This window comes from Lepidothrix coronata, unplaced genomic scaffold, assembly GCF_001604755.1.
Source record: "Lepidothrix coronata isolate B3197 unplaced genomic scaffold, Lepidothrix_coronata-1.0 Scaffold114, whole genome shotgun sequence".
Taxonomy (NCBI): Eukaryota; Metazoa; Chordata; class Aves; order Passeriformes; family Pipridae; genus Lepidothrix; species Lepidothrix coronata.
This window is the reverse complement of record NW_016690294.1, coordinates 878,715-1,022,893: the sequence shown is the minus strand read 5'-3', so window position 1 is coordinate 1,022,893 and position 144,179 is coordinate 878,715. Positions and strand designations below refer to the sequence as shown.

Genomic DNA, 144,179 nt, shown 5'->3' with positions numbered 1-144,179 from the left:
CTTGGTCTCAACTGTACCATTTTGCTCTCCTACCTTCTACCTGTGAGCTGGTGTCTTCCCACCAGTACCTGCTGGCTTTCCTGTGGCAATAATAATTCCTTCACTGAGAGCAGAGTAAGGCTAACACCAGCCACTGTTCAAAATCCTAATAAAGCATTGCTGATTCCTTTGTCAATGGCCACTCTTTCATCTTTATTTTTCTGAATGTCCCCAAACTGCATGTGATCTGATTTCTTACTTCAGATTTAGCACAGTCCTTCAGTGCCTCTTACTGGCTTGCTGTTTTATAAAGTGAGTTCATGAGAAAGATTCCTCCCGTGGCCCCGAGACAGGTCAAACCACCTGTTCTTCCCTCACCTCTCTGAAAATAAATTACACAAAGTGAGGGAAAAATGGGGGGGGGGATTTTTTGCATGGTATAGGCTCTGTAGATTAAGACTTAAGTCTGATTCTGTGCCAGGTGCTGCCTGTGAAGGCCCCCTGCTCCTCACCCCACCTCCCTTGCTTGGAAGCTGAGGCTGGGAAGGTCAGGAGGAGAGGATTCAGGTGCAGGTTCTGGTGGCACTGTGGGTGTCAGTCACCAAAGTGATAGAAAGAGCTGATAAAGAGAACGGGGAGGAATTTCCATATTGAAAGGTTAATTATTTTTTCGGCTTATTTTTGTTCTAAAATGGTAAACTGTGTGTGAGCTCATTTCCAAATTGGACCCAAACACTAATATCTTTTGTTGTTGTCTTTCAGCATGAATAAATTTTCCACAGGTCTCATATGCCACACATAACTATTTTGGGACAAGACCTACAAGATTATGTCTGTCTCTCTCTCTCTCCACTGCTTTTTATGGTGCAAGCCCTTGAACTATGAGCTTTTCAAAACTCTAGCCAAATAAAACTATTTCTTATGCCCTGACAAACATTTTCTGACAGCTGGTCTATTGAATAGCTCATATTATTTTTGTGTGCTGTGCTATAAGCAATGCAGATGGTCTAGCTTAGTGATATTCCTCCATCAGTCAAGTTTTGGATTTGTTTGTTGTTGGTTTTTTGTTTTGTTTTAAAAAAGGAAAAGGCCTGATTGACTTTTTTTTTGTTCCCATCTCTGGTGATTGAAACTCAGCACTGTAATGAAGCAAGTAAAGAGCTCAATGGCCTCTAATGTAGTTTTTGTCCTGAGGGGTGATGCTTGTTTGTTTGCTTTCTGACAAGACACATCATTAGTTCATGGTGCAATTTGCATTTGGTAGCATGGATAGATAACTATAAAATATATACTCTTCAAAAATTGGCTTTTATCAAATGTTAGTATTCAGTGGAGAATTTTATGCTTTGCTTTTTATAATTGTGATTTGTGGCTGCTTTCAGAAATGCATTTTTAATAAAGCAATAGCTCTTCCCAAAGTAACCTACATTGTTTTTTTCCAGTACCTAATTTAAGGCAAGGTAAATAAGAGACCATATTTTTCATGGAAAGAGTAAAAAGTATGAGAGCAAAATGTATGCATGAAAATAAAAAAACACAGACGTTTAAACAAACATGTTATACTAATAGCATTTTTCTTGAGATATTTTGCACTATGATATATTCTTCATATTCACAGTAATTATGCAATCCAATAACACATTTATTAACCCAACTGTAAATTATGGTAGACCATAATGGAGCCGTGATTTGTACTGCATTTTTCTTCTTTTACAGCACTCAAGGTTTTTGCTTTTGATTCCCACCACATGAAACACATTCACCCTCACGTTTACACAGGGGGAGATTACATAAAGATCTCGCCAAAGAAGAGAAAGGAATCTCATCCTAATGGTAAGAAACAAAGGTTAGAGAGCAGGGGGGTTAATAAACACCTTGGATAGACTTGTACCCTCTAGCAATAAACCAGTGCAGTTTACCAAGACTGAGGTTCAGCACTGCTTAACCACAAAGGAGAAAAGGTATTTTTATCACCATTTCTCCTGCCCCTTTATTGTCTCAAGTCTGATATTTCCAACATTTCCAGTGGCACAGTGAGTTTTCACACTGGTACCTGAGCTTTATCCTTTAGTCAGCCATAGATCTGCTGTATGACTTTGAAGTGGCCCCTTCAACCCTCTCTGCTACTTCTCCTCCAAAAATTGGTGCATCTTTTCCATTTACAGAGTAGCTCACTGGGGCAAAAACATGCAATCTTCAGCACCAAAACCAGCAGGACCCAGGTTTGACTTGGACCTCAGAGTGCTACAGAAAGGGCTTACAACTCCTGTCAGCACTAAAGATAAATAAATGTGTTTAAACAGCTCTGGAATTAAACCACCTAACAATAAACACAGAAAGGATTTTTTAAATCTTCATCTTCTATCTAATCTGTATCTCACCACCTATCAGTATCTAAAATTGTGGTTTACTTGATACCAGGGAGAAAGTCACTACATTTTTTAAGATCAGCAGTGCGTCCTAAAATACCTTTTTCCTTAGTTGTCTCCCATACTGGGTTCACTATAACAGGGGTCAAAGTGCCAGGTGCTTCAGAAAGGTCCGGTATTTACCTCAGGTCTGAGACATTTTAATTTGTAAGCCCTGACACCATATGTGTAACCAGTTGCAGAACAGCAGCAAGCATATATTACTCTAGGAAAAATATATATGCATATCTCCAATCAGTCTTTCCAGTGCAAACACACAGTTTTATTTCTAATGGCAGTTACATTGTTTTAAATAAAGCTATATTTCATTGTTCCTAAAACATTTTTATAAGTATTCCACATTCCATCTGCTTTGCATGTTTTATGCCACAGCAGCAATAATGTCTATTGTTTATTGTTTCCTTAATGTCTTCAATTTTGTTCCTCTATAAAAAAACCCACAAACTACTGAGCATGGTGTGTTTGATTGATTGATAGGCACGGTCGCAGTTGTCTTTCTGCGGTACAGCAACATTGGTTCCTTGCTTTCTTCACCTCAAAACCACTCCTCAAAAGATCCTTCAGAGCAGAGACAGACAGTGAGCTCATCAGTTATAGCTGTTGCAATTAGCTCAAACCCACCCACACTCTATGAGCTCGAGAAAATAACATTTACCTTAAAGTATGCCAAGGTAAGGGTTGGTTTGTTTGTTTTATTTTTATTGTCAGCTTCAAATAAAACAAAGCATTAGCTAATCATTTTATGTGATGTAACCATACCTGCAGTGTGTGATAAACCGAGACATGATTCTGTTGTTTGCTGGTGTGAGGTTGCCATTTATTACTCGAATAATATTAATCTCAAACGTGACGTGCTAAACACAATATATACTAAACATGATACAGAGGAAAACTGCTCTGGGACTAAAACAAGGGCAACAATATCATCTTTGTGGGGTTGTAGAATGGATAAAATGTAGATACCTGAGTCAGAGAACATTACAGGATCTTGACTGTTCTGTATTTAGGTGGGGTTTTTCCTGAAAGTTTATCAGACATTTAAGCATGTATACCAAAAAAAGGGAAGAAATGCTTCAAAGTTAACACAAAAAGTTAACCTGCAGTTAATAGCAGAACCCATGGTTTTGAAACTTTGTTATTTCTGAACACATTTATTTAGAACTGAGAGGTTTACTTCCAGCAAATAAAGATTTTTGCTGGTTGCACTCATATGTGAAGAACCACTTTACATGGCACAAGGAATTATCAGAAACTTAACAAGAAAACCACTCTGTAGGGAGGTGAGCAGAGAGACAAGGTTCTGACCTTGGTTACACAGCTTTTAAATTTGTTACTTGCCTTCTGAGTTAGAAATCATCTGCATATAAATTTACATATATTTATAAAGCCTATAGTACAGGTGGGACCTTATCTTTGACTGGATTTAGTGAGAACTAACTGTACTAAATAATAAAAATGGTCTTGCTCATCACTGTTGTATGGCAGGTGATACAACAGGTGTGGTATGAGCCTGGCTTTATCCCAGATTACTTTGTAAAATGAATAGAATGGGTCTCAGTTTTTGGACTACTCGTTTGGAATGGCCCATGAGTAGGACAAGCAATGTGACTGTAACCTTGCAGTCTAGTCCATGTTCAGCAGGTGCAAGTGTATATTTAACAATGTTTTCTGTAGGTAAAAATTCCAGCATCTTTGCAAGTGCCAGAAGAGTTCAGTAATCTGATTAGACTGCATGTTTGGTGGGGGTTTAGCTGCGTGGATAAAATGCTTCCATCCCGGGCCATGTTTTAATTGCTTGGAACAGGCCTTGCAGAATGTGCCTTTTGTTTCCCAGCCTTCCAATGGCAACGAATAATTTTTAATGAATTGCTCTGGCTAGCATAAGAAAGGTCTCTTGATGGGAAATATCCTGCCTTTTGCCATCAGTAAAACATCTTGTTTCTGTTCCAGACTGCAGATAAAGACATTAAATGTGCATTTTGGAACTACTCAGCGGACACAATGAATGGCAACTGGGCTACAGAAGGCTGTGAGCTGACACATTCCAACTCCACTCATATCTCATGCAAATGTAATCATCTGACTCATTTTGCTGTTTTGATGTCCTCAGGTGGCTCTGTTGTAAGTGTTATTTTAATTTAGTGGTTTACCTGATAGTTTTCCCTGTTTTCATTCCTTGTGTTTTTATTTTGGTGCAACCCACGTACTTTCCCCCTTCAGATTGTCTCTTGGTTTTATTCAGCAAACACGCAATTTATTGTGCACAGAGCAAACAAAATTCCTCCCATATGTGTTTGAATTTCCTTATGTCCTTTCTGCAGTATTACAGAGCAGTGATGCAGCAAAGTATCTTGTTCCAAACACACAGTCTGTTGTGCTTATTTTTGGAGCATTGCTTTTCATTTTAAATCCCACTTTAAGACTGCTGTGGGATTTATCTGCCATTCATTGGTGGTCAGCAACCATATGGCCTTGAATTTCTCTCTCACAAAACTTTTGCTACGCATTTGCCTAACTTTGGCATCTAAAAATCTGCTTTAAAGTCTCTCCTGAGAGTTTGCAGCAGCATAATCAATTTGAAGTTTATGACTATTAAACGTGAACACTCACAACCAGCACAAAATTGGGAGAATGACCACTCAATTTATGTCCTTCTTATATTAAGAAACCCCACAGATTTCCAGGATCTCAGTGGGGATCTGCAGGAGCTTAGGTCCTGCCTCAGGAGGCAGCTTTTTAACAGAACTGACAGCAAGCAGAATATTAGCATGAATATACTCTATTGAGGCAGTTCTCTCACACTGTGAATCTCATGCTGATAGAGGCTGTTTCCTGCTTGCTAAATAGCATCCTAAGTCTCCAGTTCAAATTTAAAACCTTTGCAGGTACTTATATAGTTATTTTGAAAAGAAAGGCTGGGAGGTGAATAATCTCTGATCTTTTATTTAAGAAAAAAATACTTAGAGACATTTTATGGCCAGCTGAATGCTCTCCTTTTGCTGATGTACAGTCACGTATTTCAGATGTTCTTTGTGACAATAGCAAGAGGCAAAAGAAACTGTATTCTTACACAGAAAATACATCCTCTATTAAAATACCCTGTGTTTCTTTGGAGAATGTTCACGTTGTGTGTCTGGAATAGCATTTGCTTGAAGTGATTGTTATTTCAGAGTCTTGTTTTGATCATGTTGCAAATTCAGTAAGACAGTTATTCAGTTTTGCTTATCTAAGTCACTGCTGTGATAAGTCCTTTTATATTAGAAAATGTTCATGTCATATTAATATATGTCCCACTGCCAGTGTATTTGTCATTCACTAAAATGATCTGATTTTGAAAATCTTATTAGGAGATACTGATGTTAATAAAAAGTTTTGTTAAGAAATATCAGAAAATGCAAGAGCAGAATATATACAGTTTATTACTAATTTCCCCTAGAATTATATCTGTCTCACCAAACCCCAGTACTTTTTGGATTATCCAAAGTGTTCATTTCCAGCGAAACTCTACAAACAATTTTGATTAATATTTTGTAGAAAAGAATAAAAGAGCTGTATTATAGAATGAGGTCTTTTCTTGAGAAGGTATAAAGCTGTTCTTTTAAATACTATATTATAATTTTCCCCCAGGGTGTTACAAATTATAACATTCTTACAAGAATCACTCAGCTAGGAATAATTATTTCGTTGATTTGCCTCTCCATGTGCATTTTTACATTCTGGTTCTTCAGTGAAATTCAAAGCACTAGAACGACAATCCACAAAAACCTCTGCTGCAGCCTTTTCCTGGCGGAACTTATTTTTCTGATTGGAATTAATATGAACAATAACAAGGTGGGTAGTTTTCACTCATGTCTTGATTTTGTATTGCACAGGAAATATACAGTATAAGATATGATCTTCTGTCTACTCCCCATATTTCCTACCTACAGCAGTGACCCCAACTTCCCAGCACAGTAACAGGAAATAAAAAATGGTCTTTAAAAGCAGCAGCGCCTTCGTCTGAGCTTTTCAGAAAGCCGAGCTGTTGATTTTTGCATCGCAGATTGGTTTTAGGAAATAAAGTTATGCATAAATTATCAAAATACCCCTACTATAAGTGGCTGAATAGGATTTAAAAGTACTTGAAAAAAATATGAGCTACTGTCCCTGAGGTAGCATTCCAGTACTGATTGATCGAAAAACACCATTTTACAAATGCTCTTTATAACAAAAGTTATTTCAGAAATAATTCCTTGCGATGCAATTACAAGGTGATAACAATGTAACTGTTATCAAAATCTTAAAAATGGGCTTTGTATAGATCAGCTTGTAGACTACTCAGCTATAACTATAGGATAAACCTTGTCAAATCATTTATACAGTTTTTCTGGGGAGACATATACCAGTTTTAGAAGTTGAATGTAGTCTCTTTATTTTCCACGTTGCTACAGACAACACTAATGACCAAGTGTGCTCATGGGTGTAGGCCCAGATCTTGTCAACCATTACAAATGGGCTGCTAAGTCACCACTTCAGAGTCACTCAGTTGCTGTGTGTGTACTATTATAATATCTTGACAAAGGCATATTAATAGAATTATGACTCTCGTTTCTCTGGTTGAATTTCCAGCTCTTCTGTTCAATTACTGCTGGATTGCTCCATTATTTCCTTCTAGCTGCCTTTGCATGGATGTGCATTGAAGGCATTCACCTCTACCTTATAGTGGTGGGAGTCATCTACAACAAGGGCTTCCTGCACAAGAATTTCTATGTCTTTGGCTACGTCAGCCCAGCCGTGGTGGTCGGAATTTCCGCTGCACTGGGATACAAGTACTACGGCACCACGGAAGTGTAAGTCGCTGTTTCTGCGTCCAAGTCATCCTACTTGGCCCCAGATAATCAAAATAGCACGTTTCAAGGTGTTTTCTGCTGTTTAATTTTTCAGATGTTGGCTCAGCACTAAGAATAACTTTATATGGAGTTTTATAGGACCGGCATGTCTAATAATTCTTGTAAGTATAATTTTCATTTTTTTATTGTAGTACATAAAACCGATAATAAAAGGTGTTTAATAATCACCCACCCATTGCCAGCATAGCTATGAGTGCTAATTATAGGGTAGAATTGACTAATTTAGTCCCTTTTATAGTGCCTCTAAATTATTTATATGCTGTACATCTAAATACTTTACTAGTCTGAAAAATGAATGTTTGACAAAAAAAGCTCAGTGTAATATCAGAGGGGTTTTTTTCTTGCTCACTTTCTTTCTTTTATCCCAATGGCTTGAGAAATTCTGTGAAGCATTTCTGGTTTTTACGGAGAAGCATCTTTGTATGTTGCTGGCATCTCAGCATGGCTCAGCAGGAGGTCTGCACAGGCACTATCCTAGCAGACAGATAATCTGGTTTTTCAAATGTTGTGTGACTTAATCTCTTATCAGTGATCGGTCATCTTTGTAAGATTAGACTGTCATCTCTGTGGTTTTATCATTGGCATGTACCCTGTCATCATCAAAGCCATTTTGAACTAAATTGCGACGTCAGAGAAAAGAACCCACTATTTCACACGGGCAGACAAGTCAAGTATTGATAGCCCTATTTCAGCTCTGAAGAGGGCCTTTTTAATTCTTATTGGAAGTGGTTTCAAACCTGTGAATTTGGCAGGTATTATATGTTCAATTCTGAATCGAGACATTTTTGGGGCCTTGGGAGCATTTCTAAGTGCTGTAAAGTTTAAGGAACCATTCCAGCTGTAATGGGGCATTATTGTGTATGACTTTGTTGACAGTGATCTGGCAATAGCTGGAGATAACAGAAGGAGAAGGTACAATGGTGAGGCTTCGTGACATCTGTGGTCAAGTCAGTTATAACCCTTTGTTGCTTTTTAAGCTATTTGGTGAGAATGTGAGGATTTGTAAAAAAAAGAAGTGGCAATGCCTAACACATACAGCTTTATAGTAAAACAGTTTTCTTTCAAGGCATTAGACATTTCAAAGCTTGATAAAGTATCAGGTATAATTCTGGTCGAATTCCCCCCCAGATTCCTACTGCAGACTGGGGACAGCTGGGAGCAGCCTACCAGGTGCAAGTGCAAGGTGATGCCTCCCCATCTCACCCTCCTGGTGAGCACAGCAAATTTGGAGAGGAGTGAAGCACTGTGACCTTCCTTGGCTCAGGGCTTCTAGGTTCAGATAGCCCTGATGACCAGCAGGTTACCACAGTAAAACAAAATCATGGGGAGGCATCATTCTTTATTAGGAAGTTCTTAGGATTCTTAGGTTTAAGTTTACAGTTTCCTATTTCCTCCCTGGACCTTGTCTTTTCATTCCACGGAGGCAGCGGGGCAAGGATTTTTCTGTTGTTTCTCTCATTCCTGTTCCTCATTTACCTTCAAGTGAAGATTTATGCACTGTGATGTATCCCTGCACGGTTAGCACAAGAAAACTGCATTATCAGAGCACGTAAAATGCCCCAAGTGTGTGCATCTGTAACCCTGTTTACAGCTCCAGCCAAGCTGTGCCCAGTGGGGATCTCAGGGACACAGCGCAGAGGCAGAGCAGCTCTGCAGTGGCTTTGCTCTAAGTCTGGCTGGCTGCAGAAGCAAATCCTGCAAGCTGGGCTCTGAGGTCTGTAGCTGTTCTTTGAGCACTCCAGATCTTCCAGCAATCCCTGAAAATTAAAAGGAAAAGGGGAGGCGATAGAAGCTGATACAGGCCTGTGTGCCAGTGCATCCTATGGATGAGGAGAGCAACCAGGCAGTTTCTTCTTTTTCCCTCACTCCTTTGCCTGAGTAAAGCCACACAGAAGAGCTTAGCTGGACAGCAAAGAATCCTGTGGTTGTTCAGCTACTTTTTGCATGTTATAGAAATATTTTGTGCAAACTTGTTTTCCCAGTATTCGCATACCTTTATTACTGTCTCTTCGTAACCACGCACCGCTAGACCCGGGGGAAAGGCAACCTGCTTTCAGCAAGCTGCTTCAGCTGCTCTGGGGGGGTTTTTTGAGGGTTTGGACAGCTTGTTTTGATGGAGTGATAGCAAACTGAAGCCTGAAACGCAAGAGGAATGTTTTCAAAGACTGCAGGGAGCTGGGTAATTTGCCCATGCTCTATCCAAGTAATCGTCCAGGTAAAATATGGAAAACCCTATGAAAATAGGCACTGATGCTGGAAGATGAAGTTGGTGTGAGATCTCTTCTCTGTGGAAGGCACATTGCTGTGGTGATTCTGTTTCCGTTGTCCAGTCCTGCTGAGCAGACTGCACAGGCACCACCATGACAAAGATTAAACTCCTTCCAAAGTAGTGCCACTCAGGAAGTCCTTTTAATTCCAGGAGCTGATCTTTTTTCCTCTATTTTCATTCTGCCCACAGCTAATTAAAGAAAGAGAAGAAAAACTAATACTAATTAAGGACTCTGAAATGAAAATGTCATTTTTGTTCTGTGATAACCAGATAGGACACTGCAAACCTCATACTGAAAGCTGAAAAATCTGGCAGCTTCAAGCTTACCTTTAATCCTGAGCTTCATTTACCAATAGCATTGAATTTGCAGGTTTTCCAAGACAGCCTGGAGAGTGTGGATACCAAATCTCTGGAGAGCTCCTCACCACAAATCTGATTCTTGCACAAAAATATTAAACTCATTGTCAGGACAGATGCCCTTGTACCCAAATGGTATTCTCCATTTCTATGAGTAGGGGCCCAGGAGATTTGTGGTTTGGATTATACTGTAATATGCCTTTGAGACAGCATGTAAATGATGAAGAACAGAACCAGTCCTGTACCAATGGGTTATCTGTCTCAGGGCACATTGCTTCAAACACGCTCTTGCACTGTAAATCTGCAGCAATAATGAAGCACAGGGAGCTTAAGTGTTTATCAGGAGTACGAATTAAGTTCTCCTCTGATTGCCTAAGCAGAAACACTACTTCTGAAGGTGTTTGCTTATTAATATTAAGGTTCTATTAGAAGTCTTAAGTGCAAAGCAGCGGCCTTATTGATCCCATCTAAAAATTATTATTATTGTTATAAGATTGGTGACTCTACATGAAAAGGAGTGGGTCAAAAGCTCTTTAGATGGAGTTAGCAAAGAAAGGGCATTTTAAACCTTTATAAAGCAAGCTGCAAGCTGAAGATAATTTCTACAACTTATTTCTTCCTCCTAATATTTGTAATCTTTAGAACCACAACCATTTTACCTAAAACTATGCAGTAGATTAGATCAAAGCATACAAGTATGGAGAAATTATTTATAACAAGTATTTAAACTTTTTAATAGAAAAGTGAGTTTATCTCAAGCTTTAAGGGACAAACATTCACACATAGCACAACCCATGTCTGATTCAGGCAAAGGCAAATATAAACTCCAGAGATAAAAGGTACAGAAAAAAAGAAAAAAAAATAGGAGAATAAAAAGAAGCCATAGAACACTTTCTTTTCTATTGTAATGCACTGTTACAATAATAATCTCCCTGTAATAAGAAATGTGTAGAATGGAAATAACTATTTGCTGCCAGGGTAACGTGGCTGCAGTTTCGATGAGCATGTAATGTGAGTCCATAATAAACCCCTTCCCCTTGTGGAGGACTTCAACGTGGCTGTCCCCACCTCTGGTATCAGAGCTTGTTGAGTGGAAGCAGACCTATGTAAGGGCTTTATTCTGCACCACTGGTGTTTTGGAAACTTCATCTTTTAAACTCTGTGGACACAGTATAAGTCCTTCCACTTAGAATCATAGAATCCCAGAATCAGCTGGGTTAGAAGGGACCTCCAAAATCATCAAGTCCAACCCTTGATCCAACCCTGCTGTGGTTCCCAGCCCATGGCACTGATGCCACATCCAGTCTGTCCTTAAACACCTCCAGGGATGGAGAATCCACCACTTCCCTGGGCAGCCCATTCCAGTGGCTGATCACCCTCTCTGGAAAGAAATTCTTCCTGATATCCAACCTAAACCTCCCCTGGCACAGCTAAAGACCCAGCCCTCTTGTCTTCCTGAGAGTTGCCTGGGAAAAGAGACCAACCCCCACCTCTCTTGTCAGGGAGTTGCAGAGAGTGAGGAGGTCTCCCCTGAGCCTCCTCTTCTCCAGGCTGAACAGCCCCAGCTCCCTCAGCCTCTCCTCATAGGACTTGTGCTCCAGTCCCTTCCCCAGCCTTGTTGCTCTTCTCTGGACCTGCTCCAGGACCTCAATATCCTTCCTGAACTGAGGGCCCAGAACTGGACACAGCACTCCAGGGGTGGCCTCGCCAGTGCTGAGTCCAGGGGAAGAATCACTTCCTTGGACCTGTTGGCCAATTTGTACCTATGTACCTCTTTGAGAGACAGTTATATATTAGTTATCCCACTGGCAGTAGAAATGATGGTGTTTGGTGTTGACCAAAGACTCTTAACGGTGCAGTTATGAAAATTTGGAAGAGAACCACTGCGACTCCAAGTGCAGTCATGGCCAACCTTTCTAACATACCTGTCTCCTACAACTTTCTCCCACCAAATCTGTTCAGCTGAGACTTGTGCAGCAAGTTCCAGCTCACCCATGAAAACACGATTTGCACCTTTGCAGTCGTGCAGGCTCTGCTGCTGCACCCACTGTCACTGTCACAACAAATTGGCATATCCCTGTGAGGAGCCAGCCCTCAGAGGTGTGACATGTTGTAACAGTAATAGGTGCAATTTGCCATTTGACAGTGTAAATCCATCAGTATCATTTGCTGGGATCACCTCTGTAATGACAAAATACAGACTCGCTCTTTGAGGTTGGAGCGTTTCCAAAATTGAACATCATCCAGATAATCCTCTGGGTGGCTTTTATCCAAACACCCCAGTGCTGTGCAGTGAGAAGAGAGCTCCTTTACCCTGTTCCTTGTTTTACTCCCCTAATGAGTGTTTTCAGGGACTTTGAAGGTGTCTGGCTTGGCTTCAAGTCCCAGTTTTCTTGAAACAATTGGTAATTGTAGTGTTTGCAACTATAAAAATGGCTTACAAATGAACCCTGCAATTTTCAGAGCATTCTTGTGCACTTGACTTGGAACATACAAGCCAAGAATAATTCTTGGGAGTGCTGTCCTCAGAAAATCCAGGCCCTTTTTAATAAATGTTATGAATAATCAACTGTAAAGCAAAAATATTCTAAAAACTGCAATGATTGATTAACCATACTGTTTTGAACCTTTCTTGTATAAATGAATGGGTAAATGAATAAAATATACAGATTGCAGTTGCAAAATACAAAAAAAAGTGACATATGAGTGATGAAAGCAGGCTAACAGTAGAGTAATGCTTTTCATTAAGGAACTGCCTGCATATTCATTAGAGCCAGTCGATTACTTAAAAAATACATTCATCAGATAATTTATTTGATGAATTTTACCATTATTTGTCAAATAATTTATTCAACAAAAAAAGGTAAAATTAATGGAATCGTGCATTTATCAAATCTTATTGGACAGCTCTAATACTTATTCAGTTCTGTACATTTAGGTTGATTCAGGATTAGTAATACTGCTGCAATGAATGCAGAAAAATTTCCTGGCAAATCCATTACTCTGCTGTTTTCTCATACACTCACAGATTTCACGGACTTAATATAGGCTATTCAAACTGAACATCTCTCTTATTGAGAAATAAATATTCAAAAAATTTAAGATTTTACATTTTCCCAAGCTTCAATATTGAACATGGTCTGACAGACCATTCTTACCACTTAAAAAAACCCCAAATTAAAATAAAAAATATAATTTTGAAAAAAGCAGCCTGTCTGAGGTCAGTCACATCACACTGGTGCAATCAAATCCACTGTGTCTTTGGGCTTCCTCACTTTATCATCCCCATTCTTCAGTGAAGCATCTTGTATTTGTTACTCTTGCTATTTCTGGATATGCTAAAAATTACTAACAAAAATTTGCTTGACCTCTGACTGCCATCACAACAAAATATAACACCATCTCACATTTTTTTGGTGAATATTTATGCTTTGAAAATTCTGTGGGTTTTTTTTCCAAAGGGTTATTTGTGATAAATGCCTAGTTATATTTCTTAGATAGATGAGAAAAGTATACTCTACCATTTACTGTAGGTTTTTCGGAAAATAGCTGTTTTAAACATTTTTTTATATTCACTGCTGTTCCTCAGTCTGCCTTTTTAGTGGAAATAAATTTCCTACAGGGACTAGCAATGGCTTTATTCTTCTTTATTAAAGAGTAATAGCCCCCTTTTCATTAGCCCCTCTGTGGCTTCAGTTAAAGGTGTCTCCATTGCATTTCCCATGCCATTGTGGACAAAGTGGAGATAATGAATTATATAGTGGCATTAAAGACTGAGTCTGCAACTTTGTTAGAAACAGATTAGTTCAAACCACAGTGCTGTTCAGCAACAACAATACCTGCTGTGCTAAATAATAACTGAGTCAGAAAATGCTTGTCCTGCTCAGTGGACAGGATCAGCTAAAATCTCCAAACCACAGCTTCCATATTTCCACACCCAGTGGATGCAGTTTATCACCAAGACCAGAGCCTGAATTAAGGTTTTTTATTTCCTTCCCTCTGCCACTAAAGCCCCCGTTCTAAGGTTCCTGGAAATACTTGGAAAAAAGAGGCTGTCACCATTAGTCTATAACTTGAAAGTTGCTCTATCCTGTGCCATTACATAGGAACACATTTATCACATGAGGGTGAAAGATCCTCAGAGGGTGTTCAAAGTAAAAGTGTTTTTTTTAAAAAATCAGCTTAGTAGCGTTATAAGGAAAAGTACGTTAAGTGTTCCAAATAAAAGTGTTTTTTTAAAAAATCAGCTTAGTAATGTTGTAAGGAAAATTACATTAAGTTGTCCCCCATGTCCATTGAAAGGACATCAGACTTGAGCCTCGAGCATATCCCCTGTCACCAGGAGTGAAGCAACCAGACCCAGCAGGTGAGGGAATACAGGTGGATGCCAAGGGGAAAGGGAAGAGCACCTGCAGGTGCCAGCTGGCTGTGCAGATTTCCTGAGACATTCCACAGCTCAGTGCAGGGTAATGTCTCTCTTCCCTTCAATTCCAGGAAGATAAACTGTGCCCACACTTTTAATGGATCCATGTATAATGAGCCACAGTGAAATTTTGTTTCAGGAAAGCCACGTCAAGAGTCTGAAATAGGTTGGCTTTTTTGGGTTTTGTTTCTTGGGGGTTTTTTTTATTGCTTAATATCCTCTTGGGTGATTCTTTACATTGCCTTGCTGTAAGCACAATTGCTATAAACATATATGCTTACCCCAAATTGTTCATTGAAAGGACACTGTAGGTTTGCTTTAGATAGTATAGACTGATGATGTCTTTAGGACTTTCTTAGTAATTAAGTAATGACTGCATCCACATGACATTTTCTCATTCAAATCAGATTTTTCTTCCACTATTCTACTGCCCCTTTGATTTATCACTGACAGGTACTTAGAGAAGTGAATTTAAATTCACAGTGGGAATTGCACGTGAATATTCTGCTTAGAAATCTCACTTGGTCACTGAAAGAAGTTTTTGTGTCTTTGAATAAGGCACAGCATGGGATTTTGAGACCACATTCACAGCAGAATCATGGATATTTCTGAAAAAGCAAAAGGCCAAATCCTCTGGAGGATTTGGCAAACTGTGGAAGGCATGGACAGCTTTCTGCCAACTACTGGCACCTCCAAAATGCAAATACAGCTTGTTTTCAGACCTGACATCTCAGTCATGCTCCTGATGCTGCCTCCCTCCCAGTAGCTCATCCATTCACTGCAGAAAGTTGTGCTAAAATATAATATACAACTATTTCACTCCTCTTTGCCAGGTAAAAATCCTGCATAAGGCTCCAAATGCAGCATAACAAAGGTTTCTGTGTATGCAAAGAAACCATAGGAGGGAGGAATGTGTAGTCTGAAGTCTTTGATGCACCCTGAATCATTTCATTAAACAGCCTGATTTATGTCACTACCAACTCACGAGAAAATGCACCTTCTCAAAAGCTTCTTGGAAAAGGAGAAGAGTAAATCTAGTAATTAATTACACTGTGAGCAAGATAGACCCCAGTCCTACCACCAGATCTAACTGGGCTGATGTTTATAGCTAAGGTCAGGTTCATCTGTTGGTTCATCCCTCCTGCCCTTGGCTGCAGAACTGAGGGTAAATAAAAATATTTAGGTCAGTGTGTGTTTAGCTTTGAAATCCAATGAGAAATAACATGGAATCTACGAGTCTGAGAAGCTGTTTACACTGATGAAAAGCATAGGAATTTATTTATTTATTTATTTATTTATTTATTTATTTACAGCTTGTTGTAAGTGTTCTAAAAATATAAAGGAACTACTTAATTGAGTCTAAATCTATAGCTCGAGGTATGTAAAAGAAAACTTTGAAGTACTCATATGCAATCCTGTGTGAAAATCTTATATTTCCTGACAGGGTTTGAAATAAACTCGTTTAGTTATGTTTTAACTTTTAAAACAAGCAAAATCATTAAAATCTTAGAACCATAACATTCTAACCCTGCATAATTGAAACTATTTCCCCAAAATATAGCCTAAAGGGGGTTCATCAATGTTTTTGTTACATTTTCTGCTCCCAGAGAAGACTGCTGTTGTATACTTAAAGCATTTGAGGAGATATATTCGCTGGGGACATGGTAATGAGATAAATCAGTCAGGAGACAAACCCAGACTGTTTGACTGCCAGCTTGTGTCCAATTTTATGCAATTAATATAGCATACATTTCCATTTTGAAGCTTAAACTGTTGTATTGTTAAATAGCTTAATTCCATCCTCCCCTGACTGAAATAACGATGACCCACTGGATGTTGTCATTTTACCCAGCCATTAGCCACAGAGCCAGAAAGACAGAAATGTATTGCTCTCCGTGGCAGAACTCAGACCATCACAAGCTCATTAATTCAAACACTCATAATGAGGGTCATTGTACAGACTGATACAGATACAGCTGCTCTGAACTTCAGACATTTTTTGAAAGAGCCAAATTCAATATGATATATGTAAAAAATTCAAGTATATGCCTAAGAGAGCAGCAGGGGAAATTTTCTCATTCTTTTTTGTGAGATCTGACATCAGCATATAGATGGTTTCATCAATTATTGAGACAGAGACCAAGAAAGGGAAAGGGAATGATTTGGGGGTTTCGTTTTTGAAGTTTGAATGTAAAGTGCTCAGACTGAATCAGAACTAGTATGTCTGAGTCTTTAGAATTAGCTGCCTTTTTCTTATACCTTCTCTTCTTTGTAACACTAGAGAGCCTTTAAAGGCTGGTATTTGAAATGTTTAATAACTTTTGAAAGGCTGGGGTGTATCTTTTACACAGGGATACCATATCTGAAATTACCTATTCCTTTTTCATTCTATAAATAATGTGTCTTGGAAGTACCCCCAAAAAACTCAGTCTCATATTAAACAATTACACTGGTGTGAAAAAAACAAACCTGTCTTTAGCTAATCCTGGATGAGGAACTGGGGGATGAGGGAAATCCAGGTGTCCCTGCTCCAGTGAATATTTAATTATTTATATGGCATGGAATAGATTCAGCAGTAGCAGTGAATAACCTGTAGAGAGCCTGGAGAAACCAAGGGTCATAGCCCAATCTGAATATTAAGTAGAACAGAAAATTGTGCCCATGTCTCCAACATCCCTTATAAATGCCCTGTCCACAGGGATTTTCATTGTTCAGGAGAGTCCTTTCTGGTTTTATTCAGAAAAGCTGTCCTAGTCGGGGAGCCTTTCTTGGTGAAAGCACAGTCTAAAACAGTAAATGTCTTTCAGTGCTAATGAACTGACATTTTTCAACAAAAAAAAAAGTGTTGGACAAATCTTTTTTGAATGCCCCATCCTGATCCCTTTCCTTTCACCAGGTGCCCAGGTGCTAACTGAGCTACCACCATGAAAGATGGACCATTCCCCTCTGAGCTTTCAAGTGCTCTTTTGCCTGGCTTGGAAATAGGAAAGGGGAAAAGAAGGAAAAAAGATGTCTTGTTGTCAAATTTGACAGCTGTCAGCTATCTTGAAGGGGCAAATTGATGATATATCACTTCACTCAGTAGCTTACAATTTAATTGTAATTAATTATGAAAGAAACTACAGCTCTTCAACATGAGTGCAAATATTTTTATTTGCAGGCAGATGTTTTGCATGTTTTATTAAATCTTGTGTAGTTCATACTATTCAGTGCTCAACTAAAAATAACTATCATTTTGAACCTACACAGAGAGAGCTTCATGCAGTGTGAAGCACTAACATCATATTTACTTGAGGACAGAACATTATGTTACCCTTCCAGTATGTAAAATACGTACATTTAACACTGGAATTAAGGACCTATTTTAAATATAGCAGTTGCTAAGCAATGGGCTATTAGCAGAACTCCAACGGCTTGGAACATTTAGGAGCTACATGCTCGGTTTTATATTATTAGTTGGTTTCCAGAATGCAGTTAGCAATCAGCAGAGAAGTTTGTAATTCTCTTAGACGACAGATGAGATTGTTCCTCAGTGCTCTCTGCTGTGGCAGCCCCAGGCCTGCCAGGAGCAGAAGCCAGAGCAGCAGCGTCCTGGTCCACCCATGCCCACTGTTGGGGTACAATAAAATCCAGCTCATAGAGATTTGTGTCTCCTTAGAGACTATATGGAGTTATACAACACATAAATACAGGATTCTACAGAATCCTGATTCCATGGGATCCTAATACTTGCCCTTATTCAATGCCTATTTCACATAGATATATTCTAAGTTTTCCATTTGTTCATAAATATACCACAACAGTTCTCCTTCCCTGCAGGAGTCTGTGCAGGATCACTCTGTTCAGGTAGCCGTGGCAGTAGGAGATCAGAGGGAGGGATGCAAACCTGCAAACAGATTCCCAGAGCCATCCTAGCTGTAGGTGGAGGCAGGTTAACTCCACACAGAGCTTTTCCCATCCTATCCTAAAATACGTATGAATGATTGAACAGAGCTAATTCTTTTGGCAAAGCCTCCTTGTTATTGACAAGGTGATTAGGAAATCTCTTTGAATTTTCAGTTGCTTTTTCTCTCCTACAAGAGGAAATTATGCAGAGCGATGCTGTGGGTCAGATCTGACCCTGGGGCTTGTACCACTCCAGGTAGCTCTGAGCTCTTCCTTCTGTGCCTGCTGGATCTTCCTCATCAGCATCACAGTTCTGAACGTAGGAACTGCACCATGGGAGTCACCAAAAGAGCTGTGGGAAAATTTCCCTGTCCTGTTCTGTGCCCCAGCGTGCACCCATGACACATGCCATTGCTAACCTGCAGAGGGAACCTGCAGCAGTGTCCAGTTGCCAGTGAATCCCTCGAGACTGTCATTTTCTGTGGTGTGTACTGGTAAAGCTTTGACAATGCTGGTGGCAGTGGAAGTTTTGCTATTTAACTGGAGTTCTACCATGGGCTTAATGGGGCCAGAAGTCACTCCAAAATCCTAAATCTTTCTGACCCTTCACATAGGTGACGTCCCTGAGAGAGATGTACCGAACACTTACAGTCCTCCCTTTAAACTCAGTCACGGGGGTACAATAAAATCCAGCTCATAGAGATTTGTGTCTCCTTAGAGACTATCTGGGGTTATACAATACATAAATGCAGTTTCCCAGGATTCTACAGAATCCTGATTCCATGGGATCCTAATAATTGCCCTTATTCAATGCCTATTTCACATAAATACATTTTAAGTTTTCCATTTGTTCATAAATATACCACAACATTTCTAGAATTTAAGAAAGCTAAAAATACTTTTACAAATATCTTTAAGGAGACTTGATTCCCCTGAAGATGCTGTGAGTGGAGGCTGTTTCTGTATCAGCTCTTGTCTTTGATTAACCACTTAAAAAAAAAAGAAAAAAAGGAATAGATTAATTATTAAAATTAGTCCTGTAGTGCACCTGAGCATGAAGAGTGAAACATGATTCCCACTGAATTACAGGGAGGCAGAGCTGAGGATGCTCAGCACTTCACAGAATTGGGCTTTTCAGGGAGAAAGCCAGAGGTCTCCTTTGTGAAATAGTAAGGACTGAGGGCACTGATTGCCCACTAGCAGTTTGGAGTGGTTTATTAAAGAAATAAAATTTAAAAAAAAATTCAGTTCTGGGCTTGGAATCAATGCAATTCCCCTTTAGTCTATTAGGCTTGCCGGGGAGCCCCTCTCAGGACACGCAGCAGTTTCTGTGACTGCTCAGCCGTGTAATAGCACCGAAAACAAAGACGAGGGCTCGCGGTGTCACACTGTAACATCGTTATTCACTCCATCAAACTGCGGCCACCTCGGGGTTTGCCCAGAGCTGCAGAGCAACTCTGCTCATTACACAGGTACCTGGTCCCCGCAGCTGTCCCCAGGCTGGCCCCTCTCCAGCCCCGGGCCCTGCCTGTCCTGAGCTCGCTTCCTTCCACACTTCCCTGCACATCCCGCTCCGCTCCAGCTCGCTCCCTCTCCGGAGACAGCACGCCTTATGTTTGCCATTTCATTCTCATTCACCTTGCCTGTCACCTCAAGGCAGCCTTAATTCTAATGTCATTGAAGGTTTATTCAACGAGATCTGAAGATTGTGCTTTAATTATAAAAATGAAAACACACGATTACAACCGAAGTAAGTATAAAACAATATTTGGCAGCAAGTGGCAGCTGAAACCTTTTTAGATGTTTCAGTGTCTCTCATCCAGAAGTCACTCAGCTTGTTCCAGACGGAAGGTTTGGGGATCTAGGATTCCTTGTGTCTTTTTCTATATTTTGGATGACTTTTACAGCCTGCTACTTCAATTTCTGCTCACTTGAAACTCAGTTTTGAGTACAAATTCAAATGTCTCAAGCGCTTGTACCTTTGGCCAGGCATTTTAGGTGATCTGACTTCCCATTACATTTGTTGGAATACGTATGACTCTTTGGGGGTATCAGTTATATTTCCCCTTTAGTCCTTCCAAGTCCAACTTCTCAGTGTTCCTACTCAGTCCAGCCATGCAATATGAACTTTTTACTTTACATTTCCCAGAAATAATTGAGGCTACTGGTATGTTCATGGCAAAGAACATGCAGAGTATGGGGTTGAAGCAGAATACATTAAATTTAGAATACCTTTTGGATTACCAGTTTTCTCTAAAGGCAACAATTGACACATTGTTTACATTAGCTAGCTTTTTCTCTTGGATGATGTACTCACGAGTTCATGTTCTTGTTTTCCTTCAAGTTTTGTTGCATCTCTGTGTGACGGGACAGTTGCAACTACTTTTTTGCATCACGTTTTGTCCCCCCCTCAAAGAACAAAATGCAGTTGCCTAGGCCTCTAGCTTAGGTTGAAAAGGGGTGGGGGGAAGAGAAAAAAGGGGGAAAAATGCTGTGTTGCCTAAAAACTCCTGGTTTGAGACACGAAACATTGCGTAAAGGCAGTCTAGGAACTTTCACTTCTCTATAGGTATTTTTTTATTTATGGAGTGCTTCAAAACGGGGCAAAGACTGACTTGAGACTTTAATAAATCTTGGAAATGACCTGGTGCTTCAGAAGTTAAGCTCACCCTCATTACCCTGTAACACTGCCTCCTGCAAGGCTACCTGAGACGTGTGGTGCAGCAGTTGTGCTCTGGCAGCTGGCTCCAGGAGCCCGTGTTAACCTCTCCTGTTCCCCTGAGACGGACAGATTATTCCCATTAGAAGGGATTGATGAATGAAAAGATCGTGGTTAATGGGTATTACTTTAATGCAGAGGGCCAAATCCTATTATCCTGTGCAGTGGACAGTGCAAACAGTGTTTGTGTAAAGGAGCCCCGCTGGGACAGAGAGAAATGGAGCCCAAGTGCTGCCCCAGCCTTGCTCAGCAAAACCTGCCTGGTTCTGCAGCTGCTCATGTGGCTGAAAAATAAGGGGGGGTTGGCCCAGGAGCTTCTCCCAGAACCTATTCCTGGCAATAGTTTGACATCAGTGTTCGTGGTGAGGGGCTGGCAGAGGGGAAGGTGGGCCACGTTGGTTTGTGCTGTAAGCTCCATCTCGGCTCCTGAAGAAGCAGCACTGTGTGCTCCCTGTGCTCGTGGTACTTTGATTTCCAGCTACCTTTTTCAGCTTAATAAGTACATTAGGTGGGTTATGCAGATTACAGTGTGTGCACTGAGTTATTTGATATATTATTCACCCAACAAATATAAGATAAAAAGTAAGTCTGCATATAATTACCCACAACTGCTGACTGACTTATAATTAACTTTGAAAAATTGCTGGTTTAGGAGATATCATAGATTACAATTTTAAATATAAGGAGCTTCAGAATAGCTCTCATGATCAGCGCTAGTACAAGGTATTCAGTGAAGGATTAATTCCCTAAACTGCTAATCAGCTCTATCTCCTGTCTTATCAAATTGTAAATATATTATGCTGTATTAAAGTATGAGCATGCAGCTAATTAAAGCAGAGCCTGCTTTAATATCAGATGCTCCCCCCTTGACACAACAAAAATGTTCTAAGGACATAGCTAACGAGTGTTAACAAATGAAAGTGATACCTTTTACAAGGATGCTGTGTCCATACAGCAGTTTTTTGTTTTCTTTTCAGAGGTGAGGGGTTTTGTTGTTTTGGTTTTTGTTTAAAGAAAAAGAAGAAGGGGGAAAAATCATACAGTTTTTCTAGAGAAACAAGTTGGGAAGGGCATTAATTCTATTTAGCCTACAGCTAGAAGCCCACGGGAACCAACCAAGAGATTACAACCAAGGATTTACAAATACTATCTGAATGACATCCAGTGAAGTTTTGGTTCATTTACTAACATTTTAAATAGATTCTGATGTTAAATGCTGAAAAGCAAAATACAATACTTTTTAAAAAAGCAAGAAAGCAACAATCCACATTTTTAAAGGAATGCAGCATAAATTTAAATGAAAGATCAGTGAAGCCTAGCCAAGCAAAGAGAGGATCAGAACTATAATTGAGCATCATTTGCAAAACTGCTTCTTTTAGTTGCTTTTCTCTGTTTCAAACTCAAATAAAGCGATGCCATTATACAGGCAGCAGGGGAAAAAAAAATTCAAAATTATTCATCTGTGAAACAAACATGAAAAATAAGAGACAATACACAGCAAGAAGCCTCTCAATTAGTTAGATTTTTTTAAAAATTCTTTGTGCAAACCTCAAAGTTTTTTTGTGCCACTTGAAAGTTTTCATACCCTAAGGACCTCAGAATGTATGATGTTATTAATGTTATTCAGCAACAAAAGACACATATTTGTCAAGATCAACGTGATAGAGAAAACCCATGGGATGGAGTGAGTTTGGTTGTTTTCTCCATTTCCCTTTCCCTTTCCCTTCCCTTCCCTTTCCTTTCCTTCCCAAACCTTCCCTTCCTAAACTTCCCAAACCTTCCCAAACCTTCCCTTCCCTTGCCTTTTCCCTTCCTTTTCCTTCCCTTCCCTTTCTTTGCCTTGCTTTGCTTTCCTTCCTTTCTCTCTGCTTTTCCCTACATCTATGCTTAGGGAAAATAATCTCAAATCAAAGAGATTTACCAATAAAATCAATGAACACTTGCAGACTGTTAGTGGTGATAAAGTTGAGATAAGGTGGAGTTCCATCCCTGTTTGATCAGTGTTTATTGCAGGACCCATATTTTTTAATGGAAGTGGATCAAAACACTTTTTTTCCCCTCCTGGCACTGGATTCTGGAGGTTTCAGAGACACAGAAACTTTATCTGACTTGTTTCATTAAAATGTTTAACAGTTGTTGACATTCAAAAGCGTCCTGGTTTGAACTAAAAGTTCCTTTCTTCATTCCCCACAGGTTAATTTGTTGGCTTTTGGAGTGATTATTTATAAAGTGTTTCGACACACTGCAATGTTAAAGCCAGAAGTCAGTTGCTACGAAAATATAAGGTAAGTTTGCCATTTAACACAAATTCTACCTTCTGTAAGTTTGAATGCAGGCAGAGGTGATAGTGAGTATTCAAAAATAACAGTTTAATCTCCTGAAAGATTTGTATAAAAAAAGGATCTTTTTTTTTCCTGTTATCCCCTTATATATAGTTGGAAGTACATTTTGCAGTCATGGTTCCCATCCAGCTATACCTTGTACAGTAACACTGGGGGGGTGTCAGAGGTGCATGAGGAATGCCAGCAGCCCACATCAACCAGAGGGTAAAGGCTGATGGCAAGGTTAAAGAAGGAATTGTCCTTTTTTTTTCTTTCCATAGCTTCTATACAAGCCAAAACAGATCTCAAAACTTATGCCTGAAATGGGACCAAAATATTTGCCTGGAAGTAACAAGTAATTCAGAGATAAGACTCGAGCCATTTGTGTTCCTTGGAAAAGTCTGCAGTGGGATGTTGTGCTCCCTTGGCACTGGGGGATGGGGCAGATCCTCTCCAGGATTTTACTTTGCATGCTGCTATGATTTTTCCATCAACTCACTCTCCCTAAAACTGATTTATAGGGACCTTGAAAACCGTTTGTGCAGGAAAAGCTGAAGTGTACTACAGGGAACATTGAAAACAACTCACTGTTTGTGTTGCTTAGGAACACTCCTGCAGTTTCAATGCATTGCACTAGATTTATAGTTAGGATTTAGCAATTGTTTGATTGATTACTTTCTCTTATTCCTCACCCTTCATAGCTTCGTGTGGTGACCTGGTTCTAATGAAGTTGAAAATTATTCATTTTCAGGGGAACAGTGCTAAAAATGTCTGCTGTTCAAAGGAAGTCCTGCAATGACTGAGCTGAGAATGAATAAGAAAGTAATCAGTGGCTTCATTTCCAAGACAACATGCTGTAATTTGCTCAAGTCTGTGAACAGTGCTCTACAGCATCTTGGAACAAAAAAAAAGACATAGCCAATCAGTTCCTACAATTTTAAAGCATCAATATGCTGACCCAGGAGCTATTTGAGAGTATTTGTGTTCTAAAAACAAAAATAATTTTTTTCTTTTTTTTTTTAAAGAGAAAGAATGAAAGAAAGAAAGTCTGGTTTTACAACTGGCACCTCTGCAGTGAACCTGAGAGGCAGCCAGGGAATCCTTTGATGTCATGCACAGGCATTGACCTCAGAGCATACTGTACATTTTTTCTGGGTTATTTTTTTGGAGGAAGATAAGGGGGAGGAGGAAAAGTGGGGGGAATGCTTCATAACAGGCATATGTTTTTCCTTGGGGAATTACACTAACAGTAGATTTAAATCAAATCATATGGTGCTGCAGTACACCAGAGAGAACACATCTGAAGATTAAAGCAGCCAGTGTTTTAAGGCCCTCCAGTTTTACTCCTTTGCTCTTCCAAAGGGATCCCGTGAGTCCATCCGTGCCACGGTGCTGCAGCACACCCTGAAGAGCAGCCCGTGCACTTGCACTTCTCAGGTTCTCAGGCCTTTGCAGCTGCCAACGAATTGCTGACCCGAAGCGGAGAAAGAAGGGAAGTGGTTGCTCACGATGTTTCTCTCCTGCCCAGGTCCTGTGCCCGAGGTGCCCTCGCCCTCCTGTTCCTCCTCGGGGCCACCTGGATATTCGGGGTGCTCCACGTGGTCCAGGGATCCGTGGTTACTGCCTACCTTTTTACAATCTTCAATGCATTCCAGGGGATGTTCATCTTCATTTTCCTTTGTGTACTGTCCAGGAAGGTGAGTGTTCCAGTCCCTGTGGGAAGTGACTCGGGCAGTCTCATGTACCTACACAGTCAGGTGCCAGCCCAGAAATTGAGCTTTTGTCTCCAGCAGAGACAGAACCTCTGTCTAGTTTTTACCTGCTCACATATTTCCTCACAGCTTTAAAACTAATGTGTTAAACATGGGAAAATGGGGTTTTTTTAATTGTAAAACTGGTTATAGTGCCATTAACGTGATGAAATAATCCAATGTGTCCCCACACTTACCCCGGGACGATGCTTTCTTCACTGTTCTGTCCTAAGGTCAAAACCAGCCCCACCTTAAAATATCTAGAGGCAGGAGCAGTACAAAATGAGTTTAAAGACATCTAGACCTAGCAATAAACCTATTTCATATTTGAATTCAATATTTTTATTTCAGATTCAGGAAGAGTATTACAGGTTGTTCAAAAATGTTCCTTGCTGCTTCGGCTGCTTGAGATAAACGGAAGGAAAACACCCATAAGCATCTCAGTGGAAGAAGGGAGCAACCCACATGTTGTTGTTATGGATATTATGGCAAAATATGGTATTGTGAAAGCATGAAATGACCCAGTGAGCAGGCATATCTCTTAACTGAATTACTGACTGGTTTTGTACATATGTGTGCATTCCTGCAGAACATTTATATTATTCTGTATACAAACAGTATACAAAAAAAATGGATTATTGCAAAACAAGTATTAATAAACACCAGGGAAAGAAGCTAATTTCTAAAGGAGCTCAACAATTCAACAATATTAAAAATATCTGCAATTCTTGAAAGCAAAATATCAAAAACCAACTGGCACGGCAGATTTTAGGAATTGCTTTGCTAGTGGAAACATGTTCACTGTCCTTTTGTAGTAATGAGCTTCTTACATTAAGTTGCATGTGACCATCTGCAGGGAATGGGTTCCATTAAAGAGTCAATAGATAAAGATCTGCTTCAGCCTAGACTTTTGAAAACATTTCTTTTAATTTAAAGTAGATTAAAAAAGGAATTTGTTTAATATTATTCTCTTATCACTCTGAAATATATATTTGTATATTAATCAATGCTTTATTTTTATAACTTCTAAAGAACTGTTTAGATCTAAAGAGCTGAGGTCAGATCTGATACAAGAATGGTGGGACAGCCATTTTATAAGTGAAAGATTATTTTGTGAATACTTTGAAAAAGATCTGGTTCCTGTTTTATTTAATTCCCAAAAAGGCTGAGATCTGCTAAACTGGCACTATGATTTTGGAGGCTGTGGGAAGAAGATCCTTTCACAGGTTTGTCACTTCAAAGAGATACTTGAAATCCAGAGTTTGTAGGATCAAATTAAAAATAAAGTGGTAGAAATCAGCCATGCAAAAGAATACAGATTTAAATTCAAGGTAATGTGCCCCTGTAAAATTGCAGTTACAACAGTTTTCTCTACTCAGAGCACCTTTGAGTCAAGCAGTTGTCTTCCTCAGGATCTCCTGGGTTTGGAACAATCCTGCACTCAACCTTAGGAGTATCCACAGATCTGCTGAAAGCAAAGGGAGCACTTGAAGTGCTCTTTGGCAGATCAGAGCATGAACATGATGCACCAACAGTTCCACCCATGGCATCTTATTTATTTTAAAGCAGGCTTTAATTTCACCCTTCTAGCACCCAGTTTATGTGAAGTGCTCAGCAATCTCCTGCCCACATTGCCTTCTCAGGAAGTGTCTGGGATCTCAGGCGAAGCCCAATGTTTTTACCAGTGAGGCACTGTAAATATGTAGTTGTTAATAAACCCCACTGCTGTGTTGTCTGTTAAAATAAAGCACCACGCTGAATTTTATTTATATTAAAAGGAACTCTTTTTTTAGTAACGGTCAATTTTGTTTGGTTTTCTTTTTTTTTTTTCCGTATACACAAGGTTTTCATTGTATGCATTGCAGTGACAGGCTTCATTAAGTATATTCCATGTCTCTGTCAAATTTTTTGAAACCACAACAGGAGTCTATTTTTCTGAAAAGCTAAAAATCTGCTGGTCCTTTGAATGTAAAATATGTGAATAAACTGAAGTGCTTTGCTTTCACATTTTGACATTTCCATTCATTTAAATAAATACAGCAGTAAAAGTTCTCATTGTTATATATCATTTGCTCTCAATTATTTGCTATATTTCCTTTGCTGTTGTATATGTTCTTCTAGGTTTGGGAAGATGAAGATACATATTACTTAAAAGAGTATTTTTAGAAGGATATCTACTAATACATCATTTTTAATCTCCTGCAGAACTGTAACCTACAGTAAGACTGTCTGGACAAAGCATCTCTAGTAACCATATAATGACTTCAGCATGCTCAGTGAGATTGAAAAAAGTTCCTTGGAAAGAAAATACATCATAAAATGTTTAGGCTACAATAGTCTTTGTAATGAAAGAACATCTTTCATAGGGAAACTGGTCTCCTGTCTCTGGGTCAGATCGTCACTGAAACACTGTTTTCCTTACATACAAGGATGAGTTTTCATCTTTTAATACAGCACATAAAGAGCAGAAGAATTTTGTTTAGATTCACTGCCTTAGACCCTGAAGGATATTGCAATTGTCCTTCCTAATGCATGCAGACATGCTGACAAGAAATTAAAGGGTTTATTTGTCACAGCCCCTCGGTTACACGAGCCCAAAGCCAAGAGAGAGAGGAGAGACAATGGGCATAAACTGAAAAAAAGAGAGGTTTCAGCAAGACATGAGAAAAAACCTTTTCACCATGAGGACAGTAAAGTGTTGGAAAGGATCTCCCAGAGAGAGCTTGTGCGGTTGTGTTAAACTCTTTGCAGGTTTTTAAGACTGGACAAAACCCTCAGCAACCTGATCTCACACCTGACCCTGCTTTGAGCAGGAAGGTGGGTGAGGTGACCCCCCGAGATCCCTTCCAGCCCGAATTGTTCTATGAGCCTGTGGTGTGAAATATCAAATCAGAAAAATAATAATCGGGCATGAGTTATGATTTTGTTACACAAACTTGCACCCCAAGTGCTGAGGATCAGCTGAACAAACTGTTTTTACAAAAGCAAATTCATCTAATCTATTTATCAGATCAACTAATAACTAGTTGACTGGTTTGAGAAATAAAAATTTGGTTCAACATTTTTTTGATGTAATTATGTGTATTAAGAGGCACGTGACACGTCCAGTAGGGCCAACAGGAAAAATTAAAAAAAAAATAAAAACAAATCAGTGATGGACCAGACAGATAAAAAGAAAAATGTTAAGGTTTCACTCTGAAAGTAAATGCTTGATGAAGAACTGTTTCCATGAAACCAGTCAAACAGAAATTTGTGTTCAGTGTTGCATGTCAAGGTGGGCTTCAGTATATAATAAATAAGGTAAGGACTTGTTTATTCTGAAATAAATATTCCCTCAAAGAATTAAAACATTTAGAAATTTTAGAAGTATTTAGAAGAACCCGCAATATTATCATCACATCCTTTGGGAGGTTTAAGCTGCTAGAGCTGTGCTGATAAACAGATCTTCTGTGCTCTTTACCTGTTGGAAAGAAGCAGGTAGGCATTTAAAACAAGATAAATACTGTGCAAATTTATTTCAGGCTTTCCTTCACTCTCCGGGTGTCACAGACCTTCAACTCAGGTCATGGTGGTACTCTGAAGCCAGGAATCTGCAGACTTGTGCATCTTATTGACCAACCACATGAAACAATGTTGCACATTTTGACATTAAGCAGAATGAAAAAATATTTTCAGGTCTGATTCCTCCAGCTGCTACACCTCCAGCATCGCTCTTCTCACCAATAATACCATTTTTTATGTCTTTATCATGATAGTTCATTAAAGGCCAGTTCATAATTGCACTCAGTTAATCACAGAATCATAGAATCATAGAATCAGTCTGGTTGGAAAAGCCCTCTGAGACCATCGAGTCCAACCCTTGATCCAACCCTGCCGTGGTTCCCAGACTATGGCACTGATGCCACATCCAGTCTCAGTCCTACCTTCTTCTTTGAAATCCATACAGGTGAGACAAAAAAGTCAAAACTTAACCCATGAAGAAAGTTTAAACCTTCTTCCTTTGGGATAAGAGGTGGTGGGAGGAGGGCTCCTGGACAAGACCCTGGTCCAGCCTGTGTTACTCTTTTCGCTTTGTGCTCATACATTCAGTGCCGTGAGATTACAGAAGTGAAGATGCTCCCTCACCAGAGTCACATCCCACCCCCGTGCTATTTTTATATAAAATCAAGCCTTTAAGATGGATGCAGACTGACAAACAGCTGATCACCAAAGCACCCGTGCTCCAGTTAAACCCAACCCAAACGCCGAGTGCCAACGTGCTGAAGCACATTTTCACGAGCTGCCTGGCCCCCTGCCAGCCCAGCCCTCACCACCCTGGCTGTGGGCAGCCTGTCCACACACACCCTGCTCCCAGACTCTCCATCTCCATGACAACCCTCCCGAACAAACCTCATGGAGAACCAAGAGCCCTAGGCGCATCCAGGCTTTGCCAGGAGTCGGGTCCACGGCCACGCACGGAACCCGAGGGGCCCCGGAGCTGCCACTTCAAAACGAGCTGCAAGGTGTGACTAACACAAAGCACAATCATTACATCAGCTTTGCTGCTGCACAGCTAAATCGACAGCAGTGATGCTGCTGGGTGAGAAGGACAGAAAGTATGAGAAAAAGATCCCTACACACCAAAAAGTAGCAGTAAAAGTGACAGCCGAGAATGTACTCGTTTTTTTCAAAGTGTAACCAAAACAATGCTTAAAAAGCACAGAGAAATTATCATGACACGTAAACATGAATTCTGCCTGATTCTGTTTGTGATAACAACTATGTTTTGTAGAGGACTTGTTTTACATCTCCCCAGTGCAGGGTTGCACTTCTCCCAGAATTCCTTTTCCTGAACTATCCCTTTAAATTTGGCAGAAGCTTTACTTCTACAGATGTTGTTTTACAGCTCTTTGTTTTTTCTTGTCTTGCTGGTAAGTACTCAAATTTTATTGTGTTTCCTCCATTAAATTCCCAAGGAAAAAGCATCTTTTCATCAAATTTCCTAACATAAGGGAGCTCTTCTGTTTTCTGAAGCATTGCCAAATATTCTAATTAAAATTAACTCCAAGACTGACCATCAGTCTTCACTGCAGTGCAATAGGCACCTCCCTCCAATGTAAGCCTTTGTATTTATTGTAACTATTTATATAAATGCTGCAGTCAGCTCTGAATCCACATAAACCTAACACCATTTAAATTAATTTTGTAAGACTTTTGTGAGACACTGCTGAATAATTTAGTCAAATCCAAGTTGATTATAAACAGCTCTTCTTTACAATAACTAAGTTTTAAAACTATGTTTTTAAGAGACAATGCAGTTTATTTTGTAAAATCAGTTATATTTGAATCTAAGCAGGGATATTTTCCTGGCCCACCATTATTTTGCCTAATGGATTGAGTTAAAGGCAGCAATTTGCAAAGTCCCACTCCTCTGTCTCTTTGAATGTTTCTGCACTATGCAGACTTCTGGCACCACCTTGGCTTCTGATGGGTTTCAGAAATAATTGTTGATGATACAGTGAATTTGTTTTCTCTCCCTTGTGTTTAAATCCCAGTCTTACCAACACTCATGTATTTGCTCAGTTTTATGCACGACTAAGTCTCTGGCGTTAATGAGGCTGCTCATGTGCATAAAGTTAAGCATATGTGCAAGTGTTGTATGATCAGGGTCTTAGGATGCCAATTTGCAGTAATAACAGATTTGCATAAACTCATGATCCCAAGCACTGGGCTTCCTGCTCATTATCAATGGTGGGATTCGTTCAGCTGTTTTTCATTCAGTCGTGTTTATGAGCCTTTTCTTCTTTTTAAAGTGAACTTCATATTGTTTTTCTTGCCACTCCTCAGCCACTGCTGATTTTGTCTCTGTCACTTAACATATGGGGGTTTCCACCCCACTTACAAATGCCCGCCTTAATCGTGTGGGTAGCAGCTCATTTATGTTAGAGAGGAAAGACTAGGTCACACTCCTCAAACTGAAAATGTGTTCCTCCCTGTGTAAGAGAGCTGCAGAAATACCAATTGCAAATGCCCAGCTAGGACTCATCCAAATCCTGTGCACAAGTCATGTGCTCTGTTGTCAAGGGGTTAGGCCCTAAATGAAAATAGTAGCAGCTGCAACCCATGTAGTGCAGATGCCAGCTAAGGGAGAGGCAGCTTGTACCCCTCCTTGGCAGGTGGGTCTCACTGAAGCAGATAAAAGCCAAATATATCCTCACTGAAATTACAGTGCATGTCTTAGTGAAGGATAATCTTCCCTCTGATGCTCAGCTCTGCTTTGGTGCCTATAACACAACTCCTAAAGACTTTGGGGGTTGACCCCTTGCTCTCAGAAGCAGTTCCTGGTGCCTGCACTCTCTCTGGAAATAGAAGAGGCAGGAATATGTGTCCTCTGGCAGGTACTGATGAGGATATAAATACCCAAAAACCTTCCCTCTGTGGTGCATCCACACCCTGTCTGCAGTTGCCTTCCAGTCCCCATCCAACCCCCAGCACAGCTGAGAAGACTGGAGCATAACATTTGGATTTGGAGTAAGGGACATCAGTGCTGCAACAAGGATACAAAGGTAAAAACAGGGATGCTTGGTGGGTAACCAAACAAAGGCATGAATGTGTCCTAATTCTAATATGTAAAGTTTTCAAAGAGGGGGAAAAACAGAAAAAAAAATAAATTCTGGGGCAAAAAAGATAGTTGAGTGATGTTGTCTAGAGAACCACACGTTTCCCTACCTGAATAACTGAATTTGTCAAAAGAAAAGGGAAATACTGCTGGAGAAGAGGAGGGTTGGGGTCTGGAGGAAACACAAATAGATTATGGATTATTGGGAAAATGAGAGAAGCATCAAATGGTAAATTTGCAAGGATGTCTCCCCTGCAGGTAAACAAAAGTGAAAAAAAAAATCAACTGAATCTTAAAGCAACTCCCATTTATATTCTGTGAGTTATCTTTTTAATGAATGATTTGCATGCAACATTTCTAGACTAAGAGCATAACAGATTAGTGAATCAGTATAATCTTGCAGGAATAGCAGGAAAAAGAGAGAAAAAGGGAAAGACCCTGTGGCTGGGCACAGCTTTCATGAAACCACGTGAGCCTGTGAGATCTGCTTATACCGTTGCATGGCTTGAATGGTCTTGTTTAGTCAGGTTTTGTCCTTGTTTGGTTGGGTTTTTTCTCCTTTAAAATTATTGTTTTCTTCAGAAAGATATTGTGTGTGTGGAACACATGGGCTGTGAGCAACAAATGAATAGTATCCTTCTGGATCTGACAACCTCAGGCTGCATCCATTTCTGAGATATTTTCTCTGTGCATGTCGTGTGTCTGTGCAGAGAAGGATGAACAGAAACATGTTCTGTGGTCATAGGAAGCGTACAGCAGTTACATAAACCCATGTTTTAAAGTAAACCATCCTTTCAAGGGGACAGTGTTACTTAACTACTTGAATGAGCAAAAAGTTAGATTCTCCCTACTATGTGCCATCTACTCCAAGCCCATTCAGAAATGATCCCATGTTTCATGACTACTTTAGGCCTCCTCCCCAGATCAAAATTGAAGCAATACTATTGGAGGATGGTACAAATGTCAGTTCTATGCACAAGAGCTGCTGGTCAAGGGCTGTATGTAATGACAATGAAGCAATAATCTGTTCTCCTAGCCCTGTGTGGTGCCAGTGCCAGTTGACCTCAGAGGCTTTGCTTGTCAGGTTCTGCTTGTGAGTGTTCCAGTCTGCTTAACAAAGCAAATGTCCTCTCCAGGGCTGCAGCCACCTCACAGATCTCCTCTTTCTACATCAGGAAAAGAGGAACAGAACTTGGAACAAGGGCATGCTCTGGCGGTAGCTCTCAAGCACGGAGGTGATGAAAAATTGTGTCCAACTGTCATGACAAAAGCAGTGATTGAGATGTGTTCTGGTTCAGGTTACTTTAGGTGTCAGCTGAAATAAATGTGCTGGAATAACAGGGCTATTTCCAGGGCAGAATTAGCCTGTGGCTGTGGCTGAGGCAGGCTATGCCCTCGGGATGGTGGTGCCATGTGGGATGCAGCTCAGGAGACGGTGCTGCCAGGCCTGTAAGCAGTGTGTCCACTGCAGTGAGGTGCCAGGCTGAGGGGCTCTGGGGGAGCCCAATAGCCAAGCAGGGGGCTCCAAGGGAAGGCTGCACTGGAATTCTGAGATAAAGTGGTGGGGGAGAAGGGAAGTGATGTGGTTGGTGATAAAGCCTCATGTTCAGCACTATGTGAGGGCGTGTTTCCCGTGATCTGTGCCACTGGCACAGTTGGGAGGGCTTCTGGGCATTCCTGGGACTTCTTTATGCTTTACTTTAGGGACCCCAAATTTCAAACTGTAACTCCCACATCTGTCACCAATGAGGGCAGCAAAACTTTGGAGATTTCTGAAAGCCATCTGGAGCCACAGAGGGCAGTATCTCTGGAGGCCAGCCCAGGAGGAAGGCATTAACCCTCTTAGTGTTGGTGGAGAAGCAGGAAAGCCAGTTAGTAGTACTAAATAAACAAGTCTGTGAGTGTCTCAAAGCCTTACTGCAGTTATTTGCAGTACAGCATCCTTTCTTTACCAGCACAGGGCCCTTGGACACGTAATCATAAAGGGAGTGCACAGAGAGACTTTGGTGTCCCCTTACAGGTGTTGCAGGCTGGAGGGTGTGGAGATCATGTCTGTGAGGGGCAGAAACAGCAGCAGGGAACATCCCATCGTGTCCTGCCTTTTGCAAGGCAGGAACTCCTCTTTCTTAAGCAGCTCTGTTCCCCTACCAGGGGCTGTTCTCAGGGGCTGCATCTGATCGTAGCTTCCAAGCTCTGGCTTGGCTCTTGCAGGCGCTGTTCCTGTCACAGATAAGGCTGCTCCTCTGCCACTTATTTGTTTAAACGGGTTCAAAAGTTCTCGGCTTCCTGACAACATTTTTCCCCCCCTTTTGTTTTATACCAATCAGTTAATTTGCTAACATCACCCTCCCTCCGTATCTTCTGATCTTGGGCAAGCCGGGTTTGCTGGTGCCTTTATCGCCCCGTTCCAGCCATCAGTGAGGAATGCAGGTCAGGAGGGAAATAAGAAGGGACGGCTCTTTTGAAACGGGGAGGAGCAAGGTCAGGGTTGTGGGGCAAACAGGAGAGGGTGGAAGTGCAGAAAAGGGATGTACTTTAAAAACAAACTCATGCTGCACTAATCCAACTGCTATTCAGCTTTATCCCCCCTGCTTATACATTGCTACAAATCTCTTTTTATCTTCCTTTGTCTCTTTTTCTTATTCTGTCTATTATAAAGTCTTCAGGAAACCACCCTATTTTTCTTATACATTTTATAAAATGCTCTGCATATTTCACAACACACTTTTATTAACTTCTGATCAAGGAGCCTGTTTCAAATGAAAACATTAGAACCAGTCAGAAATGGGAACATTTTTCACAATAGGTGATGAGTTTTGTCTTGAGAACATATAACTTTTTAGTCAGAATTTTGTCCTAGCCAACAAAGAGCTTTTTTAGCTCTTTTCCTCTTACTCCAGATTTGCAAGTGTGAGAATGAAAAGAGACTGTGTAATTTTTGTCATCATTACAAAAGGGACAGAGATTTAGAAGGAAAAGTTTCATTGAAGAGTTAGAATAAAATTATGCTGTTTGACTCTGGTAGCTTTATGCTTGTTTATCTCAGTGGAATGATAAGAGATATTCGTATCTGTTCTTTTACACTGCTCTGCATGTCCTTGGTGAACAGGACAGTCCTACTTTACCTCTCACAATGTTCTTCCAGGTCATGGTTGAGCACAGAGGCATGACCATGAGGAAACTTGCCTTTACTTCTGCCAACCACATACCAGTCGATAAAGAGAAATCCATTTTCTTTCTGCCTAGCACTGAAGTGGAAGAAGAAAGAGTCTCTATTCTTTTTTATTTTTTCTTTTTGTGTGTGTGTGTGCATGCAGCAAAGCAAACAAAAGTTTAAAGTAAACTTTTTCAAATAACTCTTTTTCCTGGCAGAACTTTCTCTGCCTTCTGCTGGCTGAAGGGCATTGTAATTCACGCAATAAAAGGGGAAAAGATCCGCTGGTAGAGATTGTTTACTTTAAACTTCTGTTTGTTTTGCCTCCACTCTAGGAAAGAATGCAATATTTCTATGAAGCTCTGTTAATTTTTTTCTTCCTTTGACTGGCTTGAGCACTGGAGAAAGCACCCGATCAACAAACAGGAAACCAAAGGACTTTCAATCCCTGTAGGACTAAGATAGCATGAGCTGTTGCACTGCAAGCTGCTTTTAACTGATCCTCTTTGTGACTCAGTGGATGTTACCTGGGAATAAGCCATGCACTTGGGTCAACATTTTCAAACCAGTCTCCTAAGCTCAAACACTCCACTGAAATCTATGGTGGAGTTACTGAACTGCTTCAGATACTAACCTTAAAACAAAATAAGGTATAGGAGTGCCAAGCTGTGGGTGTCATCAGTTGGTCACCACTCCTGGAAATATTGCCACTTTGAAGAGCTGGGTTTCAGGTCCAGTTTCCACACTGACAGAGCAGATGTGCAGAGCTGGGGGCTGGTCCTCACGTGGGGACAGAGGCTCATCAGAGGTCGAAGTCCCACAGTTGTCCTGGGCAAACAGCCCTGGGTTGTGGTGCCTCATCCCTTTCTGGGCAGCAGCTCATGAATTGCCCACCCTAAAGCAACTGGAAACTGAGTTTCCAATCCAGGGCTTCCCGTGTCACCTCTGTGGACTGTGTGTGTGTGTGTGTGTGTGTTTTCCTCCTTACTCAAAGAGATTGAGGATGAGAACATGCAAAGGGTCACGTGGATAAAATGCTCGGTCCAGAGTGATGTTTTCAGGTTGGTGTTCTACCTGATATTTTGTATTATTTTTCTCATTTACAAGACCTAGATAGGAAATGGAGGAGCACAGGGATACTCTGAGCTCTCCATGCAGATGTGAATGCTAGGAAGGTCATGTGTGCTGGATCCAGCAGGTTACTTCCAGCCAGTTGCTTCATAACAGAGCAAGGGTTGGTTTTTACACTTCTAATTTGTAGCCAACAGCAATGGTGACACTGATCCACTCATTCTGAAGTGCCTTGTAGCCAGGAGCAGTGGGTCCAGGGAGCTGGACGTGCTCCAGCTGCTGTAAGGGTTCAAAGCTACACTTCTTACTTCCTGGGAGCGATTGCCAGACACCAGCCCACAAGCTGGTACTCAGCACAGTTGGGGTATGTTTTCCTGACAAGTCTCAGCTGCTGAAGCAAAAAATCATGGGGCCAAGAGGGGCCCAAACATCTCTCCCTTTGGAAATGCACTGAGGCAGTAGGTAAAAGCCTGTGCTCTGGCAGCTCCTTCCAAAACTTCCCCCCACCCCCATTTGTCACAGCTATGGGTGAGCAGGAAAAGAGCAGGAAGAGTGACAGGACAAAAATAGCCCTGAGACCAGAGACCAGAAGTCAGGGCTCCTTCTTGCTGCTGTCTCAACTGTTCAGCTTTACTGACAGTCAGGTGCTCCAGCTTTCTTACCCACAAAGATGTGTCAGGGAAGGGACAAGAAATTCTTCTCTTTCTCTTTTGTAGGTGTTCCCTGGCCTCCCCTTTCAAACAGTGCCAGGCAAAGGACTTGAGAGCTCCTCAGGCACTGCCTCACCACAGATCCCCATGTGCAAAGGCACAGGCAGAGCTGGAGATGCCTGCACAGCCTGGGTTCAGGCAGGGAGACATCTGGGTTTGCAAGAAATATGCTGAAAGCAGATTTGGGGGTCCTGATTTTGGTGTTTGGCCTTTAAAAACCTCCTTGATTTACCTTGAGCTTCTGTAAGATCTGACCCTAAATATTAATCTAGAAAGCATTAGTTTTGTTTCAGCAATGTGAGCTCCATCCCCAGGATGTTCAGGAACACAGATCTTCAGAGCCAGAAAGAATTAAAAATTTCACCTCCTGTGTAATGAAAAACTAAGAACCTTATCTGAAAATGTCTGCCCTGAGCTAGCAGCTTGAGAAAAGATATTGCAAGACCCTCAAAATTCCAGGATCTCAAGATCCCTTGCCCATTCAGCCTCTTTCCTCAGTCTGCTACAGTTCTTGAATAAAAAGCTCCTGAAAATATATATGTAAGTGCAGGGCATTTTATAACATGCTTGCAAGGCAGTCAAATGGGTCAGGCCTTTGAGGAAGCACAAGTGGGTTAGGATTACAATTCATCGTAATGTCATGGCAAGCTGGAATTTCAAAGGCCTAAGTCCTCCGGTTTTTTAGCCAATAAAAAATTTAAAGGGACAAAAACCCAATTTGCCTTGTAATCAATAAGAGGTACAACTTTATCTTATTAGAAGAGGCTGTTGGATGCAGTCAACCATTGTCAACAGGCCGTTTGATCTATCAGTAAAACAAATCATCACAAGGAACACAGCACCGCTGCTGTGGCTTTTGTGGTGTTTTTAATGAGGACAGGCAATACTTCTATTCCATTATGGGATTTGAAAGTGAATTTGTTGGAGTCACACCCAGGCTTAAGGTAGGAGAGTGGAGTTTAAAAATAATTAACTGCGCTGTTCCAAATGACTCAATAGATTTAGGGTTCATTCAGAATAAAGCAACTCCTGGTCTCTGTGATTGGTATTTAAATCTAGGGTGGCATTATGTGCTGCTCTGCTTCAGCCTGACCTTGGGACTGTGCAGGATTAAAGGGCACACAAGGCTGCTCTCCTGTGGGGTAGCTCAGAGGAATGAAGAGCCTGAGCACTGATACAAAAAGAGACAGGAAGGAGGAGAAAATGTGACAGAACTGGAGGGGGCAAGGGGCTGTTTGGGAGTTGTTTCCAACCATGGCTGTGGCAGTCTCTGTACACAGTGGCCCTGTGAAGCACCCAGCAGCATTGCATCCCTGTGGCATGTAAGCTGGAAAGGGGACCCCCCCCCTGCCATGAGAGCTCTGCTGCCTCGAGTCTTCCACAGCTGTCCTCTATGCTTTCATCCCCTTGGGTGCTGGGCCATATAATAGGGTGATAAAGGTAACCTCTAGGGCAGGCTGAAGCCATAGATGTGGCTTCTTTGGATGTGTTTCCCCATTAGGAACCCCCCAGCCCCATGGCATCTCTCCTGCAGCACTGTGGCTGCTCACCAAATCCAGCTGCTAGCACTTGAGGGTCAGGACAGGGTTTCCTTCCTTCCAGACACGAGGGAAAACGTGCAGCCTTGGGAGAAGAGATACCCTGGGATTAAATCTGATCTGAGGTTGAGACGATAAATGTGGGACAAAAGCTCCTGTGAAAGGCATCTTCCCCATTCAAAGGTGATGCTAATGGATGTTATACCCTTAGGTCACATAATTCCTGAAATAAACCACAGAGGAGCCCAGTAAGTCAAGAACTGATTTGCAGCTTGTCCTCCATCTCAGACTGGTTTTCAGGCATTTAGCTCATAAGAGAAAAATCTCATCCACCTGGCAAAATACATAGAGTTGGAAACATCAGCACCTCTGCTGAGTCTCACCTGTATTCTTTGCTTTGGCCTGGGAGAGCACTTGGCAGAACAGGCAACTCTGCCCCTGGGAAAGGGTTGTCCTGTTGACTGGGACAGTCAGATGTGTCCTGGCCACGTCTTACTGCAGAGCTGGGTTTTGGAGTCCCCTCTGTGGCCTTTGGAGATGTTTCAGTAGCTGCTCAAAGCTGGATGGAACCCAGAATTGTCAACAAGCCGAGTAGCCTCTCACAGCCCTGCTGTGAACTGATTATCACATCTAACAAAATAATGTGCTGGAACAAATAACACTTCAGGCTCTGTTGTTTCAGGTGAAACTTAGTCCTAGTAAGTATAAATCTATAACAAGTGCCGCAGCATTATGAGTTTCCCAGCAGTCGGGTTTAATTCAAATGCATAATTCAGACCCTTATGGGGACACTCTCATCTTTGGACGCTGGAATTTGGGGATTTACACACATAACTCCCATTAGCATTAGTAGGAGTTACAGAATGCATATATATATATATATATATTCCCCTCTCGATGTAGAGATTTCCCCCTGAGGATAATAAGCTGTGCTTTAAATTCTGCTTCCACGAGGGTTTGCAGCGATGTGTGCTGAGCCACGAGCCTCCCCTGGCTGTAGGAAGGGTGCTGCCGGCCCTGGGGCTGGGACCTCCCCCCGCCGAGCGCTCGAGGCAGGGATGCTGATGCTGCTGAGGACGATTTAAGCCCAGGATTTCAGCCTCTCTGCCCCGTCCCGGCGCTGCAGGGCGCGATCGCAGAGGCCCCGAGGCGCGGAGCCCGAGTGCCACCTGCCGGGAATGCCGCAGCTGGAAACCGCTGGGCACAGCTGGAAACCGCTGGGCACTGAGCGGCCTGGGGGAAACCCATCCCCAGGCGGAGGGGGCATAAAATTTGGGTCTGGAGGCACAAGAGGCTGCCCAAGGCGGTGGAGGTGGGGCAGCATCGCGGGGATGCTTGTTGTGCGAGAGGGAGAAGGAAACACGTATTTGCCTCTTAAGTCCACACGGAACTCATGTGTGTGAAAAAAAATCGGGAATTAGGTTTGTTAGAGTGGTTAGCTGAAAAGGGGGAAGAAAATGAGAACTGACTTCACTCTCTTTCCTGACAGGTTTTTTTGCAGTCATTAAGTGCGCTGCTGCAAAACTTCTATAAGGCACTCCATTTAAAAAGGATTTAACCTGATGTTTAAACAAGCTGCCCAATCAAGGCCTGGAGGGTACTAGAATATCCTCTCTGGAAGTGTACTCATTATACTCTGCTGCATTTGTAATGTTTTGCAAACGCCTGCTTGTCTAACGAGATCTACTCACATAAAGTGCATTTGTAGCATAACTGTAGTGGGGAAGAAATATTGTACCGTGCCTGACCAAAATATATTCACTGTGTTCTGTTCCCTTTTTAGTAAGTGGGAAGTTGACTCTGTTGAGTTTAATAGGTTGACGTTTTCGCAAAGCACGTGTGACAGATAAACTGGATTGTGTGGAGGTTGACAAGGCAGTTGCTTTTGAGAGAGTTTTTTGGTGTTGTTTTTTGATGCTGATAGCTTCGACGTTATTCAGTGCACTGGTGGCTCCAGTGCTCCTCTCACAGGCCCATTGTGCTGTTGGAGCTGCAGCAGGCTGGTCCCTGGCTTGCACAGCACAGGAGAGCTCAGGGCAGAGTCTCAGTGATCCAGACAGCCCTGTGTTGTGCCTGGAGCTGAGATGCTGACATACCCCCAGAAGCTCTCTGATTGCTGTACTGCTCTTAGCCACAATTCTTCCATGAGCTCAGAACTGCAATCCTGCTGTATGTATGGATTACTAATAAGGATTTGCCCTCACTCTGTATGTAAAAGGCATGACCCAAATTTTTCTAGCAACAGAATGTGGAATGCCCATATCACCTCTTTTAGCAGTCATGTTTTAACCAAAACTGGACTATAAACCCACAGCCGTTGTGTCAGGTTTTTCCAGCTCCTTCAGAGATCTATCCTCTTAGAACTACCAGGGAGCACCTGGAAAAGGTATGTCCCCATGTGCATGCAGAGTTCACCCCTTCTTCCACACTACACTTCACCACTTCATGGAAGCTAAAAATTTGACCTTCTGTATAATTCTCTATCTGCAAACAGAAAATCTTTGATAATAAATCTCTTCTATATGCTGTGAAACACTGGAGGATCTCACAGCTCATTGCACTTATGTGTATTTTAGATCAGAGAAGTGATGGCTTATACTTGGAGGCTCTGCAGAGAGTGTTACATGTTATGCCAGCGACAAAGCTTTGGCTACAGGCCCTGATCCAGAGCCAGTTGCAATCAAATAGTCAAAGGTCATGTCTCCACAACATAAAGAAATTGTAATTGTAGCTTGTCCCAGAATTACCCTTGGTAGTTTAAGCCTGCCAGCGTGAGAAGTAATAACATGAGCAAATGTGTAGTTGAGAGCTACCAGAATACAAAGGTCTGTGATGTGGGTTGGTGGTGCCTCCTGGAATCCACCTCCCTGCACACACAGGCACAGTCCAAGCCTGTGACCAGTGCTGGGCCATCAGTGCACCCTGACACCTCCACTCCCCACATGGCAGCCCTGCTCAGAGGGGCACCAGGACTTCCAGCCACTACCCTGCTCCCAGGACCTGCCTTGTCCCTGCCCCAGCTCCCACTGCAATCCCCGGGAATCACACGAGGCCCTGAGTGCCAGGACAGGTGTCCCAAGTGCCCTTTGTCCCGACTGTCCACATACCAGCTAAAAGAGGGCAGGAGATGGGAAGTGATGATTGGTGCCAGCTGCCATTAGAGGGGAGAAAAGCCTAATCTTCATATCATGGGGGAGGGCCAAAGCTTGAGAACGTTAATGAATTTCCAGAAAAAGAGACGGGAGGTCCTTAAAAAGAAGTTTAAAATATATTATTCATATAGAGATAGATATATATGTAATATATTTAGATTTCTCTATAAATACTTTGCAGTACTTGCATGTTTTTTCAAGCTCAATATTTTAGGGCTCTGAATTATAATTTCAAACGTGTACCTTGTTTTAACTGGATGGGATCTCTCCTTGCAATAGTGAGAGGTAGAAAGCAAAAGCTGGTGAACTGAACTACTCTCATTCCAGTGTCCAGACTTTTCCTCTTGGTATAAAGTTTCTAAGTGTCATATCTCTAAGTAGTTACTGTTCAGAGTATATTTTATTGTAATATTTTAATTAAATGGCAATGGCTCTTTATATCATTATGCAAAAGCAAGGGGATCTCATACTACTACTTGAAAAAATACAGAAAAGATTACGTATTACTGCAGTATCTACCTTAGAAATGGTTTGCTGTGAACAAAGTCACTGACTCTTTTAGCTCAATATCTCTGAATGCTGTTGGGTCACCCTGAAATTTCAGAGGGGGAGAGGGAAGGAAAGAAAACAAAGGAAGAAAAGAAAAGAAAAGAGAAAGAAGCTTTGCATTGCCAACCTTCCTTGAAGGCAGATTTTCAGCAGATCACTTTGACCTGTCTCCTGTCTACCTGTCAAAATGATTATTTGTTCTTTCACAGTGCCTAGAACAATTGCAGGGTAAGGGTTTGTTTACTCTTTTGCATCATATTGAAATCGTTTACTTTTATAATTGTGGACAGCTGGAAAAGGAGTTAGGGAGTAAAACAGGAGCAAAAGGTAAGAGAACTGGAGAGAAGATGAAGGATGTTTAGACAGGGAACCAACCAATTTTAATGCTTGAGACAGGTTAACAAACTTATTGAACACCAAAGACTAGCATGTAACTTCTGTAGCTGGAAAGTCTGACAGTCTTAGTCGAATGTCTTTCTCTCAGTAGAACAATAATAAATATGAGCAGATATGTTTATTTTTTACCCAAACCCTTAATAGAATCAAAAACTCGGAGCAAGGAAAGTTACTATCATTTCTCCCTGACATAAGACATGTATCTATTTACCAAACATCTGAATAGCTCATTAAGTGCTCTTGTCTCTGCTCTTGGACATTTCGTGTCTTCAGTCCCACCTAATCCCTTGCAAAGCAAAACAAGAGCTCTTTTGCAAAACCTCCTCTCCATTTCCCAGAGTTGTTTTTTTTCTAAAGCCATTGTTTTTTCTCCTGAGTATACTACCATTGTTTTTATCTTGCTGCATGTTTTTTAGCAGAAGAATGTTTTAAGGACAATAATGTAACATTTAGGAATAATAACCCCCCTGTCTCACACTGGCACTGCTATTCTTACAAAGCCACACATCCTGTCTGTAACTGAAAGACAATACCTAAGAATGAACTTCAGACAATAATAAGCATTTATTGTATTTTCTCAGTGTTGCCACCAGGGGCACTTGATCTTTTTTAGGTCCAAGTGGGATAGCTCTGTATCAGCCTCAGTGGCAATTTCTTTCAGTAGTTTTTCAATTAGTCACAGAAATTTTTAAGTAGCCAGGGCACATTGTGCTTAATGACACATTGAATACAGGGGAATCTCCTTTTGCTTTGAAACTGCTACTTGCACTTTCCTTTGATTTGTCCCAGTTTTCTTATTAGATTACAAAGTGAGCCATTGTTTCTACTCCATACCTAATCTTTCCATAATTAAAACATAATCAGACTGGTTTATGGGTTTGCTTTTTAAAGGAAAAACCAAAATTCCTCCATAAAATACTTATAATTATCATGCCCAGAGAACTTTTTTTCACAAATTCCTATGCAAATATAGATATAGCTGGGATATATGCTTATATTTGAACAGCTGTCTATAATGTTTCTTTATTTCAATCAGAATTACACGCCCATTAGGGTCCAGCATCAGAGAGTGCAACACTGACTTATGCCAAATTAATCTTTCAAGATTTTTTTTCTAAGTGCTTATTCATATTTCGGTTGATTTTCCTTTTCCTCTGCCCAGAAGGGAGGACTTTGCAGTTCCTGTGCAGGCAATGATGCTTGTCAGCAGCCCCCTCCTTAGAGCTCCTGACACGTTCCAATTCCTGGTCAGGCCTTTAAAAAAAAAAAAAAAAAATCCCAAAAGTCTGCACAAATATTTCATTTGCTTTATTCAGGGAACAGGTATATGAGAACACCAAAGCTACGTGCCCTTATCGATTGGGGTTTAGCGAAATCAGAGTAAAAATTCGCGTCCCAGACGTTTTTCAGACAGCCCCTACCACGGAGCATTTCACTGATGGATGTCACCAAGCAGGAGGTCACCCCCCAGCACAGGCACCGGGCTGTGCTGAGCAGTGACTTCATTTGTATGCAGCAAGGACAGCGAGCCACGGGGCTGCCTCTGGAGGGAACAGTCAATTCTGCAAACATTTATGACACTGCAGAGTAGTCCAGGGAAGTTTACCTTGCCCTTGTCCATGTAAAATGTTTTGTCAATCAAGGTTATCTGGTCAGAGCTTTCCCGGGGTCTCAGCACAACCAGCTGCAGGAGCAGAGGGGCGGAGGGACATCAGAGAGAGTCTTTGTGGTGTTTCTTATGGAATGTTTTTCAGAAAAGCCACTGAACCAAGGCTTGGGATTTCTGACCCCGCTTTCCAGGGATTGCTTTGGACAAACAAGAAACCTTTAGTCTTTCTGTGTACGGCCACAGGATGCAGATCTTCTCTCTCCACCGTGTGCAGTGAGGTCATCTCACTGATGCTCTCTGGTGTACGTGGGACCCTGATCTCAGCTGGGGTCTACAGACATTGTTTTGTAACGTGTTGAAAAGTGAACATGTGAATAAACCCTTATTGAATGTTTGTCTGAATAAATTATGTGAGGATAGGAAAGGAGAAATAGATTAATGTCTGCACTGCAGCTTTGGGAGAGGTGAAACCTAAGCCTGAATTTTCCACATCCCAGACCTTGTGCCTGCTCTGTTTTGTGAAAGGTGCCATCATTACTTGTTCTCCTCTTTCTTCAATTTTAGCTGTGATGCTTAAGGCCCTATTAGTCAATCCTTTTATTTTCAAGTGCTTCTTCTTTTAATTTTTAATGTCTTTTCTTTGAGGAAATACCTCAAATCAAAGTTAAAAAATAATTCAGATAAAATTCAACACTTTTATTTGTTTAATATTTGTTTAAATTGTGTATAATTCCAGGAAAAGAGAATTAGGTTCAGATGGACATGAAATTCCTCAGGAACTTCTAAGAAATGTCAGTGGCGAATCAGAAAAATCAATTATTTCCACAGGACTTTTCTTAGCATTTTATTCATACAACCTGCACGTCTTTCATTCCTTTCTCTATCTCTTTCATTTTTTATTTTTTTTTTCTTTTCTGGTACCTGTTCCTCTTCTTCTAAGATCATTTGTAAGAAGTCATCTCAGACTTGTATTTTCAGATATTCTGCTTGTTATCTTACAAAAGATTGTTTGCAGATTGTGTCTCTTCTATGCCATTGAGGTCAAAAGAACTGAAGCCACAGCAGCTACTCTTAAATACTGTTTCAGTGGCAAAGGGGGATCTATTTGCATCTTCATTTATTGTTTTCCTGAAAACACTGAGTAACTGTTCATTGTTTTTTGTTTCATGGGGGGCAGGGGGTGTAAACCAGCAGTATTAATATTTTTTTTGCTGCACAAAGTGCTATTTTGGGCATTTGGATGTCTGCCTGCTCAACGTTGTGCGTTTATTCCTCATCTGGGAATGGAAGCACCGGGTTTGCTCATGGAAAGAAGTGAATGAACTCATTTGCAGGTGCAATCTTAGTGTACCCTTAAAATGCTGGCCTCTTTGCCTTTCTCAGTTCAGTTTTATAGTGCTGGGTTGGGGTTGGGTTATTTTAAAAATTAAGTGGTCCAAAATGTCCCCTAACTGAGATCTCTTTCATCTCCCAGAATCTCTTTAACTGGACTGGCCCAATGCTTAACAGTGACTGAGAGAGGAGCAGAGCAGAGAAGAAAGGTGCTCAAGGATCATTTGACCTTTGGCATTTGGTTCTGAACCTCAGAGTAAGTGTCTATATTCTTTCTAATAACGTAACTTCCCGATCGTGTAAAGTACAGCACAGCAGAAAACTTTGTAACAGTTCATTCGTTTTTGTGGAGTTCCCCACTGCCAGAAGTCAAGGGAGCAAACAAGAACACAGTGTAAGCCACAGTTCACATGGTTGTGCTACAGATCACCGAGAGAGTTGATGGATGCAGTGTGAGTTTACCCTCCAGGATACAGCTGAGGTTATTGGTGGGACAAGCAACCGAAGATTGTGTTGCAGCTATTGGCTTCATTCATGAATTGTTAATGTAGAAGAATAAAAGAATTCACTCAAGGCAATCAACTTCCCTTTAAAAATACAACAATTCACCCCAAAAGCTTGAAAGAAGGCTTAAGTGATAAATTGTAGGAATATTACTTTCACATTTGACACCCATTAGCCCTGTTTTATATTGGGAAAGTAGTATCATTAAGCAAAGTAGACAGTGCTTTACAACTATTAGCTTATGAAAAGATCCAGCTACTACATAAAGATAACTGTTTTTAAATAAGAACATTTTGCAAACCTTTAAAGGATAAGAAGCAAGAAAAGTTGTCTTTGGTAGTATGGGTCTTTTCCTACAGGCTTTCACAAAAGAAAGCACACACCACATCTTCAAGACAGAACAATCAGAGTTATTTGAGTTGAGAAGCACTTAATGGAAAGCTCCATTCCTTTAGCAATAAATGCATGTGCCTGTATAAACCGAAGGAAGTTGCTGTCCTCCTCCAAAAACATCAGAGTGAAATAATTACTGTGTGTTGAATTCCTGCTGTGAAATGGCAGCGACTTCTCTTCCGCCCCAGGAGGAGCCACGGAGCAGATGTAGAGTGGTCAGTGTCCAGTTCTCCAGGGTTAAGGGCCAAACTAAATAGTGCCTCCTTCATCCTTGCCAGCTTTTCAGGCATAAGTTGAAAACATTCAGCAGCAACTTCCATCCCGTAGTCCTTTTCCAACACAGATCATAAACACTCACTCAGTCTTACAATACACTATCTTGTAAGCTGTTAAACAAAAAATATGTGACCGAGTTTCAAACCCCCTGCCAAGTAAACCTTACTCCTAACGTCCAGAAACTGCTGTCCTTTCTGTCTCCATGTCTAATTTGAGGCAGATAAAACCAACTTCTCACCATGTTTTATCCATCTGTAACACGTCTTCCCACCACATTATACCCCAAATGTCCCTCAGAGAAGTGAGAGTAGAACACTGACAGAGAGGGAGCAGTTCATTTTCTAACCTAGGCCACCTCCCTTCAGAACAAAAAGCACATATGTCCACTGAAACCATTAGCCCTCATCCCACGTGCCAGGTTATGGCCCAGAAGCAAGGCACAGCAATATTGCAGAAGCAGGGATTTTTGAAAGGAAAGGATGTGAGAAGTAGAATGGTGAGGACTTCATGAAGCATCAAACACAGGAATAAGGTGAAAGGAATTCAGAGCAAGGGTTAATTTTTTCACTGAGTGCTGACTAGAAAAAAGAGACTTAGAGCTCTCATCCTTGCTGTTTCTTGTGCTTTCTACTTGCTTTCTGAACTCTGGATGCTTGACTACATAATCAGGTTTTTTCCCCTTAATCATTAGCCCTATATTTGGGTTATTTTGGAGGTGAAAACAACATTTTCTAGTTCCCTGAGAACTTTCTCTTCTAGCTAGTGCTAGATGGTGAAGTGGAAATTGCTTGGGATAAGCCCTTCACCATCTGCAGACCAGAATATCTTCACCAGCTCATTTTCTTCCATCAGCTCCTCCTTCTTTCTGTTTTCCCTCACATCTCTGGTTCATTTTCTTCTTTGCCAGCCTTCTTGATCTTGATCAGCAATCAGGAGCTGTCTGCCTCCAGCATCACAACAAAGCTAAATGCAGGAGAAAATCTGTGTGCCCAATCTCACATCCCAGATAAGCTCCAGCAACCAGGGGAGGCTGGGAAAAGACAGCAATATTTGTTTTTGTTATTGATCAGTATTTCTAATACAGAAATACCTCAGCCTTTCAGTCAAGACAGATATTTCTTTGAGGCAGATGCTGAGGCTTCACCTAGTGAGAGGTTTTCCCTGCCTTGAAACATTTATAGTCCAACAGGCATGACATACTATCCACAATTTGTATTAAGTGTGATTTGCTCCAAGACCAGCATGGATCCATAAATTGAAACCAGTTCTTCTCAGGCTTAACTCACTGCCTCAACCACAAAACTAAGTTTTAGGACTCCTGCAGGTCATTTAGTACTCGGAACTCAGAAATATTTCACAGTTTCTTTTTCTTAGTAGCTGTAAATTGGGCCTTCCTGAAGCCAAGGTGGTTTCATTCTAGTGTATTCATTCATTTTGTAACTTTGCAGTGTTTTGCCATGTTTGAATTAAAATTTATATACCACTACAGCTTTTCTGTGCTAAATAAGAGAGCCATTTTTCATCAGTACTAAGCTATTAAAAATGTTTAAAAAATCAGGTCCAGAAGTGCACTCCTTAAAGTGTACTGCACCACGTAACTCCAACATACTTTGTCACCTCTTCAAATCTACATCAGAAAAGTTGGTGTATTGCACATTATGATTGCTGACAGGTATTTTCAAGCATGTCCCTGTTTTGTACGAAGCTTTTTACTGGAGCTTCTGGGTAATCAGGAAAGGTGCTACTTGGACTTTCAGATGCCTGTCATATGTATATCTAAGTGATCTGAATTGCACCTCTGTATACTACAATTACGCTTAATGTCACCATTCTACCCCACATATTTCATTCTGCTCTGAAGTGAATGAGCAGCACTTTTTCCCCAGCCAAGCATTCCCATAGCTGGGCTGTAAATTTGAACTCATACCTGTGCCATTCTCTTCCACACCTTGCCCAGGTTTTATTCAAGTTATCCATCGTTCTCTTTTTCCCATATCAAGGGCATATATTATATTTGCAGTTGCCATTTGACTGACAGCAAGGGTACTATTATGTGTTAAGCAATCTGCAAAAGTAGGTCACATAAATTTGCAGAGTGTAGTTTGCTGAAAACCTGGGGAGATTTACATAGAGCATATTGTATGGATTTCCTGTGAGCATCCTTTGCCCATGTTGTGCTTTAGAATGATGTGGTGGGTGGGAATGTTCTCCTAGCCAAACACCCTTCATACTTTCTATAGGATTATCCTGAGGTGGAACTAGTGAGCCCTGACATTTGAGAGTAAGTATAAATGGAATAAAGTAATTTGAGGGCCAATAATATAATGAATGGAATTAAATAAATAATTATGGAAATATATACAAAAAAAAGCAGGGATTTCAGACTTAATTTATGCAAATTTTTATCAAATATAATTAAATGGAAGTCAAGAGAAAACTCATCCTCTAAACACTTCTGTAGCTCTCACAGAGCATCAATGTGACCAATATAGAGCTTATATACATGTGAGCAATGTAGAGCCTCAGCCTTACCCCATTGATGTAACTCTGAATTATCAGGGTAGATAGAGGCAAAACTGTGCAAAAATCTATAACCTGTGTTATTGAGGCCTCCAGTTTAGGTACCATAATGATTTCTTTTGGCCTGTGAACCTTTGAAATCATCATCCTGCTTTTTAAAGAAGACTCTTAAGCATCTAGAGGTCATTGCACTGGGTTACAATTGCAGCTATGAAATGACCAGTAACAAACCAAAAACATTTCTTTTCTCTTTTCTGAAGCATGCTTCTTATGCTGCAGACACTGCTTCTCTCACTCATTATAGTGAGATCCCTTATTGCCCAGCATTGTACTAACTCTGTCTGGTCTATTGTATTGTGATGACACTCCTTTGCCCATTGTATTAGGTTAGCACCTCCTTGGCTATAATAAGTATGAAAAAAAAATTCAAGGTTTGACTTGTCAAATGGAACTTTTCAGTGACTTATTAAAAGAACCCCTGTGGTATTTCAAAATGCAGGTTTTCTGTCATCTAACTAAAAGATCCCTTTAGAAACCTTCATTTTTTTTATGTGTGCAAAGACAATTTCTTCTAGTGAAACTCTTTGATTCTTCCCTGAATGAAATCAAGTGTTTTAAAACTTTTTGAGGTGCCCCAAAGGCTCCCTTCTATACTGTGGAACGTGAAAGACTGTGTGAACCTCTCACATAATCGTCACACAGACATTTTGCAGTGTGCTCCTGGCAGCAATCCTTCATTACATACTGCGGGCTTTCATAAAAAAAAAAACAACACACCAACAAATAGAAGAAAATCAGGGAAGAGAAAACTGTGAACTGCCTCTTTCTTGACTGTGAGAACTGAGGGAAAGCAAAGCTGGAGAAAAAGCAGTTGTCAGAGATTGCTAATGAGGTTGTGATAAATAGTTGCTGGACAGTTTTTACCTGGTGAAATAGAGTCAGAAACAGAACTGTGAAGAGAGATGGCATCCCTGTTAACCTCCTTCAAGCAGATACACCTAAAGTGTTGTTGTCTCTTGTACTTTACAAGCAAGCAGTATCATGTATTTGTAGGATTTGCTGTCCCACCACAGCACGGGAATTGCTGCCAGCAAACTCAGTTGCTCCAAGTGAATCAGGTCCTTGGACTGTCTTCTTACATATTTGTTGTTCCTCCCTTTCCCTTTATGCCTTGTGCTGTAATGCTGAGGTGAAGTTGGGGTTTTTTTACCTTTTAGCATCCCTGTGGCAGCCATTAACATCTGTGCTAATCAACACAGCATGCACACAAGGAAGGTGGCTCTGCTTTTTGGGGTCTTTTTGGGGGTTTTTCGGCTGGGTTTTTTGGGTTTGTTAGTCAGGATTTTTTTCTTATTTGTTTATTAGCAATGCCTGTGGGGAACACAAGACCAGTTTTGTGAGCAGTCTGGGAAGTCAGTGGCTCCCACATCTTGTGTGGGTCCCAAAGGAGGGAAGGGAAGCAGCGAGATCAGTGACCAACTGTGTCACACTGGCATAGTCAGAGCACCACAGGAGGAGGCAGCAGCACCTAAGGGTGGTTTAAATGGAGCTCCCCTTCCATTCTGGAAAGGTAACAGGAGTACTCATCTCTCTCCAGTTTTACTCAGTCTTCCTTGAAGGCCCCATGAAACAATGTAAATTAGTGAGAGGTTTAGAGAACTGCATTTCGGGCTGTTTAAGAGATCAAAAAGCCATCTGAGGGATATTGTTGCTCTCTTTCAACTGTGAGTTTGAGACAGTCGCTGTGTCTATAATGCCACAAAACAAGGGACAGACTAAAAATGGTGAGAGATGTTAGAATAAATTTTCTAGATAAGAAAGAAAAGCCAACTGGGAAAAACAGAATATGTGAAATTCAAAGGTCTTCCAGAAGTGCAAGACTAAGAGAAAGAAAATGTCTGAAGCTCTCTTATATTGTCCTGAAGGATCCATGAACGGATCAAAGAGAAAAATAAAGGGGTTTTTTTGGTTCCTTTTTTTTCTGCATTGTACACTTGCTCCTGGCTTCAGATAAGAGACTGAAGTAGACACCTTTTCCCAGCCTCCTAAATGGACTTCAAAATGAAAAAGTAGAATTTTTTCTATAACTCTATTTTTTTATTATGTAGCTTCAAATCATTCTCATTTGTTTCCAGAGTAATTTTTACTGTGTATTTATTTAAACCGTTTAAAATTTCTCTATCTTCTTTTATTTAAAAGGACAAATCCAAATCATTTTTCCCCAAGACAGAGAGACAAAAATAAACTACTAAATGCTGAGGTAATAACATGGACAAAATGTCACCCGTGTCTTTCAGTTTAAATCCCTTTTTCCCTCACATTATTTCGATCTGCCTATTGAGGAGAACTAAGAGTCTCTCTGTAAAAACAAAAGGTTTCCAATTAAGTGTCATTAGTGGGACAAAACCACCTGTTTTGGGTTAAAGATCTTCTGAGGCTCCAGAGCAAGATGAGTGACAGGGAGGGCAAAGTGCTCTGACAAGAAATCGAACAGCTCCTTCCCTGGGAAGTCCATCGGCTCTTCCCGCTCTCCCGATCAATCTGAAGCTGTTGGCAGCATCTTGCTGTGTCTCGTGCTTTTTAGCAAGGTACACTCCCCTTATCTCACAGGGTCGGGGAACACTCTCTGGAAAATCCTGGCTGCTTCTCCGAACCTGCACTTTTATACAGTTGTCAAAAGTCTTTTTCTCACCCCTTGCACCGCCTTCCACGGCAGGCAGTCCAAGCCTGCTTCAGGGATTATTCTTCCCACTGTTTCTGAGGGACACTGCCTCACTTTGCCTTTGGTTGTGGCCCTTGGCACCTTATTTCTCACAGCTGGAGGTTCATGGGTTCAGCCCAGGTCCATCATGAAGGCCTGTCCACAGGCCTGACTGTGCTTGCGAGAAAGAGGAAATTTGCCCATTAAATGGCAATAAACTCTTGTTTGCCCTAACTTCAGGATGGAAAGACAGACTGTTTCAAACCCATTACTGAGCTGCTCATTGGAGTCAGAAAAATGCCTCTAGAAATGACTATAAAGGTCTTCATTTCAATATACTTTGAACCTCCTGCTCCAGTAATCTTCAGTGCTAAGGTTGGCTCACATGCCTGTTGTTCCACATGTGGTGTAGACGATTCTATCATTTTAGAGACTATTAACCACTAACTTACTGGTCTGTGGTAGTTTTAGAGGCTTAGGCTGATAGCCTATTTTCTTGGTTTGCCTTTTTTCTTGTTTCCCAGGTGACTGGCCTGGCTTTTCAAGCTGTACTGTGAGATTGGTTTCCTTTCCATGCTTCACTAAAACAGAGCGTTTGTTACCACCTTGTCAGATGTTACCTAAGTCTTGTTACTTGCACTGTTGTCACTCCCTTTTATCTTTTTCTGTACATGTTCCAACGTGTTGAGTGAGTGAAAATTTACAGATGGAGCTGTTGATGTGCTTTCATGTAGAGCATATATTTTCTTTTACAGCTGTATGTCTCTTATTTTAATTTTCCTTTGTCGATACCAGCAGTTACTTTTATGCCATTCCCACACTCCTCCATGGTTTCTCCTAGCAACATTTCTTTGTAGATTGGTTGGTGAGGAGAACTGAAAGGTTATAGGGCTTCTACCTTCCAGAAAGACACTGAATTATTTAGCATCAACACTACTACCTAAAAGGATAGCATCTCTTGACTCCAAGTTCAACAGTGGCACTGCCATCATCTGCTAGAGCACAATGCTGCTACAGAAAGCCCAGGAGCTGCCTGGAGAGCCTTAACATGGGCACATTTCAAAAAAATCTTCAGTGCTCATAAACAATAGTTACCCTAAGAAAGATATTTGAGCTTTATAAACACAAAAATGCTGTGTAAAGGGTCTTGGCTGTGTTAACAGGCAGTTCTGCTGTGACTCTGGGTGAGGTTGCAGCCACCAGCACCTGCACTGAAGAGTAGAGGCCTGTGGTGGCTGGACCAAGAACATAAGAGGTATAGAACGTTTGTGTAACTAGTTAGGAGGTAAAATGAATATATGTGTTTAAATGCACCTATTTATTATGCTGCATATATTTAGAAGTGCACAAATACAGAAAGGAGTGGTAAAGCTGACATTCACTTCAGAAAACTCAAACATGTATGGATCCAAATAGATTTATTTGCTGTAGGAAAGACCTTCAATCAATCTTTAAATCAAGGGGAAGACAAATTTCGATTTACTTTTACTTCCAGTCTTCATTTTAATTGTCACAGTCTCTAGAAATTCTGGGAAGATGAATAGGAATGCCTGGATCATGTAGTAGAACTCATGGTTCTTTGAGTTTTGCAGTATAAGTCCTCAGAGAGGGTTTATGCACTAACAATCAGTTCAAAGGAACTTTGTTTTTAGAAAGTCTCTAGGAAAAGAAGAAGTTTGCATCAAGCAATATCTTCCTATGTTAAAAAGTGTAAAATACCAAATACACAGCTGGAGTAAACTGACCCAATTCCATGTAATTTGATAGAGCTAGAGGAGATTATTCCAGAAGAATTTCAGCCAGTGAATTAATTACAACTAAATTGTCAGAGGGGAAAGGAAAGCCAACAAGACAAGACTGCAGAAAATGTTGATGGAATCTCTCTGGCTTCATTCCATTGCCTTTTCTGAAGAATTAAAAAATGGATAACTATGTCAACACTGTTTGTTGATCAGCGCAAGCATTCCTTGAAAATTAAATTCAGAATTCACTTTCCCAGTCATTTGCTTTCAAAAACCAAGAAAATAACAATCTTCCTAATGTTTACACAGAATCACAGAATATGCTGAGTTGGAAGGGACCCACAAGGATCGTCCAGTCCAACCCTCAGCCCTACACCCCAAGAGTCACACCATGTGCCTGAGAGGATAATCCAAATATTCCTTGAGCTCTGTCAGCCTTGGTCCTGTGCCCACTGCCCTGGGGAGCCCGGTCAGTGCCCAACCAGCCTCTGGGGGAAGGACCTTTTTCTAATATCCAACCTAAACCTCCCCTGACACAACTCCAGGCCATTCCCTGGGGTCCCGTCCCTGGTCCCCACAGAGAAAAGATCAGAATCTGACCCTCTTCTTCCCCTCACAAGGAAGTTGTAGACTGCAGAGATTAACAGGAGGAAATTAATGTAGATATTATTATTAAAAAATAATTGTTACAAAATTGGATGGTTTCTGACATAAAGTATTATAGATTTTTTTTAATGTTCTGAGCAGTACCTCTGTTGGAAGAGATTTTTAAGCCCTATTCATATTAAGAACTATTTTATACCTTGAGTGTTTGCACTGAAGTTATAGCAAAATCTCAAAGAGCAAATTAGTGTCAGCAGACAATAGATAGAGCTCCAGTTAAACTCCATGAACAGATACCATTAACTTCAGTGCAGGGTAGAGAGAGTAGAGACCAAGGGCCTGCCTTTAACTTTCACCTATTTTCATACTAAAAAGCCTTGAAAATAGAATTTGAACAGTTACACGTTAAGGCTGCACATACCACACTAGAGAACAGCATTTGTAGTGTTCTGGCCATGTTAAATTCTTCTTGCAGGAAAAGACAGCCTTTATCATAAGTGTTAGAATGGTCCCAGTCAAATGGTGAAGAGATTTTCTGCAAGATGGGAGAAAACGTGGTTGTGTAAGAGTGTGAGATATCAGTCAGCTGAAAATTGCAGGCCTGGATCTGCATCTAGATGCCACTTCTCCTGGATGTGCAAATCTGTTCAGCCTTCATTCTTCACACTAGGGGGATAAAATTAAATCTTTATAGTCTTAGCCAGAGGTATGTTCAAGAGTTAGTTTGCCCTCTGAAGTTTCTGGGCAATGTCAAATCCTAGTGCTGCAGTACTTGATAAGCAGATACGAACATCAGTGCTCCATTTAATATTTTAAACTGTAACTGCCTTGTACAGAAAATACTATGATTAATACATATTGTAGTGGGAATAATCATGTAGCAAATGTTTTTCAAAGTAATGAAACAGGGTGCCCAATTAATTACTGAACTGACTTTCACACTAAATTAAAAACAGAAGTGTGCTTTTATTTTTATGTGGTTAGGCCTTTTACACTTTGGAAGTCATAGTCATTCATTAAATACTGGTAGGTGATTTTGCCTTCTTTTCTTTTTTTGTGAGGGTAAAGTCAATGCCTGTTGTTTGAACTGGCAGATTATTATCTGCTCCTTCCTTAGGAATAATACACTGCTTATCTTATCTGACCCATGACCTGATGTCACAGTGACCCAGTGCTGTGAAACTGAGGTATCACACACCTCATATATCTTGTACTGAGTTCATATTGAGCTTCCTCCTGACACCACAAACCTACCTGATACTCTGACACCAGAGTGGGATGATCCAGATCCATCCTGTTCTTGCAGTGGTTCTGTGATATGAAGGAATAAGTTACTAAGATGAAGGTCCATGAAAGCAAAAAATAATCATCATTATACCTGAGAATATTGGCTTCTAAGAAAAAAAACTCAGTCCTTTCCCCTTCGTTCTTAAAGAACTTTGCACATTTTGGGTGGAACCACAACATAAGAAGCAGTTTTGAGAATTCATTATACATCTGTGCAACTCCACACTTTGAAAAACAAACAAAAAAAACCCCCAATAAGTCCTATTCCTTTCTTAGGAGAGTCTGAAGTTTTGCAGCCCTAGTACACTTGGGCTGGTGTAAAGACAAGAGACTTGAGAATTTTCTTCTTTCTAAAATTCTTCCACCAATGACTCGGCCACTGTTCCTCCAAGGACAGAAAGGTATCCTCATAAAGGATGACAGGGGATCATGGGTCATTTTCTGAAGTGGTGACTGTTTTATGTGTTCACAGTGGCTCCTGAAAAAGGGTTGTGATGCTGAGTCTGCTCAACCAGGTGTGCTCACTTCCTGCCATCCCTCCTGAGGCACATGGGATGCTCTGGGATCTCCTCACCTTCCTCGCAGCAGCACCCGAATTTTCCTCACCACAGACATTACAGAAGGATTTTTCCCTCCCAGGTAAGTGCCCAGCCATGATAGCTCTAACCAAACACGCAATTCCAAGCAGTGCCTCAGCCTCTAAAACAAGGCCTACAGCCTATTGATGCACTGCACAGAGCTCCCCATGTCCTATATAAGTTTCATCCCCAAAGTGACTGAGCTGGAGTCATGACACTGCTAAATTTCAGGGCTACCTGATCTCCTGTCAGCACCAATGCCACAGCAGCTAATCACTCTGTGACCATGAAGTCGAAGTCAGGGTTAAGATAAACTTGGAGAAGTTATCTTCCAGTGCAATGGAATTACATAGCAAACACCAGTCCTCAAATATGACGTGACTCAAACCTCAGATGGCAAGTTGTCTAACATTTAACCCCACTGAACAACTTGGGAAACAGTATATGCTGAGAGGGGAGGGGAAATCCTGAAGGCACTTAATCAGTGTGCTGGCTGATGATGAGCCAATGATGTCAGGCTTCAGAATGTCTTTGTCATATTTGAATAAAAATAAAACCCTTTGAGCTTCTTAGTAAAGCTGAGTTGTACCAAAACAATCTGTTTTGAGATTGAGGATGTCAAAGTTAGGTTCCATGCTCCTCTTCTTAATTTCATTCTTTTGTCTGGAAGTGACAGGCAAGTCCACGCCAGGCATCAGGAACAGTCCCACTGGCTAGCCCAGGAAAAGCACAACGATGGGGCTCTATTTTAACAGCAAGTGTTAGCAAAAAAGAAATCCATCAAAATAAAACTCTACAACTATTCTATAAATCTAGACCAACAGCATCTTTGAAAAATAAAAGAGGTAGAAATGCTATTTGTGTACTGTCTAGCTTTTGGTATATGCCTGGTTTCAAAGCTTATATCCAATTCCCACAGTTATCATTCCACTGGTGGTGTGCCAGCATCAAACTGGGAATTGGGGCCTGTTGGTTTCTTTCTAGTAAAGGGAATGGAAGTCAAAAAAAAAACCAAAAAGCACCTTTTAAAGCAATCTGATGTAACAAAATCCCTTTGTGAATGTCCTAGAATCAGCATACGGCAATTTAGCCCAACCTAGAACACATTCTTATTTATTAGACAATGTCTCTGGAGAGAATATCAAACATTATCTCGGAGGGTTATGCTACACAAACAAATGCTGAATGTTTTGAGAGAAAAAAAATCAAAGCATGAATGTTAAACATGAAATAGGTGTGAAATTTTCTTTCAGAAATCTTTAGAAATCAGGAAAGCTGAAGGCTAAAAATCACTTTGCTTAGCCAACTGATTATATCTATTTTAACCTGCTGTGGTTGCTTGGGAGCTGTTCTGCTAATCCCTGCTTTGTCTTTAGGCCATATATTAGCAGGATGGAAATGGCACCACTGCACCATAATTCAGCAATGTGAATACAGAACAAGGAGAGTGCAGAGCTATCACTGGCAGTACAACAGCAGATAATAAGACTCTGTTACTCAAGCAGAATGTGTTATGTAAAGACAATTGCAGTGTAGAAGCAATAGCTCTAATCAGGTTAATTAGGCTGTGTTCATGTTTCATTTATGGTGCAAGTGCCCTGTAAATTCAAAGCACTCTACCTCATCTTACTGCACTCCTTATAGAGCCATCACGTTCTCTGTAACACTCAACACTGTATATTCTCTTCCTTTAAAAGAAAAAAATTCCCAAGACATTTCCCACTGCTTTTCAACAATTCCTTTTCTTCACTGCTTATGGCCAAAAGAAATAAAAAAAGGGAAAGATACAGGTCTCTAAAGCCTATATCCACATGAAATTTTTTTCCTCTGCAACCAAATTAGGCACTTGGAAGTTTTTTTGTGTTTAATTGTGTTTTATTTATTTTTCATGTATTTTCTTGCTCAATAACGTGACCTGTTGAATGTTTAAGAAAAATTGTATTGGCTTTAAAAAGTATGGCTCTCACCTTTCTTCCTTTTATTCATTTCCTTAAAGTGATAGATCTCCTCTTTATTCCCTCAGAACTCTCTGGAACGATGTGTCTACTTTGAAGAAAGGATTAGAGCCCTGTGCTCTGACCCTCAAACTCTGGCTGTGTCTCCTCTCCACTTACTGCATCTATTAGATTGTTCCTTTACAGTGATAATAGGTACAAAAATTCTGAGATCACTTGCTCTTCTCCCCCAAGAAAACAAACCTGGGCAGAGAGGATCTATTAAAAAGAGAGAGAACATGCTGCAAATTAAGAGAACATTGCAGCCTGCACCATCTTAATTATTATGGCTGTTATTTTAGCAGTCAGGTATCTAGATTCTGATTGTGAGCTTAGAGTCAGCGTGCTTCATTAAAAAAAAGAAATGCAGTATTTTCACTACCCATTTAGAACAAATCTATTCACATTACACCTTAATTATGAAACCTTTTATTAAACTTGAAAAATGTTATAGCTCCATTTTAATGCGTGTTCCTCACGTGGTATTTCAATATGCTGTTAATAACAATGCATAGATAAATATTCTCCCCTATATAGTTCTATATATACCATAATTTTTTTCTTATACATTCTGTCCTGTGGAATTGAGCTTGTTGAGCACGACAGCACAATATTACTGCAGAGGTCAAGCCGTGGCACTGATGAACAGTGACCAAAGCAGGAGAGTTTTGCATGTCACCACTTAGAGGATTACATTGCTTCTATGCATTTACTTCCACCCTGGCTGCAAAAAAAATGTGACTGTTTGTAAGGAATTTCTAACTCCATTTGACAGCACACACCTGCCAAGGTGTGCAGCTGAATTTCACAAGGCTCACAAACATGCTGTGTCTTGTCACACCTCACAGCACTTAGCACCCTGGAAGAAAACATTGAGGAAAACCCATGTGCACCTAATTTTTCACCATCTGAGCCCACACTGAACCAACAATGCAATTATTAATCCCTTGTAATGGTTCATATGTCTGTGGTATATTTAAATATTTTACCAGACAGATTTCATTTCAGGGAAGGTCTGACTAGCCATCCAATTCTGTATCCTTCCCTTTTGGAAGGCAAGCTGAGATATTAAAATCCTCAAGGTTTCAGCAGTGAAGGAGCCCAAAGGAGACAGCCCTCACTTGCCTTCTGCTGGAGTAGAGGGACCAGGCAGCTGCATCCCTGGCTCCAGCTCAGGTGCCCTGGCACCACAATAATGAACTTCATTATTCCTCACTCAGGTGGCATCACTCCAAAAAAATGAAGTAATCATGTAAAGGGACTGTTTGATGGGGCCTGCAGCAAATATATCTTCAGGCCTGGTGGTGAAGACCTCAGGACTCATTCTCAAGTTTCACCTTTCTCCTCCCTGATGAATAGTAGCAGCAGAGAAAGCCTTGTTCTCCTCCTGGAGGACAAACTCTGGCTGCCTGCCAATATGCAAGTGTGTTCTACCTTTCACAGCCTCAAGGAAATACCAGATATGCATTCCTGAGCTCTCCTTCCTGCCCCCCCCAAGTAACCCTTGTACCCAGGTGGGTTTTTACATGATATTTAATTTACCATTTGACCAAAAGACAAGCTTAAATTCAAAGTAAATATTAAACACTTGCAAAAAATATGTATAACCAAAGTCAGGGAGCAAAATCCCTACTGATGTAGTTTTGCTAAGGATTGATCTAAATGTTATTGCTACAAGTGGGAAATTCTGGATATATCCTCCCAAGAGTGGCAGCAAAAGCCTCATGAGAACCCACTGAGAAGCACCCAATGCTCCCAACTCACTGGGGTCCGCCTGGAATGTAACTCACTTTTTATCAGGTTCTTCTTCTAAACAAAGAAATTAATTTCTCTCTTGTTTTCATAGCATAAATTTTCACTGTTAGCCAGAAGCTGGTGTGGTGGTTGTGCTCAGAAGATTTGTTTTCCCGAGTAACGATGTGTTTGCAAAGACAGATGTGGTAAATACCGTGGAAAGACAATTTCTCATCCCATGCCTATGAGCTGTAAGGTGTCTCGAGCCTAAATCTGTGCAACCGACCACAAATTCTCCTCTAAAAGTAGAGTTTCAATGTGGCAGAGCAAGATGTGTCTCCAAAGCTGTGACCCTAATCAAGAGTAAATTATCAGGAGATTGAAGACACGGCTGGAGAAAAGCTAAATTATTTCAGTTATGATGGAGGAACTGTGTTTACTTAACTTAAAATTTGTTATTTTACTGTGTAACTACAATGTAGAGAAATGAGGGGAAAATAGCAAGCAAGATACATTGAAAATTTAATCTCTTTTTCACATAGAAAGTAAGGTAGTTGAAATCAAGAGGTGATTTGAAGTTGTCAGCATTCATGACCTCAGAAATGTTTATTTTTTGATTGATCAATATGCATTCTAAAATACACTTATTTGTCAAACTAGCATGCCAAAAGAAACATGTGATATCACATGCCTTTATAAAAGAGAAACCCATCACATTCACCTTTACTTTGTCCCCATCATGAGGGGCTTGATATTAGCCCTGGTTTTAACCCTGGTGGGTAAGTAAATAACTTATTTACTTGGATGAATTTAAACATAATATTTTAAGGAAAAGGTTTCAGAATCTAAATACAATTCACTAGCAAACAAAAACTTTGTTATAGAAAAAAATATTTTATGACTTTTTTTGTTGTTTAGGGAAAAAAGAAGGCTTTTGGATGGTTCTGAAACAGAAGTTAATTATGCTATATGTACAAGATGAGATATAGCCCTTCATACTAAAATACATTAACATTTTGTGGTAGGTTTTCTTTTGCTTTGTCACTTCATTACTCTTTTTTTTTTTCTCTTTCAGGGAGCCAGCATCTTAATTACCGTAAGTAATTTTCCTATCAGCTAATATAATTATAATGAGTGAAATTAAAAATAGAATCTGAAAAGTATATCAATGTTTAATATAGTTTTACAACAGCTAATTTTGTTCAGGTGCATTGCAAAAATGAACAAATTCATCTTTTTTTTTTTGTTCCATACATTCTAATAGAGGTGTTTTAATATGTTCTGTACAGTCTCTATAATATTTCATGGGGACCGTTTCTTTACAGAACCCGATTTCAGTGAAAACAAGGTTTATACATTTGATTATGAAAGCACGCTTCTCAGTGGACTTCCAGAGAAAGGACTTGCAAGAGCTGGAATAAGAATAAAAAGTAAAGTGGAAATTAGTGGTATTGGGCCAAAACTTTGTCTTATTAGGGTAAGAAAATGTGTTCAATTTGAAAGGTAAAATTCTCGTCATACTTGACTTCTTTTTTTAAACTTTTGGGAAGTAATTAAGTTTTCTCGTGTGTTGTGCTTACTCAGGGACAATGTAACTGATACTGTTATTTTTTTTTATGCCCTAAATTCTATTTGCACTTTGCCAGGTAATTCTCAGCTCAAGCCAACCTTGGGCTTGAAGGATTTCTTCTACTTTGTGGTCAGGGAGACAATGGAATGTAATTTCGAATGCACAATAATTTATTACCGTATCAATCCAATTGTTCCAAACTGTACAGCCTAGGATTATTTAATCAGCTGATTTCGTAACCAGCAGACAAAAGGCTATAAAACATGTGACAGTAGTTGGATGTGATTCAATATTTAGCATAATTAATGTCATCTGGTAGCTTCTTTTACTGAAGGGTCCCAAGTGACATTTTTTGTCATCCTCAACCGTATATTTTTACTGCATGTTGAGTAATTACCAAGAGTTTTGATTATGTGACAAACACTTTTGCCTTTAACAGAAGCCTATACATGCCTATAATGAGTGTTAGAAATGCACACTTCAACTTCTTTACACCAGCTCCACTTTGTCTTCTGTACGTGGGGATGAAAAATTATCTTTTTAAGATATTTAATTTGGCAAATTGAAAACTGCAGGTTAAAAAACACTGGTGACTGCCTGATAAATGCTTGTAAATGCTGTAGCATTCCAGCTTGAATTACTCTTCTGCTACTAGGTACTTTTATAAATCCAGATTACAATAGATGTAGATGGGAAACATTGCTTTTCCATGACCTCTGCAAGGGGACAGATTTTTTTTTGAAAAAACAAACAAACAAGGAAATAAGAGCCACACATGTGCAATGGTGAGTAGAAGGCTTCCCTGGCAGAAAGGAGGCAGAAGCAGTCATGTCCTCACCCCACATCCTCCCTCCTTCCTGCTGAGAAAGCTCTTGGTGTGCCAGGGTGAGTCTTAACCAAAATTTGGCTCCTGTTCCCGAAAGCCTCCCAGCACAATTTCACTGGCCCTGGTGTATTTGTGTCAGAAATAAATACAGAAATAATTTCAGGCAAGAAACAGAGAAAAAAAAAAAAGATATTTAGGGGGCAAGTTTTAAGCTGAAGGTAATGGTGCATTTATTCCCTTCTGCTATGGGAAAAGTTTATTTTGCTGCTGTTACATTTAAATTAGACAGTTTGGAGGGATGGTTCGGGAATTAAACTTTCATCTGCAGCCTCCTAGTTCACATTCAGCCCAAACAAAAAGCCGCGTTCCCCAGGCAATTTCCAGCTGACAATTTTTTCATCACAAACCTGCAAGTAAGAATTGCCAGCTGTGTTCAAACCTGAGCAGACAGTGTAAGTCCTGACTGGGCCCTGAGGGCTGGGGAAAACTACCTCACCCTGACCCTGCAGAGCAGTCCCAAACCTGCCCGTACGCAGAATGCCAGGAGCATGTCCGAGAGGCAGCACGAGGGATTTGCTCCGTAACAGCCTCCCCTGTAAGCTTCAGTTACTGGGGTTGGCAGTGATCTCCACCAACAATAACAAAAATAAATATGAAAGCTCAGTCTCCAGCGGTTTGCTGTGTGAGGGTTTAGTTTTGTGTGGCTTTTGGAGAAATTAATCCCAGTCTTGCGTCACATCGCCCGCCTGAGGTGTCAGAGAAAAGTCTCTTCAAATTGTCAAAATATATAGAAGGGAAGGGTCCTCTGAGAAACTAAGCTAAACATGGCCGTTCCCATGGGGTAGGAATTATTCCAGTTAAGCATAGTTTAGCACAACTTTCTACTTGCTTGGATGTGCCCCAGGTTGAGGCTGGAGCGTGAAGTGCAGAGCACGGTTGGAGCCAGTGCCTGAGTTCTACAGCAAAACATGTAGGGAATGACAATTTCTGTAATCTGCTGTCCGCTGCTCAGACTAATTCTGACTATCTGGCTGGCCCAGCAGCCATGCTGTTATTAGTTTCAGACTGCTGCCTGCGCTCTGTGACCCCAGCGAGGGAAATGACAGAGTTCACAACAGGAGTTAATGATGCTTTATGCAACATTAACTTCCTCCTGCAATTTCCTGCAGACCTTCCATACTGCTTTTGGGTAGCAACCTGCTTCATGTGGCTCTTCTCTGGCTCATTTCTTCGTACAAGCCAAACTTTGGCAATATGGATTCTCTATGTGATAGAACAGAGTGCAGTGGCTGCAGAAGTATCACAGTCATTTGCATTGCTCTCTTTTCTGTATGGAAATACATGTATCAACTAGCTATGCTAAATTACAGCTTCTAAGGTTTCACTTTGAAGAGGCTTTGCATCACTTAAAAGTGTATTTTCGATGTGAGTAAAGCTCTAGATGCTTATGTGTATTAAGAAAAGAGTTGACTGGGAAAAAAAATATTAAAGAGTAATTCTATTCCCTCTTTGTCCCAGATTCACTCCATCGAAGCAGGAGAGTACAATGGGGTCTGGCCCACGAGCTCATTCTCTCGGTCACTCAAACTGACCCAGGTGCTGACTGGGCAGCTCAGTAACCCCGTCAAGTTTGAGTACAGCAGTGGCCACGTTGGGAATGTCATGGCTCCCGATTCCATCTCGGACGATGGTCTGAACATCTACAGAGGGGTTATGAACGTGCTGGAGCTGAGCATAAAGAAGATGCAGCACTCCTACAGCTTACAGGAGGTGAGGTTTTTGGTTTGACCGTCGTGGTGGCTTTGTAAATAGATAAGCCTTCTCTTCAGAGTCTTCTCCCACGTTTTCTGAATTCATCCTTGGCATAAACCTCACTAATAAGAAACACCAAAGCTTGGGAAATCATGATTAAGTTGCTCTTATGGGATGACTTTTGATGGAGATATATTTAAACAGGACAACAGAAGAGCAGATTTTTAATCTGGTTGATGAAAGTATTTCAGAAAATGCACTTGCAGTATTAAATCTTTAGAAAATCAGGGTTATTATTTAGAGAAAGTAAACTCCTGTGAAAGCTGAAGCCTACATAAAATGTGAATACTGTATTAAAACAAGCTTAAACATACAGCTTAATAGTAAAGCGAAAATAACAGTAATTTGGCTTTTTCACCAATCTTATACACTTTAATCTCTTCTAGCTCCTCTTTTAGGAGAAAACCAGTATATATGTCATGACATTACTGTAATAGCTTTGACAGTTGCAGTTGATGCTCTGTTGGAATTTCCACTGTTTTTCAGGTTTTAATATATTAGTCCAGGTAAATCATCTGATATTGCTGTTCACCACAGAAATTGCAATGTGTTTAGTTTTTGTGAAACCATATTTACATTGATTAGAATACATTCGATTCAGAGATCAGCAAAAACCTTGAAATTATTATACTTTCATGTTATTTTTTATTGAAAATATAGACCAGAGTAACTTTAATTTTCTTAAAATTTATTTTTATGTAAGTGGAGTTGTTTCTGGGAAAGGAACTACGTGATTTAATAGTTTCACACTGTTTGTTTTACATAAAAATCCGTGTCGTGGAGTTGCATATTCTGCATCACCATTTTCCTCAAATCTAATTTCACATCTTAATTCTTTCTAATTCAGTTAGCACTATGTCCAATTCTCTCTGCTAGGCAACAGATGTGACTTCACCTCCTAGAATTATTTCCAAGTTTCCTTTGCTTTTCTCAGAGAGCAAATGATTAATGAGCTTTGGCATCCTTGCTTGACAATCTCGAGTCACCCTGTAAGGGAAGATAAGAGTTGTTAGTTCCAAAATCTGAGCTGCAGAGAGGTTTAAAGGACTAACCTGGGAAAGTCTATATCCCATCCTGGGGGTGCAGGGTGAGGGTATCTGAGCTGGCCATGAGCTGCACACAGCCAGAAAGTCCAGATGGACAGGAGTCTAATTCCTCCCACTGAACTCTCCGAGCAGGACGTTCCCATTTAAAGTCTGGATGTCTCTACCTTACCCTGCAGTCTGCAGAGGAGCCCCACACCTGTATCTGCAGGGCACAAGTCTTTCAGAAAGCTTGGGCAATTCTTATTTCTAGCCCTTTCCAAAGCCACAGTGTCACCAGGAATTCTGTTAAGCTAAAGATGAAGTGGGTATGTCTTGCCTCCCAACCACCACATGACTATTTTGCTGTTCTGACATAGCCCAGAGCTGCTCTCTGCACTGGCTATGCTATAAATAACAGTGAAAAACAAAATCATGAAAATAACTCTTCCTCCTAAAATGCAATCAAATATTTTTCCTCTCCAAAAAAATCTCACTGACTGAGGAAATTTAAGAGCTCTTATAAATGTATATGCTCAAAATATTATTGAAGAGCTCAGCTAAAACTGTAAACTCAAGAAAAGCCACAATCAAAACTCTGTTATCCTGAAATTCTTTTTAATTATTGCTGTTCATGTTGTGACAGATCATCTGATATTGCAAGGCTCGTTCCATAGGCATTTATAAGCTGGCTATAAAAGTAAGTTTTAAGGGCAGAATGTCATCTCCAACCTTGAAAGACTTTGCTGTTGAAATGTCATTCTGACTGATCAAATTATTTTGACACTTTTCGTTAATATTCCTCAAATCTTATTTCATAATCAACAACTCTAACTGAAAATCGCTACTCCCTTTTCCTGAGGCTCCAAGTGAAACTTTGGGAATTTTAGTTCTCTCAGTGCAACTCTGATTTGGCTCACTGGAAACCTGCACATGTAAAAAAGAGATGAAAGTAATCATCACCCCAATTTTACTTCTGGAGTGTATAGTGAAAAAAAGAAGAGTAATTTTGAAAACACAGAATTAAACAGGAAATTCCATGTGGCGAGTTGAAGCTTTGCATAAAAGTGAACTTCTCTGATCCTCTTCTCTTTTTTGCCAGGCTGGGATTGGAGGTATTTGCAACACAACGTATGCAATTCAGGAAAACAAGAGGGCAAACCTACTCTATGTGACCAAATCCAAGGACCTGAACAGCTGTGAGGAGAAAGTTCAGATTGTCACAGGTTCAGCAAACACTCAGCCGTGCCAGGCCTGCCAGAAGGTAAATTAGAGAGGTGTTATGTATATGTGCTTCATATTCTTATGCTGAGCACCATTTGGTATCTGTTGCTTTGAAACACTCAAAATGAGGGAAGGGTCAGGTCTGCTGTATCCAGTTGTCAGTATTTTCTTTCTGTCTGAAAATCAGCCCACAGAGAAGCAGAGGTCTGTGCTGCAGGCTGTCATGCAGGCACACTTCAACCAGCTCAAACCAGCTGGCTTGGAAACCATTAATTATCAGCATGAGTTGATTCACCTATTCTGGTGAATAAAAAAATAGCCACGATGTCCACTTTCTGCTGCTCAAGACATGTACTGCTGCATTTTATTGCAATCCTCTCTTTGAAATAAGAAATTGTGTGGTTTAGGCAGCTGCTCTCCTCAGAAAATGTGTCTCCTTCTCGAGGGAATGACCAATTACCTCTATTTGGGAAAAAGAAAAAACAGCTAACAGTTCTTAGCTGTAAAAGTAATGGAGCCAGGCAGCGTGTCTGACCTCTCCCGTGGAAGTGAGTGCACAGAATTCACATCAACTGCTCTTATGGCCAATGAACAAAACAGCCCTGGAAAACGAGTGGGTTGAAGGGGGTGATGTAATAGCTCCTAGTCACAGAATTCAGAAGTTCAATGACTTTTTATTTTCTTTGTTTCTTTGCTTTTTTTTTTTCGTATTTTAAAGAGAAACAAGAATTCCCGGGCGACAGCTACTTACAATTACAAAATTAAATATACACGCAGTGAAGCTGTAATTACACAAGCTGATGTCGAGGAAATCCACCAGTTTGCACCCTTCAATGAGATAACAGGAGGAAATGCTATAGTACAAGCCAGGTACTGTACATATGCCTTTAATTCAGCAACTAACTCAGCGACTCCATAATCCGGTCAAATTCCGTAAGTGAAATAAATCCTTTGCTTCCACAACCCATTGTTTGCCAGTATTTAATTACATAAAATCCCAAACAGTTCATAAAAGCAACCTTCACTGCTAGTTGTAAATCTGAAGCGTGCACATCACTATCCAAATTTCGTTAGCTAAACTTGGCAGGGTTTGACTATTTTATTTCTCGGGGATATTTGATTTATGTCATAAAAGCCAAAACAAATGTAATTCCACCTGAAAAATTGTGAAGTAATATATTTGAAGTAAAATACTTTGAAAGACAGTTATTCACAGAAAGAGAGTTCCCTGGAAAATAATAATGCAGTAAGAGACCCTTTGAGACTAGTTCACAAGAAACCTAGATAGGACTTTGGATTCCTAAATACACTGGGCTGCTTACAAATCTCCCATCAAAGTTGTTTCTAAATAGGAAATTGGGTTTTATTGCAGAGCAATTGGGCACAAGGCATGTAAAATGCATTTGCTTTTCCACGAGTTTTGCATATTTCTTTAACAATATTGGGGCAAAACAAAGATGTGGCTGTGTAAGAAATTACGCCCCTGCTCACCATTAGCTCTAGCTCACAAACTCTCTCAGTGTTTGAAAGTGATTTCTTCTATCAAAATCATCTATTGAAAAACTTTTTAGCTACATAGTTGATTATGGGCTCTGTATACAGGAGTGCCCTACTGAAGGGAGGGGCTTTTTGCATGAAGGTAGCTGTGCAGAAATTATACCTCAATCCCACTCCTCAACTGCTGTAATCTTGCATTGCTGCCTTAGCTCCTGCAAGAATCTATTGGTATAATATACAGTTTTGGAAACTGCAACATCAGATAATTCATGTCAATACTTCACCAATTAACTTCATTTATGTAATGAACGTGCTCAATTTGGCTAATCAAAAAAAACCAAAAACAAAACCAGAACAGTAAAGGTGAAAGTGGCTTTACTATCCCTATGCAGTCAAAGTGTAGATAGGCACAACTGCAGTGCTTTTATCAAATTATAGATTGTTGTGAGTCATCATCAGTCTGGAGACAATGGACTTACAGTGCTTTACACTCTCCTTCTGCAGAGATTGTCTTCTGCAAAGATGTTCTTCCTCAGCCCTCAGAAGGGTAGTGCCTCTACCTTTCCCATTTTCTCTGGATTTTTAGCATTGCTCAGCAGAAGGGGACAAATATAAGATAGCTGGGAAGATGTGCATATCTCACTCGAGTCTTCAGAAGTTATTTCTACAATACACTCTCTGTTTAAAAAAAAAAAGAAAAATATCTATCAAGGACTTAAAACACCCAGAGCTGAGTTTTCTGACCTGTTCAGCATAAGATTCTTGCAGCACCTCTCAAAGCCAAGAGAGGTTTTACTGTTTTTTCACCTTTTTAATCCTATCTTTGGTATTCGTTTGCTCTTCTCTTCAGAGTATATTTTCCCATCTATTCTAGGCAGATATATCTCTTCCCAAAACAAGGAAGATGGAGATATAATAGATTCATCATGATCTGGAAGGGAGAATTAACTCTGTCCAAGTGTACCTGATTTTCTGATTTCTGACCCAAAGGCCCTTTCAATAATATTGTATAAAATTTCAAGAGAGAACAAATCTCTGCTGATTCTGTAGTGGTTTCTATTCACATTCCAGAAGCTTGTCTGCAAAGCAGTTATGCACTATTTCTGCAGCAGTTCTCTGCAATCCATATGGAAGGAGTGAATAGAAATGCTGCAGAAGATCATAGAGATTTCAAAATAAACACGCCAATTTTCTACGGAGATTTTGAGGTACTGAGTAGCACAGGAATATTGCTTTTGAAATGTTTTCAATTGTTCACTACAAATGTCTAACTTTATTATGGCGTCCTAAATAGCCCATTTTAAGCATAATTGGTAGGATAGCTCACGTCTAGCTGAAAATGTAGCAAAGATAGCAAATGTTTACGAAGACAGTCTCTCATTGGAATTATTCTTAATAACAAAGGATGAAGGTTGGTTGCTTCTTGAAAAGTTTCCAAAAGCTTCAGTACTGTTCCAAAGACTAATCCTGAATTTATCTGGCCCTTTTTGTTTGGTAAATCCAATTTGAGACTTCATAAGGACCTTTTTTTGCAGTTCCCAGGATATTCAGCTTACCAGACAAAATGGGGAGGGCAAGTAAAAAAATTTCAATTCCTTTTGAAGCTTCCAGGAGACACAGGCATGTAACAGCTTTTATGAACTTCTTAAAAGGTTTAAATTAAATGATAACTAATGAACAAGTTTCCCATCCGTGTTTTCCTATAATCCTTAATTTACTCCTCAAGACACAACACAACACACAGTTCCTGTGATCATCAGGCTGCAGCTTCTCACCTCCTTCTTCTTCCTTAAGTTCTCAAGCCAGGTTATTCCCAATGGCAGGCAAAGACTGGCTCTGATCTGAGCCCTGCTGTGCAAGTGCACACCTTCTCAGAGCGCAGTTCTGAGCATCATGTCCAAATGCATCTGTTTGTAAATATCTTTTCCCCTCGATAACAAAACCCTTCTGAAACAATTGTAGCTGCAATTCTGTAGAGGCAGAATTACTGAGGTTTTTTTTAGTTTCTACCCTGCATCTTGTGATGTTTTCTTCCTGGGGTTCTCCATTCCAGGCAGAAACTTACTCTGACTGATGTGCAGAAGCAGAGGACAGAGGTCCCACCAAAGGAATATCAGAATCGTGGGTCACTTCGGTACGAGTTTGGCAGTGAATTGCTTCAGCTTCCTGTCCACTTATTCAAAATAAAAGATGTGGAAAGCCAGGTAAAGTTCAGACACTGGGCAGACTCTTTGTTGGACGCTGGAGTCTATGCATGCGAGACACAATGCATGTGAGCTTCCTGCATTTTCATCTTCCTGCAGATAGAGGAAAGCCTGCAGGACCTAGTAGAGGCCACCTCTGACCAGCTTCCCAGTGATGCACCAGCAAAAGCCCTCAAGCTCATGCACCTCTTTCGTGCAGCAAACGAGGAGGATTACGAGTCGGTGTGGAAGCAGTTCTCCGGTCGGCCAGCCTACAGGTACGAGCAACAGAGGTGATGCTGCTTCTGCTGAGAAACTCTGCTGGAGACCCTTATGCTCAGAGGCAGACCTGGGAAATGCTCCTTGCCTTTCCCATTGCAGGCGCTACGTTCTGGACATAATCCCCGCGGTGTCCAGTCACCGTGCGCTCCGGTTCCTGCGGCGCAGGATGGAAAGGCAGGAGATCTCCAGCTGGGAAGCAGCTCAGACGCTGCTGGTGGCTCTGCACTCCAGCACACCAACCCAGGACGTGATGGAGGAAGCAACAGTAGGGTTCTCTAAACACTCTCAAATCACTCTTGGCTGATTCCAGCATCTGTTGTATTTATTCCTTTGACGAGATGTTAAGGGCTTTGAAAATATGAAGGTTTTATGTCCTCTGGTGAGACTGAAAGGACTTTGTTTCCTGACTGTCTTAAGGGGAGGAGAATGCAAATCAAAAGGGCAAAAATGAGTCCACAATGAAACAGGAAAGAAAGAGTAAAATACCCCTCAGGGACAAAGGTTATTGCTGCAAACAGTGGTTTCTAGTCTTCCTTTTTCCAAATGTACTTCGTAGTTACATCAGATTAGATCTCTAACTGACTGTCTACAAAGACAAAGGAGCAAGAAATACATATTTGTTATATCCATGTATTTGTCCTGATTGACCTAGAAGGATGGGTATGAATTTGAGATCTATCCAGATCAAGGCAATTATGCCAACGTGAAGGCCACGTAGGAGAAAGTCCAATTATTTTTACAATTTTTTCTTTATCTGCGGGGTTTAATTCCAGCCTCAGATGCAAGAACCTGTCTCTGCCTGCCCTAGGTAGAGACAACAAACCTCAGATTAGAGGTTTACTCTCAATGAAAGCCTGTGCAGAGATGCTCTGCTTCTCACATGAGAAAGCAGTGGCTGATGCCTCCTGACAGTTCTTATATTTATAGAAAATATTCCTGCCTGCCCAAAATACTGAGGTCCCTTCCCAAGGAATCTCCAGTTTGTTGTACCTATAGCTGAGGCAATCACAAAACCTGATGGATGTTGCTAAGATAATGTGTGTTTTTCCATTCCATAACTGGGTGACTTCCTCCCTTTGGATTATAGCTTATGCCAAATTTAAATCTGAAACACCATAAAAGCAATAGATCTGCCTTCCAGATGTTACTCAGAATTACTTTACAGTTGTGTTGTCCAGTACAGTGCTATCCACTGATTAACTGAAAATCCACCCATACAAAAATATCAAAAGCCTGGTTTTCTCTTGCGTTGGGCAGGAAGGTATTTTTTTAATATTGTTTCTTTTCATTAATGGTTAGTAACGAGCCACTGCTTTCTCCCCAGCTGATTGTCAGAAAGCATTGCCCACGCTCCAGCACTGTGCTGGGGAAGGTTTGCCACCTCAGCTATGCGTCGCTGTGCCACAAACAGTGCTCTTCAGCAGACTCCTGCTCCGAGTGTCTCCAGGTAATCGCGTCGTTATTTATCGCTCAAAAGAAAAATTAAGCTCTGAGTTCTTCCTTCGTTATTCAGAAAGCTGTATTTCACTTCACTACAGAGTTTCCTTTGGGGAAAGGAACCCCAGTTGGTTAAATACAGTGTTTTTATCTTTAGATTAGCACACGAAAGCGAGGGAGAGGAAGAAGCATATAATTCATAACACTTTCTATCCAAGCATCTCCGAGTGCTTTACTGCCAATTATTAATGAAGTCCCATGGCATTGCTCAAAAACACTTTAAATATAGGTACTTATCTATACTTATAAATCAACTAAGTGACACAAAAGCCTAGGTTTTTCCTGAAGTCATGTGTCCCTTCCATTCCTGAGCCAGAAGCAGAGCCCAGTCATCCGCATAGGCTGTAAGCTCCTCATGAGAGTAACACCCTCCCTGTTCTGTACTGCTTTTAATCGGCAGGCCTCAAAACAATTTCAGTAGTCATTAAGTAGCATTTCCCACTTCTGAAAATGCATGTCATGGTTTACAGAGGCCAATCCCTCATCCAGAAACAGAGAAGGAAAGAGAAATAGGTGTTTTCAGCCTTTGGTGCTGGTCAGTTCACCATCCCCAATACGAGCAGGGTGTTCCAAATACGCTGTGTGCTTGACAGGATTGTTTTTCCTGTAGCACACAGGCATGGCCAACATTCCTACACAGGTCTCATGTGTTACAATTGCCACCAATGCTCTTGAGCTAATTAAATCTGAGAAGCCCTGTGTCAGAGAGTGAAAATTCTTTCCCAAAGCAAATGACTGTACAGGCTTATTCAATGCATTTCAAATGTCCATGCATTTAATTAGTGATATCAGTAGGCTGTTTCTGCACCGTTAGAGGGATTTCAAATGTGTTATTTTAAACTACAGAAACTGTATTGAAATTATTCTCTAACATCTCTGTTTCTCTTTTAGAGCCACTTGTTAGTGTTAAAAACAGATACCTAATAGGATTTAGTTCTTTTCTCTTATTCAGCCTTCAGACAACTACCTCTAATCTTGACACGCTAATGCAAGTGTGATCCAGTTGCTTATAACAAAGGCTGTAAAATGACCTGATTTTTTGCCAATGATCTCATTTGCCACCTGCTAATCCACCTCTAAAAAGAGGCTGTCATAGCTGGTTAAGGGCAAGACCACCAGCCATATCTTCAGGAATCTTATTTAAGGGTCTAAAGGTTTAACTGTACCTGTATTTTTGCACCTGTCTTCAACCATGAGACAGAGATGTTCAAGCAGAACTATTTCAAGGTTCCCAGCTTGCCCTGAAAGCAGTGAGAACTAGCTCCTAGCCATTATTTTTGCCTTTAAAAATCTCACTTGATAACTTTAAGGCATAGTGATGAAGAAGCTGTTCATTGCAGCTTTCTTGGCTGTACTTGTTCTATGAATAAAATGTTCTATTCATGAGGACAGAAAAGAATTTGAAAATATTTAAAATAAATGAATTGGACAGACTGAAATTATGAGAGTCAAACCACAGAATAGGCTGGGGGATGGAATAGAGATAAGAGCTGGAATTGAACTCAACAGAATTTGTTTTCTTTTTTCAGCTTCTTCATGGTTTTGCAGGAGAGGCATTGAGCAAGTCTAGCGCAGAAGAAATTTCCCTGGCTCTGAAAGCCCTTGGGAATGTAGGACACCCAGCCAGCATCAAGCACATCAAGAAGTTTTTGCCAGGATATGCAGCTGGTGCCTCAGATTTGCCACTCAAGGTCCATGCAACTGCTGTGATGGCCCTGAAAAATATAGGCCTGAAAGACCCAAAAATGGTAAGGAAACAATGCTGCCTCCTTTGCACTTGCAGCTTGCACTTGCAAGGCTGTTAATAGATCATGGGTGATGAGGGGAAAACAGATCTTTTTCTCAAAAACAGCACAATTTATTTCTTTTAAGTACTTAGCCATTCCTTAGCTGGCATGTCTTATTTCTTTTGACATTAACCTCCATTATTTCAGACTGCAACAAAAATCCCATTAAAAGGATACATTCGCTGTTGAAGACAAATCAGTATTTCCATTGCAAACATTTGATTTCCAAGGACATTAAACAGAAAACTAAATTATTGACCCAAATGTGTTTAGTACTACTTCACCTTTGGTGTGTGTGAGAGAACCACAGAACAAGGTTTTCAGAGAATCAACATTTAATGCCGAGTGTCACATCTGATCGTAATTCAAGACCAGGTCTTATTGTAAATAGATACTGGGGGTTTGCATCCTAATTACAAATTTACAGACATTGTGTGGGCTTAAGTCATAAACAGAGCATTTACCAAATGTGACTTTTGTCCCTGACTGAGATAATTGTTAGATCTCACATACAATGGCTACACCAGCATGCTCTGGTCCACCACAGATATCAGTTTACAATCATTTTCACCTTAAAGCAATTTGCCTATAAAAGGAAACCTTTTCAAGGTTTTCAAGATCTTTTTTTTCCCCTGATGTAGGAATTTTTTGTTTTATATAAGTCAATTCTTAATATAAGAAGTAAAATAAAAGCTTTCATTAACGATTTACCTACTAATCTGTATCAGTTTTTCCATTATACTCATTTTTTTGCATGTGACTCCCAGTTTGAGTGCACGTATTGATTCATGGACAATAGTGTGCCAGGGTATGCTTTTAAGCAAAAGAATAAAGAAACAATTTACTAGAGTGCAGGAGCTGGATGGGGAAAAGCAGGAGGGGAGGATAGAATAGCAAGGGTAGGAGTTAGGGTATTTGTTGGGGAAGAAAAAAAAGCCAATTTGGTGTTTGAAAACAACACTGTGTCTCTGATTGCTCTTTGGCCTGGCTTTCTACGTGTGACCCAGACCACTCTTTAGTTCCATTTTCTATGCATTTTCTTTGGAGAAATATGATCTGGAGTGAGTTAATGATTGTGACCGCTTTTTTCATTGTTCAAAAAACAGTTTAATGCCTGGTTTGCAGCTAGATACTCACCTATATTTGCATTAAACAGACTTAATTCATGGCCTGTCTTTTTTATTGTTTCATTTGAAAAGGCAGCTGCATTTAGGAAGAGGCTACTGCCTCTTTTATGTTGTCACCTCTTTTATGTTGGTCTTTGATATTCAACATATTCAAATTAATAAAGCCAGTCAGGGTCTTTCCAAATTTTAAGTTTCCTGGATCACTTTTCCCTCCAGTGCACAGATGTGCACTTTCCTAGGCAGGACAGGGCTGTGCAGAGGGGTTACCAGAACAGTGGCACACCACCCACAGCCATTTCAAAGTTGTGGCTTTGGTGCCACTCATGGAAACTGCAAAGGTTCCAGTACAAAATTAGTCTTGGTGCTGAATATTGCTGAGGTCAAACACGTTGGTCACAGGTACTACTGTGGAAATTACATCTGTCGCATAAAATTTTGGTTTAAGCTGCCTACACAGCATAGAGATTTCTGGTAATAAATTGGGGTTTATTTGTTTCATTTCTATTCTGTTATTTAGCAGAAAGGGCCCAGATTAAGATCAAATTATTCTAAGTAAGTCATAGCTTTGTGAGTAGGGATAAGTGATCACTGAAATCACTTCTCAGGTGTGTAACAGGTTACTGAAATCTCCTTTACATAGGGTGGGATAGTTCAAAAAAGGGATGATAGACCTGATGCAGAAGTTACCCAGTGAAGTTCCTTGGCTTTGATTGTCTAGGAAGTCAGACTAGATTACCATAATCCCCCTTCCAACCCTCGGACTGTGAAACCAGGAACAGCGTTGCCATAATTATTAAACAATACAAATTTTTTACTGTGCCAGTGGTGAGCAGATCATTCACTGCTGTTGAATGGTTATTAGCAGAACATTCAAACACACAGTAAAATTGAATATACCTATTTTTTTCAGGTCCAGGCTATTACCCTTGAGCTTTTCCTGAATCACAAAATTCACCCTCGGGTCCGAATGCTGGCTGTGGTGGTTCTGCTTGAAACCAAGCCAGGTCTCCCAATAGTGATGACATTAGCTGATGCTGTGCTGAAGGAACCCAGCATGCAAGTGGCAAGTTTCATCTACTCACACTTGAGGGCCCTGGGCAGAAGCACATCCCCAGATCTCCAAGTGATGTAAGGAAAATCTGCATCCCTTTCCTGGCAGAAAAACTTGTTGCAAACTAATCGACGTGTTAACGTGCTCACCCAACTTTTCCAGGGCTTCTGCCTGCAGAATGGCCATCAGAGCCTTAAGTCCCAAATTTGACAGGTCTGGATATCAGTTCAGCAAGGTTTTCCGCTTCAGTACCTTTAAAGGTAAGATTCAGAAGGTTTTGTAGAGAAATGTATACAGGGGAATGTGTGAAAAAAAAAAAATTGTACAGCATGAGAACCCAATTTTCCTAGCCAGCTGTTAGCTGCACATTGTTCCTCTGTATTCTCCTATGTTTAGTGGGGAAAAAAAAAACAAAATAAGAGTGTCAGGCTCTCCATTTGGAGAGCATTTAGGTCCCTGTGTGGTTTGCATTGTACACTGCCAGCATGAAATTACCACGGGGCTTGTGGGGCTCTAACCCTCTGTTTTCATTAGTCTGGGAGGCACATGCTCCTGTAGCAAATGCTGTAGTCTCAGTGGTGTTTAACAATTTCATACCATTGTTCAACACCAAACAAACAGAAGGGACCTAAATTACTGCTGAAGTGGATTAATTTCTACTGGTGTTGAACACCTACAACTCCTGCTGAATTCAAATGCGATACTAAGTATTCTTCACCCCAACAGTTGTGCCCAGCAAAACAGAAAACTCTGAAAACATTTAAATGTGACAATTCATTGCACCCAGGAGCAGCTACCTCAGGCTTTTCATCTAAAGATCTTTCTTGCATCTTCCTACCAGGATTCTTTGCTGGAATGAGCAGATCCATGCACAGGATCTGGAGACTGACCAGTCACATCAAAGGGAGTAGCACATAAAAATGCAGTCAAAGCAGGGAGGACCAAATCAGAAGACAGGTCTTGATGGGCCAAAGTACAGCTGTTGTTATTTTCCATATATATTATTTTTCTCAGTAGGTTTTTTAAGCAACTACCCTATGTAAATGGCCATGGCAACCTCATGATTGGGCATATGTAGCTGGCAGAGTAGGGAGATTATATCTCCAAACACAGTCTCCTTATACATGCTTTTTATCTGTCAGGAGTTGGATGGCTTTAGCACTTTTGTTATTCACTAGTACATGATAACATTTTTTTGAAAGTAATCAGTGTCAGACTCTGAAACATCTGAAATCCACTGTCTGAGTGTATGAGTATTTCTGCCTTCTTTTTTGAGGCAGGGATGTGGTTTGAAGGACTTTTGTAGATCTTATTAGTGTCCTGTCCTAGTTTTGTGGGTTTTACATGACCATTTAATCTGCTCCATAGCAGAAATAAATGTAATACATACAGCAACAATCACAGTAATATACCATACACTGCTTGCTGTGTATAGTATATCCATCTCCATCCTCAGTGATGGAGACAGACAGTGCCCAAAGAAATACAGTCACTCATACATGTGAATGAATGTGAACTTTTTTGCTATTTAAAATGCATTTAGGGATAGATACATTTTTCTATTAATTTGCAGATGTGTTTCTTGTTTTAGGCACTCGTTTTGCCTTCCTATCTTTGCTTTTAAAGTTAAGCTGTTTGAATTTTCACACGGTGAGAAAGAAGGGTGCAGTATGCTTGAGGGATGCTAGCAAGGGGCTATGTGAAATGGAATCTTTTATTCTGGCTGTAGCCTGGAAATGCAGCACATCAGGGAATTGCTGTTACTTCCCGGTGAAGAACACTGTCAGAAATTTGGTTACAATCTAAACCTCTCATCCTTGAAGAACAAAGAACAAGCTCCTTTTCTCACACGTGCTAGTCTGAGAGTTGGATAACTCAGCTAAATTAAGTCAATCTCTTCCTACACCAGCACGGAAGAGGATCCATCCTCCAGCTTTCTGATTTGATTTGTCACCACCAGGCACAGGTGCACTGTGTCTCAGTGAGTCCATCCTGGAGGAGTTACCATAGTGACAGCTCTAATGCACTACCTGTTTCCTTGATAAAAACAAAACTCTGCCCTCAGCACCGCAGATCTTTTGGTGCTTGATGCTGAATTTTTAATGACAGGCAATAGTGTCAGCTGAATCTATCTCTAATCTGGAATTTGTCACACATGGCCACCACAGATGGTGCTTCGTGCTCCACACACTGCTACTGAAATCCTAGGGGTGACACAGGTTCTGCTCAATGTGAGGACTGAGAGAACCTGACTCTCAGATTCATACAATTAAAATGTGTACTAATGTTAATAGATACCAAAGATTCCTTTCTCTGATCACTAATTTTTCTTTCCCTCATCTTTGGGGCAAGGCATTCAGTTAGATCTATGCAGGTGTCATCACACTGTCACAGTAAAGTGGCAAATATTTTCTTAGAGCATTAGCACTATGTAAAGCCTGAGGAATGGAAAATATTCCTGCTCTCTTCAAGTTAACGAATTCTATATAATCATTCAATCATTTATAAGCAACACTTCTTATTAAGCATCAGGAAGTACTGCAGAGTTTTTAACTAATAGTTTTCATGGGTTAGAACATGAAAAAGAGCTTTAACAAATTCAGTAAAATACTGTGCCTTATTTCTAATGTCCAGTCTATGTAACACCTAGGATTGCTCTGGCTAAGCTCATTCAGAGAAAAAATAGCCTTCATATTTCCAAGGCTCATGTCAACTCATCAGTAATGTCCCAGTATGGCATCACTTTGCTTTTCATTCTCTAGAGGATCAGCATTCAAATGTGAGCTTTTGTCTCCTTACTATCTGCTGAAGGTTCTCCTCTTATTTTTCTGACCACAGTGGGGTGACATAAAAACTGTTTTGACTGCAGGAGCTGTTACTGAACCTCACATGTTGTAGGTAAATAGTGTCCAGCACTTTAAATAGCACAGGAGCTTCATACAGCAAAACAGTGAAGGCAGGGTAGTAAAATTCCAGTTCATACATAATTGCCTGTCCTCCAAGTGGTGTAGAAAGAGAAGAGAGAAGAGGGCTGGAAGAAAGGAAGCACAAGGATGCCTATGTATCCTGTCAGCCTTACTCCTTTTGAAACTTAGGGAAACTTGAAAAAGCCTTGGGATTACTTTAACTCATAAAACAGGACAGGGTAGAACTGTGCAGAGATCATGAAGAATATATGACTGTGTTCTGCACTGATTATCTGTCTCCAAAAACATAGCAGATGATAAATCTAAATAGAGGAAATAAATAGGAACAAATTATGTTTGCTCAAAGTTCACTCAGTAGTTAACTATAACTTAACAATTGGTGCATTCCATGTAAGGATTACAGCATTTGGAACTAGATGTATTAAATTGCCTCTGAGTCATTTGAGAGACAAATCTATAGCTCACCATCTGTCCTTACTGGACATCTGTATCACTTTCCCTAAACTATTAACAAAGGATGGCAAATCTGTTTTCATTTCTGATCCCCTTTGTCAGGGTGCCCTAAATGATGTCTCATAAAAGCATTTCATAAGCTGACACTACAGAATCTGACTGGATGGAAAGGATAGGGGCAGGCAGATTTTCCACACTTGGAAAAGTGGGCCCATAGGAATCTCCTGGGGTTCAACAAGATCAAGTGCCAGGTGCTGAACCTGGGTCAGGGCAACCCCTCGTATCAACACAGTCTGAGGGACAAACAGATCAAGATGAGCTCTGCCAAGAAGGACTGGGGGGTGCTGGTTGATGAGAACCTGGATATGAGCTGGCAACCTGTGCTTGCAGCCCAGAAAGCCAATTGTAGCTTGGACTGCATCAAAACAGCGTGGCCAGCAGGTCAAGGGAGGTGATTCTGCTCCTCTACTCTGCTCTTGTGAGACCCCACCTTGAGTGTTGCATCCAGCTCTGGGGTTTCCAGCACAGGAACAACATCAACCTGCTGGAGTGAGTACAAAGGAGGACCACTGAGATGATGAGGTGGATAGAGCTCCTCTCCTATGAGGGAAGGCTGAGAGAATTGGGATTGTTCAGCCTGGAGAAGAGAAGGCTTTGAGGCAACCTCATTGTGGCCTTTCAGTACCTGAAGGGAGACTACAAGAGAGCTGGAGAGGGACTTTACACAAGGGTGTAAAGGGGAGTGATAGGACAAGGGGGAATGGCTTCAAACTGACAGAGAATAGGTTTATATAAGATATTAGGAAGAAATTCTTTACTGTGAGGGTGATGAAACACTGGAACAGGTTGCCCAGAGAAACTGTGGATGTCTCATCCCTGGAAGTGTCCAAGGCCAGGTTGGATGGAGCTTTGAGCAAACTGGTCTAGTGGAAGGTGTCCCTGCCCACAGCAGGGGGGTTGGAACCAGATGATCCTTGAGCTCCCTTTCAACACTGAGCTCCCATTCTATGATTCAATGATGCAGAAACAACTGGAAAAAAAGCATAACCACCATGCAGTGATCAGGAGGCTTGCAACTTTGCCCATTATTAGCTGAAAAAATGCAAAATATTCTGTTTATAACTGTTTTATTACATCAGTTTTATAGCTGGATTTTCTGGCCTTGCTCATATCATGCTGTAGCAGTTGAATTACAAAATTAGTAAATACATACAATCTGCACACTGTGACTTAAAAACTAACTGTGCTATGTCTTACTCTCTGTTTCTCTTCAGAGGTCCTTATGAGTGGGCTGGCAGCTAAATATTTGGTATTGAATAATGCAGGCAGCTCAATTCCAACGATGATAATGTCCCAGCTGCGGACACATTTCCTTGGAAGAGTGGCTGACCCCTTGGAGGTAATTGGGTCTGCCCACAGTTCACCTTCTAATCCCTTCTTACAACCACCATCCAATTGACATTTACACTCTACTTCTTCCCACAGGTGGGAATAACAGTTGAAGGACTGCAGGAGATGTTTGCTAAAGGTTACTCTCCTGACAGGGACTGGGAGAATGACTATGACTTCAAGAAAATCCTGAAAACGGTAAATTCTGGGGGAAAATAGAATCTCTGAGATATCACTTCCTCAAATGTTATGAAGAATCAGACTTTTTTCATCTTCGTGTGCAGCTCTCTGACTGGAAGGCATTCTCCAGTGACAAACCTTTTGCATCAGGCTACTTGAAGATGTTTGGCCAGGAGTTGTTCTTTGGTGGACTTGATAAGAACGCCATCCAAAATGCACTGCAGGTATTGTTTTGAAAATACCACCAGCCAAGAATCAAAAGCTCTAAAATTCTGCTTCTCTCACACGTTGTCTCCCTTTTTCTAACTTTTTAATTCAAGGTTGGTGGGGTTTTGTCTTCAATATTAATCAAGGTAATTAAGGTCAAGCTCTGATCAGGATTAGTTACAATCATTGCTGGCAGAATTTCCCCTGAGGCACAGTTAATGACACAGATCATGATATTCAAGTTCTGCTTATTCAGGTGTGTTGAACTCTGTAATTTCAGGCATGGTACGGATCTGACGAAAAAACCCCTTCACTAAGGAGAATAATCAGTAGCCTTCAAAGTGGTGTAGGGAGGCAGTGGACCAAGGCTCTCCTGTCCTCTGAGATCCGTAGCATCGTGCCCACCTGCACAGGGTTCCCAATGGAGACCAGCTTCTATTACTCTTCCATCACAAAAGCAGCAGGAAATGGTAATATATCTCATTACTTGAGCAATCCAAACGTGCTTGCCAGGGTTGGAGGGCGTTTTTAACACTTTCTTTGCTTTCTCTGTAATAGTTCAAGCGCAGATTACACCTTCTCCAAAGTCTGATTTCAGACTGACTGAGTTGCTAAATGCCAACATCAGGCTGAGATCCAAAATGAGTCTAAGGTAAATATTTAGTATAAAGTAAAAGAATAATATTTTCGAGTGACAGAGGCCATAAAAATGCACCAGCTGTTTGCTGCCTGAACGTAATTATACCTTCACTCTACCTTTCCAGCATGGCCAAGGAGATGACCTTTGTGATGGGAATCAACACACGCACGATCCAGGCAGGGCTGGAAGCACGTGCCAAAGTGGATGCTCATGTACCTGTGAATGTCGTTGCCACTGTCAATATGAAGGAAAAAAACATCAAAGTTGAAATTCCACCATGTAAAGATGAGACTGACATAATTAACGTAAGGTAAGACACGGCACTTGGCACCTTTCTATGTAGCAAAGTACAGTCTTCTAAATAAACCAGAATATTTGCTTAGGGATCTTGGGTTTGACTTACAGCTTGGATAACTGATGTTATGTGATGATTGGTGTGGTTTATGGTTATTTTAAATGAAGTGGCATGCCCCAAAGCTTTGCTTGCAAATACGTGTTGCTACCTGAGGTCTTCACCTGGAAATCCTCCTTACAACTGTTATCTCAATTGTTGAGATCCATAAGCTACTTGAAACTTAAATGACATAAAATTTCTATCTTGTTACAAATGTTTGAACTGGGGACAGTAGGTAAGATATAAGCCAGCTGAATCCTATCAGTTAGAACAGATAACCCATCTATATTTGCATTTTATGCCTTGAAGCATAGAGGATTTGATGTTTCTTGTGTTTTTACCTTTTCCTGTAGCTGCCATTTGGTTTTCTTACCTGCTAGGTCTACTTGATTTATTATCAGTGCATGCAATTACAATACACTCTGGAAAACTGTTGTAGCCAGATGCCAAACAAATGAAAACAGATGGAAATACAAGCACAAAGAGAGAGAGGAAACAGAAAGAGTATGTCCAAGGAATCAAAGCAGTAGACCAAACTTAGAAAACCTTCACACACACACACACACACACACACACATGAAAAACAACTGAGAAAGACAAGCTGAAAAGTCATCACAAAGGAAAAAGCATCACTGACAAGAGAAGTCGGCTATTATACAATCCATTGAAATGTTAACAAGTTTCTGCTCTAGGAATGCAGCCATAACAAAAGAGCTCAGTGGCTTGATCCAGCTGCAATTAGCATCTGCAATTAGCATCCGTGGCTGCTGGCCCAGAGACGCTCTGCAGGTCTCCTCAGCTTAGCCACCACTTGGGCTGATCATTGCTCTCCCTTGCCCTCCAACAGTCACAGACCATTTCACGTGTATTTGACATCACATCCTCCTCCCTAAGACAAGTCCTCCACTCCATCAGGTGTGACTGTAATAAGGCTCTCCGGGCAAAGCAGGGAGGCTCTCAGCATTTCATGCAGCAAGAGTTAGCTGCATGTTTTGTTTGGTTCAGTTTCTTGAGGAGGCCAGGACAGTCTGCTCCCAAGGTCATCAGGGAAGCAGGCACCCACTCTTACTAACCCTCACTGTTAGAGAGGGTGAGGAGGATATTAATGAACTCAGTAAGGATGCTGAACTGAAATGAGAATATTGAACACTGATACAGAGTTTAGAGCCTCAAGCAGAGCTACAAATATTAGCAGAATCCCCCCTGCAAAGCAAAACAAAAAATATTTTCCTCCTTTGACTTAAGGGGAAATCAAAGAAGACACAAAGTAGGGTTAAATGCCTTGCCAGAAAGCAGAAAGCAAGTCAGTATCAGAAACACGGGATTGCAGCAGAGGAGCCCATGAGTTCCAGCCCAAGCCCTGCTCCAGACCCTGCAGCATTGCTATTTATAAAGTGAAGTAGTCACCTGGAAATAGCTCTATAATGCCAAGTATATGAGAAAGCTAATACTCACTAGCTAACTTTTAGCACCATCGATTCCTCTCCAAAAATCATTCCTGTTCATTGTTACAAAACAAATGGTCAGTACAAACCACACAGAGCAATGAAACAGCAGTGAGTGCAAGTAAAGGTGAAGCAATAACTAGAGAATATAACACTGAACCACATCACTGAGGGGGTCAAAGACCAAGCAAAGTAAAATCTTAAAGTTCTGAAGAGAAACAAGCAGCATGGTAGAGAGAAAAAGGATATATATAGAGAGATATAGTCTACATAGAATGAGGCAAAAATTTTAGTTCAACATAGTCTTTCTCTTCCTTTTACATAGATCCATTAAATCATTAAAGAGTAAAGAACCAACTGAAGTCAATATTTTAGGGATATTGTGACACCTTCCTTTGTTAGCTTTCAGTCCCCCATCTAAAGAAATAGTTCTAGAAAGCTATTGATCTTTCATTTGTTTGCGAGCTCTGTTCCAAATATTGCAGTGCTGGGTACTGTCTCAATGGTCAGCAGGTTACCTTCTACAGTACCATGTCATTAAAGCTAGGCAGGATGTGATAGTATTTTCCCCTCCATCTCACATCCAGACACAGGAAAAAAACAGTCTTCAACAGCATTAAGTTCATTTATATCCTACACACCATACAGATGTCACAGCAGTGGGATTTATATAAATTTTCAGGAGCCTAAGAGAAATTCAGGCAAGCAATCACAGACTCTAAAGAAAAAAAAATAATGAAAACTTTGGTCATAGAGAGATTGCATTCCCAGGACAAATCAGCACATTACGGACTCGACTCTCTCTATAGCAGAAATCAGAGCAAAATAATTAATCATGCTATGGGGAGAATATATAACATGTGTTTCAATTCAATCTTATCAAAGTTAAATTTAATTAAAAATAATGGTTATTTTTAAGGCTCTTTTAACATAATTGTTTAGTATACTACAGATGGCTACTTCAACACACTTTTAAACAAAATTTAAAAGAAAAAAGTAAAAATCAAATAAATTTCAGGGGAAATTAGAGCCCTGTGATTAAAGTATAAATATGGAGAGCTGCCAGAAAATACACTTTGCTAATATATCACATATTCATAATAACAGGCTACTGGAGTACGTACACAGTCTAGAATAGAGCTTGAATCATATGGCTTTTTTGGTTGTTTTAACTGTGGGATAAGCAGAAATTGCTTCACGTGGGCATCTTTTTTCTAAGATGAATTAGGAAATCACAACACTTTGCCCAACATGCCACACCACGAGTAGCACGCTGTGAGCTCGCGAAGCAGTGCCGTGTGTTTGGGGGCAGGAGAGGGAAACAGCTCCAACTATCTATTTTTATAACACTTTTGCACCCAGGTCAGGAGGAAGATGCATAGGAAAGGCAGAAATTTTTGTTTCACCACAGCAGAAAGAGAGCTAAAGGCCTGGCTGGGTGATTGCCTCCCACTTCTCATTTATTCAGATGTGATGTCACGCTGAGCTTTAAAACCTGAGAAAATTTTTGGTTTGTTGATTGTTTTTTTTTGTTTTAAGCATACATTAAGTTCTTCTGTCCCCGTGTTAGGGATGTATGCAAGGCCACACTCTCTGAAACATCAGTGGGCCCAACATAGCTGAATTGCTTGTCCCTTACCCCTGCAGCGAGTTTGGCTTATATTACAGCACAGCTTCTTCTCTCATCCAAAAAATGCGCTAATACATATTGGAAAATCTCCTTTTTATTTTTTCTCCCTTGTGTGGGATCAGAGAGAACAGATTCTTTCATACCATAGCTTTAGGCCTTCTTTGTGACTGTTTTCTCTTGTTAAAGCACCAGAGCTGGCTCTTGTAGCCTATTTTTACCGAGCCGTGTGATTCTGCAGACATTGACATGTGTCACCTGTGATGCAGCTACATTTGTCGGCTCTCTGTGCTCAACAGGGAGGAATCGATCCTTCGCTTTCATTAGGTGGCAGGAGTAGACTATTGGCATAAAAATACTAAAAAAAAAAAAAAAAAATTGGAAAAGAAACCCCAGGGCTTTCTGCTTGGAGATCCAGCCTGCAGTTCAGTGGTCATTTGAATTATTGAATGGGATTAAAATAAAACCGTGTCCCCTTTTTGTCTCTTTACCCAGATGAGCCATCTGAAATGCAAGTTGATTTGTATTTTCTTTTATCCCCTCAGCTTGTTAGGGAGAATATTTTATTTCAGATTCCATTCTTCAAGGTTCTCCTATCACCCAGCGTGGAGCGTTGCTGTCATGTCCTTATCTAAAAAAGGAGAGAGATGGAAAAGAAAACAAAGCCCACAGGTGACACACGTTTTATTGAGGTGTTCCACATGAAGAGCAATTGTGTGCTTTACACTGCACACAGCACGGTAGGAGCCTTCAAGAGGAAGAGAGGGCTATCAAATGAATACAAATTCATCTTTCAAATGGGTTAGATTGGAATTGCTCAGGCTAGTACAGTGTGGACCGTATTAAAATAGAGACCATTCTGAGACCATCTTTCCATTCACTGTCACAGCAGCCTCCTCCATGGGTAGACCACAAAAGCCCAAGGGCAAACAGACCAGCTCCATCCTTGACAAACAGCACGTGGGGACTTTTGAGCTGGATGTTAGCGCTGATAAATGGCTAATAAGGTAGAGTTAGCCCAGTGCTAATAGCTCTCTCAAAAGCGTTCAGCATTCCAGATGTTTCTCTGACTGAAAACAAAACTCATAATTATCACGGCACTGTTACAAAGTCCGTAAAGAAGTGGGCTATGGAGCCAGGGTGTCAGGATATTCAGCCATGGGAGCCTCAGCCTTGTTCTGCACCTTATATCACTTCTCCTGGATCCTGGCTAAGATGCTTAGAGTTGACAATGCTGGAAACAAAGTACTGAACACATTTACATGAGTAAGCTCTTAACCTTCCTACACATCTCTCTGTGATGTCTTGCCAAGCCATGGCCAAGGTCTGAGTACCAGTGAATTTAAATCCAGATGGAGACACTTTGATGATTTCAGGCTCCTTTCTTCAATTCTGCTTTAATAAAAATTGCACAGGAAACAGCATTCAGTAGCCACCAGTCCCCAGGTTGTTTTTTGAAGTTATGGCAGTATTTTCCCTAATGTAATGTCAAAAGAAATTAGAACTAAGCCTAGTGCAGTGAAGTCAGAGAAAATTAGTTTAAAAATTTAGAAGTCCAGATCAAAATAGGAGACTCAAAAAAGTAGTAATCCACAGCCAGGCTCCTAAGTAGGTGCACTGTTGTTCCAGGAGTCAGGCTATGGAGATCTGACCAGCTGCAATGCTTTTAACCTGGACTAGTGATTCTAAAAGCCTGACTGAGCTACCTGCCCCTGAGATTGGTCTGTGTCTTTATTTACTCTTAGCAGTCCTTGAAAACACAACTAACAGGAAGGATGCTGTAAATATCTGTAAAGCAATTTGCAAGGTATGATACTTGTTGCTGAGTACGTGCTACAAGGCATTATTCAAGCCTTTTCCTCAGCAGTGCTTTATCAATACAGGTTTCCTCTAATGTTTATTCTGCAGGTCTAAGGCATTTGCTGTCACACGAAATATTGGGGATTTGGCTGCTAGTAAGATGACTCCAGTTCTTCTACCTGAAGCAGTGCCTGACATAATGAAGATGTCCTTCGATTCAGACTCTGCGTCAGGCGAGACCGATAACATCAGGGTAAATGATGTAGCGTCTGACTATTCTTTTTTGGGCTTTTAATCAGTAGGGGACTATTTCTTTTCTCCATAGGAAAAGGTACAATTCATCTCCGTGAAGCAGTGCTGCTTCACTCAAACTAAGTCAGGTTCAATCTAATAACACAAATAGCCCTGTAGTAACATTATTTTAAAATCTGGAGTGTAATACATCAGGCTTGCAACACTTTTTCTAAAGCAAAAGCATTTCCTTTGGTAATTAATTTTACACTGCCATCTACAGGATAGGCCCACAATCTTTAAAATGCTTTGCAACCGTTATGCAAGCATCACATTCCTGGGGTAGTCACAAATGTTCCTCAAGATGCTCCACTACTCAACCTGTAGAGATAAATTTAATGCTTTACAAGCATCCTGATTCGAGGAGGGATGGAAGCTTGTGTGTCAAGTCTGATGACTTCCTGAGCCTTGTTTCCATAAAAGCCAGTACAGGCTTTCTGAGATAGGCAGCACTGTGATGGCATTGCTGTGACAATTCATTCCATGGAAGACTGACAGAGGCGAGGAATGCACTGTCCTGTTCTGGTTTCATTGATGTCGTGCGACTCTGAAGGGTTTTCAGATAAAATAAGAGATGAACAGAGGACAAGTACAGCACTTTCCCATGGAGAAGTCAATAGACAAACGTGCCATCAGCAAGAGTAGTTTCCAATATCCTGGAACAAGCTACATTCTTGTGCTTTGTGCCTCTGTGCTGCCCTTCCTGAAAACTCAGCGTTCCGCCGACTTCATTCTTAAATGAACAGCAACTGAACAATGGCACTAAGCAGAGCATTTCCCAGCATCATTAGAAATTTCATTTTTTTGGTGGGGCTCATGCAAGTTTGGAATCTTGTGAGACATGATAAACTGAGTAAAAAAATTAATTGCCAACTTGAATTACATGAGAAGTCAAAGTTTATGATTATGTGTCTTTGCGTATTTGTTTCATTGCTTCAGGAAGTCATAGTTTTCATTTCATGGATTTGATTCTAATTTTAATTAATTTTAATTTGTTCTTCAGCAAGCATTGCTTAGTACATGTAAATTACATAGTTTTTAGTGGAAATATCTAATATATGATATGTTTTGACCATCTAATTGATATAGTATCATGTCAGACCTCAATTGACAGAATTTTCATGGACATAGTTGAAAATTCTCGTCTCACCCAATCAAAAATCAAAGGAAAAAACTCCAGGCAGTCTAGAGCTCACTCAGTTTTATCAAGAACCTGTTAACACTATCTAATACACCAGGAAAACAAAATTAAATATTTAGAATTAATTTGTAATATAATTTTCCATTCCTATAGCCCGAAGCTCTTTCTACAGGAGATGGTCTAATCAACCGATTGAGATGATAATCTTCTCCAATTTAAAACCAAGTTGTCCCATGTCACGGCCTTGCTGTCTTGAATAAACTTCATTCCTCATGCACAGTACATGTAACTATTACCAAAACAGGATGCATAACATGCAAGTATTCCTCTTACTGTTGTCCAGTTTAACTTGACGTGTGTGCTACCTAATAGGACAGACAGTCTGCAGAGGATGTTTCTTCAGGAAATCCCTTCTCTTTCGGACGCTCTTCCTCCCGAAAAGAGCCATTTGTTCAGTCCATGTGTTCCAATGCAAGTACATTTGGGGTTCAAGTGTGCCTTGAGAGGAAAAGTGTGCATGCAGCATTTATTAAAAACGTGCCTCTTTATTACCTCGTTGGAGAGCACGCCCTGAGAATGAGCCTCAAGCCAGGTAAGTACAACTGTGCACAGAACAGAAAACAGTGGGTGAGTGGGGGTGTGTGTACACACATACATGGGTTTTGCATCTTAAGTACCACTAAAACTACCATTAGAAGTAGCAGGTCTGCCAGTATTGGCAGCGGGCTCTGCTGGCAGCAGGAATCCATTTCTCCCCGATCGCCCGAGCAGCGATTTCCTGGCTCTCCCAGCAGTGCCACTCAGCATGGCCAGCCTCAAGCAGGGCTGATCTGTGCCTGCAGAGTGTGTCTGATGCATCCTGAATCATTGGATTTGGGATGCAAGCACGAAGCAATTGGACATGGGCAACAGATCTGATGCAGTGTCCTGTAGCTACATTCTAAAAACCCAGACTCTTAAAGGGAATTATGGATTAACCCTGCCAGGATCTAGTCCTTAATGTCTTAATCCACAATCATAAGAAATAAAAGCACAGCAGGCCACTGAATCTAGGTCTCCTAAGTATCAAACGAATGGCCTAGCCATTGGACCATTCTTTATAATTCAAGAATTGAGCCTCAACTCCTCTCTGATGCCTAATTCCCTAACCCATAGTGTTATCTTGTAAAGCAACCCAATTCACTTGACTTAAATCTGTTGATTACTCTGTTTATTGACTTGAAAAGAATCCAGTATCATAAGAATATTTTAAAATTTTGCTGCCAGCATGTGCTTTAGCTGTTAGAGAAAATTTTTAACAAAATTGCTGAATACCAGTAATAATCATTAAGCATTCATATTTAAGAAAAAAAAAAAGGCTAACTAAATTATGGGAAAATTGGGTTATTCTCTCATTTGGTTGCTAATACTAACAGTAATACTAATTGTCATGTAATTTCAGTTTACACAGAGGCACCTATTGAAAAAATACAAGTCACAATTCAAGCAGGAGACCAAGCTCCTACAAAAATGGTACGTCTGGTAAAATTTGAAGATCCAGAGGCACAAGCATCTTCGAGAAAAGAAGCAATTAAAAGACTGAAAAAAATCCTCGGTGACACTGATGACCAGGTACTGCTGTAAAATTCTAAATTTGTGGGAGACACTACACAAAGTTTAGTTATTTATATTTCTTTTACTAAATATCTTCCTTTGTTTAGACAATATTCAGAAACTGAAAAATATAAAGACAGGCTTTTGGGTACACAAGTCTTTCTGCAGGTCTTTTGTTTGCACTCATCTCTTCTGCAGGTGAAGAACATTAGAAAGAGCAGGTTGGTTTTGTAGGCTTTTCTGAAAACCTCTTGTAAGACATAAAATAGCTGTTGTGTGCCCAAGGGGTAGTCTGCTCTTTCCTGCTGCTACAACTGCACCAAAACAGTCTGACACCCACCTACACAACCTGCCATGAGATAGTAGGACAGTCATTACCAACACCAGTTACATGTAATTGTGTGGCCAGCAACTCCTGCACATGTTGGTTATCACAAGAGTGTTTGGGGTATTGTTCTGCTTACATGTGGTTTTAACACATTATTATGAATTTGCCTTTGAATTATTGTGATATGCTGCAGAGATGCTACCAGGAGTACACATTGTCTTCTAAGCAGAGATTCAGAAATCTCTGCATCTGATTTGACTCGGTGTTTTGCAAGAGCACAGCAAAGTAATTTTGTTTTGCCAATGCTACCACTGACCAGGGGACAAGAAAAGACAGAAGCTCATCGTCCAGTGCCAGCAGCACCAGCGGGAGCGCCGAGAGCACAACGAGCAGCCCCTCCAGCAGTGACTCTGACGGGAGAGCATCACAGGGAGGCACCCAGATGAATCTGAAAACAAGGCAGTCCAAAGCCAAAGAAAAGAAATTCTACCCATTTGGGGACAGCAGCAGTAGCAGCAGCAGCGGTGGTAGCAGTAGCAGCAGCAGTAGTAGCAGCAGTAGTGGCAGTAGTAGTGATAGCAGTAGTAGCAGCAGCAGTGGCAGTAGTAGTGATAGCAGTAGCAGCAAAAGCAGTAGTAGCAGCAGTAAAAGCAGCAGTAGTAGTAGCAAAAGCAGTAGTAGCAGCAGTAAAAGCAGCAGTAGTAGTAGCAAAAGCAGCAGTAGTAGTAGCAAAAACAGTAGTAGTAGTAGCAAAAACAGTAGTAGTAGCAAGAGCAGTAGTAGTAGCAGTAGCAAAAATAGTAGTAGTAGTAAGAGCAGTAGTAGCAGCAAGAGCAGTAGTAGCAGTAGCAAAAGCAGTAGCAGTAGTAGCAGTAGCAGCAGCAAGGACAGCAGCAGCAGTAGCAGCAGCAAGGGCAGTAGCAGTAGTAGCAGTAGCAGCAGCAAGGGCAGTAGCAGCAGAAGCAGTAGTAGCAGCAGCAGAAGCAGTAGTAGCAGCAGCAGAAGCAGTAGGAGCAGCAGCAAAGGCAGCACCAGAGGCAGCACAGGTAGCAGCAGCAGCAGCAGCAGTAGCAAAGCATCTGGTATAAAGCATAAGGCTAAGAAGCAGTCCAAGAGCACACCATTTGCACGTGCCAGCGCTGCTGAAGGAGAGGGAAGTGTCCGTGAGCAGAAGCCCAAAACAGGGAGTAGCAGCAGTAGCAGCAGAAGCACCAGCAGTGGCATCGGTGGCAGCAGCAGCAGCGAAAGCTCCGGTGCTTCCCATGGTCACGGCACATCTGACAAACGAGCTGAGAGGGAACGTGTCCAGTCCCAAATTAACAGTCTCAGCAGTTATGACATGTCTACAGAACGGGTAAAATTTTTAATACTTTGACTTCTGCTAGGAGGTGATCTTGACTGAGCTGTACGTAATAACTTCTTTTGGAATTTTGCAGGAATTACACCTTCCAAAAGTATACCGTCTCCGCTTCAGGTCTGCTCACATCCATTGGGTAGGTCCCTAATTCACTGCACATTGCCATGGTAGCCACAGTTGATATGATCAAGCACTTTACTGAAGGGCTTTGTTTGGGCCATTTCACTTGACCATTCCATACTGTCCAATAACAATACTGACAATGGCCAAAATCGGCAGATTTATTACAAAAATGCTGTTATACTACATCTTTTTGTTATTGCAGCACTTGCAGCCCTCAAGTTTGGGTTAAGACACCTTTGCAGTAGATGATGTATAATGCGACCAAAGCTGGATTAACAAAGACCATGGGGGAATTATAAAACAGCAGGATCTTCCTATGGGAATAGTTAGGTTCACAGTTTTTAGGCAATCATGGGCAAAATCATTAGGCATGTGGATTTTTTCAGAAACCAGATTCAGTATGCATTATGACACAAAGGCATTTTTAGTATATATTAGAAGGGTGATAATGTAGTGGTTTTGTAGATGTTACCTGTACAGTTATTATGTATCCTGCTTGTGAAAGAGGAAGATGATTTACAGTGTTTTTCATTAAATTGTAATATCTTTTTTTTTCTGCATATGGATGCATTTGACCACTTATTAAATGTCACTTTTCATTTTCCCTTGCATTAGACCTGAACAGTGTGACATTGCCACTTGCAATCACTGTCTGTGCAGCCTTCCTTTCAGCAGAGAGGCCCAGGTGGATCCAAGGCACATTCCTACCCAACGTACTTCATGTCTGTGTATGATAATAAAAATAACGCTCTAGATATGTCTGTTACCTATAAAGGGAATCTGAGATCTCTGGTTTTGATACTTACACTATAAAACTAGAGGCCATATCACAGATTTTTAACCTATTTTTATTTCACAGCATCCAGACCATAAGGGATCAAGCAGCTCATCATCATCTTCCTCTGAGTCGGGAAGCAGCCACAGAAACAGCAGCAGCAGTAGCAGCAGCAGCAGGAGCAGGAGCAGTCATCTGAGCAGCAGCAGCAGCAGCAGCAGCAGCAGCAGCCACCACCATGGAGAAAATTCTGCCCACAGCTCAAGGAGGAGCAGAAGAGTCAGCAGCCACCAGCACAGCCACAGCTCCAGCCTGGGGCGGGAGGTACGGCCGCGTGTGCGGCTGCTGAGCAGCAGCTGGAGAGGGGGTGGCACTGACCAGCTCAGGGCTGGGACACTAAAAGTCAAGTCCATAAACTGAAAATCAAAGTCCACTGAGATATTCTCCCCCCCAAAAAAATATTTTTTTTCCAAATTCTCTTGCGTTCAGGCTTTTGTTTCCTGGTTTCTTTGGTTTACGACGCTTCATTTCTGAGGGCGTTTGCAGTATGGGGAAGCGTGGACTTGGAAATTATGAAAGTTGAAGGGAAGGGAGTTGTAAGTTAAAGGGGAGAGAATTTTATTTTCCCCATGAAAACCCAGAATGCAAAATCAGCTGCATTCTGGTAAAAATGAGGAGGAAATAAATAACTCTGCCTAATTACTTTTTTAGATGTAGACCGGAGGTCATGAGTTCATGCATTGTATAACTAAAATCAGACTTTCCATGGGCATTACTGACTGGTAAATGTGGAGACCCATTAAGCACAGATCATCTTTATTATGCACTTAGTATTCTATAATTGTACTACATAAAGGTATCTACATAATAATAGAACAAATAGCTCTGCAAATGCAGGCAATGTCTAGGGGAGTTCTGCTACTGGGAAGGATTTGAAAATATTTGAGTGGCTTGAAGAAACTGTAGTATAGTGCAATAAGTTGTGAATGTGTATAATGCTCTCAAGATCTTTGGGATGTATCGTAGGCAGCTATTCAAAATATTACAATAATGAACAAAATCTTATTATGTGCATAAAGATAATTTGGAAGAATCTTGGATCCCTCATCAAAACAATCACGCCTTTGAAAATTTATGAATAATCAAGTTTCCCACAAAATTTATCCTTGCCTGTTGGGGATGTAGAAATGTGTGCTGCAAACTAAACTGATGAAGGACAAGGGAGGCTTCCTGCTATCAGCACACATAAACTGGACGGTAGGCTCTCCAGTGAGCACACAGAAATACTTAAGCACAGATGGTTGGGGGTTGTTTTTCAGCGCAACTTCCTGGGAGACGTGATTCCACCTGGCATTACGATTGTGGCACAGGCAGTAAGGAGTGACAACAGAAATCAAGGTTATCAAGCTACAGCATATGTTCGTTCTGATGCTGCCAAAGTTGATGTGCAACTAGTTGTGGTTCAGCTGGCTGAAACCAATTGGAAAGCGTGTGCTGATGCTGTGATACTGCCTCTGAAAGCCCAGGTAAGCACACAGGCAGCCTCGCCCAGAGAGGCATCTACAAAGCCCAGAGTAAGCACAAGAGAACCTGCTGATCAGGAGAATTAAGCAGGAAAGGCGTACTTATTTTGAAATGTTTCACAAAGTTAGTGAAGTCTCAGAAAACGTTCCTATCTTTTGTCATTCTTTTTGACTAAAAAATTAATAATAATAGCAATAGACTCAGACACTTCAAAATTTGGCAAAAAAAATTATTGATTTTCAAGAGACATCAAAGTATGACTAGTAGAAGCACAAAAAATGTTTGAAAAATTGACTGCTTCATTACTATCTATTTATTATCTGCTCTATTATGAGTTTTCTTCACTTGGAATCTACTTGCTTTTCTATACATAATTCATTTCAGAAGATTCATAACCCAAATGCATTTGCAACGTTGTATTTCTTAGGATTTATATGAAAAGATGGAACAAGCAAAGTTGGCTAATGGGCTGATGCCTGAGAGAGCATCATAAAACAGGTCTTTCCTTTTTCCTCATCTCCCTGTGCCATGCTTCCCATGCACCTTTTAAAGCAAGAGCTCTTTGCATAACAATTTACAAACCTCTGCTTTTGGCAGCTGCAATTGAAAAATTCCGCATGATATCCAGTACTGAAAAAAGTGGGGTGGGTTCATATCAGAAGGTCTTGGGGAAGGCTAATAGAAATTATAGTGCAGTCATCTTTTAGAAAAAAATACATATTGACTATGAACTTACAAAGTCTAAGGAAATCTCAGGATGTTTCAGTGGCTGCTTTGAGACAGGAAACTTGTACATGTAGCTCTGCACAGACCAGCAAACCTTTTTCCTACTGTGCCCCAGATTTTGCCAGAGGTAGTCAAAATTTCTCTGTGAGCCCGTTTAGAGCTGAAAGAAACATTGGAAATGTAAGGATCGATGCAAAATTTTGAGAAAGAAAATCTTGCCTTTTGAAATGGTCAAGGTTAGTTTTGTCCTTCCTTTCTGAATTTTGGGTGACTTGTTTCCCTGTTTTTAAAGGCCAGACTGAGATGGGGCACAGAGTGCCAGGACTATAGGATAGCAGCCGTGGCAACCACAGGGCGGCTGGCAAGGAAACCAGCAGCACAGCTGAAGGTGCAATGGGGAAAGCTTCCATCCTGGATAAAAAAGACAACCATGGCGTATGTAATTCACTCTTTCCTAAGTTGTTATTTTCCCTTTTTTTTTTTTTTATTTTTTTAACCCCAATTGGCTTTTGAAAAATGCTGAAGGAATTGAATGAAATTTTTCAACGCGAACGGATTTGGGTGGGCACTGATGGAAACCACCAGTTCAGTGGCACAGAAGGTGTTCTACTTTCTCCACGTTTCATATTAAAAGATAACCCCCAAATATTTAAAAACTTAGCATAGTTGGGTTGACTTTCCATATTAAATTATTTGATATTTCAGTTCAAAATGCATTTTTGTTTGGAAATGTTCTTCTATTGAGTCTCAAAAAACACCCAGTTTAAATGGGCAAAATAAACCCAGCGTGTTTCTTCTGGATAAAATCAACCATTTAGTTTGACCCAAAGTGTTATTCCCTTGTTTTTTCAGTCCTTTCATTTTTTCCAGATTTTTCAGGTCAGCCAGTAGTCCTCACCCTCCCATGTGTGCTTTTGCTCCTGTATCTGAGTTTGTCACATCTTGTTTATCTCCAGATTCATGCGATACATTCCTGGTGCAGCACTTATGTTGGGCTTCTCAGAAGCACATCAGAGAAATCCATCTCATGAATTCATAGTAAGGGCAGCTGCAACCTCTCCACGAACAATTGATACAGTAATTAAAGTTCCTGAGGTGCGTTAAGTTTTCATTTTCCTCTTCCTTACCTTGCAAGACTTTCAACTTATAACATTTTGATGCTTAATGTAAAGAAACAAAAGCAAAACATTCCTCTTGAGAGAAGCCGCCATATACATCAGATGGGTGTTGAAATACAGCAGTTCTTTTGATTTTGTACTGCTTTGGTCCAGTGTAGTAGTAAGTTGAAAATCAGGCTCTGTAGTCAAATACCTTATTTACATGCTGAGAACAGCAGTGAGACCCAAATTGTTTCAGTTATGACCTCTCTGCACTCAATTCTTTATTCATTTTACCCAGTGTGACTAGTTCTTGAATGGGGGTCTCAGAGCAGATAGTGGGGGCCTTGAGAACACTTTGCACTCTGCTGCAGCCATGAACAGCATCTGTCTGAGCTGACACTCAAGTCCCACATCTGCAGCAACCCTGCTTGATGTGACTGGTCTGAGCAAGTCACAACAGCCACAAACACAACTCTGCCCTAACCAAACTGGAGAAGTTAGTCACCCTCTCAGAGCAGCTTGCACAGGCATGGTCTGCAGAATCCCACTGATTAATTGGTCTTTGTCCACCAAATCCCCATGCACTGCTTTGATAAATTCCCCCTAGGGATCTCCAGCAAATTAATAACAGCTAGCTATTCATGCACAGAGAAATCAGTGTGTCTTTAGCTTTCCATGGTGCTTCAGTAGTGCAGGCTCTTTAATACTTGATAATGAAGAAATAGGTGCACTAGGCATTAATTTGGTTCTCTTGGCAAATACAATTTTTAGTTACAGTGAAGGATCTTACCCCAGTGTTACTCATGCCAGTTTTTCCAGACACATCCATCAGTTTACTGATGTAAGTTAAGTAACAAGTTACTTAGCTTGTTACCTTATTTTTTAAGAAGTTTTTAAGAAGTCACTTAATTAATGCTTAAACTTCATCTGTGTCAGCTATTTTCCAACGTCCTTAACAATTTTTCAAAAAGCCAAGTATATGACTCGAAGAGAGACGACAATGTTTCCTCACAAAAGCCGAAGGTTTGGGTGCATCCTGGAGAGACCAACACAACTGCAATCGTATAAAAGCATCCTCGAGATTTTTTTTTTTTTCGAGATAAGAGCATATGGTTCAATTCATCTTAATGTATTTTTCATTTCTGCTTTTTCAGGTAACACTTTACTGCCAGGCACTCCGACTGCCATTCACTCTGCCCTTGGGCCCGTCTCCAGCTTACGAGACTCGAGATATCACTACCTGGAACTTATTGCCTGAAATAGCTTCACAAATAGCACAAGAAGATCAATGTAAATGTTACTTATATGTTTGTCTCGTGAATAAGCAATGTGCATAGATCCATCCCCTGTCGTGGCTGGGCTTTGCCTTTCCTTGTAGAGGTCTTGTAGGGAAGCAGAGCATTTCTAGCCCTGCTTTCTCAACAGCTCATTCCCTCACAGAGAAGGATGTTTGCTGGGAGGTGAATGAAGAGACTTCAAATTGCTGTAAACATTCAGAGTTTGGGAATCACTCCTGTCTGCAAGGACTAGAAGTTGTCTTTTACCCCTCCTGAGAAGGTGCCAACTCTGCCCTGAGAGGCAACAGATGATGGGTAAAAGACACTCCATGTATTCTCTGCCCTGTGTATTGGATTCAAAAAGGAGCCATGTGAATCTAATGGGTTGGTGCCTAGCACTTCTGGGGGAAATGTGGAGGTTTTACCCCGATTTGTTACACAATTCTGTACATTTTAGCCCCTGTTAGCTTGAGTTTTGTGTTTGGCATGTAATGAAAACCAATACTAGTATAGTCTATTCTGAGTAGTTATTCTGTGGTACTCTCCCGTCCTTACAGACTCCTTACTCTCAAGGAGATGAGGAAGTTTCTTTCCTGTTTACTGGGTAGTTCAGTCTCACAGAGGTGTCTTTCAGTGCTTTGCAGCAAATGACCATGGTCACATCTGCCATTTCTTTTCTGGTTTTGTTTTGCAGCCACGTGTGAAGTCAGGGAGCGAGATTTCAAAACATTTGATGGCATGAGCCATTCATACTCTTTCAATAAAAGCTGCAACCTGGTGGTGGCTCAGGACTGTACTGAACACCCGAAATTCATCGTTACCACCAGAAAGGTTGATCCTCAGTCTTTCTCCAGAGAGGTTCACATAAACACAACACTGGCGTAAGTGTGGTTTATACTGCGGGCTCAGCAACGAGCTATAAAGTTTCAGGGAGTTGTCTAGTTCCCAGGTGAAAATGGTGAATTTCCCCCAAATGAGATATTTGGGGAAAGACAGAATTTCCAGAAGGAATCCTCATCTGCAACTTTCTGGTGTAGTTTCTCATCTTGAATTTCACAGCCACAGATATCTGATACCATGCTCATTAAGTCCCCATGCTGTCTTTTCTTTAAAGGTTGAATCTCAAAGCCCAAAGTCCCAATGAATTTTGCACTTTGGAAAGAAAAACTGCTCGTTCATTCATTCAAAGTTCAGATATTCAAATTGGTTCTCTGCTGGCTTTGGTCACAAATATCTGTACTTTTCACATCTTAAATTAACCACAAGTTTCTTCTCTTTGATTTTTGCTTCTCCTGAAGGAACATCACAATCTGTCCTGCCGCAAATTCATCTCTCCTCGTGGCATGCAATGAAGAACGAGTTCTATCACACAGTGGAGTTTCTGAGTATGAAAAAGGTAAGCTGTGATACCTAGCTTTCCAGGACTGACCCAGGAACCAAATATCAGGAAGTTTTTATAAATCCCATAGAAAAATCTTAGTGTAAAGAAAACATGAGTGAGATTAATACAAAATAAAACTAGAGGCTACTTTCTTAAGATTTGTATTGACTTACGTTCATGTTTCCTATTGTATATACACTCTTACTTTCCTCCAGCATAACTAACAGATGAATAAAGCCCTTTCCTATAGACATCATATAGCCAGGTTGGTGATTGTTCAGGAAAAAAATTCTTATTACAGTCACAGATAGATGCCTTGACTCAGACATTTAGCTGGAGCACCACCAATGTCATTATCATCTCAAGATTCAGCAGATACAAAATACTGGATACAAAAGTCAGGTTCAACTACAGGTAACAGCATGACAATATTTTTGAAAATAAAGGAATTATTTCCTCTCACTTTTCTTTCCCTCTCCACATAAATATACATATGCAAATATATATAACTGGAGCAGCAAAACTATCATTGTGAAGGAAAATGGATCGTGGCGTATTTTGTGCTGCACAGTTTCTCCGTTCATTCCAAATTAAGAAGATCACCATCTTACAATTCACCATCTTTTTACAGGTGATGTTAAAATTTATAAAAGCGGGACAACAGTTATCGTGGAAGTTCCAACACTTGGACTGACGAGGGTGGCTTTTGACGGTGGGAATCTTAAGGTACTGGGCTCACTTTCACAGTCACTGTTTGCTTTCTGCCTACTACCTTGCCAGTGTAACAGACCATCACTTTGGTATTCCCTACAAAGATGTGCTGTTTTACAGGTTACCGTTGCTTCGTGGATGAGAGGAAGGACCTGCGGAGTTTGCAGTAATAATGACAGAGAAAAGCACAATGAACTCCTCATGCCAAACCATAGGCTGGCACACAGCTGCTCTGCATTTGTTCACTCATGGGTATTGCTAGAAGAAACCTGCTCGGGGGGTGAGTAGGTCTGGAAACACTTTATGCTTGGGGAGAATACGATTTCACTTCTCCTCTGCCGACAGCTAGAAAATATTTTTTTAAAAAAAAAAAAGCAGCAGATATCTTTTACTTAGAAATTGCAATAGCAATATATATCCATTTTAACTTTATTAACCACTGACTGTTTAAAACATTGCTTGTGAATATAGAGAATATATACTCCAGCAACAGTCTTCGTCTCATGTGCAGTTCAATGTTAAATAATTGATTCTGATTTCTTACACTGAGTAGCTTTTTTACTGAGAGGCAAAATCAGGCCTAATCTTGCTCCCACTGAAAAAAAAGTGTCATTTTCACCATTGTATCAAGACAGTTTGAGCTGTTGTCTGCAGACTTAATTTAACCAAACAAGTTGCAGACTACGAATGCAGTGTCAGATCCCATGTTAGTGCAAATTTCCAAAGTGCAAAAAAAATAATTTTTGTTCTGCACCATCTGAGAGTGCAGTCTCAGGAAAATATTTAGAAATAATTCCGCAGTAAAGAGCTTCATCTCACATGTAGCTGGACAAATGATCATCTCCCATAACATCAATACAGTTTTGTTTGGTAGATCTCCATTTGCCTTGGACCTGAGATAACTTTATTGAAGTTAATGGTTGTTTTCTCCTTGACTTCAGTGGCAGTGGAATTGTACCTATCTGCGTGTCAGGAAACGGAGTCATAGCTGGGATCCTGTTAAGTTACATTATACCTTTCTAGTGAGATAATTGCAGCATTATAAAAATCATCCAATACAAAAATTATCCTTGATGTTATTATATAAATGCTGCCTTTTTTCTAATCCATTCACTACAGTTGACATTTTTCCTAATGCAATGAAGTAGCCATTGTACCTTGCAGTATCTATTCTTAATAGCTTTCAGACATGAGAGGTTATTTTCTGTGTATTATGTAGTTCTAAAAAACGGAGTATACATGATTCCATTTGGGTTATATTGTGCAATTAGATTTTAAAAATAGCTCCCCTTTCAGACTCTTTCCTCAACTTATTATTGCTCTATCTCGATAACCTCACTGCCGTGAAAACGGTTTGCCAAATACCTGTGTTTTAATAAAAGCTGAAGAGAAAATATGGACCTTTATTATTGCAAGGATCGATTGGGATTTATTTCTACAATTTTAACCACCTTTCCTTTTCCTCTTAGGGTGCAAGCTGCAGCGCAGTTACGTGAAGCTGAATCGAAATCCTACTATTGATGGCGAGGAATCTACGTGCTACTCTGTCGACCCGGTACTGAAATGTATGAAAGACTGTACTCCAATCGAAAAAACTTCAGTAAAGGTTGGCTTCCACTGCTTCCCAAAAGGTACGGTATTTTTCTCCCTCTGTGTGTCATGTACTGCAGGAGCTGTCAGAGCACTGGAAAGAACAAAACACAGCACAGCCACGCACAGACCTGTGTTGCTCCGGCTCCTCTCCGAGCTGCGGGTTTTAATCCCATTAGTATTTGCTAGAACTGCTGACAGTGCTGGCCAGCTAAAAGCTGGTTTAGACAATGGCAGGTAGCATCATCTGAGAAAAACATCTGAGGTGGTGAAAGGGGCAGCAGTGATCAATAAAATCACAAAAATAAAATTTGTCGTGTCTTCAGGATCTCCGTAAACCCAAGGTAAGAAATCCTGAGTCCTTTTATGCACGTTACAGCCTGCAATTTTGTGTAGAGCAGGGCAAGCAAGGCAATTGAAAGTCGCTCAAGTAGTGTGACATGACTGCTGTGATTAGACTGCCATGCTATGCCACGGTGCAATACATCAGCAAAAACACATTGCTGGAAGGTTCTCTAGATTGTTCCAAATAGTGGTTTGTTTTTGAAGGTAGTTTATACACACACACTCATGCCCCAGGCTCAGGGGGTGGGGGGGAGGGAGGCAAACAAAAAAATGGGCCTTTTTTTCCTTTGATTTATACCAATTTGTCATGGATGTGATGCATTGTCTAAGACAGGTTCACACTGAAATTATATAAGCATGAGACAAGAATACAACCTGGAACATACAGATATTTCTGGTGTATTCCTTCCTCAATCTTTTAATCAATTAACCATATATACCTTAGAGGGAAACCTACCATTAGGGAGCATCTACTGGAATGGTCTGTTTGCTGTGTTAGCCATTGTTGGCCAAATCCATTGTTAGCTGGGATAATCCAGTGTAGTTTCACTGAAGCCAATGGACCCCCGTGTTGAGCAGTACTGGAGAGGGACAGAGTATTTTATGTTTGAATTTAAACAACAGCTGTGTAGAACTTTGTTCGTGTTATTAATATCTGCAATGTGCTGAATCAGCCCATAAAAGCAGAGAGTATCTCTCTGTAACAGTCAACTATCTGCAACAGCCTATTCAACAAGTAGCACAGAGAGAGTGTTAATAGTTTTCTGATGGCTCCCTGAGACGAGAATAGATGCATTCTTTCATGAATAGAAAAACCCACCCGCAACAAAAAAAACCCTTCCAAAATCTTGTTATATCCATGTTTCACAGATTTCTTTTGTGTATCCAAGTCTGTATCTCTGAAGTGTCATAACCCCGGGCCACTCACTGCCTCAGAATATTAGGCTATAATAAAGCTGTCTCATTCTCTCACAAAACTGTTTGAGAAAAGAGGAAAATCGGAAAAAAAGCTACTGTAGTTGTTGCAGCCAGTTCTGCTTTTACAGCAACTGCAGGATTCTCTGGTTCATTTACTGAGGCAGAGACTGGGAAGTCTACTAGCAGCAGTCCTAATCAAGGGCTTTAGTTAGTTAGTTAGTTAGTTAGTTAGTTAGTATCCTGAGGAGGAGGAGGAAGAAAAAAGATGCCATTTGTTGTTCTCTAGCAAGACAACTGCTTTCCTTAGGCTGAAAATCAATAGGAATACAAGGCCAGCCCTTAAAAACTGTTCTTTTTCTTCCTTTATTCAATGACTTGGAGAAGCAGTAGAGACAAAATCCTCATCTTTCTCAACCTAGGAACACATATTTGCATACACTGGACAAAGACCTTTTCTCAGCTCTTTGTAGGGGAACTCGGACATGATAGTCTGCTCTTTCAAAAGAGAAAGATCCCATCACTGTCACCAGTGGAGCAAGGCTAAAATGAAGTACAGGAATCCAGAATTTCCCCCATTGTCCTCAAATCAGCAAGACTGTAGCCTTAGGACCTTGACTGAGGCAGGCATCACTCCAAGTTTAAATCCACATATCGGTTTACATTTCAAACATGCCACAAGGCCAACCCATAGGGATAATAGTTACTCAGCCATGATCCAGTTTGCCAAGGAAACTATTTCCTACATGGATATGAATGTGATCAGACCCACAATATGCCCAAGAGCAAGAGACGTAATGTATATAAAAAACAGAATTCAGAAATTTTATAGCATTTCTCATTTCACGGCCTGAAAACATTTTATATATATATATATATATATATATATATACATATTTAAAAGCATCTCCAGCACCTTTGTGGGAAATATTTATTATCCAGTTTATTATGTAAAACCTGCACTTCACATTGGACAGTAATTTAGCCAAGGAGAGTGTTAGCCTTGCAGAAGAAGATAAGTGTCTGATACAACCTGAACCCATAGAGCAGTCTCCAGATTTCCCTGTGACGAGAGATGGCATTTTATAAATGTACTGTCCAGCTGAGGGATAAAACAAATAGAAGTAAAATTATGAAAGCTTTACCCATTCTCATTATACAAACTTAATCTAAATGGATGTCCTAATATTCTTCCAGATGCAATGATAAACCTCCAACTAGCTAAGAATATTTATTGGGAGGATGAATATCATTATTGCATTTAGATTATTTCAGCATTAAGGGATATGGCTTATTCAAGCTGCTGTTGAGGAAGCAGTGTGGTAAGGTTAATACTGCTACTGACAATGCTCTGCCAGATTTCACAAGATATGGGAAACTTTAATTAGAAGTTTATGAACCTCTGAAAATTCTCCAAAGGGCTTATCCTTCGGGATGAACTTTGACAAACAATGAGCTGAAATACCCAGTGACATGCAGCACTAACACAAAAAGAGATTGCTGATGTGGATTGGTACGTGGTGGTCTTACACCGACAGCGGCTACCTCCAGCACTTTTACAGCCTGCTGCCTGTTGTCTTTGTGCTTCATGAAATGTAATTCATTTTGGTTTTAGGGGAGTATTAGAGTAATTATATCATGGATGAAAACCCCGCTCCAAGTCAATGAGTCAGTTGGATGTCAGCCGTGAGGGCAGGACTTCATTCTTCACTTGATGAGGGAGTTGACAGCCATCAAAACAGCATTTCACTGAAATGTGTTAATTTGCTTGATGTTAGTTAACAATGGCTTCACTCTTCTGACAGAAACTGCTGTAAGCCTGCTGGAATGGCAGAGGAGCAGCGATAAGAAATCTGCATCTGAGGATGTTGTGGAGTCTGTGGATGCTGACATCGATTGTACCTGCACTGGCGACTGTAGTTAAGCTAAACACTTTAATGTTGTGCTATAGACATACCACACAAATAATTGAATAGCTGGACAGATAAGAAGGGAACGTAATAGCTGTAGTAAAATATTAAGAAAGGTGCTTGAAGGAAATAACCCTACTGCAAAGTCAAATGCATTAGGTACAGTCTGCACTGCTTAATAAATATGTTGTTCATTAAATAAGTATTCATGTGGTCTCTCTTTATTTTTCCCTATCAACAAAACAATCAGGCCAACGATAATATTATACAGAAATTCTGCTGGCTTTTATCTGCAATATAATTACAGCAGTCCTCTCTTAAAATTATATTCACTAGGTGATGAAAGGAAAACATGATTACGGCTACTACTAACATTCCATTGTGCAAAGAATTTCATATTTAGCATACTAAAGACACAGTAAGCATTTGTTTTCTTTTATGTTTTCTGGTAAAGAGCAGAGTCTGTTCTTGGAACCATTCTGCAAAAAAATACATTTTACTCCCAGCAAGACCATTAGCCTTAGTACATTCTACAAAGGAATGAATTGGACTGCTAGACTCCCACTGTAGCTTTCCAGAGAGCTATAGTGTGTGACACAGTCTCCATTTTCATTTAAATTTCAATGGATGTTCTGTTGCTTCATGAGCTAAAAGTGTGAATAGGAACTTTTCTTTTTTTTGCTTTACCATCTCCTATTGTATATTTATGAAAATGGTGGCTTCAAAAACTTCAGGGAACAATAATACATCAAGTAGCATTCCAAATACACCAAAAAGTAACATATAGAAAAGTAGGTAAGATAATAGCATCATAAAGCTAAAATAAAGTACAAGCAGGATAGTTAGACTGTGTTTAACCAGTGAAGAGTCAATCTGCTGGCTTTCATTGTGCAGAAAAGGTAATTCCCTCCCACCCCAGGGGACCAGGAATAGGTGACACCTTCAAACTCCACGCAGTGGCACAACCTCTCTTCACCCCGTGTCACAAATCAGCCATGCAGTGAACCATGGCATGTTTTCCACAGCAGCCAACATGCTCTTCCAAGAGAAGCCTTAGCGTGGGCAAGGTACTGCTGAACCCAAACACTGTCAGGAAACTGCAATCAAAGACAATACTTTTCCTTCTAGCTAAAAACTGATCTATCAGAAAGATGATTAAAGACTAAATAGTTGAACAATTACAGAATAAGGTTTCACCATGCTTTTCCCTCAAGAGCAGAAACATGAGTAATGTATAGTACTCCTTTTACTCTCTCTCAGGTTGCAGCTTGCCACCAACTTGGAGTTAGTTAGCAAAGGCCTGGTTGTTCTCCATGTGCAATGCTCACTTCATTACTTCCAGAAGTAAGCCATTATGAGTTTGTTCAAACCAGATGCCTGGTGCATACCTTGGGGCAAGCACATTTGCCTCTGTCCCTAAGAATCTCTCCTGAGGATATTACAAAGGGCAAAAGGTGGTTACCTGTCTCTTTTCCTTCTCCCAGCCTTATTTTGGTCTACACGTTGTTGCATCTGAGAACCTTCATGTGTAGTGCCTGGTCTGTATGCAAAAAGACAGGGCTCTATTCAACAGCTTTTTTTTTCATGCATGTCTCTTCCAGACCAGCAACATGACTTCTTGCCCTGTGTGTTTATTTGTAATAAAGCATTCACAAATACCCCGTACAAAAGCTGTGTTTACTAACTCATCAGAAGTGTTACAGTGCAAAACAGGTAGCCCCAAACAAGAAGGGAGACAAAGAATATTAGAATATTGCATTCCACTTTCCTTTAAAATCACACTAATATTACGCCTGGAGAGCCCTTTTCTTCCTGGTATTGTTTTCACTGTGGCTTATGGGAGATTTGACATTGACATTCATAGGATCAGACTGTCATCTTTAATCCAACACCTTTCTCCTTAATCCGCTTGTTTACAAAAGAGAAACTTTTGCCAGTCAACCACTCCAGATAAGACAAAGGTAGTGAAGAGATGTAGGAGGGAAGAAAAATGAAGTTTCATGCTCAACTACCAGAAGAGGAATTTAGTAACAGCAAAGGGAAGCAATTCTGCTCTCAGTAAAACACAGTCCTCTACACAGAAGCACGACACTAATTAACAACGATCAAGCTGGGATGTGCAGCACAAAAGATACAAGCAGCTTAAAAAGGCAAACACCTTCTCCCAGAAACCATTTACAGACTTTTAAAGGCATTGGAAAAAAACTTTGAAGGCAGAGACTGATCAGCAGTCCCAAATCAGTTTATTCTACAGTGATGATATATAATAATAGTAGATACTGTACAGCATTAAAAAAGGAATAAGTGTGCCAGGCCAGGCCTTTCCCCACTGAAGGCCCACTTTGGATCTTGCACCAACGAGAAGGTACCTCCAGCACCCCAACTGAAAGGAGCCACCAGAACTGTTACTGCTAAATCATCATGCCTGGCCAGAGGTATCCTGCCCATGCTAAAACACACATAAGTCTTCTCCTTAGCAGGAGCTTCTCTCTTAACACTTCCCACTGACTGTGGTGTTCTTGGGCAGTAAAGCCAAGATGCTGCACTTGAGCCCAAAAGACCTAATGAAACTCCTGGCTCATGCCCTGTCCCACACAGGAGGAAAGAAAGGTGAAAATGCCCCACAGTGCCAGCCCACGGGCAGGGAATTCACTCACCATGACCCCTCCAGTGACACAGGCTGGGCTGGGCTGAGCCAGAGGGGAAAGCAGCACTGGCAAAACCCGGGCACACGCCCGTCACTGCCCAAGCAGACACAGCTCCCATGAGCTCCATTTCCAAGGGGCAGCTCTCCTTTGTGCCCAGCTCCTGTTCCTTTGTGCCCAGCTCCTGTTCCTTAGTGCCCTCTTGCTGAGACAGCTGAATGCCTTGGACTGACTGAAAGGCTTCACTGACACTGCAGCTGTAAAACCACAATGTAAGAGCGTCAGGAAAGCCCGAGGTTGGCAGTGTGCACGGCAAAGCAAAAGACTTAGAACCGGCTCGTTTTGCCAAAGGAATTAAGGACATTAGCAGTACAAGTGTGAAAAAGCCCTTCTGGAATTTCTAATGCACCACACAGACGTTTCCAACCCATCTGGGAGGATATCTGCAGTCCATATTTAGACTTCATTTGGAAATCATGCCTGTCCTTTCTTATAAAGCAAACCAAAGCTATACACCCAACCCGCTATTAAAATATGTGCTACATAGGCTGAGCTTTTATGCATTCTAATTTTCATTCCCACTGCTTCTCAATGACATGAATTAATGAATTCTGGTCTTTATTGCAGTAACCAAGTAATATAATCTTGCCATTATGGTACTCTAGTATTGTTTAAAAAAAAGGAGTGCCAGAAAAAAAATGCAGGCCTAAGCATAAGCCAGGCTTGAGTCCTAATCCTGCCCTTGCAGCTCTGTAATGTGGTTTTGCATGAGGCTGGGGACTTCTGCATCTCATTTTCTGCATCAGAAAGATATGACTACTTACCTACTTGATGGAGTCAGAAATGCTTATGAATTTATAGTCCCATATGTCTTTTGCAAGTTCTTCATTGATCCTAGAGTTGAAAAGTAAATTTTTCCACTAGATCTCCTAACCACATGAGTATATTTTATTGCTAAGTTGAAGGTTTTCATTTCCAGATTCATCCAACTGTAAAATAACCATACATTTGGAAAAAATCAAAACAATATACTTAATTTGTTCACGGTCAGCTTTGGTTAAACCTTAGTGGATTATTCATATAAGCCTAGAATTGGATGCTGCTATTACAGAGGGATAAGCAAAAGGCTATTGGAGACACAGTCTTTTGTATCCTAGACAAAGACAACAAACCTTTTGTCCATCAGAGCTGGCTCTTTTGATTCACTAATTTTAAATGACACAGTGACTCTCAGGAAAACATGGTCATTCTGCTCCAGAGGAAGGAGCTGCAGTGTGACAGGAAAGGACAAAAAACACTACTATCAAACCCCTCCTGGAAATGAAATGCTTGCTCCACAGCATGAGCATTAAAAAAAAATAACATCTACAGTTCTAACCCCACTGAAGCCAATGGTTAAACTTAACAGAGCTAGGCTTTTACTCAGCATGTTTGAATGAGTTATTAAATGAACTTTAGTTGTCCCTAAAAATAAATGTACTGTGTGGATCTAAGTGCAGCTGATGAATAAGAAACCTCAGGAATCTAGCAAACACAGTAGTTAGGGCTAAAACCAGAGACAGCTCAGAAGGTTGCAGAAGAGAGTAGCTATTAGTGGCCATTTGAGCTTTATGTCAAATCTCAAGGTCTCTCGTGCCATCTACCGGCTTTTTTGTTTACTTACAGTGGTTTCAACCTTTTTCCTCTAGGTTTATTTATAGGTCTGATAAATTCCAGGTAGTTTTAGATAAATTCTAATCAAGGTTTGGGGTGTGGGTTTTTCTCCCTCTAACCTCCACACTTGATTAGTATGTGGGGTGGGTTTTTTTCTGTAAGTATATTACAGTTTGGTATCTTTCTGAATACCATTTCACATTGTCCCCAGAGGAAAAAGACATTGCCTAAGACATTCTTATTTCTTTGTTGCTGGATAGGCAGTAATTACACTGCAAGCAGGACTGGAGGGACAGTTTACTAAGAAAATCCAAAGCTGTTTAAAAATAGTACTTACGGTTCATCCTCAATCAGTGTGAGAAGGTTGTCATTTTGGTACCTGAAAATGCTTAATGTACAAAAAAAAAATCTGGTTATCCCTCTTTTTTCCCTTGCAGTTCATTTAACTGTAATTCCCAGGGAACACTTCTATGTCCAAATATTTTTAAATATGCTTTCAGATGGGATTTGGGAAGCAGAATTATCTACACAGATAGATCTGATCACAGGGCTTCCCTTCATTAGTGGATGTACAGGTGATGTTGATGACAGGCAAGGCTGGAGTTCAGGCCCCAGAAGAAGTGTGAACATCCAAGACCTCTATGGATTATTTTGGATGACTCCAATTGCCACCTGCATACTATAGGCAAAGTCAAAACCTTTACAGTAGCAGCTAACTGTGCATCTGATTATCCACAAATACTTGGGTCCTCTTACTGAAGAGCCACATTCTTCACCACCTTTGATGCATTTTATCTTTAGCTAAATTGTGAGTCCTTTGGAGAAAAATACTAGTTGGAGATTTGTACCATCAAACCCCAAGTCCTGCATAAACTCTGCAAGGTCACTATAACAAATACAGTGCTAAACTAGGGTGCTGAAATAATAACCCTCAGGCTTTTGCCACGTCTTTGTTTTGTCTCACTTGGAAAACAGATCACAGTTTCTTTTCATACTGAAGCTTCAGGGCATTCACATGACTCTTAAAATCTTCTTCTTGGTAATGATATTAATTTCAAAACAGAGTAAATGGTGACAAGCCATGAAATGTTGTGACTAGCTCCCCTCAAACCTATTTCCATTATTTTTTTACATTTTTTCTTCCATATAGCGTCTTAACCTTCACAAGTAGAAGTAACTCAACATCCCTTATCGACATTATATGAAACAATACTTAAATGCCTTTGTGAAATTGGTCATATCTGTCTTTTACATGGTTGAGAATTTACTCTAGCTAGAGCTGCTTTGATGCTTTGTTTTTTACCAGCTGAGATAAAGGTGATTATAGCAAAAGAAACAGAGCCAAGAATTTGGGCTGAACAAGCTAACACAGTAGAATTCGACTTAGATTTTCTGCTTCTGTTGTCAAAACAAAACTATTAATATTCAAGATCTGTTCATGATTTGGGGGATGATATACAGATTAGATTCACTATGGGCATAAGAGATTAACACAGGCTCAGGCTGGGGCTGGAATTGGCAGACAAATATTTGTCTCACCATGACATTAACCTGTCTACATTATTGCAGGCTCAGTGCAGATACTCCAGCATCTCTGAATGTTGTTTCACCTTTGTGAAATAACATCACTTCCTTTTGATCTACACCAGGAGCCACAGTGCCCCCATTGTCTCTGGTATGACCACGTGCTGTATTACAAGACCTGACTTCCATGTCTCTGAAGTCAGAGTACAACGTTCCCCCCAGAGTGATGCACTGAATTCCATCTATTAAGCAGAGCTAAGCACTTAAGGTGTGATATAAGGTATCTTCCCCCTCCAGCCCAACAGCTATCTAGACTATTCAATAGGAAATGCTGCAGAGGTCATCATACACACCCCATTTCACAGGGCCCTGGGTTCCCTGGGAACAGGTTTCCATACCTGAAACCACCTTCTAGGTTTTGACCATTCTGAAACACAGCTGGGGGTACAGTGGGCTGGGGACAGAAGCTTACATCTCAGGTGATTGTTCAACCCATTAAATCATTGTCAGAATATAGGCAGAGAACTGAATGAACATAATCACAGATGCTGTGCTTTTGTGGGGTTCACTGACACAGATTAAGGGGTGTAGAGGGAAGAGCAACTTGTGTGACATTTTTCATGTCTTACATGTGAGAAGGGGCTGAGCCCTGCAGATTTTCCAGCATTTTTGAGCAGAGGAAAGGCTGCCTTTTAGGATGCTGGAGAGCTTTACAGATGACAGACTTTGCTATTTAAAGGTATAGAAGGGAGTATTAAGGATTTTAGTCTTGACTATAAGCACCTGCATTGTACCTAAGTCTTTTTCTTTCCTTTCCTCTGTGAAGCTGGGCATCAGTCTCTGCAACACTACAGCTTCACATTGGAAAATCCTGATGCAACCAAACTGAAATGCTCCAGAGGAATTAATTGGTGACCTTGCCTGACAAACCAAAATAAATCTGGCAGGCAGGTCCCCCCCTTTGCCAAGTCCTCAGCTCCCCAGCTGCAGCCATACGGATAACACCGCTCCCTGGGCCGGGTAAGGTTGCCAGCTCCAAGTCCAGCAACCAGCCAACTCCCCAGCGCTGCCTCCTGCCTTCAGCTTGGCTCTGCAGGCTCCTGAGCTTGCCCAGGGCCAGCTGGTTAGCACCAGGCAGACAGGGAACCTGGCACTGCCCCCACCCTTCGGCCAGCTGGTGGATCGACAAAATGGATTGCTCCACTCATGAGAAACGCTGGGATGCCGACACCCCCTCCTGCACGGAGCCAGGCACGATGTGACAGCCCCAAACTTCCCTGGGACAGCCCCAAACTTCCCTGGGACGTGGATTCTTCCTGCAGCACCTGCAGGCTGCTCTCTGCCTCACCTTCTTCGCTCGTCCAGGGGACACACACAGGAGCTTTTCAGGGGCGCTGTGACCAAGTCACTTCATTTATATTGCTGAAAGGACCTGAAGCTCAAAGCATTAACTTTTTGTGCATCATTTGGTATTCCATTCCAGCTTTCCCTCAGTGAGTAGGCACAGACCAGCTGAATTAAAGGTCACAGTTTAGGTTATAGGCACAGGCAAAGCTCTGTGCTTTGTGCTCGACCAAATCTGCAGCTTTACATCAACAAACACCTAGAGAGAGAACCCTGGCCTGACCAAGCAGAGTCATAGCTCAGACTGTAGTAGTGCTTTATATCATGTCAATATAAATATAATTAAGAAGGATTTCTCATTTTGTTCAAAGCTTCTACCACCAACTCTAAGGGCAAATCCTTTATAGTACGAACATTTGAATGTCACCTTCACTCACCTGCTGCACATTTTCAACGTGGTGCTGAACAGTGTTTGAAATGTGTAAGGTTTTGCTCCTCCTGAACTTGTTCCTCCCTTAAAAGTCTCGTTTTAAAGGTGTTTTTTTAATGATTTACATATGCAACTGATTTGTTTCGAGCTTAGATGATCAGGACTCTATGCCTGAATGGCCCCACAATAGCAATATAAATATTTTCTGTAATTGTGTCCACCCCTTCACCACTGTTCCAGTCATCAAGTCCCCTTTTAACTGCAGCTCCATATGGAGCAGAAGAGACAAGCAGTGCCACAACAGCTTACATTTGCATAACCTCTGTGCTGCAGACAGTGTGAGATTTTCACAACTGCTAGCTGGGAATGTATTTGCTTAGCCAAGCTGCCAAAACTCATATTTTAGCTTGGGAAGTCCTTCATCCACTGTACTTCCCTGTGCCACAAGCACTTCATCCTAAGGCAATCAAGATGGTAATAAATAGTACCTTTTAAAAACCAACAGCCCCGAGTCATGGGTGTTTGGAATACAGATGAAGTGGGATCACCCAAAGTCAGCCCCCTCAGGAAGATACCTGGTAATTTCCACATTACATCATTCTTGAATTTCATCCTTTTCCTCAATAGTTGCACAAACAGCATGGAAAATATTGAACCTTGCTGTTTTCCTCCACGTCAACATGAACTCTGGAAAAAAAAAAGAAAAACAAGTTTCTTCCGCCACAAAAATGCTGATAGATCTTTTAAAACATCGTATGAGAAATAAAATACATGGCATAGTCTGCCTTACTTTTCTAATGACTCAAGTCTGAAAGCTGCAATAATTTTTCTGAATGACAGACTGAGAGGTTTTCTTGCCTGGTGATCACACAGCAATTTCACAGCTACTGGGTTTCATTACCCCCTTCCCTCCCCAAAAGATTTCCTTCATATGAAAAGACCTTTCCTACTTTAAGTTCTTCTCTTTGCCTGAATTCTTCATTATGCTATTTGTAGGGCTTATTTTTCCCTTGTTAGGCAGAAAGCAGGGTTGTCATGAAAGCACTACATAATCAAGTGTGTCTCAACAAGCTGAACAGATTCCCACAGCAAACCCCCAGGAAACCCAACTGCAGCCCCCTCTGCTCTTACCAGCTGCTGCTGTGCTTGTCTTCCAGATAAGAGACTTGGTGATCTCTTCTATGGCCTTGCTCTTGAGGGAATGGAGCAGCAGGAAAGCAGGTTTACTCACACTTCACCCTGACTTCTAGGTGAGAGGAAGCCTTCCCTGGGCAGTTATATGCTCGCAGTAGAGGCTGATAAATAAACCAAACCATAAATCAAACAACAGAATTAAATAAAATCCATTAGTGGTGTTTTCTGCAGAGGCCCCTCTTGGCTGGCTCCTGGGGGCCCATCAGCTGCAAACTCGCTGCCACTAGAGGGCAAACGTGACCAAGCCATTTAACAAAATTAATCCCTCTGCATTAATACATAATCAGGTTTAATTATGGCTAATTTTGTGAGAGGGAGCCTCTTTGTCTAACTGCAACTTCAGAAAAGATACAGTAATGGCATCTTCTACCAGAGACGTCGATGTCAGACACACTAAAAATATTCACAGTTGGAGCTCTGCCAAAGCACATTGCCACTTCATTACACATGTCCCTAAAAACTTTATAACTGAGCATGTCAAACGCTCTTCTCAAAAATTCAAGTAAAAACATGGTATCTGTATTGATGTTATTCAAACCAATACCGATGAAAACAAATTAGACATTTTTCACCTTGTGGAAAAGAATTATTTTGAAAAAAATACATTCACAGGAACCAGTCAGAAGGTTTCCAGAAAACTGTTGAGATCCTGCTCTAGGTGTCTGCTATTAGGGGAGGAGGTGATACAATGAGACATCTAGACTGACTCCCTCTAAAAGGCACTTGCCTGCTTTCATCTCCTTCTGAATGAGCACATAGGCAGCTCAAGTCTCACTCAATAACTCTTCATAATGGCTTCAGGGTCTGTATGAGGAGTTAGTCATTATCACATAATATGGGCATTTAGCTATTCAACTATTCAAGATACAGAGGGTAGTTTCCAGTGTAACAAAGTGAAAGGAAGAAAGTAAAGAGCGCTGTAACGGAAGATGTAATTTAAACTGTGAGGACGAAACAGTATTTGTTTGATAATTTCTTGAAAGATTTGTGCAGGTGATTTTCCTAATGGAAAGAAATTAGGGGTTTAGAAAGATCCTGCAGTCGTACAAGCCTGCAGAATTGGTATCAAAGTTCAGAAGCTGGTGAGCTTGTTCTCCCTTTAATGTAAGCAAGGCAATATTTTTCTATAAAGGGAGGTCCAGCTTCCTAACTGCAATGAGATGCAGTCTCTGGAGCTGCATTTGCCTCTGGTATCAGGAAGTGTGACGCCCCAGCATCAGGATTTTACAAAGATTAGCCCAGCAAGCACATAAAATGTCAAAAGCTACGGGAAATTTTCAGCATTTTCCTTCAGCTCCTCAGAAGGAAAGTTGTCAAAGTAGCTGTCTGCTAAACATATCATCTGACTCACTACAGAAAGAAGGATGTCAACACTGCATGTCAAATCCAACACTGAGATATATTTTTTAATGGGCAGGATCTGACTTAGACAGATCCCAAATCTCTCTGCAATTACCTACATCTGTAGGAAAGGCACAAAAGGATTTATCTTAAAGAGCTCTCAAACTGTTTTCCAGCCTTGCTTTTTGTGACAGAAGCAAAGTAAAAATCTTGGGAAAATATTTCCAGAGGCATTGTTTGAGGAGACTGTAAGTGTTAGTTGCTTCCACGCCTTCACACCAGTGACAGTGCCACTTGGGTGCAGTTTGGACAATGACATTTGCTCTCAACCTTTCCTAGGGGTCTGGTGACCCTTCTCACATGAGGTCCAGCCCTCTGTCAGCACTCAGACACCACGACACACAGCAGCTCTCAGGACAGGTTACTCTCATCTGCTACTACAGCCTATTACCTTCAGAGAAAGTGTTTGGGGTAATGCAATGTGAAGTACAGCAGTATCATCCTTTTTTTGCGCGTGTGTCATCTTTACACCTACACAAGGTATGTACAGAGCCCTGGAGTGCCTTTTTACAAAAATTTCATGAATGTCCAAAGAGGAGGAAAAAAAAAAAAGGAGACCCAAGCCTTTATGATTCAAGCAAATTTTTTTGCCTTTGCAACTATTCTCTGCTGGGTTAGATTCACCAAACATTCAAAAATGTGCTTTGGTGGCCCAAGGAAGTAAAATTCTGGACTGGTTTCACAAGTACTCCTTGTGGAATCTTACATGGAACACTGAGGAACTGCTCCCAGGAAAGCCAGCAGAGTGAGTGTTAGGGAACAAGACTTAGTGTTGTGCTTAGCCAGCACAGTTCGCTTCTTTTCTCCTTCTTTCCCTAATTAGACATGAAAATTAAAAATAAAAAAAATAACAGAGGGGGTTTTGTAGAAGGTGATTGTCTGAAAACGTATGAACAAGATTTTCTTCCTTCTAGGGGAATCCTCAGCTGGGTGGGTAAACTCCTGCCCTTCTGGACTGGGCTGGATGCAGCAAATCATGCTGGCCCTTACTTTTCCTAAGCTTCTTTTCTCCTTCTCTGCTATCATCAGACAATTTATTCTTTAAGGAATATTTACAATTTCAGCATATCTTGATTTTTTAGAAGGGAAAAAAGACTTTGAAGTGTCACATGCCTTATGGCTTCAGAGTATGGTGGGACAAAAGGATGGCAGAAATGGAGTACAACTGCATTCTGCTTCTCAGCTGATGTGCTTGGGTACATGGCCTGAGCACCTTCCTCAAGAAAAGGGAATGTTTTCCTCATTCTACAGGAAGGGATAATCTGGTGCCAAACAAATGGGCAACCTTCTAGGAACTGCTCCCCAAGCAGCCTCCCTGCAATTGCTTCTGGTTGAAGACCGCACAAGGATTCAGTTTTTCACATAGGCATTAGGTAGAAAAGCTTTAATTATTAAAAGAGTGTGAATTAAGCAGACACTGTGCTGCACCTACAGTGCCTTGGTGAGAAGGCGCTCTGTAAACAGAATTATTATTTCATCAACACAGTAGACTCCTCACTTAATGGCTCACTAACTGGGCCAGAGATGAGATTCGATGTGAAGAAATCAATGACTCAAAGCAAGAGACTCAGCAAATATGAAACACCTAGTGCTTAGCTCTTAGGATTGCATATTGTCTCCTGTGGAAGTGACTCGTATCATGCAGGGAGAAAATAACACTCCCGCTGCTGCGTCCAGCTGTATCCATAGGAGATAAGACTGAACTGGTGCTTGCCAGCACTAGAGTCCCATACTTTAGGGGGGCTTTATTTGCTTTTTGGTGTTCTCCTTCTGTGCTATATCTTCTAAATTAATAAGCATTGCTACTTCACGTTTCCAAAATGGTCTTACCGGTATCTTTTTTTTCTTTTTGTAATTCACGACATGAAAGTCAGTATTTCTCAGTAATGGTAGCCTTGTTTTGGTGTCCACCAGATGTACCCATCAATCAGAATGACTCTGCTGTACCGCAGAGCAGGAGCACCAAAGGGCATCCTGCAAAATTAAATGGGGAGAATAATGAAGTCCTTCACAATTCCTCTCTGTTCTAACCATTATAACAACTCAGGAGAGCAGAGAAGATATTTTCAACATGTGGCTATAGGTGCATGACTCTTCTTCAGACAGCTGGCTAGAGGGTAAATGGCAAGAGCAATAAGTATCTATCTCTCCTCCCTGGGAGTGAACATGATTCATGGATGAAGAATACTTTATTTTCCTACTCACCAGCATGCTGAGGCTTTACTGTGAAATTACTTCTTAAGTTTTCCCCTTCTCTTCAGTGCTAATTTAGGGATATAAAACCACAATGGCTCACTTTTCACTGAAGTGATTTCAGCTTCGCTTCCAGATTCTCAGGGAAAATCTCAGCTTTATATTCATCAGCTCCTAATGAAAAACAGCGAATCCGACCCTGCAACGAAAGGTTCTGGTGTAGTCAGGAGTGTCTGTGGAAAGAGGGAGAGGTGAGTTAAATTGCAGAGGAAATCCTCCATTAATAGTGCCAAAGGACTGTACAAAACCTAACTAATTCTCTGAACGAAGGAAGGATTAATATCCCATTTTATGGGGAGGAAAGTGAGATAACAGAGCAAACACCCAGGAAAATTAACAGACCGGATCGCTGCAGCTTCAGTTCCACATCCATTCCCACGGATGGAGAGCCAAATGTGGGCAGAATCTCTTCTGTCGGAATGGTAGTTTGTTTATTTGTTGCAATAGAAGGAACAGCCCAGCAAAATTTCACACAAGCAATTTTCCTCAGAATATCCCATCATTTCTCATTTGGATTTTTTTCCTCTCAACATGCATCTTTACCAAACAGGACAGTCAACAGTTAACGTGACAGAGAACAATTATAAATTGCACAGAACTGTGTGGAAACCAGACTGACACCTCTCATGTGCTTTTGAAGGTGATCTGTCTTTCTGACACACCTTTCTGGCTGCTTTTTGTAGGGTGGAATAATGCAGCACAGAAACACAGCTTTGAAAAATGGCAGCTTACAGTGCCTTCCTCGAAAAAAGCAATAACCTTTTTCTACATGTAATTGCACTAAATTCACCAAGAGCACATAATGGACAGGAATACAAAATGAATCACAGCATTTCTATATGAAACAGCTGTTCCATGAACTGGCCATGATGATTTTTGACTATACGACTGCATCTGTAGTTTGGAAACAATTAGCCAGAAGCAATTATTTATCTTGGGTTGTCACACTTGTTTTATCAGCTCTTTAGGGGGTTCTCTTGTAATCATAGAACTTGCAGAGCTGAAAAAGCAGGATTTTCCTACTCCAGTTGGACCAAGAAATAAAACGCAAATCAATGACAGCATGTTTAAATAAAATTTGTGCGATCCAATTTCATCCATCATTCTCTTCCTTTCCTTGTTAAGACAAAAACACTACATTCTCTCAAAGACTCAGGAGATCTCAAAATATATTTAGTAGTCACACCAGTATACTGGAATCAGGAGAATGCAAATAAATCCCATTCTTCATTGCCTCATACTTTCCACTCCTCTAATTTGCAGTGGTAAATTTGAAATCCGAATAGTCTCATTTTTCAGAAAGCTCTGAGCGCTCCCGGGTGCCTTTTGCAGCCACTGGGACGTGCAGCTGTGACATCCAACACCTATGCAAATCTGGGCCGAGTTATCTGCAGTGACACAACTAATGCAGCTGAGAAAAAGAGTTGCTTTGCCATCTCACCAGGGAATGAAATCTCTGTAGTGAGCTGCTGGCTCTGTTAGAGGTAACTCCACCACATTACAATAATGTAAGCAGCCTTAGGAGCAGGCTAAAAGTTATTAGGAGGTTGATTTTCAGAGCATATCAGGAGAGGATATATGGCACCGTCGTGCATTCAGGAAATCATGTTCAGGTTTTATAAACCACAAATGCAAATAAGGCCTGGCAATCCTTATACTAGGAACACATAAATAGATTTAGCATGTGCAAACCATTGTGTAGCTCAACGTGAGAATTAATACAGTCCAGGAACAGATATGCCAGAGGAGTAAGAAGTTTCTCAGTGCCCAGGACAGTCATATCAGGCTTTCTAATTTCACATGGCTGAAACAAGAACCAAGACACAAATGTTGTTGACATTAGACATCATTTTGCAGGACATCCTGAGCAGTTAGCCAAGTGCAGCATAGCTGCACAAAAGAACTTGCTGTCACTTGTTGTTAAGTTATCTGGCTGCTTAGGTATGGACCACAGCCTCTGGACAGTTGCTCTGAGTGCTCAGTTTGCAAGCAATAAGCATCATTTTTCGGGGAAACTAGTAAGAGTGAGACTGCTCAAGTATGTATTAAAAGGCTGTTTCCTTTCAGAGCTGAATTCAAATTTGGGCTCACGCAGTTCTTTCAAAATTAACTCATTTGTTTTATCTATAACCTTTTTTCTCCTTCTTTTTTTATAAGAAGCATTTTTTGAACATGTAAGCAGACTAGGGATCTGATCATGTTTTCCCTGCTGACATATTCACCAGTCTCCTGTGCTGAATCCTGATTCACTGGGTGCTGCCCCCACTGCCAGGCTTGTGCCCCTAAACGGTGCCAAGCACTGCTCCTGCTCTCACTGTGCTCCTGCTCTCTGGGCACAAATCCTGTTACAGGAAAGGGGCTCTGGGTGCAGCTGCCATAGGTGCACAGGACAGGCAAAGAGCTGAAGTGCACCTCATCCTGAATGCTGAACACGAATACTCTGCCTCACAGCTCGGGGGGTAATGAAAACTGAAGACACAAAGGGATTTTGCACTAGATTTCTGAAAAATCCAAGCTGAGCTGACAATATAAGCACTTCTCTGTCAACAAAGGCTGCTTGGGATTTACAAACTAGCTGTCCCTCCTGAAGAGTCTGATTTATTTGGTATGCTTTGAGCAGTCTTAATGTATGCCAAGTCTTTATTCACAGACATGGCCTTTTGCATAATACCCGAGTAGAGTATTTGCTCAGGAAGTGGTAGACCTGAATTCCAGGCTTTTCCCTGCAGAGGAGGGCTGAAAGCCCGGCTTCCACCTCCTGCGGGAAAATGCAGAGCCCACAAAGAAGCACAAACCTGGATCCGATAGAAGAGACCTGGGACCTGGATTCTGCTCCCTGGGATGTTCGAACATCTAACATTAGATGGCATCTGGATTAAAAAACAAATACAAGCCAGAAATAATCAAGGACACAGAGGCTGGGACCAGGAATACATCAGTCTTGGCCAAGCTCCATAATCACTAGGTTAGATAATGATGCCAGTCCTCTTGGCAGATCTTATTTGCAACGTGCTAGTGCAATTATATTGCTTCAGTTCTGCAGCAGCTTGAATGTCTCTGCACTGCCCCTCCATGGCACAGTGCAGTCACACTTTCTTCTCTTTTCCTGAATTAGTTTGGTACAAGCTACCTTTCCATTCCCTGGGTCAGAGACAAGTTATCTGTAATCGTAAAATTAATGTAACTACTACTGCTTCACTATTATACATTTCTAAATTGGGACTGTACATATCCTTGTATCCATGGCATTGCCTGCACCTGGAACAGGAATCTTCCCCATTTAATTCCAAAGATGTTCCATGATTACAACAGTCAACCATTCAATTGGGGCATCATGCCCTGTTTCAAAAAATATTTAAATAGGTTGCACCTAAAGAAGAGCAAAATCGAGAATCTGCTGTCCAGGAAAAATAACCTAGAGTATTTTAGAATAAATATCCTCAAGATTTTAGAGTAAAGATGATTTGACAAGGAATAGTATGTTATAATTCATCTGCCCTTGTCTTTGTTAACACATCTTACCCTCCCTACAATGGGGATGAGATTTTCTGGACAGCAGCCCAAGATCAGGGAGCATGCAAGAGGCACTGCTTCATTCCTCCTCCATGGATGGAGCTTTTGCTGTACAAAGCTTTCTGCCTAGTGCCCAAACTGCCTGTGTGATGGAAAGGACATTTCCCCTGGCCTGAAGTGGCTCTGAGCTTTCAAGAACCCCACACCAGCTTTCAGGAATCCCACCCCTGACTCTACTGATCCTATGGGGTATCAGGACACCCAAGAGTTAAATACCTTGACTGCAAGCATAAAAACACCTTCCATCCCCTCAGAGAATGAGCCCTCAGCTCCTCTCTGTGCAATATCCCATCTAACTGAAGCACTTTGGGCATAGGTGCACTCAGACCTGCAAGGCATTTGGATTTCACAGGCATGCACAAGTACCTAAAATTCAAGTATCAAAGACACCTAGATAACCTCCTAGGAGAACATGAGTCCACTTAATCAGTTCTCAAGACAAACCACTTGCCCAACCACAGTCACAAGTGGTTGTTGCAGGGTCTGACTGCCACACAAGTTATCTCAGTGTCAGACACTTGCAAAGAGCCAGGAGTTACAGCAGTGCAACACTAAAAGTGGGTCACCAGAGTTTTTTTGACATTAACCTGCCTTTGACTCACAGCCCACAAGATTTAGATCATTTCCAAGGAAGTCTGCCACACTGAATGTGCAGTTTTTAAAACTTGATGTTAAGGCTGGGCTATTATTGTGCAGCATGTGCTGCTTGCACAGCAAGATGAGAGACTCGTTTCCAGAATGAGGGTCAAATTTATAAACCTGCACACAGTGCATTGTCTCTTACTCTAATAGGATTTTTTCCTTTACACCTTCTCCTGTTTAATGCAAAGTGAAATTCCATTTCATCTTTAGTAAACCTTTCAGCTGGAATATAATTTTGACTAATAAAACCTCCATAAACACCGTCACTTTTATTATCTATGACTGCAACAGTCAGACCTTGATAACAACACTTGGCATGACTGGCAGCAGCAAGGTAACCATGGACACTGCTCTTATTAAGAAGAGATAAAAAATTGCATACCAGTAATTTAGAAATACTTCTTTTCTCTTGAAAGGGAAAGTGGAAAAAAATAATTTACAGATATATTCCCATGTCAGATACCATGCCTGTTATTAATAACATTAATATTGTTATAGTTTTAAATGTGGTGCTTGGAAACACCAGCCTAAGGTCAGGGTTACTGAGGTCAGAGAGAAAGGATGGTCCTTGTCGTTCAAGAGTTGGAACAAACAAGGCAAACGAGCAGAAGAAAATTGGGTTTATTTCCGTTTTTAAGATGAAGGGAAAGAAGCACAAGAAGACAGATCTTTAACTAGTCTCATGGACTTTGTCACCTCTGAAAATACTTCTTCTGTATCCATTAAGCATAACAAAGGCATCAAAAAGCACTGGACTAGTCAGTCCTGCACAAGTAAAATCATATCCATGTCCTCACTAATCTTTTGCATTACTTATAAACTTTTTATAGTCGTATTTTAAATAACAGTTTCTATAAAAACTGATCACAGAGCAGACTTGTGCTGACATTTTTATGGTCTACAAAAACATCTCAAGTTCTGGAATTTCAGCAAACTGCAGCCCTTAGAGAGCACATTAATTTTATCTGTGCATTTTCCTAGCCAACTTGCCTTTTCCTCTTCGTGCATGGGTGTCAAAAACGGGTATTTGGGTTGACCCAACTCAAACCAGCTGTTGGTTTTCTTGTTTGAATTATTTTTCTATCACACACCGCTTTTGCCCTTTGCCCTTCTCCATACTGACAGCTTTGCCAGAATAAATCTTTGCTGTTCAAAAACAACCCACAAACAAGGTTATTGTCCTTTTTTGGCTAGGTATGTGTAGCCCAGACTGCAAAGTCCTGACTGGTGTGTCAGGCTGTTTTCACATCTCTTATTCCGTATTCCAAAAGGTGTCTTCGAATCATTAGGTCATCTACCTGTAAATAAGCCAAAATTTTTATAACGATGCTAAAAAATAAATCTTCGTGTGGCAGGATGCATACACTTTGCCTCAGATATGTACAACATCACCTCCTCTCAGTCCCAGACAATTTAAAAGATACTTTCCAAGATTTCCTGAGCAATCTAAATCCGGACAGAATAAATATGATACAAAAGATATAAAAGGCAATAAGCCTGTATTTCATGGTAGGCCATGAAGTGCTCCCTAACACTGGTTGTTTTGAAATTACTTCTGTCGCGGTGGCGAGCAAGTGTCTGTGCTCTCACCTGGAAACAAAGACTGAATTATTGCCTCTGATGTCGGGGGAATGTTTTAATTTCTTGTATTACTGTCACTTGAAAGTGTGTCCCCCAGGCTGCAGATGGAGAGACAGGGCTAGGGTTACGTTCCCCACGGAGTTATGTGCCTGAACTCTATCTCAAACTCATCACTGGGGGTCTCACAGATGACTTCATAAATACCAAGAGTTGGGTTCAGCTGTTCAGTGATAGATCTCATTGTGTGTTTCTTGAAAATATTCTGTATAAGGGTTATTTCTTTGGAAAATTATGTTTCCTCACACAATATTTGCTTCTAAAGGAGTGTCTTTTTCCACTCTGCACAAACTGGGATATATCAGGATATATCAGGTTCATTATGTCCCATCCCTTCTTAAAACTACTACTGGAGAAAGAATGGGATTTTCACTAAGATTTTAGCTGATCAGAGAATGGGATGTAGAAAAACCCTCCCTGAGATGGCTGAAAATGTCAAACATTCCCTATGGTCACTAAGTTTCAATAGGGAAATGAAAACACCAGCAGCTTGAAGAGGCAGAAAACCACAGAATGAAGAAGAGATTCCCAAAATGAGATGGCTTTCACTGTTACTGGTTGCACAGGAAGAAGATACATTAACTTGCTTCATCAGTTTGGTAGCTGAGTGACGATGGATTTACATCCAGTCTAGTCTAGACAGGTAACATGATAAATGTTCTAAAGGGCTACACCTTGTTTCAGTAGCTCAAACCTAGTCAAAATCTACCTTCACAGTATGTTTAGGCTTCAGAAGCACGAGAAGGTGACTGAATGTTTGCACTGACTTTTTCTGGCACGATGCTATTGCATAGCTGGGGCTCTTCTGAATAGAGATCAATATTATTTGTACAGTCATTTTATAATAAACTATGCACCATGGCAAATCTTCTCAGGTTGTATAAGAAAATATTAAATTACATTACTTAAGAACACGTGGTGCTAAGTAACACCTGGTTTCTTCTCAGCAACACTGCTAAATATATATAGAACACAGTTCTTTACACGTTCATTAACACCTCACAAGTCAGTAGCTGTGTAAGCACAGGTGGCAAAGTACTAACACCTCAAAAGTCAAGAGACCCTCAGGAGGATGGAGAGAGAAGCCCCATCCATTCAGACCCCATCTCTCCCACAAAGGGGACAGCACACAGACAACAGCAGACCAGCAAATGGGCCAACTAAAGCCTGAGCTGGCATTCAAGCTGCTCACAGCTCTTGGTGCTACAGTTCTGTGCTCACCAACAAATACCTTCTTGTCCTTGTCCTCTGCCAGTGCTTTGTTCCCATAAAACAACTCTCGCTGCAACAGGGTTCAGAGAGCAGAGATGACACTCCTTTGTCCTCCCAAACTAATGTTCAAAGTGAGAAATAACAGGAAAGTTAGAAGTAAAAAAAATTCATGCAAATGCATGAATTCTCTGCAGTTCAATGCCACAGGACATCAACAAACCGAAATACTGCAGATAGTCCCACTGCTTACCCAATGTACAAGCAAAAACTCATCAGAATTCAGGTCATACAATGTCAAATCTATGGGATGAGAAAATCAAGTTCCTTTATCTCCCCCAGTGTGGTGGTGAGCGCAGAGCTCGGCACACAAATGCTGCTCACCCCAAAACCCGCTGCAGGGGTCACCTTCCCGGGATGTCACCACGCCTGTGGTTTGGACAGGCACAGAGGTTCCTGCTGCTGTGACCCACAGCTCTCCAAAGACACGCCATTGATACAAATCGTGAAGCAAAAACGTTTGTTCCTAAAAATTTGCTTTCGTTTCCACCATGTTCCATTCAAGTGTTTTACCAGCACGCTGAGGATTGGGCTGTGCATCTCTAACGCTTTTTTACTTTTTTGGTGCATGTCTTTTGCCCAAAATACATGAAAGTTACACTGCCAGTAATAGATTATCAACCAGTGAGGCAATTAACACTTTAAGTAAAACATAGAATATTTTCTTTAAGTTACTAATCCACACATATGTAACATTAGAAAGAATAACATCTTATATATCACATAAAACTTAGAGCTTCACTTTTCTGATTCTTATTAATTAAAAAAACCCACATATTAAAAATGGGGAAAATAAAGATATTAAAATATCTTTATTGTCTTCAAGGCACTGTAATTTTTAGATAATGTTATTCTCCTAAACTTTAGGTCGTGCTAAGTTTTTTCTCTCTACTTCCATATTTTTCTCCTCAGCTACAGATCATGCATTTCCCCCATCTTTTGCTTCTGCTTCAAGTTTGATTTTTCCTAGGGACGGGTTTGTTCAGCAGCAAGCAGGCAGTCATTTTAGCTTCTTTATTCCCATTATCCCCCATTCTCTTCTGTGGATTTAAAGGATACACCTAAGGTGAGTTGAGACACTATTCATAAGATCTTTCTGTCCACCCCCACCCCAATAACAATAATCAGAGACAAGGTGTCCTTGTTCTTTCCTTGCTACCAGAACATTCAGGATTGACAACTCTATACAGAGATGCTCAGTTAATCACACATGTTCTGCTGGAAATTATTACCTTTATTGCAAAGCTGTGTATAGATGGAATTAACTGCTCATCTTTGCAATAAAGAATGTGCTCTTCTGTAAAATAATTACTCCATTATCAGGTCTGCTTTAAGTATTGTGAAGTTGCTAGTCATTTTTTCCCATTCTGTGAGGTTTATAAAGAGAACTTGAATTTCCAAAGTACAGGATTTAAGACTATCAATTATTTCCCTTGTGGATCCCTCCCTTTCCAGAAGAAAATAATCTCTTCTGAAGGAGGTGTCATTCTTATGACAACAGAAGGATTGCAATATCACACTTTCAATGAGAATGTTAGACCTGATTCAAAGTCCAAAAATTTGAAGTACATGAAAAGTATCCTATTAACATCAGCGAGCTGCACTTCAGCTCTACTGAACAAAAGCTTCCCCTCACTTAAAGTCCTGCTGATAGCTGTCAGGTCCTTGAAAGTTTTGACATCCTGGTTCCAGTTACATCAGCTCCCACAGTAAGATTTATGCAGGGTTTCTGCTCATCTTCACTGGTTAGGTCTATTCAAGCCCTCCTTCCTTACTTCAGAAACGAAAAAAAAAAGCTTTACTTTTAAGAGTGTGGTAAAATGACAAGGATTATAAGGATGGTGCCACCAGTAATACCCAAACAAAGTCATAGCCCTTTTAAGATACATAGATTTTTTTAAAACCACAGACTTTCCCTCATGCCTTGCAATCCACATGATACTAAAACTTGAAAGAAATTATCGTTGTATAATTACCATTTCCTGCAAAAAAAACCCCACCACTGAAATAACTTACAATTCTGAGTGTTAGATGTAGCTGAGCTCATTTACGCCTTCAGAAACATCAGGAAGTTTTTTTTTTTTATTCAATGAACACTCTTGAGAACTGATGGGCTAAACACAGCTTCCCTGCCAGGTGTACTCTTTTATGAAATAAAGCATCACAGGAGCATGTCAAGAAAAAACAAAATTAAGACACTTACGAGTGCCGAGTGTAGACAGAAGAGAAATAAATGCTTTGGGACAAGGACACAAAACAGGAAATCCAGCCAGGAAAATGACAGTTAGGTAACAGGCCGTACAAATAAGCCAGATAAAGGAAAGAAAATAACATATGTACATTGTCAGGGAAGGTGTCAGATATCCAATCCCCCACAATCCAACCACTTTCATTCTTTTGCATCCAGAATCGTTACTGAAAAATTGTTTCTTTAGAAATGGAAGCTAAAACGGAAATCATGCTGAAAACAGAACTGCATTGGAAATCGTCCCAGTTCAACTGAGTACTGAATATCTATCCCCCCGAGGAGAAAAAAGGCCTCAATCAAGGCTAGTCCCAAAACCACAAACTTTCAACCCTCTCTGCTCAAAGGCAGCAAACAGCAATAACTCAACCCACATTAACCAAAGCTGAAATATTTTCTCTGCCTGTGCCCAGAAAGAAGAATCACGGTAAGAGATACCCGGCGCTTTCCACAGAGGGTTGATTTTTGGCTTGCTGTGATCCATAAGTTACAGTGCCCCAAGCTTCCCCCCACCACAGCAGGCAGGGCCAGGACAAAACCAGCTGAAGCCAGAAAAGCCAAGCTGCAAAAGCAGCAGCAGCTGCAGCACTAAACCCCCCACTCCCACTGCCCAGCCAGGTCCACTGACCTCGCCAGCACGGGGGCTGAGCCCACGTGGTCACACCTCGACCACCTCCAGCTCCCGTGGTCCTGGTGCTGCAGAGAGGGAGCAGCAACGAGGCTGGGGAAGGGACTGGAGCACAAGTCCTATGAGGAGAAGCTGAGGGAGCTGGGGCTGTTCAGCCTGGAGAAGAGGAGGCTCAGGGGAGACCTCCTCACTCTCTGCAACTCCCTGACAGGAGGGGGGAGCCGGGGGGGGTTGGTCTCTTTTCCCAGGCAACCATCAGCAAGACAAGAGGGCTGGGTCTTCAGCTGTGCCAGGGGAGGTTTAGGTTGGATATTAGAATGAATTTCTTTCCAGAGAGGGTGCTCAGCCATTGGAATGGGCTGCCCCGGGAAGGGGTGGATTCTCCGTCCCTGGAGGTTTTTAAGATGAGACTGGATGTGGCATCAGTGCCATGAGCTGGGAACCACAGCGGGGTTAGATCAAGGGTTGGACTTGATGATCTCAGAGGTCCCTTCCAACCCAGCTGATTCTATGATTCTATGTTGGGATGACATTGCAGCCAGCAAGGAACACCCCCATGCTTTGGAGCAAGGGGTCTTTCTGGACACGTTGGCCACGGCGTTTTCCGGACAGTCACCATCACTTTGAAGGACACGCCATTACCTGATCCCAGGTGGATGCCTCCTGCTCCTCCAGCTCACTAATGCCAATCTCCTGTACAATAAATAAGCCTGGTAGCTGGTCTTCTCTGGACTCTCCTGGATGATTTATGCCACCAGCTTGCAATAAGTCATGCTGAAGTTTCTCTGACCTAGATTCACTCCAACGTTGTAACTAGTTTGGTGACTTCTTTCCAGTCTTTCAAATCCATTATTCAGCAAGCAGGTGCTGATGATGCACTTTCAGCCAGGTTGCTTTCATCTTTCATTTTATTAAATGCAAATTGGATTTGAAAATGAAGGCGGACACTGCCTGTAATCATACTGGCAGGTAACAGTGTTACTCAGCTGTCAACAGAATTCAGCCTAAATAGATCATGGCACAAGAAAGAAATAGTATCAATGACTTTGCTTTGCTTGTATTTAAATATTACATCAAACCCATACTGTCACAGGGGACAAAAAAGTGAGCACAAGTTGCAAACATAGCACTCATTCTATAACCTTTCTCTTTTCCCTTCCTCTTGCTCCTTAGCTAATCCAAGGGGAGTTATTACAGCATGAAATCTGTGCATTGTTTGCCAAAAAGGTGGCAGGATGATAATAAACCAGACAGCACCAATGCCATGGGGTCCCACTTTATATTACTGGTTTAGATAAACTAATTAATTAAAATGTTAAAAGCATGCTTTATACATAGATACTTCTCAGTTCCTGAGAGCTAAAAGTAAATCAATATAAACCACTAGGTACAGACATACATTGTTGATACTGATTTGCTTGTCTGTATGTTATTTGTAATAAATAACACTACAGTCTGCTTTTGTAAAAGCAACTATTAATAATTAATCAATTCCAATAACCATTTCTGAACTACATCCTTACGTAAAATATAAGCCAGCTGTGGCACAATCAAAAATATCAGTATTAACCAGATTTCAGCAATTAATTTGATGAGGCCTCATTCATGCATTGGACAGCGTTAATTTTTCTTACCTTTGCTAACATTTTAATACTAAGGAACAATGCTCAATGGTTTTTGCTATTAATATGAAAATATGCTGAGGCTTTTGTTAGAGAGTGTAGTAGATAGTATTAGATGGATGTTTAACTGTATTGTTTTGCAAAGGGGTAATTATTCCCTACAAGGAGGAAGGCAGTGCAGCTACAATCCCTCCAAAGAACAGACCAAACCCTCTGAAATATTTCAGCACAGGACAGCATTTAGCACAGTCACGGGCTGAAAAAGCTTGTATTTTCTTTAAGTGGGGACATTTTATTAACAAGTGGCAATGTCATAAGAAGATGGGAGGGTTAAACATCTGGCCTGAGATCTGGCAAGATTCACCCAAAGCTTTGGGTGTGGAGTCAGAATCATTCCTGACATGTCTCATTTATTCTGTTCTCCTGTGCAAGCACCAAAGTCTGTAGTCAAGTGTCTAATTGTCTCACTTCAATTGCAGCAAGCAGCTTTCTCACCCACTAGAGCTGTAATTTTATGTGCTCACCACTTACTACAAATGCTATCAGAAATGGAAATGATCAAGTGGGAAAAATACTTACATTCTGCCACCCTCCCAGTCAAATGAAAAAGCAGAAGGTAGTAGATAATCCCAGGGGATTAGAAAGAAAGGGGACTCAGCCTCTTGCATTGCCTCTCCCCCAGCCAAGACACAAAACTCAGCAGCACAGTCCAGTCACATCAAGCTCCCCTCACACCCAAAGGGTTTCAGAGGTGGCTGCTGCACTACCCAGGGCCACTGAGTCCTCATCCCTCAGCACAGGTTGCCTGAGAAAACTGCAATCAGGTTCCTCCACCTGCAGGGGAAAAGTCCGACTAGACAGACAAAAGTCACCACGAAGCCAAGTCCTGCAAATTGACCTCACACTCAAGGATCTTTACCCCTCCAAAAGCTGCAGAAGTATGACAAAATGCCCCCTTAGGGTCTCACACACACCTATGCTGACAGAGTACCGAGTAAATTTGGACCCAGGTGTTCTGCAGTTGAAGAATCTTGATTGTTGCAGGGGGAAGAAGTCAATTAACTTTGCATATATGCATATCTATCTATCTATATTGATATGTGTGCTTTCATCTAGAGAAAAATATTTATTTGAACTAATTCTAATCTCAATTTCTTAAGGGTTTTTTCTTATTATTTTTATTCCTTACCAGGCAATTCAAGAACATAAGAAAGTGTGCTGCGTACACTAATAGTATACCTATATCCAGTGTGCTTTCTACATGGCTGTGTACTCCACCTGTAACAGAGAGCCTCAGTGACTCAGCATCACATGAAAGCTCACCAGGATCTCTAATTACGTTCAAATATTTCCGTGATCTGCCAGATAGACATAAGAAAGCCTTTCGTTTTTTAAAAATTCTTGAATACATTTAAATGCCACAACTCAGCTCACAATCCTTCTACTGTGTCAGGGACACCTTCAGTGCTGAGGTCTGGCCCACTGAGCAGCACCTACTTTCCCAACTGATGCAGAGCAGACAAAGGGCTCTGCCGTGATTCAAACCACGAGCACGCAGCAGAGGGCACTGTGAAAGCACCACGGCTGCAGCCCCGCACAGAAAGAGCTAGAAAGTGTCACACACACACACACAGGAGACACGTGTGCCACCCTCACTGATGCTGCTCTCTCATTTCCTCTCCTGGAAAGGTGACTGTGCTTCCCCCTGGGAGCAGACATCCAGGAGCCAGGCTGGTTTATCCCACCACGCTCCCAACAACGAGGCCAGCTGAGCTGTAACTGATGATGCCGTAAGGTCCATCTGTTTTTTTCTTATTTTTCTAATTTTATAGGCTTTATAAGTAGTTATATAGGTAGAAGTAGATTTTAGAAGCAGCAGCCCTTATTCCTCACCCTTTAGCATGGTAGTTTACACATTCCCTACCCCATCACCCCATTCTATGTTCCCCATATCAATTCTACACCTGAATTCCAGTAGAAAATGTTTTAGTCTCTTGTCAAGGCAAGGCCTATGCTGTCTAGAGAACACTCATATCTTGGCCTGAACCACAGAACATGGTCAGAAACCAGGTGACCGTGTACCCTTTGCGCTCTGAAGAAGATGAAGATGATGAAGAAAAGCCCCCAGACCCAATTCCCAGGGGGTGGACCAGGGCAAAAGCTTTGGGATGGACAAAACTTGGATTGGTCGGGCAGTATTATAAATTGTAACATCTCAGGCACAGAAGGTGCGTCTTGTGATCTTTATGCCTAGACACAAACTAAACCCTTTCCTTATCTCACCTCCAAAACTAACTTGCCTCGGAGTATTTTTTTCCCCCCTGCGTTTTCTTTAGGTGTCACTGAGGAGCTGCTGCTGCTGCTGACACCTCCTTGCCAGTGAGGTGTCTCCTGGGCTGGCTCCCGGCGGGGGTGGACAGCCCGTGTCTCCAGGGCAGGCACTGGGAGCGCTGCTGAGGAGATGGACGGGAAGCTGTAATACCGGGACTCTGGGAACCAGCACACACACTGCCAGGGAATGACAGCCTGTACGACCTGTGGGTACGCCTGGGCCATCAAATCTGCTCGGGACTTTGCTGGCTTAACTGTCAAATATTCCTGGGAGAGGCAATGCCATTAAAATACGGGGTTTATGATCAGTCATTTTCATTCGAAAGCTGAAGGCAGCTCTGCCCGGCTCTGCTTTTACATCCTGCACTATCAGATATTCCCAAACACCCCACAAAGAGGAAAAGGCTGCAGAGCTGAGATAGTGAATATTTACAGCAGTGCTCAGCAGCCAGCATCTCTGAATCTATCAACAGCTCCTTGCAGGAGGAATCAACCCTGCATTTCCCCATCTGCACAAGTACTTTAAAGAATAATTTTAGACAGCAAATGAACCATTGCAGAGCCATTAAAAGAATTAAATAATCCATAAGTAGCAGTAAAACGGTACAATAAGGAACACTTAATGTTATTAGGAAAGTCAGTTGTGTGTGGACAAAGGCTGGCTGACAAATGAGAAAAATATTTCTTCACTGTGAGTGATCTACAGCAGACCTACAGCCAATGGTACCAGATGGTGGGACTGGTTTTTCATAAACACACCTCTTTTAGAACCAAAAAAGCCTGGTTAATAGACCATGGATCATGGTCCCATAAACTAAGCAAAGCTGTGCCTGCCCAGCACTGCTGGCAGACAGTTCCCATTAGAGAAGCAGTAAAGAAAAGTTCCTGGGTTCTTCGGGAGGCATCTGGATTCACTGGGAAACACAAAAAAAAAGTAAAAGGGAAATGGAGTAATTCTGACTGTGGATCAGGTGATACAGAAAAGATCACATTCAACTTTCCATGTCTGTGTTGGATAACACATTTAATTTGAATGGACAGGCTTCCTTTTAATTCAGTATTTTTAGCCTTTCACATAGAACACAGGGATGTAGAACTAAAGAGCTGCACAGCTGAGGAATCTATCTCACACAGAGTGTTGTATGATAACCACGAAAAGGATGTTGATTCTTGGTTTGAACTGTTACTTGACAATAACTAATAGCATTCTTAACTCTAGCACTGTGGTGGTATTTAATCTGTGGATTTCAAAAAGCTTTTATACAATGTAGAGGATGAAAGAAATTTCCAAAGCAAACAGGCATAAAAAATTCATCAAGGGAAAACTCTGACTCCAGTTATTAGTCTGCAACAGCCTTCCAACCCTTGGAACACAGTATTTTGTTTATTGGCACAGGATCACAGCTAACCCTGCTGTCAGCCACTTGAGGATTAATGACCTGATTAATGACAAGCAGCAGAGCAGTTCCATTCATTAAAAGCCATCAGCACCAATTTCTAATTTCGACACGCTGGAGGGAAGGGATGCCATCCAGGGGGAGCTTGGCACGCTTGAGAGGTGGGCCTGTGCAAAACTCAAGTTCAACAAGGCCAAGAGTAAGGTGCTAGATCTGGGACAGGATAATCCCAAACCAAAATACAGATGGGGCAGACAATGGATCGAGTGCAGCCCTGGGGAGAAGGACTTGGGATTCTTGGTGGATGAGAAGCTCAACATGACCCAGCAATGTGCCCTTGAAGCTCAGAAAGCCAGTTGCACCCTGAACTCACCAAGAGCATGTGACAGCAGGTCAAGGAAGGTTCTGCCCCTCTACTCTGCCCTCAGGAAACCCCACCTGGAGTGTTGCATCCAGCTCTGGGGCTCCCAGCACAAGGGGAACACGGACCTGCTGGAGAGTCCTGAGGAGGCCACCAAGATGCTCAGAGGGCTGGAGCACCTCTCCCAGGAGGACAGGCTGAGAGAGCTGGGATCGTTCAGCCTGGAGAAGAGAAGGTTCCAAGGAGACCTTAATATCAGTTTCCAGTAGATAAATGAGGCTCCAAGAGAGCTGGAAAGGGACTTCTCACAAGGGCCTATAGTGATAGAATAATGGGTAATGGCTTTAAACTGAAAGAGATTTAGAGATTAGAAAGAAATTCTTGGGTGTGAGGCCCTGGCACAGGTTGCCCAGAGAAGCTGTGAATGCCCATCCCTAGAAGTGTCCAAGGCCAGGCTGGATGGGGCTTGGAGCAACATGGTCTAGTGGGAGGTGTCCCTGCTCATGGCAGGGGAGTCAAAGCCAGGTGACCTTTAAGGTCCCTTCCTACCCAAACCATATAGTGGTTCTAAGAATTATGATGTAGCTGACAGTATCTTCAGGTATAGGATAAATTTCTGAGATTTTTTTTCCTATGCTCACAGAGTATAAACTTTCTCTGACCACAAGATGGCCCTCATGGTATATTGTCTGTGCTATGGTACACAATATCCCTGACTTATTTATGATGCACAGCTTGCAATATTCTGGTTTCACTATATTTTATATATTTTTATATACATATATATATATATAGCCTATTTCTCCTCTGTTAGCAGAAGATAAAGTAAAAAATCCTGAATCTGTCAAATTCACAGGCTCTAGGGGAGCCCCATTGCTTCAGGCTCAGTCTGTGGCACAGGACCCAGCACACCTGTGGCACTGTAAAAAAGTCAGTTGTATCAGGAGAAAAGTCTTTTCCCCATCACAAGGGCTGGCTGCCACCAGGTCAGATGCCAGGAGAGCAGAGCTCCTCCTCGCTCTCCCATCAGGATATTTTGCATCTCTTCTTGTCTTTGTTTTCTCAAGGATTCTTGGTATTGCTTCTGCAGGCATATTTGACCTGGCAATGTTTCATTTCCTGTGTTTTCTACCCAAAAGCTGCATGATCAGGCACAGGGATGTCAAGGAAGGAAACTGAATTGTTTCTTTCAGCCTCTGGCTTCCACGGGACCCTCTGCAGCCTTCAGCTCTAGTGACAGGGCTCGGGTGTCTCTCTTTTTAGGGCTTCTGCTGGTCTAGAGTTGGGGGCTTTCTGTAATAGCACTTCCTGAAAGGTTAGCTCAAGATGATTCAAAGCAGGCCAAAGAATTAAAGATCTACATAGTCTTCTGCCTAGAAACCTCCTAGTTTCCTGACCAAACATGTTCAAAGTTTTAAAAGGCCACAACAAGGAGTGCCAGCAGGATGAAGGACAGTCCTGTCTCAGCCCAGCTGAGGTGGAATCGTTTCAAGACAATGTGATGCTGATTTGCTGCAACACAGAACTACCCTAGAACAGGACAGGGTACCAATCACACTTCAAACGTGTCTCTTAAATAAAAGAGCAGCAACAATTTATGGTCCATGTATTAGTCAGTTATGCCTATTTCCTGAGGGCTTCCAGTGCTCCAAAATGGTGACAACAAGCACAGTTGGGGGAGAAAGAAAAAGAAAAAAAGAGAAATCATTACAAATTTCAGTTGAGAATGTTTTGTTGTTTCTAATTCCACACTGTGGGGGGCAAACTTTAGGTCTTCTCTGTTTTCCATGGCAAGAAAAGAAAGTGCAGGTCTTTTCATCCTTTCTAGACATGTAGAGCTTAACAGGGGAAATGGACCTGAGCGCTGAGGTTTTGGGGATGCCAAACCCGCCAGTTCCACCCTCTCCAACTCCAGTCTGTAACTCATCTCTGATCATTTTAGCCTGCAGCTAAAATGCAGATAATTCAGCCAGCAATGCTAATCTTTAGCAATATATTTGTTGGCAACATCTGTGTGGCTGATTACTGATCATAAATCATTCAGTACAATGAAAAGCTTATGTGAGGTATGAGAAAAGGCCCAATAATGCAGCAGTTCTTTAAAAGATGAAAGATGCATCCTTGAGCAGCTCCAGAAAACTCAGCAGAAGTATTGAAGACACACTGAAACAATTATATCTTGATTATCACTCCAACACATAATTTGAATGCAAAAGGAAAGCATTGTATCACATTAAAGAGCAATGAATTTTATAACTGTAAAACCAGAAATAATTCTTTGTAGACAGATAACCTGCCAAAACCAGTTATAGCTAAACAGCAGTTATCATTTAACGCAATCAGTGTAGTTTTTCATCCCCTTTAAACTGCTGAAGATGTTGACTGATGCCAATAATGCAAATTAAGAGTTCTCTATGAGGAATGAAATCTAATTCCCTCCTTCTCTAAGGAAAAAAAAATTGTACAACTCCTAGGAACCAAAACACGATATTGTCACGGCACAGGAGCTCTTAAATTTCTGACCTATAAAAGAGTTTGGAATACCAAAAGAAGCACAAGCATTAAACAATGTCCATATATCAGACCAAAGTCGATTTAGCTCTGTATTCTTCCTTGACTTAGTGACTATCCAGCAAAGGGTAGAATGGAGGAAGCATCCTCTCCTGCAGTTCTCTCCTGGCACTGTTACTGCAGCTACTGGACCTACTGAGCTCTGCCAGTACTGAACTCAAACCCAAAGGCTGCACATTTTCCTTAGCATTTTAGTTCACACACACACACACAGCAGCAGCACGCTTCTCCAGCCCTCAGCAGAGGATGGCCTTTGATTGATAAAGCGCAAGTCTCCTAGGAAATCCCAGAACATGCTGAGTTGGAGGGGACCCACAAGGATCATCCAGTCCAACCCTCAGCCCTGCACAGGCCCATCCCCAGAGTCACACCCTGTGCCCCAGAGGATCATCCAGACCCTCCTGGAGCTCTGGCAGCCTTGGGGCTGTGCCCACTGCCCTGGGGAGCCTGGTCAGTGCCAACCACCTCTGGGGGAAGAACCTTTTCCTGAGATCCAACCTGAGCCTGCCCTGACACAGCTCCAGCCATTCCCTGGGTGCTGTCCCTGGTCCCCCCAGAGCAGAGCTCAGTCCCTGCCCCTCCTCTGCCCCTGCCCAGGCAGTTGGAACTGCACTGAGGTCTCCCCTCAGTCTCCTCTGCTCCAGCTGAACACACCAAGTGCCCTCAGTGTCCTCACACGGCTTCAAATCAAGGCCCTTCCCCATCCTCGTTGCCTCCTTTGGACACTCTCTCTGATGGCTTCAGATCTTCCTTTCATTGTGTCCCCCCAAACTGCCCCAATGTTGAGGTGAGGCCGCCCCAGGGCAGAGCAGAGCAGAGCAGGACAATCCCCTCCCTGATGCCCCAGGACAGGGATGTCCCTCCTGGCTGCCAGGGCACTGCTGACTCAGGGACAACTGGCACCCACTAGGACACCCCCAGGGTCCTTTCCCAGCACTGCTCTCCAGCATCTCCTTCCCAAATCTCTGTCTAAAAGACGTTTTCCTGGATTTCACAGCAAATCTGAAAATTAGCCTTGGGTTTTTTCATTGTTTTTCTTTCTCTTTTTTTCTTTTCTTTTTTTTTAAAAAAAAGGGTTCTTGAAGCTCTTCCATGGATTTGTAAGTCACAATGAGTCAAGCTGTGTGTTTGCATGAACTCAGAGTACACTCAGCACCCTCATATGCTTACAATCAATAACCTGGCTCCCTGTCTCCTCTGGTTTGTCAGAGTCTGAGTTGGAGCTTTTGGATCACTCTGAATGCAAACCACAGAGGGGGGAAAAATTCAAAGCAAGAAACAAACCAGCAATTCCCCACAGAAGCTGTGCTTCAATGAAGCAATGGTTCCTTCCAATGTCAGCACAACATGTCTGGCTCTAGATCTGAACTGGGCTTATTCACTGCAGCAAAGAAAATTTACTGGTGACACTTCCTCACTGCCCCCTGAAATCCTCCTTTTTCTATACCCCATGCACCATTCTGCTTCTCCTCTCTAAATTACTTTTTCTCTAAAATAGTCTCCCCACTTATTCTTCCTTCACCCTCTCAACAGTAGTGCCCTTGAGCAGGTTGAAGTTTTCTATCCTGCAAGTTCTCCAGGCTTTAATTTGCAGATATGGATATGTAAAATAATGCTTTTAGCACTGCTCTCCATGTGATTTCTTAAAAATAATACTTTTAGCATTGCTCTCCATCTGATTTCTTTAAAATATACTTCCAGCATTGCTCTCCATCTGACTTCTTTAGAACTAACTGCTAAGCAAACTCTTTGGTGATAGACTTCATGTAACCTTGAAAACAGGTGTCACAGAGGTATGAACAGCAAGAAGAGCCCTTGCACAGTGACTTTTCAAGGAGCCAACAGGCTGTGAAGCAGCAGGGCAGACAGGGCCATACTCCTTCTGGTAACCCAGGTGGGACAGGAGGAGAAAAGAGGAAAAGGCTGTCCAGCAGCTTTAAGAATCATTTTTATTATTATTATTTTTCCTGAGAGAAATGAATATGTAGAAGCTTTTCCTGGAAACTATTCATCACGCTGAAAAAAACCTGGTTGACAGCTCTTTCATGGGAGAAAAAAAGAACCTTACATGGGACTGTGTATCTTCTGCCCAGAATGGGACCAAAGAAATGAGACTGAAAATCAGGAAAATCTTCACAGGAAAAGATTTCCACTCTTCAAACCACTCACAGACTGGATGCAGAAATCAAGGCGTTTTTTTAATTTTGATGTCAAGGGACCAACATTGCAGTGTCCATACAGCAGAAGCTTAGATGTCCCTGCAAAACCATCTGCCTGCTGCTCACTTCCCTGGTGCTCTCATGCACAACAACTCACTGAAATATATCCTGACCAATTTATGTCACTCTGCTGCTTGGCTGCAGAGGCAGGTGTGGCACAGACAGAACTTTGGCTTTATGTGCTCTTCAGTAGTTCCCAGCCATCTGTTAAGAGGCAAAATAAATGGGCCCAGTCTCTGCATGCAAAATTAAGCAATAGGGATGGGGAGGATAATTTTATATACAAGTATTTGACCAAGTTTAAAGTATGCATGAGTCTGGTTGTCTCTGTGAGCTGTGGTGGCCAAACTGGACAATAAACCAAAGGCAGCTACAGAAAAGTATAAAATAAAAATTGAAATGGTGCCATGTAATTTTTGCATTACTTAAGAAAGTAAAAGTGCAATTAAATTAATTCAAGCTTTTTTTTGAGAATAGTATCCATAAAAGTCCCAGTAATAGGAAATATACCTCCGTTCTTTAAAATCCATTATTTTTTCTTTGAAAGAAACAAATAGTTTCAAATTTCAGTTGATTCTGAGTTTTAATTTTCAACGGGAAAGGGGGTTGACCTGAAAGAAATTGTTTAGAGAACCTATGACATTATTTTCGACCTGTTTTAAGAGATGAGTTTCAATCAAAAATTAAATTCCATTCTCAGGAATTTTGATTTTAAAAATAAAACCCAGAAATCTCTAAGACAGCCTCTACCATTCCTAGCAGCTTTCAGCATCCCAGCTCCTGCAGTTTTCTTCCACTGCTGAAATAAGACCATAATCCAAAATGATTGTCTAAATTAAGCGGCTTGACTGAATCTTCAATGAAGTTCAGCCTGTCAAAATATTATATAAAATCTATTACTATTGCCTTGGTGTGCTGTGATTATTGTGCTTTCCTGAGAAAAATATCACAGCTTTTCAGAAACACTGAAACGTGTTAAAACTACAGTCTGCCACCCAAAAAGCCACATCTTCAAAGTTTTACTTGTTCAATCAGCCAGCTTAAAACAATATGTCTTTGTGAACACCTGTAAGCTCAGGTCTTGTAAAATGACAAGCTGTTTAGGGGATTCTCCTTGAAAATTATTTGCACTGTTATTCCCATATTCACTTCTCTGAATAAATGTTACATATATATATATATTTATATATATGAGTATATATATGTGTGTGTATATATATATATATATATATATATACTCATATGCATGTATATATATATGTATATAAATATCCTCATGCTCTGGCTTTGTATGATGGTCTTTTGTGGCTTGTGTCCACGGAAATGTACAGTTGCATTCATTCCAGCAACATCCATCACAGAAATCCTTTTGATGCTGGGAACAAATAAACCAGGAGTAGCTCCCGGTTCCTCTGCCCCTGCACCTGGCACAGCTGTGGGAAGCAGCTGACAGTAGCATTTATGTGATTTACACACTCTGGACAGGGGCCATGAAAGCCTCCTCAGAACCTGCAGTGCAAGCAAGCAGAGCTTAGGAACTGCTGGGCTACTTATATTTGAGGGTTTTGAACTAAACAGAAATGTCCCTTTGAGGCAGTCATCCCTTGGAGCTGCCAGCCAGGAGCCCTTGCACCAACTGTTAGCTTATGGCATGTGAAGAGTCAAAAATAAAACCTTGGAGATATATGCATCTCTGTATGAAACATAGCTTATTTTTCAGTATTCCTGCAGCATCCATACTCATCAGTTATTTCCCTAACCTTTGCCTTAAAAAACATAGCCATACAAGTTCACTGTAGCCCTGAGACCATTTCCCATTTCACTGAGTATCAGCCTTTTGCTCCTCCAGGGAATCTCTTACTCTGCAGTGCTACCAGAGATGGTGCCTGGTGATAGCCCAGTTTTGCTCCTGCTTTGATGCTACCAGACCATCAGAACAGATTATGCACTTTTGTGGGAGCATAATTTGACCTGCTGACCACTTGTTACTGGTAATGAAAAAGAAATAAAGAGCATGATTTGACTTTCAGGGCCAAAAATTAATTTGCTAGGCTGGCAGTTACAGGAAAAAAAAAAAAAGTCTTTCCTTTTATGTACTGAAGATTTTTGTCTTAAGTTCCTGGCACACAATTTTAATAGACCCTTGAAATACATCTGAGATTGAAATAGACCTTTAATGTAGATCAAATATGGGAGGCAGGGAACCCTCTGGTTTCAATATTTCAAAGATGTCCTTCCTAAATTGCAATAAATGTCCTTACTCTCTTCCCAGACTCTCTTTTCTCAGTGTTCTCACATTAACCTATTTAGCTGCCTGTCTGACCATGATTAGATAAAAGGCATCATTTTTGGTGAATGTTTGATTCAACAGACATCTTGCAATCTCCTTTGACAAGCACTTTAAGAAAGGTGAGACTAAAACCCTGCAGAGCTCCGGGTGCAAGGACAACACACTGCTCCTCACAGCAGGTCCTCCTAGGGAGTGCTAAGCATTTCTTCACTGCAGCTGAGGGAACCAAAGTATCACTGTAGATCACCATGCAATTTTGAGTGCCAGAGCTGAGAAGTAAGAAGAAGAACCAGCCCAGTTTCAGAAATAAAGAAAACAGGTCAAAAGTGGGCTCATGATGTCTTCTTGGAGACTCTTAACTGGTGTGGCTGAGCCACGATGCTTGAAATTCGTTTCTAGTGCCAAATCTGTTTGATGTGGCTGTGTGAAGTGCCTGGATCTATCTGTATAAAACAGCACTATTTGCTCATCTCTGGAGACTGGAGGTGAAGATTAATTGACAGGAAGGAGGGAAAGATTAATAGAAAAATTATTTCCCTTGCCAAACATGAGGTTCAGCCTCAGACTGCTTTTTGTTCTGTCCGATAAATCCATAGTCAGGAAGATTGAAAGAAACTGAACTTCAAAAAGACATCAGAGAATCCCAGCATACTAATGCCAGTAATAAGAAAGGATCTGATTCTATGAGTTGTGTTAGCAAAGCTTAGTGGAAACCCCAGTACTGCCGTGATTTCCTTTTCTGGGATCCAGTATTCACAGTAAAATGTACAGCACTTCACTGTGTGGTTCCTCTTTAGAAAGGAAGCTTCTCACCTGTTTAGAGATGTGACTTAATTGTGCCAGAAAAACAAAAAGCACTTTGAAAATCCAATAGCTTGAAACACACAGTTGCTGTTTCCAGTTCTAACTTCCTTATAGCCAGAGACCAGAGTTTTAAAGAGAAATATTTTGGGGTTAATATTTGGAGAAGCGCATGCCTCTGCTCCTGGCTCATTTTTCAAGTGTATTCTGTACCATTCCTCAGAGCTAAACAGCTGCCCAAGAAGGATCATCATTACATCAATTTAATAATTGCTTTCAAAAACATGCACTTTCCAGATATCTTACGGAATGAAGAATTTCAGAACATTGCTAAGTTTTCAAAGTCTCTTCTCAGTCCTTTCATTTACATCACTAAATGCTAATTCCACAGATTCCTTCCTTAACTCCCCAAACTACTCAATAGTTAAACCTTTTTTATAAAGGCTAGCCTAGACAGACTGCAGCCTTGGACCCAGTTCCTCCTCACCTCCTCAAGGATTCGTGGATTTTCTAGTGGAAGAAAACAGAGGTCTCCAGAACAGAAGTAGAATTTTTAGGGCATTTCCCTACTGAGGGCTCCCAGGAACTTTGGACAAGAGACTCATTCAATTATCCATTACGTAGAACAGGAGACAACTCTATATACAGATTTAAACACAGAGCTTTTAAGCCTTTACACTAAGCTGTGTAACCCACACCTTTGCCCGAGGCAGTGCTGGATACCAGAGCAATCCAGCTGGCATCCTGCTTTCAGTGTCAACACTGCTTTTACCACCTGGCACTCGAACTGTGCAAGAGGTGAAACTGCTCTGCAGACACTGTCTCTTCCTTTATGGCAACACAGAAGTGGCACAGCAACATTTCTAACGTGTTATCATTTGCCTTAGTTCTTCTATAAAAGATATGTTCTCATAGCATTGTATACATTAATGGAAATTTACAGTAACTTAGTAGACATAGACTTATTAAATCCAAATATTCTGTATGCCTCTTCCATCTGGCTACATGGGCAATTCAATGGTTTCATCTATGGCATAAAATCTCGGGGCTTCAAATGAAACTCTGTCTAATTCTGGGTGTACACTTTTAGTCTTAGTCCTTTTTAATTATTTCTGCATAAAACAACAAGTTGAAATTTTTACAATGTCGCTTACTTTGCCCGAACCCCTCATATGAGCTATCTTTTGGAAGAGTGTTCAAGCAGAGCAGCAACTCCTCACTTGCCTCAGGTGTTTTAGGCAATCCTTTTCCTTTGTGCCCTGACCAGTGAGTGTTACAATGCCAGTCCCAGCAAGCTCCTTTTTTTCCCTCTTTACCTTCCTTTTCCTAGTTGTACTTTTTTTGTGGCAAGTTCCTTGATGTCAACCAACGTGTCTCACATCACACGTGAGGGGGAAATTCGTCCCTCCTCCCTGCTCAGTGGACATTTTTCCACTACAATAAATACCACTGGGTTCTCACCCAGAGGTGACACAAAGAGCCCATTCACCCTTTCTCCTCGAGGTGCAGAGAGAAAGTGCTTCATGAGCACATCTCAGCCCTAAACATTTTCAAGATGACAGGAGTTCATGGTTCCTTTTTTCTCATTTAAACATTTTAAGAAGGGCGATAGGTCAGATTCGCATTAAGGTCTTTTTTCTCTGGAAATGCTTCGTTTCCTACAGGAAGCACAGTGGCTCATATGACTTAATTCTACCTTAAAAACTAACAAGTAATGATCAGAGAATACCTGAATAGCTTTTCAGTGATCAAATCAAGACCAGACAGGGTCTAACTTATGCAGCTTTCTTTTGTGTGTGAAAAATCCCATTTTCCTTTGCTCATTTAACGGTGAAAGTCACCATGCCCAGGCTGTTCCTGAGGCACTTATTACATGCTTTGGGTTTAAAGCAGTGCTTTTAACAACACTGTGAAGCTGAACTACCTCAAAAAAGCTTTTCTGTTTTCCTAGGAAGGGCAAAACAAATTATGGGGGAGGAGGAGGAAAAAATAAGTACAGCTGGTGAGGGACAAGAGCATCATTCACTATGGATTTTAAGGTTTTGATCTTTATTAATGTCAAATCCCTTCTCCTAAAAGAGAGAGATTCCTGATAAGGCAGATTTATATATTCCACGTGGTAATTCGTTCATCTAGAGTGGAAGAGATCCACATTTAAGGCCCTGCTCTGCTCTTTAGGACTGGAATCTTGTTCTTGCATAAACTCCATAGCTGTCCCATTAGAGGAACTTTGGCATCTCCCTCTGCTCTCTAAAAAATATGAACTATGAACTATTCCTATCAAGCCTTTACACGGAAAATATTCTCAAATATTTATGTGTGTATGCATAAAGTGAGGCTATACAAGTACAAAAATATTGCAAATAGCAAAAATGTTATAAATATTAAATAAAAAAAAAGAGGGGGGAACAGAGAGGGGAGGCAGGTTTCTTGGCTTGCTGAACACTTTTAATTGAAAATTTGGCAAAAACAAGAACGACGAAAAAAAAGTACATTTCCAGATGAATCTGCTCTTCCTAAATCAGGTTTGGGAGGAAGCCAGCAGGAAAGAGAAATTAGGAAAGCAAGATGACTACACATTTCCCACAATACAGGTCACAGTAAAATTGAATGGGTTTCCTGATGTTGGATGCTCAGCCCCACTCCTCACTGCACCCTGATGATGTAAAACTCTCCCAGGAGGGAAAATGTTGAGAAATAAGATTGTTTCCACAGAACCCCGTCCACTGCTAAAAAGAGCACTGAAAACAAAGAACTCCAAAACGGACACGAGAAAGTAAAATTTGTGTTTTACCTTTGAAACATCGTGTCCTGTGATTTTGAAAGAACAAAGATCTCACAAAAATTAGATTCTGTGTCTGAAGTTATTCTGCCATCTCTTCCTTTATGGTAACATAGAAGTGGCACAGCAACATTTTAAATGTGTTTAAAATTTACCTTAGTTCTTCTATAAAAGATATATTATCATAGCTTAGTTTAGGGGAACTGTATGCATTAATGAAAATTTATGGTAACTTAGTAGAAAAAGACTTATTAAATCTAAATATCCTATATGCATTTCCATATATATTAGTACTTATATAGCTAAAATGTGTGTTAAAACAATTTCAGATGTGTAAATTCAGCCAGTAGAAATAAACTCTTAATAAACTATTCATCTGGGCTAAAATATTCTTTTCAGGAAGTAAAATAACTGCATTGAAATCCTTACAGATGTCCACAACAAGCATACATTCTACCAAAAGTAAAAAAGAAATAAAAAGGGCACATCCTAAAGGGTTTTATTTTTACAGTATTATATGGCAGAGTCCTGCTATTCAATACATTTAACCTTATTTTTGAAGTTAATTTCTGCCAGTTAAAGGACAGAGACACGAGGATGCTCTTCAAAGTTACAACAATATCCCATTGAAACTGAAGTCACCAAATTTCAAACACGAAATAGAACTGTTGTACTGAGATTTGCATCAAAACTGGCTGGTCACAATAATCTGGTATCAGTGGGTTACACAGCAATACTGGTGAACTATTTATTAGTGATGAACTGATTCAATCCCAATTGTTCCTTTACAGGAAAACATCCCTTGTTTGAGTCCTGAGTGCTGTTTGAGGCTACACAGCTACGAAAATCCAACTTCTTTTTGAGGTCTACACCAAGCCACAGATTTGCCACAGAAAACCCAACTTTGGTAACCATCTGAATGCTGAGTTCAGGCTAAAATACCTTCAGCCCAACACCACAGAAATCAAAGAGCATTTTACACTAATGTCACAATTTCCATCCTTGAGGATGATCAGAATTTGACTGTGCAAGGCCCTAAGCAACCTGATATAAAGTTAGACCTACTTAGACTGGTAGTTTGGATCAAGCAACTTCCTGAGGTCTCTTCCTACCTACATTATTCTGTGATTTCCAAGGGAAAAAAAAAAACAGTAGGTAAAATGAAAAGTTGCAGAAGCAGAATGTGAGAGGTATTCACAGCGACTACAACAGAACTGTAGAATAATATTGCTAGAAATAACATTTTGAAGAGAAGAGACAGAAATAACAGCTGGAAAATATTTTGTTGAAATGTTACTCAAGTGTTACTTAAAATGGTCAAGTGAGCCTTTCAAGGCACATGATAGCACAAGCTTTATATACATAAATCCCTCTCCTTCTCCAGCATGTTAAAACAGATGTTTGAATGTTCTACTTTTTCCCTTTTCCACAGACATGGGAGAAAAAACTGCTCAGGTTAGCTGACTGGGTTAACTTCTTTTTTTCTTCTGTTTGAATCAAACAGCAAACATCTTAAAGGTAACATCTAAAGGGTACATCACGGATGCTGTTTCTAAAGATCAAGCTTGGCGATATCACCCCACAGGAGAAAATTCACAGAAAATTCGGATTAAACCTATTCCATCAGGATCCTAAAGGGCAGAGTTCATGGCAATATGTTTGGTTAGTCTTGGTCCCTCACAGCTGTTGCCACATCTTGCTCTATCTGCTCCTGAACACAACATATGGACTACAGCATTCCCTGGTTCCATTGCAGGGAACATTCCAAAGCCTTCAGCAGGACAGCAGGCAATCCTAGCAGCCCACTGGTCATTTTTTCCACCTTACACCCAAGGGATTTTACACAGCGAGAGAGACAGACTCCACAGGCACAGTC

The 144,179-nt window shown here is 41.0% G+C and overlaps 2 protein-coding genes across 2 annotated transcripts in view; both read left to right on the top strand.

Moving 5' to 3' along the window:
* Nucleotides 1–27,029, top strand: part of ADGRL4 (adhesion G protein-coupled receptor L4) — a 76,697-nt gene extending 49,668 nt beyond the window's left edge. The window contains exons 8-16 of the mRNA XM_017824947.1: nt 1,696–1,812; nt 2,886–3,079; nt 4,359–4,529; nt 6,036–6,239; nt 7,017–7,237; nt 7,332–7,398; nt 23,144–23,235; nt 24,800–24,968; nt 25,374–27,029. Of these exons, the coding sequence (XP_017680436.1) occupies nt 1,696–1,812; nt 2,886–3,079; nt 4,359–4,529; nt 6,036–6,239; nt 7,017–7,237; nt 7,332–7,398; nt 23,144–23,235; nt 24,800–24,968; nt 25,374–25,436 (1,298 nt within the window). The 3' untranslated portion in view covers nt 25,437–27,029. The remainder of the gene's footprint in view (nt 1–1,695; nt 1,813–2,885; nt 3,080–4,358; nt 4,530–6,035; nt 6,240–7,016; nt 7,238–7,331; nt 7,399–23,143; nt 23,236–24,799; nt 24,969–25,373) is intronic.
* A 33,173-nt stretch (nt 27,030–60,202) lies between these two features.
* LOC108502198 (vitellogenin-1-like) lies at nt 60,203–103,693 on the top strand. The gene is made up of 36 exons (XM_017824850.1): nt 60,203–60,242; nt 60,539–60,559; nt 60,789–60,940; nt 63,378–63,629; nt 65,796–65,957; nt 66,636–66,787; nt 69,468–69,618; nt 69,718–69,875; nt 69,979–70,144; nt 71,204–71,326; nt 72,906–73,124; nt 75,201–75,418; nt 75,504–75,601; nt 79,996–80,120; nt 80,207–80,308; nt 80,395–80,514; nt 80,778–80,967; nt 81,056–81,149; nt 81,262–81,447; nt 86,512–86,656; nt 88,208–88,427; nt 89,277–89,446; nt 90,076–90,520; nt 90,803–91,110; nt 91,193–91,249; nt 92,096–92,335; nt 93,331–93,537; nt 94,554–94,696; nt 95,218–95,356; nt 96,516–96,651; nt 97,333–97,519; nt 97,937–98,034; nt 98,651–98,745; nt 98,851–99,010; nt 100,200–100,361; nt 103,386–103,693. The coding sequence occupies exons 1-36, from the start codon at nt 60,203–60,205 to the stop codon at nt 103,502–103,504; spliced, it is 5,760 nt and encodes a 1,919-aa protein (XP_017680339.1). The 3' UTR covers nt 103,505–103,693.
* The last annotated feature ends 40,486 nt before the right edge of the window (nt 103,694–144,179 follow it).

Excerpts from the sequence above, each read along its gene's own strand:
- LOC108502198 (XM_017824850.1), top strand. The coding sequence starts at position 60,203 with ATGAGGGGCTTGATATTAGCCCTGGTTTTAACCCTGGTGG. Across the intron at positions 60,243-60,538 it reads CCTGGTTTTAACCCTGGTGG|GGAGCCAGCATCTTAATTAC; the intron begins GTAAGTAAATAA and ends TTTCTCTTTCAG. Across the intron at positions 69,876-69,978 it reads TCCGGTCGGCCAGCCTACAG|GCGCTACGTTCTGGACATAA; the intron begins GTACGAGCAACA and ends TTCCCATTGCAG.